The 144,179-nt window shown below is 41.0% G+C and overlaps 2 protein-coding genes across 4 annotated transcripts in view; both read right to left on the reverse strand.

Annotated features, from left to right (window-relative positions):
- Positions 1 to 11,057: 11,057 nt before the first annotated feature.
- Positions 11,058 to 86,176, reverse strand: UBE2U (ubiquitin conjugating enzyme E2 U). Of its 2 annotated transcripts, XM_074265745.1 has the most exons (10): positions 85,319 to 86,176; positions 77,409 to 77,490; positions 75,526 to 75,618; positions 74,765 to 74,862; positions 71,201 to 71,327; positions 61,292 to 61,361; positions 58,006 to 58,094; positions 40,807 to 40,876; positions 19,753 to 19,856; positions 11,058 to 11,409 (listed from the first exon to the last, which is right to left on the reverse strand). In XM_074265745.1, exons 1-10 carry the CDS (start codon positions 85,382 to 85,384, stop codon positions 11,219 to 11,221), a joined length of 990 nt encoding a protein of 329 aa, XP_074121846.1. In that variant the 5' UTR covers positions 85,385 to 86,176; the 3' UTR covers positions 11,058 to 11,218. The 2 variants fall into 2 exon arrangements, with proteins under 2 accessions (XP_074121846.1, XP_074121847.1); XM_074265746.1 differs by lacking the exons at positions 11,058 to 11,409; positions 19,753 to 19,856 and adding an exon at positions 30,931 to 34,474 and having other exon boundaries at positions 85,319 to 86,175.
- Positions 86,177 to 113,531: 27,355 nt separating this feature from the next.
- The window catches only part of ROR1 (receptor tyrosine kinase like orphan receptor 1), a 337,647-nt gene continuing 306,999 nt past the window's right edge, over positions 113,532 to 144,179 (reverse strand). For both annotated transcript variants that reach the window (XM_074265748.1, XM_074265747.1), the window contains exons 5-9: positions 140,445 to 140,572; positions 139,080 to 139,397; positions 138,064 to 138,309; positions 128,038 to 128,249; positions 113,532 to 117,422 (exon numbers count right to left, since the gene is read on the reverse strand). In XM_074265748.1, coding sequence (XP_074121849.1) covers positions 115,998 to 117,422; positions 128,038 to 128,249; positions 138,064 to 138,309; positions 139,080 to 139,397; positions 140,445 to 140,572 — 2,329 coding nt within the window. In that variant the 3' untranslated portion in view covers positions 113,532 to 115,997. The remainder of the gene's footprint in view (positions 117,423 to 128,037; positions 128,250 to 138,063; positions 138,310 to 139,079; positions 139,398 to 140,444; positions 140,573 to 144,179) is intronic.

Genomic DNA, 144,179 nt, shown 5'->3' on the forward strand with positions numbered 1-144,179 from the left:
CTATCTATCTGTCTTCTGTCTGTCTGCTTGTCTACTATCTGCCTAACTATCTATCATCTATCTGTCTGTCTATCTGTCTATCATGTCTGTCTGTCTACCTATCATCTGTTTGTCTATCTGTCTACCTATCTATTATCTATCTGTCTATCTGTATCATCTGTCTGTCTGTCTACCTATCATTTGTTTATCTATCTGTCTAACATCTCTCTATCTAGTATCTATCATCTATTTGTCTATCTGTCTATCATCTATCTACTATCTATCATCTATCTGTCTATCATCTATCTATCATCTGTCTGAATGTCTATGTACCATCTGTCTATCTATCATCTGTCTGTCTATCTGTCTATCATCTATCTGTCTATCATCTGTCTGAATATCTATCCATCATCTATCTGTCTATCTGTCTATCATCTGTCTGTCTGTCTACCTATCTATCATTTGTTTATCTATCTGTCTAATATCGCTCTATCTACTATCCATCGTCTATCTGTCTATCTGTATCATCTGTCTGTCTACCTATCATCTATCTATCTGTCTATCATCTATCTATCATCTGTCTGAATGTCTATGTACCATCTGTCTATCTATCATCTGTCTGTCTATCTGTCTATCATCTATCTGTCTATCATCTATCTGTCTATCATCTGTCTGAATATCTATCCATCATCTATCTGTCTATCTGTCTATCATCTGTCTGTCTGTCTACCTATCTATCATTTGTTTTTCTATCTGTCTAATATCGCTCTATCTACTATCCATCATCTATCTGTCTATCTGTATCATCTGTCTGTCTGTCTACCTATCATCTATCTATCTGTATCATCTGTCTGTCTGTCTACCTATCATTTGTTTAACTATCTGTCTAACATCTCTCTATCTAGTATCTATCATCTATCTGTCTATCTGTCTATCATCTATCTACTATCTATCATCTATCTGTCTATCATCTATCTATCATCTGTCTGAATGTCTATGTACCATCTGTCTGTCTGTCTACCTATCTATCATTTGTCTGTCTATCTGTCTATCATCTATCTACTATCTATCATCTATCTGTCTATCATCTATCTATCATCTGTCTGAATGTCTATGTACCATCTGTCTGTCTGTCTACCTATCTATCATCTGTCTGTCTATCTGTCTATCATCTATCTGTCTATCATCTGTCTGAATATCTATCCATCATCTATCTGTCTATCTGTCTATCATCTGTCTGTCTACCTATCTATCATTTGTTTATCTATCTGTCTAATATCGCTCTATCTACTATCCATCGTCTATCTGTCTATCTGTATCATCTGTCTGTCTGTCTACCTATCATTTGTTTAACTATCTGTCTAACATCTCTCTATCTAGTATCTATCATCTATCTGTCTATCTGTCTATCATCTGTCTGTCTACCTATCATTTGTCTATCTGTCTATCATCTATCTACTATCTATCATCTATCTGTCTATCATCTATCTATCTATCATCTGTCTGAATGTCTATGTACCATCTGTCTGTCTATCTATCATCTGTCTATCTATCATCTGTCTGAATATCTATCCATCATCTATCTGTCTGTCTGTCTATCATCTATCTGTCTGTCTATCATCTGTTTATCTATCATCTGTCTGTCTATCTATCTGTCTATATATACATACACATATGTGGGGGTGTTAATACTATAAAATAGAATATATCTTATATTATATGTAAAATAACATAAATATAATAAATAATACATAATAAATCACTGCTTAGTCATTTTTAGTTGTGCCCAATTTTTTGTGACTCCCCCTTGTGGTTTTCTTGGCAAAGATTTGGAAGTGTTTTGGTCATTTTGTTCTCTAACTCAGTTTACAGATGAGAAAACTAAGGCAATAGGGTTAAGTGCCTTTTTCAGAGTCACACAGCTAATAAATAACTGAGCCAAGACTTAAATTCAGGAAGATAAGTCTTCTTGACTCCAGTCATAACATTTTATCTACTTCACTTAATTGCCTATGTAATAAAATATTATAAATACATATATATACACACACACATGTACATACATCTACATCATATATAATCAGTTTTTAAGTCTTTTCACTCTCTCCCTTCAATCAACTAATCAAACAGTGTTTATTAAGTGTCTGCTATCTACCTAGACACTATCCCAGGAATACAAGGACATATAAGAGGAACTTCTGAGGAACTTGCATTTTTCAGGGGAGACATTACACACACACACACACACACACACACACACACACACACACATATATATATATATATACAACACAAATACATACAGGATAGTTCGTGGAAGGAGGGCATTAGCAGGTGGAGTGGGAAAGGAACTAGGAAAAGAATTCCTATGCAAGAAGGTACTTGGGATAAATCTTGAAGAGCACAAGAGATGCTAAGAATCCTTTTCTCCTCCACTTCCATGGCCCCCAGCCTGGTGAAGGCTCTTGACACCCACCTCTCCCCTGGACTAGAACTTTATGGGTATCCCTGGCTCTTGTCTGTCCCTTCTCTAATTCTTTCTCCACAGAACTACCAAAGATATTTGTCTAAAGCATATTTCTGATCATGTCACTGCCTTGCTCAATAACCTCCCAGGGCTCCCGCCTGCCTCTAGAAATGAATAGAAGTTCTCTGTGAAACATTTGAAGCTCTTCAGAATCTCACTCCATCCATCTTCCCAAACATTTCCCATATTTCACTCCTTCATGCAAAAACTGACTTCTTGCTGCTCCTCACATGTGGCTTTCTGAAGTCTGTCTCAGTTTCTTCCCCATGTCTACGATGTCCTTATCTCTATTTCTTCAAATCCCTAGCTTCCTTCAAACACCCTTCTCTACAAGAAGCCTCTCCTGATGCTCTTAGGTTTTAGTGCATCCCTCAATTAACTTGTATTTTTTGCACACACACACACACACACATATTGTATTATACGTACACATGCTCATATGTGCATACAATATATATATATATATATACAACCCATGTGTTTATATATATTGACATTATACATATTTTTATGTCTACATGCATTCTCTCCTTATAGAATATAACCTTACTGAGGGACAGCTCTATTTTATTTTTGTCTTTGTTTCTTCAGTGATTCTCCCAATCCCGGACACAGAGAAATCATTTAATAAATGTTGATTGGTTGTGTTTACGTCCTTTCCTTTCCTTTTACATCTTCCATTTTCAATAGTTGTCAATGAAACCTATTAGATGTTCGATGCTATGCTTGGTTTCAGTCACACAAAAAAAATATTCCCACATATACACACGGCACATGTTAAAACATGCATGTGAAGCAACATGTTTACCGAGAGGTAAATAGAAAAAATCCCACACCTTCGCTTTGGGTGTTTATGAAATTCTTCCAGCTATGAGCTACGCGATGTTGCTCCACTGGCATTATTTGGTACTGCTGCTATCATGAATAACAGTCATGGCTGCAAATATAAAGGGATTAAATTTTTATTTCAAAATATAAGGAGTTCTCCAAGGAGCGTCTAGATGGTTGTTTGCTGGCCGGCTTGCTGCCCTCCAGGTTTGCACTAGCTGGCCCGAGAGGCCTTTTCCCGCTTGGAGAATCGGCAAGAGGAAGAATATATTTTCAAAAACTGGGCACTTTCCCAGGAGTGTCACAATTCAGTAGTTAGTTACTTTATAAGTCAGTGTTGAACGGAAATGTTTATAAAGGTAGACTTTTATTTACATAATTGCTTAATCTCTTCACCTTGGAGAAAATAGGAGGCTGGAGACTTTACCTGCTGGGATTTTCCCTGGTAGAGTGAATAACTATTAAGCAGTTAGGAATGATTCCTAAAGCTGTCCTCTGTTTGGACTTCCTGTCCCCTGGTTCTCCTCCATGACATGACCAGCCCTTTTAGGCTTTCCCCTTGGGGAGTCAGGACCAGAAGAGACCCCCAGAAATGAGCCAGTCCAAGTTCCTCATTTTAAAGGAAGAACCTGAGTCCTCAGTGGAAATTAGGTGACTTGGTATAGGTCTACAGGTAGCCAGTATCAACAAAGTTATTCAAACCCAAGTCTGTGACTCCAGAATTAGCAGAATCCCATGGACTCCCTTCAGTTTGTCTCACTGTAAAGCCTAGAAGCCAATCCCTGAAACACTGAGGTGACCTAGAAGAAGGCATCTTCCAACAAAGAATAACTAGGGCTGGGTAGCTAGGACTTGGCTCAGATGTAGGGGGCATCAAGGACACCTGTACAACGTCAGCCTCTGGAGACATTTGAGCTTAGCAAATACTCAGCAAGATTAGTTAAGAAAGGAGGCAGCTAGTAAGTGTAGTGGATAGAACATCAGCCCTAAAGTCAGGAAGATCTGAGTTCAAACCTGGCCTAGATACTTAACATTTCCTGACTGTGTGACCTTGGGCAAGTCATTTAACCCCAATTGCCTCAGGGGGAAAAAAAAAGACTAGTTAAGAGAGGAGCTATCCCCCTGAGAGAGGGACCATTTGATTTTTCTCTCTGTCTCCCCAGCATCTGTTTCTAGCATAGTGTCTGAAGATGTGGTGATTGGTTAAGCAGAGGCACAGCTTACCCATTTTGTCCCCATCCCCAACAGCAGCACCTATTCCCTGGATAACCTTGCTCCTTCCCTTCCAAACATTGTCCTCTTTGTATCCTAGGACTCAGCTCATCCTGGAGTCGTGGAGACTCTGAGGGTCTTGTGCCCCAAGGTCAGAGGTCTTACCCCAATGTCTCACTGATACTGGCACCCTGTTCCCCACCACTCCTATTTTGAATTTACTTACTAAAAATTGAATTTGTCTCTTAAACTTGATTTGAGGCGTTTCTCAGGCTTCTTGTTTTGAGCATATTTATGACCTTGTCTCAGGTTTCCAAGGAGCAATTATATCTTTGACTTCCAATTTTGGGGGCGGGGTCAAGCTCATTTCTAGCAATGACCAAATAAACTGAGAGGCCCATTGGGTTGGAACTCCCGTGGATCCACACAGTAGAAGAGGCCAGAAATGAAAATTGCCGGTCAAACAGGCCGTCTAAACCTAATCCAAATGGAAATGCTTTCGATTTTGGCTCCTTTCCCTTGCAAAATAATTTATTTCCTTTGTTTATGTGGTTATGGTAGTGCCTCATTATCCAAGCAACTTTTTTCTGCCAAAATAGCCCCTATAGGTCATAAGGTCTTCTGATTATAGATTTAGAGGAGATTTTAGAGTTTACTGAATTCTCTTCTTTCATTTTACAGATGAGGAAACTGAGGCAGAGAGAGGCTATTAAGTGACTCACCCACACTGCCACAGCTATCAAGTATCTGATGTGGGATTCTGCCTTGGATTTTCCATAATCCAAGCCCGGTGCACTATCCTCTGCACCTCATCAAATGTCATTTTTTTAAAAACATGGCAAATGTCAAGAATGTGTCACATTATATAAGACTCCAAATCACAGATTTCACAGAAATGACAATATTTCCGTTAAGCAGATTTAGTGGGAGCTGGACAGCGACCCATATACATACAAGTTTTTTCTTTCATTGCACCTAATATTTCAGACCCTAAGATTTAGAGCCAGAAAGATTGGCAAGGGTTATTGGGTATATTTTTTATTTATTTTGAGCAACTTGTGGAGGAAGCGTCCAACACGCACCGTGTCAGCAGGGGCTATTTCCAGGTTCTTCCCCAAACTCACCATTCAGCTGGCCAGCATTCCCACATTTACAGTAATCCTCTGCTTTGAATCTTTTCCTGCTGGATCCCCATAAAAAGCATTCCCATTGCAAAGAGTGTGCTGAGAATGGAAACGGAGAAATCGCACGGGGGCACCTGCTCATTGACCTTGGTAGCCCTTAGCAAGGTGAACCCTCAAAGTACAGCAATGAGGAGTCCTGGACTCCTGCTTCTGAAGAGATCACTGAGTCCAGTAATGGCAATATTACACAATGGACTGAACTCTGAATTTTGAGTCAAGAAGATCAAACTTCGCCTCAGACACGTAGGAATTAGAAGAACCAGGACAACTAGCTCTCTGTCCATCTGTGGGATAGATGCGTTGATAACTGCACCAATGCTAATGAGTGGTTTTTTCTAAGGATCAAATGCAATAAAGTAAATAAAACTTAAACTCTCTTTAAATGTGTTATTTTGTTTTGTTTTGTTTTGTTTTGTTTTACAGATAAGGAAAGTAAGACCCAAAGAAGGGAAACTACTTGGTTAGGGTTACATTGGGTGGTAAATGGCAAGTAGATGTGCCCAGTCCTTTCAATCATGACCAATTAATTGTTCATGAAGTCATTGGGGGTTTTCTTGGCAAGGATACTTGACTGGTCGGCCATTTCCTTCTCGAACTTATTTTATAGATTTACAGACGAGAAAACTGAGGCAAGCAGGGTGAAGTGACTTGTCCAGGATCTCACAATTAGTCTGGCGATAGATTTGAACTCAAGAAACCATCCTGATTTCAGGCTCCATCCACTGGGCCATCTAGCCACCAGGTGAGTAAACAGTGGAGGTTGTTCTCCAGCCTAGAGCAACAAGGGACCTCAGAGATGACAAAGCACCAGTATTCTGAACGTGCAATTCCTGAAGCTCCAGAATGCCTCCATCTCTCCATCCATCAGCACCAACCATAGCACTTAGAGTCAGCACAAAAGTGCGTGACCTTGGAGATCCTGAACCTCCTGATTCTACTCTTCAAATACAGCCTGTTCCAAGCACTCCCAGGCTCTCTCTTTTCTAAAGGGAGCCCACAGGTTTAGAGCATTGGCATTTGGTTATAACATAATTGCTCAGCCTTTCCCATCATGGCTACTTTAATCCCCTCTGAATGCTGGGAATCAAAAAGATTTGAAAAGCAGCATAGTATGGTGGCTAAAATGAGTTGGAGCTGGAGTCATAAAGAGTAGGATTTGAACTATTGTCTCCACTGCTTAATGTTTGTGGGACTATAGCCAAGATACAAACCTAATGGTCCTCAGCCCCTTCATCCATAATACAAGCAGGTTGGACTCAATGACCTCCAGGGTCTCATACAGTTCTAAATTTATAAACTCATGACCAAAACACTTTATAAAAAGCCATGGACAAGAGTTGCCTGGTATGGACAAGCAGAGATGGTTGTTCTCTATCAATTGGCAAAAAATATACTTACTGGTCCAGAGACAGAGAAAGAAACAATCTATTAAGGGTTTTCTGTGCAGTAGGCAGAAGGAACAGAGTTACAAGCAAGGCAGTCCATACCTCTAAAGAGCAATAATCCTTTTTTTTTTCTTTTTCAAAATCCATGCAAACATAGTTTTCAACATCCACTCTTGCAAAACCTTGCATTGCAAACTGTTCTCCCTCCCTTCCATCCTTTCCCCTCTTCTAGATGTCAAGTAATCCAATATAGGTTACACATGTGCAATTCTTCTAAACATATTTCCACATTTAGCATGCTGCACAAGAAAAATCAGATCAAAAAGGAGAGAAAATGAGTAAGAAAGGCAGCAAAATGCAACTGAACAACAACAAAAAGAGTGAGAATGCTATGTTGTGATCCACACTCAGTTCCCATGGTCCTCTCTCTGGGCATAGGCGGTTCTCTTCATATAAGATCATTGGAACTGGCTTCAATCATCTCATTGTTGGAAAGAGTTGATCATCACATAATCTTCTTGTTGTCGTGTACAATGATCTCCTAGTTCTGCTCATTTCAATCAGCGTCAGTTCATGTCAGTCTCTCTAGGCCTCTCTGTCTTCATCCTGCTGGTCATTTCTTACAGGACAATACTATTCCATAACATTCATATGCCACAATTTATTCAGCCATTCCCCAACTGATGAGCATCCATTCAGTTTCCAGTTCCTTGCCACTACCAAAAGGGCTGCCACAAACATTTTTGCACACGTGGCTCCTTTTCCCTTTTTTGATCTCTTTGAGATACAAGCCCAGTAGAGAAGCTACTGGATCAAAGTTGTATAGACAGTTTGATGGCCCTTTGAACCTAGTTCCAAGTTGAAGAGCTCCAGTTCGAATGGGGGAAAAGACAGGAAGATAACCCTTTAAGAAGAGCTGGGAACTCGTATTTTAATGAGGGAAGCTGGGAAGCTGAAGTCTTAAAGAATAACTTTTCTATTTCTCCTCTACCTTTTTCTAAATTTGAAATAAACTGATCTACAATAGCAAGGGAAGGTCTGGGCCTGTTGCCTTTGTGTTTCTTTGAATACCAGCCTTATTTACAGAGGAGAGAAGCCTGGGAAACCTCTCTTTTCTACTATACCCCCAGGGGAAGAAAGGGAGGTGAAGTTAGCTTCTAAGATGTGTAAAGCAATCCCTGGTCTAAATTAGGGGCTGCTTTCTTGGTATTTACGCTCATGTCTGGAAGTCTTAAAAAAAAGAGGCTAGAGCCTCCCATCTCCCTGGCTATGCCTGTGTGGTCCTCCCCGGAGGCAGTGGTATGGACTAGTTGACCCTCCAGCTTTTCCCAAACCTTTGATTTTTATCAACAGCATAATTGGTAAACTATTGGCCCTGTCCTGGTGAGTGAACCTTCGCTAGTGCTGAATAAACATTTTTCTGGCAGAGGAAAAGTGCCCAGACTCCCATAAAAACTTACCGAGCCATTGTGGGCCAATAAAAAGAGGGGAACATGGCTTGGGCCTGGCCAGCCTTTGAGAAAAATACCTCTATGGGGTGAAAGGTGTCCATGCTTTTCACGTAACCACAGAGCTCCATCTAGAGGACAATGGTTTCTGAAGAGATTTTAATTTTAGTTTTATTTCATTTTATCTGTCTGTTTTCATTTGCCACTGGACCTGTGATTTCCTGGGTGTGGGAAATCTCTGGTGAGGAATTCTCTCTACCAGATCCGATCCACATCTGCTCAGCTTATGGTCTTACAGAAAGAGCTCTTAATCCCTTTTGTCCAAGACACTTTGGCCGTCCGGCAATGGGACCCATTCCCAGAAGGCATCGAAATGTTCCAAAGTACATAATATAGCAAAGCACGCAGAGGACTGAGACCCCGGAGAAGGAAAAATAGAAGTCAACGATATCGAACAGCTACTGAAATCTGGTGGGAATAGCTGCACAGACCTCAGGACGAGAACTTGCAGAACTTCAGAAATGATAGCATTTGCTAAGCAGCTAGCAGTCTCCAAGGCAGGGCGCACAGTGGCACTGAGCGACCAGAGGACAGGGCCCAGGAACAAAGACATCTTCCAGGAGGAGGAGGGTGGGGAGAAAGAAGTCTGGAGAGACCGAAACACAGTCCAAAGAGGAATGAAGAAACTAATGCAATTAAAGCCCAAAGTAAAGGGGGTTCTCCCAGCTTAGAACAGGGTTTTTATTGTTTTTAAGAGGCAACATATAAATGTGTCAAAGGGCAATGTCTGCAGTGAGAGCAGCCAGGAGCCAATTTGGCTGAAACCAGGAGGGGCTGTGGTGGGTGATCCTTTAGAAAGGGTAGACCAGACTAGGAAAGGTTTTAAATATCAGAGAGGGAGGATAGAGGGGTTATAGGGAGCCACTGAAGCTTCCTGAACAAGGGAATGGCATGGCTCCCGGGACAATCAATTTGTCAGTTGTGGATATCATTGAGAGGAGAAAGGAGGAGGAAGAGAGCAATCAGGGACCTACTACAATAATACAGAGGCAGCAAATCACTGGACTAACAGGGGTGGCTGTGTGAATAAAGAAAATGGGACAGAAAAAGAAATATTGTGGAGATTTATCAGTAGAATACCGTAGCTGATTAGACCTGGGTGAGGGAAGAGTCTGGGGTGAGTCCAAGTTTGCCCCCTGAGTGACTGGAGGGCGGGCAGCCAGACCCTCCATCTTTCACAGGCAGAAAGGGATGCCCCGAGAGCTGCGGTGATTTGCTGGAGAGGGCACTGGTCAGCCCGTGTCAGAGTGGGCAGGGAATTGGGGGCTGAGCATATAGGATTTCTATTTATTCCCTGAAGGAAAGCCAATTTTTGGTTTCCTTGTGTGAAAAATGAGGGGACTGAGTTAAACGGAATCCAAGACACTCCCAAGCTCTAAACCTCCTCCGAGGATGTTTGGTTCTGAGAAAATTTGATGGGAGTTTCCCCCCTTAGACAGCCCGGATGCCTAAGTGTAGAGAAATGGGAGAATTCAGTATTACATAGCTTGACCAGGTCTGTTTGGGTTGCCTGCTTTTTTCTTCCATCTCCCCCCCACCCACCCGTTTGCCCTCCTCTCCCCACTTTGGGATTAGGAAACCAGCCCACCTGCACTGAACATTTGAGCTGTCCTGGGTAGAGTAAGGACCTGCCTCACACCTTCCGCCCTACCCACATGTTCAGTTCCATTAACCATGATGCTCCTCCCGGTATGAGCTCATCCCTTTGGCTGTTAGCTCTGATTGGAGGGCTGAAGGGCGGGGTACCAAACTCCCCCCAAAACCTTCCTTTATGGAGGGCAGAAACTGACCTCTGGGCTCCCTCCGCCTGCATCTGCTGCTTTGCTGGGTTCAGCTCTGCAAGAAGCTCCACAAGATGCCCCTGTGGGCCCTCCCTCCCCTCTCACTACCTTCTCCCCTTAGATTGTAACCTCCTTGAAGGCAGGGACTATTGCTCCTTTTAAACTGCACCCCCAGGACTAATCACACTGCCTGGCCAGGTAGTAGGTGCTTAATGTGGATTGAATTGGTGGGAGACAATGTGGCACAGGAAAGGTCCTGACTTTGTAGTCCAGATCCTGAGTTTTAATCCCTTGGCAGAAGCTGTTAGACTCTGGGTAAAGTCACTTATCCTGGGCCTCAGTTTCGCCATCTGGGAAAGGGGAGAATGAGAGTAAAGGCCTCTCTGGTCCCTTCCAGCTTTGGATCTCCAATCCCCTCATGCTCAAGGACTGACTGCTCTGGCCTGGTGGTGTGACCATTGTGATAGTTGTAAATGTGGCTCATCTCAATTCCCCTCATCTCCCTCCACACAGAGTGGGGTCCCTAGCTCTCTTCAGCCCCCCAGTTAAATGAACCTGCGATTTCAACCATTTGCTATGGACGAAACCAGTAAAAGTTCTATTTCTCGACAATTCTTCAGAACACTGAAGCAATCACTATTCAACCAACTCTGTTTTATGTTTCCAAATGAGTTAGATCTATATTTTAACCCTGCTGTTCAGCAGGTTGAGAAGTGGATTTCAAAAGGACTGGAACCAGCAGGACCAGCTTCACAAAGACTCCTGATCCAAGGGAAGGTAGACAAGAGTTCCTTCTTAGCCTCGAATGGGAAGCTCAGTCTTCCAGTGTAGTTGCATTGAGTTTGTTAGTCCAAGCTACCAGATTCTCCACTTCATTTTCCCAGGCCTCATCCATATCATCACTTTCTTTGGAACTTGTATTTTTCTTCTTCTTCCCTTTGCTATTCCAGCTTTTGGAATCATCTTCATCTTTACTTTCCAAATCCATAAAATTCATATTTGTCTCTAGAAGGAAGATAAATTCAAATAGAATAGAAATGTTAAGGAAAGAAATACTTTGGGCTTTTGGTACGGTAACAATGCACATTTCCAAAGAGCGTTAGTTTACACCAATGGACACTTCATAACAGAACTTTGTGAGGTGGGCAGTGCAAGGATGGTTACCACCATGTTGCAGATAAGGGAGCTGAGATTCAGAGAGGTTATGGCATGTGCACAGAATTAAGAAAGCTAAGTACCAAGGTAAGGATTTGAACACAGATCCCTCAGGTCCAATTGGGCCCACTGATTGCATTCTGCTGTTTCTGAGAATTTTGTAAGAACACTTTTTAATAATCTGATCAAACTCTAGCAGTGTTTGGGAACAGAAGTTCATATTTCCTATACCTTTTATTTTTAAATAAATATTTTATTGATTTCTTGTTGCTTGCCTTCTCAATGTGGGGGGAGGATTTTGGAACTTGAAACTTTGAAAAATGAATGTTAAATTTTTTACATGCAATTGGAAAAAATATGTTTTAAAAAATAAATATGTATGTTATTGATTTCTTTCATTGCTTGATGACTCCAAGAGATAAGGGACCGATTGATGAGTTGTGATGTCTCGCACTATCGTTTTTCCTTTTTTAGACTGTAACCCTTTAAATTCTGACCTAAAATTTCAAAAATATTTATAGCATTCCCAGTGATATGTAATGGAATACAATTGTGCTATTCAAAAAAAATGATAAAGGAAGAGTTTCAGAGGAACCTAGGAAAACTTACATGAACTGAGGCAGAATAAAGCGAGCAGAATCAGTAGAACTATTTCTCCCATAAAAGCATAGTAAAGTCAAACAACTTTGAGAACTAAAACACTCCAATTAATAGAGTGAGCAGACCCAGTTCCAGGAGACTCTTAAGAAAACAAGCTACTCCCCTCCTCACCCAAGAGATAAGAGTCAAGGAGCAGAATGAGACAAAATTGTTGGACATAGTCAATGCAGGAATTAGTTTGTACTTGATTATGCATAGGGGTTACAAGGGTTAGTAAATGTTCCACTGAGCGCTTGACACACTCAACTCCCAATCTCATTATATAGCCTTTAAAATGTACAAATTACAAGTGTCTCAATGTAAACTCACAACAACAATGTAAACTCTGGAAAGAAGGTGTTATGATTCTATTTTATAGTTAAAGAAACTGAGGCAGACAGAGGTTAGGTAACTGTTCAGGGTTTGAACATGTCTTCCTGACTCCAGGCTTTATTTAGTGGCCAATCTAGCTACCTTTAGTATAATGTGATACACTTCTCTCTCTCTCTCTCTCTCTCTCTCTCTCTCTCTCTCTCTCTCTCTCTCTCTCTGTCTCTCTCTCTGTCTCTCTCTCTCTGTCTCTGTCTCTCTCTGTCTCTCTCTCTCTGTCTCTGTCTGTCTCTCTCTCTCTCTGTCTCTCTGTCTCTGTCTCTCTCTCTGTCTCTCTCTCTCTGTCTCTCTGTCTGTCTCTCTCTCTCTCTGTCTCTGTCTCTCTCTGTCTCTCTGTCTCTCTCTCTCTCTCTCTCTGTCTCTCTCTCCCCTCCTCTCTTCCTCTCTCTCTCCCTCCTTCTCTCTCTCCCTCCCTCCCTCCTTCCTATCTTTCCTTCCTCCCTCTCTCCTTCCTTGCCTCCCTCCCTCCCTCCCCCAAAAGACAACAATAAATAATGATTTCACAAGAAATCTGGTCATTTCAACCTCATAGTAAGAATGAACAGACCAATCGGTGCAATTATAGATTATACACCAACATAAGTTCAGAGAATGAAGAAGGGGGATTGGAGAGGTACTGAGATCCCAGATGTAGTCCTTTGATCTGAGCTTAGCATTGAAGAAGGCCTGGTAGAGAGTCCAGGATGAATGTATGGTAGACTTTTTATTAGTTGTTGATTATCTTTCAACCACTATTTTTTGGCATTAATAGTATCCAAAATAGTTTTCATGATTGCAGAATCCTGCTCTACTTTAAATACATCAAGGACATATCCGTTGATAGTGTCCTAATTGTGCCCCACACCTTTTCCATGTACTCCTCATCTAATCCAGTTGCTTTGCTCATCTTTGCTTTCTTAGGTGCTATTTCCACCATTTCTATGAGCACATCAAGGATCACAATGCTATTTGAATCCAGGAATTGTGACTCCATTGTCCTTGGTGGTAAAAATGATTGGTTTTTTATTTGAGAAATATACAATATCTGTTTCATCTTTTCTTAGGTTTTTTTATCCTTCCAATTTCATCCTCAGATGCCCTGCAATGTCTTTGGTCACTTATATCTCTCACTAAGCTTTCTTGACATTTGGAAAGCAATGACAAAATAAAATTGTCCTTTGCTGAAGGAGTGTGCATCCTTCAGATCAGGGCCAGATAATGACAGCCCTAGAGGGCTGCATCCAAGTGGACTGGAGTGAGTGTTGGGTTTAAAATAAAGCAGCTCCAGCTTCAGTTCTCACTGACTCTAGCTCTATGGGTCTCATGCAACTCCTGAGAACTTATCTATTGGAAAGATATAACGACAGAATCACAGACTTTTGTACTAAATCACCTACATTCTTTCTTTTACTCAGTTGCACATAAAATATTTTTGGATAGTAAATGAATGACAATATCATTAGTAAATTACCATCAGTGAAAATGAATACTTGTTTAATATTTTTCAAATACACATTTTTAAAAGGCAAACTTTTTTTAAAAGGCAGTATTCAGTTCATAGTACTTACCAAAAAAAGCCAAGAAGCTGTGCGAGTGTGGAGCTAGTGGGAGGTTCCAATGGAGAATAATTGTCATTTATGAAACTCATGAATCTTCATCATCTTCACCTGAATTGCTCTTTTATTTAGTTGTACATTGAATATTTTTGGAGAATGAATGAATGAGAACGCCCTTAGTAAACTGAGGATGGCTTAGATTCAAGCTTTGCGCTTTCACAATCATGTGACCTTGCTGCTCAATGTATTTTCAAGCTTTTTTTGCCCAAGCTTGCAAAGTTTGGATCATCCTCGCAAGTTTATGTGAAGTTGCTAAGATTCCCCTTAAGTTGTGGGTGTTGTATGATGTATGGTGGTATTTCTTTCACAATACATGTATTCCATGTCAAATTGAGCCAGCTCTTCATAAGGCACACTGCCAGTGAATGTTGGGATTTCAATTCAGTTCTTCCTAATTCTAGGTCCAGCAATCTCTCTTCTACTGAATGAGGTCTGCCACCATCATAAGCACATCTCCACTAGCAACATATCCATGACTGTGATGTTGGAATCCAGGCGGGAGCACTCCACATCCTCAATGAGGAAGAATTCATTTTTTTAAAAATCGGTGCATGTATCTGTTCCTTTTGTCTGTCTGTTGTCTTCTCTCCAATCCAATATGTAAATGGGGCTCTTATCAAACTCTCTGTAAGCTGGTTTTCCCCTCCCTGTTCTTTTCGGTTTTATGACACATTTTGGGTTTTCTATAATATTTATTCCTTAGATTTTTGCAAAAGAGTCAATGTTTTAAGTCATCATTGCCTTGGGGAAGTCATTTTTCTTCACTAGGCAAGTAAGCAAGTATATGCTGATTAAAGCAATTTTTAGGTTGCTTTGGTTTCCTGATATGATATTTCTATCAGGTAAACTTCTCTGTGGAATCACTGTAATCAACATTCATGTGTTTTGTTTTTGTTTTTGTTTTTGTTTTTGTTTTTGTTTTTGTTTTTGTTTTTGTTTTTTACTGGCAATTGGGGTTGACTGACTTGCCTAGGGCTGCACAGCTAGTGTCTGAGGCCAGAGATGTGCATCTCTTTTATCCATTCTTATTCTACCTTTCAGCAGGAAAAGTAGCCAAATTAGAAAACCAGAACATGAGTTTGAATACCAACTTTGTACAACCGCACTTTTTAGAACTGTGTCCTCATGTGCAAAATGAGGAGTTTGGAATAGCTGGCCTCCAAAGTCCCTTCCAGCCCTAGAACAACTGAGCCCTTTGGACTTTGAGAGCTTTAGTTGGTGTTGGAGAATCACAAAATCTCATGGATGAAAGAGATCTTGTATATCATCTATCTTATAGCCTTGATTCACCTACAGAGTGTCACCAGGCTCTGTCCATTATGCTCCCTCTATCTACCTCTTACACTGTTATCTTTACCAAATTTCTGCTTTTACCTCTATCACCTTATGTACATTTGGAAAAAAATTTCTTACTGGTCTTTCTGTTGTTACTCTGTTATTCTCCTTGATTATCACATTTATTCACTCCTCTTGTATTTCTGTTGTTTGGGGTGTTTGAAAAACAAATAATCTCCCAATTCATGTTAAAAACAATCCAAACCCTTCTTTATCATAGGATGTCCATCTTTTTCCTCACTGTTAAGCTCAGACTTATAGGATATTTCTTCCTAGCCTATGAGCATCCTCATTTCCATTGGTCTTCAGCACATGGTTTTTCATTACCTCTTCCTTTTGTCAATGGATACAAAATCGCGTTGGATTCCTTTCCTTTGTATTTGAAGTTCTTTCTAATGGCTTGCAGAACTTGTTTCTAAATAGAATTTTAAATTACTATGTGTTTTAGAATTTGCAGCCTTGGGATTTTTCTGGAGGAGAGATGTGAAGTTTTTCAATTAGAATTGTATTTTCTATGTTTAGAAATTCTGGGCAGTTCTTGTCTCTCTATATGGTGTGTGTGTGTGTGTGTGTGTGTGTGTGTGTGTTTGTCCTGTGATATCTTTATGAGAGATCTATGATCCTTAGGTTGCCTCTACACATCCTGGTTTTGAGTTCAGTTTGTATAATGAGCATATTATCTTTTAATATTTTGTTTTGTATTTTTTTCCCTCCTCTTCTAAACTGTCTTTCACTTCTGGGCATTTGCATGACCAACCAATTGTTCTCTCTTTTGTTTCTGTGGTGATTGCAGATTCATTTTTTTTCCCTATTCTGCTCTATTTTTTTTTTTCCTGAGCAGAACATGCTTTCTATTTTCACAATTCGCATTTATCTTTTAAACCACACAAAGACAGTGTGTTGTGATTTCATATCTTAAAATCCACAGAGTATAGAGTCCTCTGTGGTTCATTTTCCTCCATTTTGCTATATTCATTTGTAGATGCCTGAACTTATCTGTTAGATTTTCAGGCCATATTTCCTTATGTTATTACTTTTCTTGTTGCTTTATTTGTTTATGTTCAAGGTGTTTGGTTCTCTTTTTCCTGAAATATTTGAAATCAGTCCTTTTTCCTCCTTATTTTCTTTATCACTCACTTCTTGATTCCATCCTCCAAATACATAAAATCTAAAACTTTTATATGACTCCTATTCAAAATACATTAATATCTATTTAATTGCAACCTGTTAAATTGGCCCAATGTACTAACGAGGCAAGACTTTTTTTGGATTCTGACAGTGTCGTGCAATGTCTTAGCTACATCTTCTAGCATTGTGTCATCTTAAAATTGGATAAGCATGCTAAATGTGGCATTAGATTGTGAGTTCCTCAATGGCAATGTCTGCCTTTTGCCTTTTTTTATATCACAGAGTTTAACACACTGCTGAGCGCATAGTAAGTGCTTAATAAGCACTTCAGCACAATATTGACCTATTGATTGACTGATCTATGCCTTTATTCAAATCATTTCTTTTTCTTTCTTTCTTTTTCTTTTATTATTATAACTATTAATGCTTTGTATATTCAAAATATATGCATAGATACTTTTCAGCATTCACTCTTGTATTCCAATTTTTTTCCCTCCTTTCCTCCTACCCCTTCCCAAATGGCAAGTAATCCAATATATGTTAAACATGGGTAATTCTTCTATACTTATTTTCACAATTGATTGATAAAAACTTTAAAATATAAAGCTGAATAGCACAGGGACAAGTATAGATCTATAATGCGCTCCACTATAGTGCAAATCAACATCAACTCTTTAATATCTATTCTTTGGGTCTAAACTATCATAACCAAGCAACAAGCAGTTTTTGACTCCTTGTGGATGAATCCTGCATCTGCAATATACTGAGCATTTACTGCACACCCACACACACACACACACACACACACACAAAACAAATCCATGAAATACCTTGCCAAATGCTGAAATCCAGAAAATAATAGCTAACGAATACTCAATATTCTATTATATAATAATATGATAGATGATATATAGATAATATTATAGTCCATTATTATATGCATATCCAGCCCCAAATCAAGCCCTACTTTTTTCTATAGTTACATCTTCAGTTATTTGATTTCCAAAATTATTCAGCATAGGATTGCCTTAAAGTAGGCTGTCCTGGAGAATTAAAGTATCATTTGGATCTCTAAAAATGAATTGTTATTCAACTTCTCAAGAGTACTCTGAGGTAATAAATTATAATATATGGTATTATATATAAAATAGGTATTTTATTCATATTTATTTTATATATCAAATATATAATATTCATATTATACATCAATAAATATAATGTATATATTATATATGTCACATATATAATATATACATTATATGTATATGCATATATACATGTATATACATTTACATATAAAATGTATATACATTATATATATATGTATATGCATTTTATATATCTAAAATATAAAACATATATGTGTATATATGTATATGTATATATATTAAATAATAATTTCCTCACATATAAATTCCTCCCATATCTCATGAGAAACTGGGAGTGTCTGAGAGGGGGCTCTGAGTGGGGGCTACCGGAAGTAGAGACTGCATCTAATTCTGTTCTATCCTTTTCTCTGGATGATTAAAAGGTTATGCTTTGTTGCCACCAGCAGATGGCAGCAGTGGCTTTAGGAAATGGAGTCATGGAATATCTTTCTCTGCTCCTTGGTCCATGGGAGTTCTTATGAAACATTTCAGAGCATCTTGCGCAGCAAGCTCACCTAGGACTTACTGGTCTAAGGGCCTTTCTTTTCTCCCTAGTTCCTCTTGTAGTCAATGCTGGAGAAGCAAGAGAGATAGCTTCCGATAGGATGAAAGGGTTAAACTTAATCACCTTGGGTCTCAGGTTCCTCCTCTGTAAACTTGTATGGGAAAGTTAAACAAGATACCATTTGAGATTACTTTCTCTTAGATCTATGGAGTTGCTACAAAAAAGACAAATTTGAGTTTGCTCATAAGAAACTCTTCCTAACATGGTACAGAGGAAAGGACCCTGGATTTGGAGTCAAAAATAGAACACCCCAAGGGCTAGTGAAGGTCTTTGAAAGTCATTGAAGATCTTCAAGCATATGTTAGTTACTACTTGCCAAGAGATGATTCTTGGTGAGAAATGGACTACACTAGATGATCTCTGAAGTCCTTTCCAACTTGGACATTCTGTGTTTCAGTGATCTGGAAGGCATCCTTGAATTTCCCAAGAATTACAAGAAATCACCGGAAACAAAGAGTTATGTGATTGGCGCCTCCCCATCAAAGAGGAATTAGACAACTGTTTGCTGATTTTCTATGGTAATAGAAAAATCTTCTATCTTTTTACAGAACGAATCCAGGACTCCACAAAGCACCTCCTATCTTTGTTAATTCAAATGACTACAACCTACTTAGGGTCATTCTCGAAGGCACTAATGATACCAATACTCAGAATTGCCAAGCACAATAAAATCACAGGTGGTATTTTATGGCTATTCCAGTATTATGGCTATGTGAATTCATAACCATGTGAATGTTTAAACCCAAAGAGCTATTGTTAATAGGTTAATGCTAACTTGTAAATATAACTCTGCTAGAACAGCTCGAGGATTTGCCTTGGTCCTGGACTGTTTAATATTTCATCAATATCTTTAATGAAGATCATCTTGCAGATGATACACAATTAAGAAAGATTACTATTACATTGGAATAAAAAATCAAGGCCCCAAGAGTTAGTTTAATGATGTGCTGAATTTCGCAAGATATGATTTTAGAAGTAATTTTAAAGCTTCACATTTGAAGTTTCTAAAAAGAAATCAATTTCCTAATATAAGATAAGAACGGTGTGGCAACAGTGAGAGGAAGATGTAAGTAAGCTAAGGTTTTGGCAAACTCAATAAAAACACACAAGTATTATGTAGAAGCCAAAAAAAACTGATGCCATTTTAAATTTTGGCAAGAGAAACACAGTAGATAGATTGTCAAGCTCATAGTATCACTGTATTCTACCATGGTCAAACAACATCTATTATATTGTGTTCTTGGAACACTTTTGGGTATGGCTTTTGGGGAAGAACATTGACAAGCTGGTTAGGATCCAGAGGAGGACAAACAATATATTTTCTTTCAGTTTGTCTTTGGACATGCTAATTCCATAAACTCTCTATATAAAAGTTAGATTGAACTCAATTTACCTGATGCGTTGTACTGGGCATTTTTGATGGATTGTATGAAGCTTCTATCTAATCTTGAAGATAACCTATTTTCCCGAGCAATTCTATTCATGACAGAATGGAATCTAGAAAGAGAAAAACAAGTCATCCAACTTTTAAACTACATCAGTTTTTGTCCATTTGACAATTTTAAATTAAACTATATTTTTTCTTAATTGAAAAATCTTCCTTTTCCTCCTCCCCCTCATTGCCAGAATTTAAAAAAGAAACATACAATCAAATATACTATATATATATAACAAATATATAATCAAATAAAGCAAATTCCTGCATTGGTCATGTCTAAGAAAAAAATAACAAAAACATCTTTCATTACCCTAAGACATCACTTCTCAATCAAAAAATGGGTAGTAGGACATAGCTTATCATTGCTTCTTTGGTTATCATGGTGGTTATTGCATTGATCAGAGTTCTCAAGTATCTTAAAGTTTCATTTTTATAATATCATTATTAACAATTTATTTTCCTGGTTCTGCTCACTTACCTCTGCATCCATTCATAAAAACCTTTCCAGGTTTTTCTGACACCATCTCTTTCATCATTTCTGATGACACAATAACATTATTCCATAATATTCATAAAGCTTAACTTCTTTAGCCAATCATCAATTGATGTGAATTAGCTCTTACTTTCCAGTTTTTGTTATTATAAAAGAGCTACTATAAATATCTTTTTACATTTACAAATGTTTTTTGTTACTATAAAAAGAGCTACTATAACTATCTTTTTACATTTACAAATGTTTTATTATAGGTATAACAACATATTGGGTTAAAAGTTGTTGTTTGTCCTTTGTTCTTGAAGAGGACCCCAACATCAGGGAGGTGACCCCATGATATACAAGTGAATTGGGTTTAGGTGAGTAAGAACTGTGCAAGGTCACCTGCCTCACTTACTCATCCAAAGCCATCTAGATCCAGTGGCAAGCTATGCAAACATAGGCAAGATATGGAAAAACAGTTGAATAGCTTAATACTTTGGGGGTTTAGTTCCCATCTTTCCTAAAATAACTCATCTTCAGTTCTATCACCAGTGTGCATGTGCCTTTTTTCCTGTAGCCCTTCTGACATTCCATTTTCCCTTGTCTTTAATTGACATTGACAATGATATCAGGTAGGGGAGAATTGCTTTACTTTGCATTTCTCTAAGTATTAGTGATGTGGGACTTTTTTTTTTTTCATATGGTTATTGATAGTTAGGATTTCTTCCTTTAAAAACTGCTGGTTCATATCCTTTGACCAACTAGCTCATATATTTTTTTGAAAATGTACAGTATTTTTAAAAATACAAAGTGACCTGGAACATGAAGTTTTGAAGATTTTTATTGCTACTATGATTGAACTAACTTAAGTGGTAAGTCCAGTTATTTCCATTACTTATTTTCATGTGGTTTCCAAAAACATAATCATTGGGAAACAAAACAAGGGAATTATCCATAAAGTTATCAAGAAAAAGAGAGGTGAGGTCATACTAGAATTACAGAATCCATAGAGGTCAGCTAGTTCAACCAATGAGAAAAGGGACCAGTACAATGTTATTTTCCTTCCAGGTGTGAGAAAACTCCCTCAACCAATGAAGGCTGTCACCTTTCTGGAACTTATAGCCCCAAGAGTCGCCTAAAATACCAGAGCAAGTATATGTCAGTACATAATTTGAACTTGGACCTTAGCTCCAAGGCCAGTTCTCTACTACATCACTACATCATCAGTTCTCTACTAGATCTACTACTTCCTTCTCCATTCTGTCAGTACCTGAACATATCTCGTTCCCTTGCCAATTCCCATTCTGTCTTAACTGAAAACTAGTTTTTCATTCTTTGTATGAAGATCTCCACTGAATGGAAACCCAAGTCTACTTCTCCTTTCCAAGGCAGCGCATCTCACTATAGGGGCTTGCTTATTATTAGGAAATCTTTTCTTCTATTAAGTCTAAGTCTATCTCTCCAATATCAACCATCTGCTCTTGGTTCTGTGTCCTAGGGCTCAGTAGAACCAATCTATGCTCTTCTCCACATTTTCTTTTAGTACTAGAGGACAGTTTTCCCCTTTGAGTCCTCACTTCTATAGGCATATCAATAGGTAAAAACAGTTCATATGGGCTCACTAACAAACATGTGCAAACATAAAATTTAAAAAACCCATTGTATATGAGATAATCATTCTATTATTTTGTATTGTAAAGGGAATATTTATTTTGACAAACAAGTAATGAAAAACTCATGTGTGTCCATATCCTTTTCTGAAGCCCTTTTCTTCTTTCTATTTCCTGAGATGAGTTGCTGTCACTACCATCTCATTTAAATCATTACCTCCATTGGGTATCTCATGGTTATTTTATTTTCTTCTGTGTGTACCACTTCACAAACTTTCCATGTTCTTTGTATGTCTTAATTCTTACATTGAAACAATGATTTATTATGTTGCTCTGCATGGTTCATTTAGCCAGTCACCAATTATGGAACAATATATACCTAGTTCTATTGTGAATTTTTGACAGATTTTCTCAATGCTGACATTTTGAATGATCCTTATAGTCAAATAATGAGGTCATATAGAAATCAAGTTTTGTAGCTCTTATAATGCCATGTTTAGTTCAATCATGTTTCAGTTACATCGAGAGTGATTTGCCATTTTCTTTTCCAGTTCATTTCACATATTAAAAAACTGAGGCAATCAGGGTTAAGTGACTTGCCCAATAAGTGTTTGAGGACAAACTTGAATTCAAGACTTTCTGACTCTGGGCACCGTATCACCTGCCTGTCCTACTATGTATCTATAATCCTCATACTGGTTTTTTTTTTTTTTTTAATAGTTATTTTCAGCTTTACTAGCAATGTAATTACCTATTTCTTTACTGCCTTGTCAGCATTTAATTTTATATTCTTTTATTATTTTTGCCAGTTTAATGGGTGCAAGGTGATAGCTTTAAGTTTTCATTTGTATTTTTATTATTATATTATTTTTATTTATTTATTTATTTATTTATTTATCATTTATTCATTTCATTATTTATTTTTAAATTATTATATTAAATATATTATTTATATAATATTCATATACTATTTATTTGTATAGTATACTATATTAAATTCTTAATTTTTTTAAAAAAATGATATCTTGGGTTTCTTCTTTTGAGAAGTCTACTCTTGTCTTTTGACAATCCTTTTCTTTTTTTGAGAGGGGGGAGAGGACTGAATTACTATTTGATCCTTATAGGAAATTTCCATTGAGTATGTTCCTTTAACAATGCAAAACAGTCAATGCGGGGGCTAGAGCCAAGATGGAGGAAGAAGACACACATTTCTTTCTGACCTTCTCCCACAACCCTCACACTAATTACCAAATCCAGCCTCTGAATTAGCTCTGGACTGGCAGAATCCATGCATATTGGGAGTGTAACAAATAACTAGCAAAAGATAATTTTGAAGACTGCCAGAAAAAATCCATTTCATAATGGCATGGAGGGAGGTGGCCAAGCACAAGCAGGCCCAGCACAGGCCCGGAGCATAGGCAGTGCAGACCCAGGGTGATGGGGTTCCACAGATGGAGAATCTATGGGGAGGAATCTACAGCAGTGTTGGCTACTCTGCCCTGGCTGCAAACTAGTAGATCAGCAGAGAAGTTATAAAACATCCAACATAAATGCAAAAAGTAGAGTGAACCCTGAAACCCAGACTCTCATGGGGTGTAGCCATAGCCACTCAACACTTAAAGTCAGTAAACACTGACCCAGCACAGCTGCTGTCTCTTGTAGAGGAAGCTTGGACAACCACCCTTGTCCTAAAAACAGATTTCAATTTTTTAAAAAAATGAATAAAAAAGCAAAACTAACTCTGACCACAGATAGTTTTTATGATGAAAGAGAAGAACAGATTTTAAACCCTGAGGTCACCAAAAGCAGATCATCTCCAGATGGAGTTCCAAAAGGTGATATAAATTGGTCCCCATCACACAAGATTCTCCTAGAAGAAATTAAAAAGGATCTTAAAAGAGAGCTAGAAGAAAAATGGGGAAAGGAAATGAAAACATTGCAAGGGGGGTTGGAAAAGGCAACACAAATTATCTTTAGAAAATTCAATGGCAGAAACTAGGCATGGACCCACATTTAACACCACATAGTAAGATAAGATCAAAATAGGTCCAAGATTTAGGCATAAAGAATGAAATCATAAATAAATTGGAGGAACATGGGATGGTTTACCTCTCAGACTTATGGAGGAGGAAGGAGTTTGTGTCCAAGGGAGAACTAGGGACCATTATTGATCACAAAATAGAAAATTTTGATTACACCAAATTAAAAAGTTTCTGCACAAACAAAATTAATGCAAACAAGATTAGAAGGGAAGTAACAAATTGGGAAAACATTTTTACAGTTAAAGGTTCTGATAAAGACCTCATCTCCAAAATATACAGAGAATTGACTTTAATTTATAAGAAATCAAACCATTCTCCAATTGATAAATGGTCAAAGGATATGAACAGATAATTTTCAGATGATGAAATTAAAACTATTTCTACTCATATGAAAGATTGTTCCAAATCACTATTGATCAGATAAATGCAAATTAAAACAACTCTGAGATATCATTACACACCGTCAGATTGGCTAAGATGACAGGAACAAATAATGATGAATGTTGGAGGGGCTGTGGGAAAACTGGGACACTGATGCATTGTTGGTGGAGTTGTGAAAGAATCCAACCATTCTGGAAAGCAATCTGGAATTATGCCCAAAAAGTTATCAAAATGTGCATACCCTTTGACCCAGCAGTGCTACTACTGGCCTTATATCCCAAAGAAATACTAAAGAGGGGAAAGGGACCTGTATGTGCCAAAATGTTTGTGTTAGCCCTTTTTATAGTGGCTAGAAACTGGAAAATGAATGGATGTCCATCAATTGGAAAATGGTTGGGTAAATTATGGTATATGAATGTTATGGAATATTACTGTTCTGTAAGAAATGACCAACAGGAGGAATACAGAGAGGCTTGGAGAGACTTACATCAACTGATGCTGAGTGAAACGAGCAGAACTAGGGCATCATTATACACTTCAACAATGATACTGTATGAGGATGTATTCTGATGGAAGTGGATATCTTCAACATAGAGAAGAGCTAATCGAATTCCAATTGATCAATGATGGACAGAATCAGCTATATCCAGAAAAGGAACACTGGGAAATGAGTGTAAACTGTGAGCATTGTTTTATTTTTGTTTTGTTTTGTTTTGTTTTGTTTTTCTTTCCAGATTATTTTTACCTTCCGAATACAATCAGTCCTTTGCAACAACAACAATTCGGTTCTGCACATATATATCGAACCTAGGATATACTATAAGATATTTAATATGTATGGGAATGCCTGCCATCTAGGGGAGGGGGTAGAGGGAATGAAGGGAAAAATTTGGAACAGAAGGGAGTAAAAGGGATAATGTTGTTAAAAAAAATATTACCTATGCATATTTACTGTCAAAGAAAATGTTATAATTATAAAAATTAATAAAAAATAAAGAAAGAAAGAAAGAAAGAAAAGAAAATTCACTAGAAAATAGACTTAGTGAAATGGAAAAAGCATAAAACTCATTAAAAGATAGATTTGGCAAAATGGAAAAAGAAAACAACTCCCAGAAAAACAGAATCTGTGAAATGGAAAAAGAAAATAATTCCTTAAAAAAGCAGAATTTGTGAAATGGTAAAACAAATTCCATGGAACAAAACAACTCATTAAAATATTCAACTGGACAAATAAAGAAGTAAAAAAAGTAAATGAAGAAAATTATTCACTAAAAATCAGAACTGAACAAATGGAAATGAATGACTCAATGAGACATTAGACAAGCAAAACCAAAAAAATGGAAAAAAATAGAAAAAATGTAAAATATCTACTTGGGAAAACAACTGACCTGGAAAATAGATCTAGGAGAGACAATCTAAGGATTATTAGATTCCCTGAAAACCATAGTGAAAAAAGAGCCTAGACACTATTTTTCAGGAAATCATTAGAGAGAACTTCCCTGATGTCATAGAATCAGAAAGTAAAATAGCCATTGGAAGAATCCATCAAATACCTCCTGAAAGAGACCTCAAAATTAAAACTCCAAGGAATATCATGGCTAAATTTCAGAACTATTGGACCAAAGAAAAAATATTACAAGCAGCCAGGAAAAAAAAATTCAAATACTGAAGAGCCACAGTAAGGACCTAACAACTTCCACCTTAAAGGATAGAAAGGTCTAGATTCTGATATTCCAAAAGGCAAAGGAACTTGGAATACAGCCAAGAATAAACTACCCCCACTAAATTGAGCATTTTCTTTCAGGGAAGAAGATGGAGGTTCGATGAAACAGCTGAATTCCATTAATTTCTGATGAAAAGGCCAGAGCTAAAAAAAAAAATTTGATCTTCAAATATAGAAGCATAAAAAGAAAAGAACTCTTGAGAACTGTATCTGTTATGGGTATACATAGTACAGATATAATTTGATTTTAGTGTTATAATATATAAAAGAAAATACAGATGGAAAGGGGATTATACCAGAAAAAGGGGAAAGTGGAGATAAAATGAGGGAAATTACATTTCAGGAAGAGGCAAAGAAAACCTATTATAGAGGGATGAACATTGTGTGAATCTTACTCTCATCAGATTTGATTCAAAGAGAAAATATTAGACATATTTAGTATCACAGAGAAACTTCTCTCACTTTATAAAAAAGTGGGAGTGGAAAGGCAAAAAAGGAAGGGGTAGGCTAATAGAAAGGAAAACAGATATAGTAGGGGAAAGGTATAAGAAAGGGGGAGGACTCTAAAGGGGAAGAGCTGCTTGAGGCAAGTGGTGCTCATAAATAAAATACTTGGGAGAAGGGAAAGGGGAAAAGGAAAGAGAAAAGTATAATTTGGGGTTAATAAAATGGCAGGAAATGAAGAATTAATAGTTTTAACCATAAAACTGAATGGAGTGAACTCTCTCATAAAGTGGAAATGAATGGCAGACTGGATTAAAAGCCAGAATCCTATAATATATAGTTTACAAGAAATACATTTAAAGCAGAGTGATACATACAAAATAAAGGTAAAAGGCTGGAGGAGAATCTATTATGCTTCAGATTAAGTAAAAAACAAACAAACAAACAAACAAACAAGGGTAGCCATCCTGATCTCAGATCAAGCAAAAACAAAAATTGATCTAATTATAAGAGATAAGGAAAGAAACTGTATTTTGCTAAAGGGTACCATAGATAATGAAGCAATATCAATACTAAACATACATATACCAAGTGGCATAGTGTGGAAATTGCTAAAGGAGAAGAGAGTTGCAAGAAGAAATCGACAGCAAAACTTTAATAGTGGAAGATCTCAACCTTGCACACTCAGAACCAGATAAATCAAACCACAAAATAAATAAGAAAGAAATTAGAGAGGTAAATAGACTACTAAAAAAGTTAGATATGATAGATCTTTGGAGAAAATGAAGACAGAAAGGAGTAAACTTTCTTCTCAGCAGTTTATGGAACCTATACAAAAACTTACCATATATTAGGACATAAAGGTCTCAAAATTAAATGCAGAGAAGCAGAAATAATAAATGCATTTTTTCAGATCATGATACAATAAAAATTACATTCAGTAAAAAGCCAGGGGGAAATAGACCAAAAAGTAATTGGAAACTAAATAATATCATCCTAAAAAAATGGATGGTGCAGTGGATAGAGCACCAGCCCCTGAAGTAAGAAGGACCTGAGTTCAAATCTGGTCTCAGATTCTTAACACTTCCTAGCTATGTGACCTTTGGCAAGTCACATAACTCCAATTGCCTGGGAAAAAAAGAATGAATGGGTGAAACAGCAAATCACAATAACAATAATTTCACTCAAGTGAATGACAATAATAAGATAACATGCCAAAATTTGTGGAATGCACCCGAAGTGGTAATAAGGAGAAATTTTATATCTCTAAATGCTTACTTGCATAAAATAGAGAAAGAGATGATCAATGAATTGGGCTTGCAACTAAAAAGCTAGAAAAAGAACAAATTTGGAACTCAAAATAAAAACTCAAATGTCTTAAAAGATTTTTTTTCCATGTCCCCGGGAAAAAATTAAAATATTAATAAAAACCCAAGTTGTCCTCAAGGAACTTTCATTTCAATGGAGAGAGGACATGGAAACAATGACATCCAACCAATAGAGAGAGAAAGGAGAAGTTGAACATCATCTCCAAAGGAGGACCCTGGTTCCAATGTCGTAATGTGTGTGAAAATAATTCTTTGTTCTCCTTTGCTGGCTACAGAAATGTCAATCAATCAGGAAGCATTTACTAAGCTCTTACTCAGACACTGTACTAAATAAAAAGGAAACAGTCCTTATACTTGGGGAAAAAAGATTCAATAGGAGTCTTTGCCTTTTGGGGGAGTTGTTTTAATTTTCTTATTTTTTTGGTTATGTGTAAAACATTTTTGTACATTTGTGGGGGGGGGTTGTATTTTTGTGTGTGTGTACATTTGTTTTTAAAACTTTGAGTTCCAGATTCTCTCCCTTTCTCCCTACCTCCATCCTCCTTTAAGAAGACACATGTGATTTTTAATATATTGAATTACTTGCCATCTAGGGGAAGGGATGGGAGGAAATAGGGAAATTTGGAACACAAGATTTGGCAAGAGTCAATGTTGAAAAATTATCCATGCCTATGTTTTGAAAATAAAAACTTCAATACAAATAATAACAAATATAAATAAGAAGACATGTGAAATTATGCAACACATTTCTGTAAAAGTTATGCTGCAACAATAGATCCCATCCCTCAAAAAATATCCTCAAGAAAAAAAGAAGAAAGTTTTTAAAAAGTATTCTTAAGTCTGTGTTCAGACAGAATTGGTTTTTTCTCTACATATAGATAGCATAAAGAGATCATAAAGGAGGGAAAGGGACCCACATGTGCAAAAATGTCTGTGGCAGCCCTTTTTTCTTTTATTAACATTTTTAAAATTAATTTTATAATTTTTAACATTTTTTGACAGTACATATGCACAGATAATTTTTTTACAACATTATCCCTTGTACTCTCTTCTGTTCTGAATTTTTCCCCTCCTTCCCTCCACCCCCTCCCCTAGATGGCAGGCATTCCCATACATATTAAATATCTTATAGTATAGCCTAGGCACAATATATATGGGCAGAACCGAATTTTGTTGTTGTTGTTGCAAAGGAAGAATTGTATTTGGAAGGTAAAAATAATCTGGGAAGAAAAAAAATGCTCTCAGTTTACACTCATTTCCCAGTGTTCCTTTTCTGGATGTAGCTGATTCTGTCCATCATTGATCAGTTGGAAATGGATTAGCTCTTCTCTATGTTGAAGATATCCACTTCCATCAGAATGAATCCTCATACAGTATCATGGTTGAAGTGTATAATGTTCTCCTAGTTCTGTGGCAGCCCTTTTTGTAGTGGCAACAAACTGGAAACAGTGGATGCCCATCATCTGGGGAATGGCTGAATAAATTATGGTATGTGAATGTTATTGTTCCATTGTCAAACCAGTTCCAATTGTTCAGTGATGAAGAGAGCCATCTACACTTAAGAGAGAGGACTGTGGGAACTGAGTGTGGACACAACATAGCATTTTCACTTTTTCTTGATGTTTTCTTGCATTTTGTTTTCTTTCTTAGATTTTTTTTCCTTCCTAATCCGATTTTTCTTGTGCATCAAGATAACTGTATAAATATTTGCATATATATATATATATATATATATATATATGATTTAACATATATATTTAACATGTATTAGACTATCTGCCATCTAGGGGAGGAGGGAGGGGAAAGAGGGGAAATTTTGGAACAGAAAGCTTTGCAAGGGTCAATGTTGAAAAATTAGCCATGCATGTGTTTTGTAATAATAATAAAAAAAAAGCTTTAAATTTTTCCAATGTATTTTCCAATCTTTTTTCTTTCTTTTATTTTTTGATGCTTTGTTTTGTGTTGTATTTTTATATAATTAATAACATCTATTTTGTCCCCTATAATTTCCCATGGACCCAGTAAGAGATTACATTGGCTGTCCAAGGACAAGCTTAGGTAGTTATGGAAAACCTCCTCATCAGGAGATTAGTCAGTAGGCTAGGAATTTTTTGGCCAAAATGGCCTTTAGTATTCTACAGCTACTTTCTCATTGTGCAATGGTCATGGCAAAATGTCAGAAAAGAGGGAAGAAGGTTCCAAAGGTCATAGGATATCCCACCTTAAGAATAGCATTTTTTTTCAATAAGCAAGAGTCTAAAGTCTACCTTTTCTCCCTCCTGATTCTTTCCCCCACCCCAACCGAAAGAAGAAAAACAAAATCCATTACAAACATGCACAGGCAAGCAAAACAAATTCCTGCCTTGGCCATGTCTAAAAATAATTCTTCGGTCTGGGCAATGAGTCTCCCTCTCTGTCAGGAAGTGGGTGGGATGTTTCATCATGACACTTCTGGAATTGTAGCTGGTCACTGCAGCAATCAGAGTTTTTAAATCTTTCAAAGTTCACATAAGTCTTCCTGGGTTTCTCTGAAACTGCCACTTTCATTTTTCCCAGTCCTTCCCTAAACTCCATCATATTCAGCCATTCCCCACTGACCTTTTCTGTCAGAGGGAAGATGCAAAGGGTGGAAGTGTCCAAGTTGCTTTTTTTATTGAGGTTTAGAAAAACTACTGGTGAAGCACAGGTCAAGTCAGTGGAAGAGGGGAATTAGCTGAAGGGCTGGAAGCACAGCAAACTAGGGGCTTTCACTGACTAAAGGGATTAGTGATAAACCCAGGTAAACAGAGCAGTAAGTTCCTCAAGCCTCACAGTCAATGGAGAACTGTCAACAGAGGTACTAAGATCATGATACAGGAAATCCCAGACAGGAATGGGACATGGAGACAGTGCTTAGCTCACCGTCCTAGTCCTCCTCAGTCATAGCTCTATGACTGGAGGCAGGGCACTTATCAATCAACTAATATTTACTAAGCACCTTATATATGTTCCAGGCACGGTGCTAACCAAGAATACAAATACTCAGAATGATACAATCCTTACTCACAGAGAGCTTAAATTATAATGAGAGAAGGCAAATATAAACACATATTATATAATATACACATAATATGTATACATACATATATATGTTTACATACACACTAGTATATACATGTATATTATAATATACATATAAAAATTCAAAATACTTCTTTAAAACCACAAAGAATGCACACACAAAATAGTTCAAGGTGGTTATGAGAGGGATACTCAAGGTATATACAAAGTAGCACTTGGAAGGGAAATAAGATCACCTTATATAGCATTGAAGCATTTACATCAATCCTTATAGACACAGTGTAACATAGATGCTGCTATCTAGGAAGAGTAGAGTTGATTTGTTTCTTGGAGGAAAGCAGAGTCAGCAATAGGAGTTACAGGAAGGCCTGTTTCTGACTTGTACAATAGAGATGGCCAACCATGGCCGTGGCCCATTTTCGAGGTACTGAGCTTCCCGTCAGTGGAAATGTCCAAGCAGATGCTCCATAGCTGGGTGGTTTGGTGTTACAAAAGTGATTTTTAGGAGTAAGGGAGCTTGAAGACCTGTTTTCACAGTGTCACTGTCACTCCCTGGGTGACCCTGATCTGGTCACTTAACTCCTTCAGGCTGACATTCCCCCATCAGTAAAATGAGGCTATCAAACTTCTCCAAAATCTCTAATCCTCCGACCTCCAATGTCCCTTGTAATACTTTTAGTCTAAAAGTCTATATTGGTTCTTGTCACAAGGTGGCAGCCAAGGCTTAGACTTTGGGGACCAGACGCCACCATGTAATATGACCCGATCACAGACTCATGGCCCTGTAGGATCATAAATTTAGGGCCAAAACTACCTTTAAAGGTCGTGTAGTCCAACCCTTCCCTACTCAACTTTATAGATGAGAAAATGGAGCCCCCAATAAGTTAAATGACTAGTTTAAGGTCACATGGGCAGGAAGTAGCATAGCTGGGGTTTGGTTCAAGGAACTCTCCAGATCTACATACATTTCTACCTTGCCAGGATCAGCCAATCCAATGCCCATAGTTTATGGTTCAGTTCAGGAAATTAGTGGTCAAATGTGCAAATTATACCCAATAATCCTTCAGTTTCAATCTCATAATCCATCATCTGAGACCACAATATGCAAAGGTCAGACTCTATCAACTCAAATTTTGGTCAACTTGAATCACTAATGGAATACAACAGAAAAGAATCAAAAATCTCTTGGTTCCTGGGATAATGAATCGAGAGCTAGAAGGGACCCTTAGGATCCTACCTTGTCTTATCTCCTCATTTTACAGATGACAATACTGAGGCCTAGAGAGTTGTAGGGCTTGTGCATAGTCACAAAAGTCCTAAGTGAACGTGTCAACTCCTCTGTTACTGTCACCTTTTCTACTCATGGCTCAATGACTCATAGAGTCAAATACTTAAGTTCAAATCTGTCCTCAGACACTTATCAGCTGTGTGTCCCTGAGCAAATGACTTTATCAGTGTCTTCCTCAGTTTCCACCTGTGTCCCCCTGGATGAGTTATTTAACCTCTCTCTCTGTTTCAATTTCCACATTAAGGGCATAAATTAAAGTTCCTATTTTGCAGGATTGTGGTGAAAATAAGATGAAGTAATATTTATAAAGTATTTCACAAACCCTACATACTAGCTCTTCTTGTTATTATGATAGTAGCTTCCTTGCACTGTTTCATTTGAAATTTTCAGGATTAGAAAAGATTGATAAGCTTCCTCCAAGCTACCAATTTCTCTATTTCTATGGTATAAACTTCCCCACTAAAAAGAGAAAGAAGTCTCAAAGAATAAGTCAGTCCAGCTCCAATATGGACAAGGCTCAGTTCTCACCCAAAGCCTCTTCACTCTAGACTTCCTTATTACTGCCAAGGGACCCTGTCTTCCCTCCCAGTTTCCTGTCTCCTTATCAGCCTCAATTCCTCATGCTCATTCATCCCCCATATCTAATGAGGGGCCAGATCCTGCCATTTCTTTCTGTACAATATCTCTCAAATACTTGCCCTCTGTCCATTCCATTTCTCCTCCAGTACAAATCCTCATCACCTCTTGTCAGAGCAATCGTAACACTTGCCCAACTAGCTTTTCTCCCTCAAGTCCCTCCCAATCTATCCTCCACTCAGTAGATCTAAGCAAGTTACTCCACTACTCAGTAAGCTCTAGGTGCTTCCTATTATCTTCAGGATCAAGTATAAAGTCCTTTGGTTTTTTTACTGGCACCTTCCTATCTTTCTCGTTCTTCCATGGTCCAGTCAAATTGGCTGGTTTGTTATTTCTCCCGTGAGAAGCTCCATCTCCAGCTTCCATACCTTTGCATCAGCAGGTTTCCACTGGGGATGAAGCCTTCCACTTTTAGAATATTTTTCTTCCTTTGAGATTCAACTCAAGTACCACCTTCCTTATGAAATCTTTCCCAGACTCCCAAGTGCTAGTTGGCACTTCCACTCTGAGTTAACCTCCCATTTCTCCTGTGTGTATATTGAGTGTCTGTAGTCATTTGCAAGTTCCCTCCCCTTTTAGAGTGTGAGCTCCATGAGAGTAGGGGCATTTGTATTTTCACTTTGTATCTGCATGATTTGCATGATGCCCCGCTCATATTAAAGTCTGAAAAATGCTTCTTGATTACCTAGGTATTCCACAACATTTCTGCAAGGCTCTCTGGCGTGAATGACTGTTTATTTCAGAACTTCAGAACAATTTGTCCAAGTGGCCTGATCCTGTTGTGGTCTTCTTGCCAGGAGACAACATTGGAACATGATTTTAGCAGAATCACAACAACAATCATTAGTGTCTCTCAATAAGCATTTAAAGGTTTCATAGTACTTTATGTTCATTATTTCACTAGATATTTCCAAGTAAGGGAGGAAGGTGTTATGGGTATCATATCCTCATCCTAATGGTGGTGGAATTGAGTCTTAGAAAACTCAAGTGACTTGACTAAAGTCATATAAGTGTCAGAGACAGGATTTGAATCCAGCCTTATCCCACCTACAAGCTTGTAAGACCTGTAAGGTCCTTCCATTATGTTACATTGAAATAGATGCTTTAGTCACTCTAAGATCCAATATTCCATTGCTGGGATCTAGAATTCCATCACTGAGATCTAGAGTTCCATTATGTTAGTTCCATCACTGGAATACAGCATTCCATCCCTGGGATCCAGAATTCCATCATGGGGAGCTGTATTCCACCATTGAGATTCAGAGTTCCATCATCGGAATCTAGTGCTCCATCATTGAGATCTAGGTTCTACCAGTGAAATGTAACATTCCATCTCTGGGATCCATCATTGGGATCCAGAGTTCCATCATCAGGACTTAGTGTTCCATCATTGGTATCTGGGTTCCACCAGTGAAATCCAGCATTTCATCATAGGGAGCAGTGTTCCATCATTGGGATCCAGTGTTCCACCATTGGGGGGACTCCCTCTGGTATCATTGTCAAGGAGGTGGTCTCCATGAGCTGAGGTAGTTAAGAGATGCCCTTGTCAGGTGGTGGACACTCTAAGCCCGGACCAGTCAATCCCCTACAACTGACATCCATCCCTGAGGCAATGCTTAAAGCCGTTCTAGACTGGTAAGAACCACACTGACCAGAAGGACTGTGGTCACTTCTACACCATGATGAATTCCTGAAATAGGATATAAGTGGAGAAAACATGTAAAAGCATGTAAGCATATAAAACACACGGCCTCCTATCTTCAAAGCCCCAAATCCACTCTGTATCCTTGGAAAATAACTCCCTTGTATCTTTAAAGACCACTGAGGGTCACCAGGTTGTGCCATATTGCCAAGAGTTCTAGGCCTCAAGGCTCAGATAGTGGCTGTGTAACACTGGTCAAGTCACTTACCCCTTTTACCTCAGTTTCCTGTAAAAATGAACTGCAAGGAAATGACCAAGAAATCCCCACATGGAGTCCTAGCATGATTGAATCTACTCAACAACAACAAACCACACTGTACTTATTAGTGTCTGGCCCTTGTTATAGGGTATCTAATTTAAATGGGACCCTGTGAAACTTCCTCATAATTGACACCAGATTAGTTTTTAAAAGTCACTTACACAAGTACAGGATGGAGGAGATGTGGCTAAGTAATACCAGTTCATGAGAAAAAAGACCTTGGAACCATAGTAGACCACAAGCTCAAGGTGAATCAATAGCGAGGAATAATAAACAAAAAGGTAAATGTGGCCTGAAGCTATAGCATGTATTGTAAAATGCATAGAAGAACACTCAATATACAGAAGATGTGAATAATAAAACTGCTTTGCTAAAAATGTATGTTTATTAGGGATAGCTACATAGTACAGAAATAGAGCACCAGCCCTGGAGTCAGACACAGCCCACCTGTCCACCTGAGTAGCAAAACCAGAATCAGACTGCAGGGTGATTGGGAAATATTTAATACATAAATATGAAACAATAAAGACAGATCATGTTGCATTTTAAAACTAAGTCGATCTAGAGCTCACAAGGATGCTTCTGTATGAAATCAAGTGATCCCTCTTCCTTCCTATCTGGATTTGACCCAACTGGCTTAGAACACCAAAGGTCAATGGCTCATCTGAGCTCACAAGGTCAGGATGTTCCAAGGGCCAGGTTTGACCCCTGCTCCTCTGGGCTTCAAGGCCGGTTCTCCATCCACTTCATCATCAGGGCTCTCTGGGGATGCAGATACTTCTTAAGAAGCAAACTGTACATGTGAGGATTTTGCTGAGTTTGGATGGCAGATTTCAAGAGCCATCTGATAGCCTGGGTCATAGAAATAGGAAAGTGACCAAGATGCTGAAGGGGCCAGAAACAAGGTCATGAGAACATCAAGGTAGAGGAATGGACAAGAAAAAACAAGGGAGCACCAGAGACTGGACTGGTTGCCTCTAAAAGAAGGAATGAGGAGAAATGGGAAGAGGTGGAGACATGAAGCTCTGGGCGTGGGAGGAGAAAACCTTTCTCACAATTCGAGAGCCAGAGGTGGCGGAGAATGGCCATCATCCTACTCCTTTCCAAGCCACAGCCAGAGGAGAACTTAGCATGAGAGAAACAGATTAGACTGGACCGGTTCTGAGGTCCCGTCCATCTCAGATTTGGGAATCCTATCATAAACATCATATTTTGTATATATTTTGAGGGTATCTTTAAAAACAATAGTTGCATTTGTATGTTGCTTTAAACAATAGTTTATCGATTATGTTATATAGATTACATGCTATATAGAAAATATTATATAGATTACCTGGTTTGGATGAAGGAAAGGAGAGAGAGAAAAAAGAGAAGGAGAAAAAAGAAAGACTCACAGAAAGAGAGAGAGACAGAGAGAGAGAGAGAAAGAAAGAGGATTTGGGGATAAACAGACCAAACATCTTTATTGAGTTCTTACTAGGATCTAGACCCTGTGCTAAGAACTGTGGATTCAAATACAAACATTCCCTACTCTCAACGCACTGACTTGCCAATGGAGGATGATGATACGTGAAGGAGTGAGGAAAGAGTGGATGTGGTGAGGAGGAGCCTTCAGAATGGCAAGAAGGCCAAAGCTCACTTAGGAGATCTAGGATACCCAGGAAAGGAGTCCAAAATTCCAATGGGAGGAAGTTCAGGAGGGAGGAAAATCTAGACCATAGCAAGTGGTATGGGGAAGAGAAGGTGAAGAAAGCCCAAGAATAAGTATGGAGTCTTGGTCCCCACCAAAATCAACTGCCCTGTGAAGAAGGAATTATTAAGTATTCTTCTTCACAGTTTTGCAGTTGGGGGAAACTGAGGCTCAGAAAGGTGAGTAACTTTGTCCTCAGTCATACTGTCATTCTTTGACAGAGACAGCATTTGAACCCAGTACTTTCTCTTGACTCCAAAGCCCCCTCCCCACTCTTCCCACCACACTGTGTCTGGGTCTACTGATTGTTACATAAAGTACACCTAATTCAAGCCACAGACAGACCAAACACTTGTTTACATAGTCATCAGAAACCTCTCTTGGTTACAGCTACTTGAACACAGTAGCACGCTTGAGGCAATACCCGAGAAACATCTCAAGATTTTCAAAAACCGAACAATGATTGTTACTATTAAGTATTAAGAGTTCTTTGGAGCCTCAACCCTTAGTATAATAACTGACACATAGCCGAATTAATGTTTGAGGACGTTGGTTCTTGTCAATTGGGAAACAGAAGACCTGAACCCAATACCTGCTTGACATAGGAACAATTATTTACTTCTTTGGATCTCAGTTTCGTCAGCTGTGAAAAAAAAATGAGATTGGACGACTACTGGTACTCTTTCTAGCTCAAAGTCTGTGATGCTATGAATTATTCTTATTTAATGATCAGTCTTGAATATCACCATTCTTCCGACCTTTCCTAAATAATCAGACCTTTGTATTTCAAAATCCGACCACAAGAAAATATTCCTGTTAGCCAATGGAAAGTAGTAAGGAACTGGCGGCCTAACGTTTGAGTCTGTTTTTAACTAATGAAATCCACAGTTGAAATGCAGAAAATACAATGCTCCAAAGAGGTTCTCATCAGCCCCAGATGGCATTGAGTGTGAAGGGTTTTCCCTGACAGGGTCATCAGGCATACAGTAATTTGTCCTAAGCCTTCACAATAACACAAGGGGTGCCTGCAAGGGTTCCAGGAGCTCACAATTGCCTCCGCCACATGTCCAAATGGACAGAGAAGTTGAAAGTGACAAGATCTGACTTTTCCTGGCTTGGGGGGGCATGGGGAATGCTGGGGGATTGCATGATGAATCGATTAGCCAAGAAATAAAACAAAGCCATTCTGTTACAGGAAATCAGAAAGGAAGTCGGGTCGGAGGAGAATTAACCTCCTCTCCTCGAAGGTTTCTTCCACTCCAGAAGAAGCCTCGCATTGGCGGTTAGGAAAGAGCAGGCTTGAACCACCTTCCAATTCTGCCTAATAGAGGCTGCTCTCCTACTCCTAATTCATTCTGAAAGCAGAAAAATATCAAAGAGGAGAGAAAAAAAGCATTCCTTCAATTGGGGCTTCAAGAAAAGTTAGTGCTGAAGTCAAGCAAAGAAAAGAAAATCAGATGCAAAATGTAGTTGGAATTATACTGTTAAAGCTAGAAGAGGGAGGTTTTCGGGAGGATTCTGAGTCCTATAGAAATCCCAAGCGCAGAACCATGTTGCTGTTATTTAGGTGCCCAGATTCACCTTCCTACATCACAAGATTTGGGGCATTCTTCATCACCTAGGTGGTTTGGGGCAATATGGCTTCACTGGTTCCCTTAAGTATAAAATTAAAAGGTGGAATGAGGAAGGTTTTGAGACTCCCCCTTGAGCTTGAAAAGAGCCCAGTTCCTTACTATTTTTCATTAACATGAACCTATGGATTAGATGCCCCCAGGGTCAAAGAACCACAGATGAAGGAGGAGCTAGAAGGGCAGTTAGAATCATGGAGCTGAATCTCATTTTACAGATGAGGAAACTGAGGCTGAAGCAGGATAAGTAGCCTGTTCTGTGTCCTCTAATGGAGGTGGGATTTGAACTCAGGCCACTGGTGACAAATTCAGCACTCTTCTGTATATGGCAATGTATTGCCTCTGGTTTTAAATCTATAATATTATAGGTGATGCAGGGGACAGAGTGCCTGAAGTCAGGAAGATGTGATTCAAATCCAGCCTTAGATACTAGCTGTGTGACTCTGTGCAAGTCACTTCATCCTGTTTTCCTCAGTTTCCTCATTTGTAAAATCAGCTGGAGAAGGAAATAGCAAGCTAGTCCAGTATCTCTGCCAAGAAAACCCCAAATGGGGTCAGCAAGAATCAAAGATGAGTGAATAACAACAAGTCTATATTGAAGCATGATTGTTTAAACTTGAAAAGTTTACTCCCTCTAGGGGAATTCCATCTACTATCTACCAGGTAGGGCATCCACTCATTGGTAACTTATAGTTTTGCCTAAGACACTGAAACCTATAGGAACGGCGCAGGATCACCTAGCCAATGGGTGTTAAGTAAGGAAACTCCATCTACTTGGGTAGGGCATCTACTCATTGGTAACTTATAGTTTGATTTGAGTGCTGCCTGAGTCACTGGAACCCATAGGGATGGCACAGGATCACCTAGTCAGTGTGTGTTCAAAATGGGCCTGGAACATCCTTCTTCCTGACTCAAACAACCTTTTGCCCACTCTACTATGCCATCTCTCTAGTGCAATTACAAGATAGAAAAAGAGCCCACGGCGTTCACCCAGGAGATTGCTTCAGAAGGCCACATTGGAGTGTTCGAAAGAGAGAAGGCAAAGAATAAGATGTCTGGGGACTCCAGCTCTGAAGCAGCAGTCACAGAGAGAGGTCTGTCAAAATAATCAACAGGCAAACAAGATCAGGAATATTTAGCTGGAAGGAAAGATCCAGAGCTAAAGCTAGGCCCTTTTGTCCATCCTGGCTCTTGGCAACACTGGTGTGCTTTCAGTTTCGGGGATTTCATTTCAGAAACTTCTTTTCTTTTTTTAATTATGAACTTGACAAGCATAGGCAAATAAAAACATTTCCATAAACAAAGAACAGAAAAAGAGGATTATATATGAGACTTGGGATCTCGATCAGGGATGGTTTGATTTTTAAAGTATACGTTCAATTTAGCACAGTAGCTCTACAGTAGCAACTGCCCTGCTTCCCCTCTGCACACTCTTTTCTCTTTTGGGTGTTTTGAAGTGTTTTATTGAAGCCTTTTAAATAGTATTGACTCTAGAAACGGAGACTCCTCTGAACATGTCATTCCTCAGCTTCAAATTCTCTCCGTGTCTATCAAATACAGTCCAGCTCCCACAGGCTGACCATAATATGCCCCATCTTCTCTTTGGGGTTTTTGTTAAAACTAGTTTCTTTCACACAAATTACAATTCATTGAAAGGAGGCTTCTCACTCACAATAACTAGGACACATCCCATGCTCTCCCATTCCCATCTGTTTGCTTATGCTATAAAATTTCAGACAAGTAACAGCTTCTCTATACCTCAGTTTCCTCATTTGAAGAATAAGGGAACTGGGCTCAGTGACCTCTAAGGTCCTTATAATTCCCAATCTATTTTCCCACAAACTATAGGAGATGGTAAGGAGCTGTCCTTCTGAAGCCCGAGCAAGATGAATCCAAAGTCTAACATGGGGGCATAAGTGAGCCTGAAGAAAGCTTAATTTGCAGTCTGGGTCACCTCTAACTGACCCCCAGACTACATATTTTCCCTCCCTCTTCCAACTCTCCCAGAAGTCACCAAAGGCTCATATTCTGGATCTGACTTCCAGCTCTGGCCTCAGTTGCCCTGGGTAAGAATTCTTGAATCTTCGGTGACCAACAACCTGTCCAACAGGATCAAACCATTACCTTGGTCCCTCCCTGACTGGGGATCTCTCAGCAGTGACCTTTCTAGACTGCCCAAGACATGAAGCCACAGCCAGGAATATGGACGACCTTCTACCCAAGGTCACGAATGGTGAGAAGAACATCACAGATTTCACTGAGTCACTAAGGCCTCTCACCACCTCAGATCTCACACGGCATTTGGTTTTGCCCATCTCCCTTACATGTATCATCCTCCAGGGTGGGAAATGCCTTATTTCTGTCCTGGATGGTGCCCAATACATGGCAATTGCTTAAGAAAAATTTGTGTCTTTTCTGATGGTGCGTCAATTTGTATTATCCTCATTACATTCATGCGCATCATATCCATGTATTAAAATTATTTGACAGTGAACTCTGGGAGGGAAAGAATCCCACCTTCTTTAATCATTTGATCTCTCCAGGACCTAGTTCAGTGCTCTGCCTCCAGTAAAAACTTAATAAATGCCCAAGTAAAGTTGATGGAGACATATGACAAGTCTTTAAAGATGAGTAATCAATGCTCGATCTATTCAATCACCCAACAACCCTCAATTGGCCCCTTTTTGGCCCAGCCAAACTTCCAGTCTATAATATATTGACAGTCAGAATTTAAGGCACTTACTTTGCATCCCAATCTGGCTTTATGCTACTTTTCTTCCATTTTTGGTAACTTCCCGTGGTATCATGAATTACTGCAATGAAAGAGAAGCAGGAAAAAAAAAACAGTAACTAGAATGCACACTTGAACCTTTGCTGAGCATCTCCCTCCCAACCCTGAGAGCCAGGTAATACAGTATTATTGTTCCAGTTTTACAGATGGGACAAGTGAGACACTGAAGCGATAAGCCTTTCATCCAGGATCAGGGAGATAGTCTGCTGGGGTCAAAATCAGGTCCAATGCTCTTTTACATCATGACTTGCAGAAATCTTGACCCAACTTCAGAATGGATTTTTAGTGAGTTCAGAATTGCTAAGAGTTCATATCTCAGCTTGATTTAATGACTTCATTAAGTAGCATTTAATGCCTTTCACTAAATGTCATTTAATATCTTTCATTAAGCAGCTTACTTGGCAATAAGGATCTGTGAACACACAGCCCAGTGCCCTGCACATAACAGGCATTTAATAAGTGCTTGCTGATTGATGTCAGTGTCAATTTCCATTAAATTGTCTAGAGTGGAGGAGAGCGTTCAGTTCCAGGAACCACATTTTAGGAAGGGCATCGATAAACTGGACAGTGTCCAGGAAAGAGAGACCCGATCCACTCCGGAACTATCTGAGTAGAGGGAAGGGAGGATGTTCAGCCCAGAGAAAAGGAGGCTCGTGGATTACTCCATCACTGTCTCCAAATACTGAGAGGTTGTCAAGTGAGAGAGGGATTAGGCTTGTTTTCCTCAGCCCCACAGGGCAGAATCAGGAGGATTCAAAAGGGCAAATTGAGGCTTGACAAAGCTTCCCAAAGATTAGAGTCATCCAAAAGTGTAAAGAGTTTCCTAGAGAGGGGGTTGGGGAGGTATCAAAGCAAATTTTGGATGACTACTCAACCAAGTGTCCTAAGGAAGATTGTTTGTTGAGAATGGTTTGGATTAGATGAGCTGGATCCCTTACAACTCTGGAATTCTGATGATCCTAACACGTTTCCTATCCTGGAATTTTTTATGTGGCTTATTTATAGAATCCCAGAGTTAGGGATAAAAGAGGCCCTCATAAGCCAGCTAGTCCGACTCCCTCATTTTTATCTTTGAGAAATCTGAGACCCAACAAGATTAAATATCTTGCCCAAAGTTGCATGGGTAGGAAATATGGGAGGCAGGATTTGAACCAGTGACTCCAAAGCCAGTGTTCTTTCCATCCTGCTACATTGCCACGTGATGACAATTATCACAGAATTAGTTGAAATGGAATTTGGCTTGTGAGCAGTTTGAATAAGGTCCTAGGGAGAGCAAATCTGAAATGACTCACATAACATTAATAGAATTTTCATAACTTTTGAAATAATTGTGCTTCAAAAAGGGACATCACTTCTCTGAGGTAGGAAGGTCCTTGGGGACAGATTATCTCAATCTCCCTCCTAAAAGAGGCATCCCTCACAAACAGCAATTCATTTATTTTTTGAACGCTGCTTTGCAGAATGGGAAGCTCACTACCTTGGGAGGCAGTTTAGCATTGCTGGACAGCTCTGTGGATTAAACCCCAGTCAGCCTCCCTCCACTCTTACCTTCTGGTCTTAGTTCTACCCTCTACTCTCTCCCCTGGCAATCTTCCAGATATTAAAAGCAGATAGAACCCATTAGGGCTTTCTTCTCCATAAACATAGAGATACTCATATGGTTTCCAGATCACTTATCTTCCTGGTTGCCCCAGTCTGGATTATCTCCGCTTTGTCATTATCTTCCCTTGAAATATAGCACACAGATCTGGTTTGATGGCCTCCAACAAGGGCTGAAGATGATAGAACTCTTCAGAATCTCAGCATTAAAGGGACCTCAGAGGCTATCTCTTCCAACCTGTACCTAGTCTCAGCCAGAGGCTTAGAGCTAGCAGAAATCTTGGAAGTCAGCCATGTTCTATAGCTCTCTTCTTGCAGAGGACGACTTAGAATTTATTAAGGTTCAGTGACTTACCTAAGGTCACAGGTAGTAAGTGGCAGAGCTGGGATTAGAACCACAACCCTGATTCGAAATGAAGGCCTCTTTCCCTTGTACTACACAACTGAACTAGAATCTCTTCTTCTGATCAATGGTCAAGAGCTCCAACAAAAGAGAACCAGCCAGTCACCTCATGATTCTAATGAAGGATGGTTCTAATTGTTGGGAAGTCTAAATTGACTTCTCAGCAACTTTCCTACCCCTCTGGGGCCAAATAGAACAAATATTATCTGTTTTTATTTGACAGGTCTTCAGATACTTGAAGGCAGCTATTATATCATCTCCCATGAGCCTTCTCTTTTCCAGGTTAAACTTCCAAACCTCTTTTGTCATGATCTTGAAACCCTTTGCCACTGTGTTTGCCCAATTCTGGAAGTCTCCAAAGCTTAATGCTTTTGTGAATGTCCAGGCTCAGAACTTCAAATCCATACAATATACTTCTACTTTTTTTTGAGGGAAAGAGTATCCAGAACAGTGATTTCATTAATGTAGGAAATTCCCCTCCAGGAAACTCCTTCTACCATTACAGTAACCTTTCTGCACCTTAGAATCTTAGAGAATTATCTGGAGTACTGAAAAGCTAAGAGGATTTGACCAGAGTCATACATATAGTATATGTTAGAAATAAAATGAACTCAGATCTTCTGGACTCTAAAACTGTTTTCCGTTGTGACACATTATTCCAAATTTCCTCATTATTTAGATTTGGTTTTGGGGGGGCTTCAACCTAAATGAAAGCCTAATTCTTGAGCCACTTAAATTTACTCAATACATTGAATGTAAGCTCTTTGAGGGCAGAAGCTGTTTCATGTTGTGTTTCTTTTTGAACATCCAACAGAGTTTGAGACGCAGAAAGCACTTGATTAACTGTTGTAGACTGAGTAGAGTTTAAAGTGTTAATTTTTAAAGACTTGCCAGATAAAGTCTTCAATGTAATCTTCAAGGAAATTAAGATATGACCTATCCTGCCCCATAGAGAACTTTTAGCATTTCTGTTACCCACTGCTTTAGTCATTCTAGGTTTGCTTCATGTACAATCTTGATAAATACACCATCTATGTTGTTAACCAACTCATTGACTTGTTGAAGATGAGGAAGGCAAGCAAGAGTTTTGGGCTTGGAGTTAGCACAGAAAAGCTTAAATCTTGGCTCAAGGGGGAGCAGTTAGGTGGTGCAGTGGATAGAGTACTAGCCCTGAAGTCTGGAGGACCTGAATTCAAGTCTGATCTCTGACACTTAACACTTCCTAGCTGTGTGACCCTGGACAAGTCACTTAACTCCCATTGCCTTAGCAAAAAAAAAAAAATCTTGGCTCAAGTGACCTTGGGCAAACTCATTACCTTTTGGGGCTTTTTTTCCTAAAATGAGGCTGGAGTAGATGATCTCTAATCTAAGACTCTTTTTAATTCTAAAAGCCTGTGACCTAAGAGCTAAGAACGGTCATGTTGCAAATTAACAAAGAGCTTCCTCAAAGTTTTTCAAATATTATTGAGAATTTCATGAAATCGTATTCAAGTAGCAAACAACTGGTGTGTCCTGTTCTGCAGCTCAGAACTTTCTCACCATCCACTCATAAAAGTCCGGGAAGGAAAAAGAGAGCAAGAGTATCGTCTTTGGTGTGCAAATTCACTTCTGGCTCAGAATCTCCTGATTCGTTGGTTATTCAGCCAATTGGAAGGCTTTGTGTCCATCACCAAAGGCCAGTGCCTCAGAGGCACATGACCAGAAATAGCCAGACAAGGGATGTCCATCTGCACACACTCTAAGTCACCAGTAAAGGAAGATCTGAGCATATTCTAAAGACCAATTCCTCATTGATGAGTCTCCCCCTTATAAATTTATTGGGAATGACATCAAGTTTACATGTTTGTTCCTGTTTTTCTCCTTTTTGAAAATGGAGATATCTGCTCACCTCTCACTTTCAGTGACTTCTTGTCTTCTCAAATATTGTTCACGGGAGTTTCATGATCATGTCTTAAATTCCTTTCAAAGTCTTTCACAAAATGATACAATCTTTTAGGTCCTTGGATTCAAACCCAAATTCCCTTAATTATGGTATTTCTCTTATCTTCCACTTCAAATCTCTCCTAAAGCCTTTTGTTCTAACTTTTCTAGGTTGAAGCATTTTCTCTTTTATGGAGAATATAGAAGTAAATTAAAAGCTGAGACTTATGTGACTGGCTCCTCAAATGGACCTGTTGGGTCTCAAGTATGATCAATACTCATCCACTCATGATATCTAAAACTAATGGGAAACAGAGTGGGCCATGGTCTTAATTTAGAGCCAAAGGCTCTGGATCCTAATCCCCTTACAATTCTCCCTTTGAAAATGTCACTCCTCATCCTTGGGACTCAGTTTCCTACCTATACATTGAGGGAAGCTAGACTAGAAGATCTCCAAATTCTAATGATCTTATGACTCATTGGCCAGCAAAATATCTAGGAGAGAGAATAAAACCAAATAATAAGAGTTTAAAATCTACTGGAAAGAGAACTGGGTCTGCAGCAGAAATTGGAAAAGACATTCACTGAAGCTTGATTTGAGAGGGAAATTCTTAATAACTACAGTGACTCAAGGGTAGAGGGGACTATCTTGGGAAGTAGTGCTTTTTCCTTTCCTTGAACATCTTCCATCAAAGGGTGGATGCATAATTGTACAATATGTCATAGAGGGCATTCTTGTGCGGGTCTGGTCTATACCCAGTGGTCTATGAGGCCATTCTAAAACTAAGATTCTCAATCTTGATGTTTGTGATTGTTCTGACCCAGATGAGCAAATACAATGTTGCATGGCAAATCTCTGAAAACTACCCATTATGCTCCATTGTTGCCTACCCTCTGTTGGCTCAACTTTCCCTTCAAGATAGCAACAAAGTATTCCCTGTCAGAGAAGCACTGCTATCTGTAACATTAATTATTCTAGTAGTCTACTGGGATTATATCCCAAAGAAATACTGATGAGGGGAAAGGGACCTGTATGTGCCAAAATGTTTGTGGCAGCCCTTTCTGTAGTGGCTAGAAACTGGAAAATGAATGGATGCCCATCAATTGGAGAATGTTTGGGTAAATTATGGTTTATGAATGTTATAGAATATTATTATTCTGTAAGAAATGACCAACAGGAGGAATACAGAGATGCCTGGAGAGACTTATATGAACTGATGCTGAGTGAAGCAAGCAGAACTAGGAGATCATTATACACTTCAACAATGATACTGTATGAAGATGTATTCTGATGGAAGTGGAGATCTTCCACATAGAGAAGAGCTAATCCAATTTCAATTGATCAATGATGGACAGAGTCAGCTACATCCAGAGAAGGAACACTAGGAATTGGGTGTAAACTGTTTGGATTTTTTGTTTTTCTCCCCAGGTTATTTTTACCTTCCGAATCCAATTCTTCCTTTGCAACAACAACAACAAAATTCGGTTCTGCACATATATATTGTACCTAGGATATACTATAACATATTTAATATGTATGGGAATGCCTGCCATCTAGGGGAGGGGGTGGAGGGAAAGAGGGGGAAAATTTGGAACAGAAGGGAGTACAAGGGATAATGTAAAAAAAATTACCTATGCATATGTACTGTCAAAAAATGTTATAATTATAAAATTAATTTTAAAAATTATTCTAATAGTCATTTTGTTTTGTGGCTACCCCTTCTGGTGGATAGGAATATTTAGCTTAGTGAGAATAAATCTATGATCAGTCCAGCACGCTGTATCAGGAATTATCTGTCACTTATAATCACCTAATCTATTAAATGTCAATGTTTGCTATGATCATGCATCTAAAAAAATTAAAAAATAAAACTAAGATTCTGAGATTCTATGTATTAGAAGAGTAGACATCACCAGGGAAAGCTAGCTAATGATAGCTATCTTTCAAATATATGAAGGGCTGTCATATGAATGAGAGATCATATGTGTTTGCTTGGGTCCCAAGGGCAAAACTAAGAACAGTGGATGGATATCATAAATGGGGGGAATTAGCTTTAATTGTAAGGGAAACTTCACATAATAAGCATTGTTTTCCCAAAGTGGAAGGGGCAAAAGGGGATCTCCTCCTTACTGGAGGTCTTCTGACAAAGGCTGGATGGGTAAGAGGGGGATTCTAGTTGAGTATGGTTTGGACAGCATGGTAATTGAGGTCCCTCCCCCCTTGAAATTTTGTGATTCTGTAGGTATCAGAGGACTTGGGTTCCAATCACAACTCTATCACCATCAGTCTCTCTGAACTTCAAGTTTCTAATTGGCAAAATGAGAAGTTGAATTAGCTGATCTCTGAGATTTCTCCTGCTTCTCAATCTGTGATCCCTTATGTAACTGAATTTTTTAAACAAAAGCATATTTGTTTTCAATATTCTGCATTCAATGCTGAAAACACCGATGTTAATATATAATATATTATCATGTAATGTGTTAGATGTGACAATCTAACACATTACATGATAACATACTATATATAATATATTGTATTAATATAGTAATATTTAATGTGCTATACATATTAAAAATGTAAAAAAAAATGAGAAACACAAAATGTGAATGGACGGTATGAATTAAGGAGAACCAAGAAAATTATCTACATCGACTACGATAATGGCAATAAACAAAATCTTTTGAAAGTTACCAAGTTTGGTTCCCAGGAGTAGTTGAAAAAACAAAAACAAAAACAAAAACACAGATCTTTGTTATTATGATTTGGGGAGGAAGATGATGAATATTGCATATAGTTGCAGGTGCTATTGATGTGCAGATTGCTTTTGCTCATTTTTTTTTCTTCTCTTTTTAAAATCTTTATTATGAGGAAGTGTGTTCAAATGATATAGAGCACCAGACCTGGAGTCAGGAGGATCTGAATTCAAATCGAGCCTCAGGCCCTTGCTCGCTTACTAGCTGTGTGATCTTGAATAAGAAATTCAAGCCTGATTGTTTTGCCAAAAAAAAAAAAAAAGAATTTGAATAAAAGAAGAAAAAAGTATCAACTCTAAATTGGACACATTTATTTTCTTAATTTCTCTACTAAAGCCTCTGTATGGCAGTAGCAATAACACCACCACCACTAGCTAAGATTTCTAGAGTGCTTTACTATGTGCCAGACATTATACTAAGCACTTTTATAAATATTATCTCACAACAATTCTGGGAGGAAAGTGCTACTCTTATCCCCATTTTACAAGTGAGGAAACTGAGTCAAACCAAAGGTTTAGTGTCTGAGACTGGATTTCTCAGCCTTTCTTAATGTTAGACCCATCTCTCTATCCATTATACCACCTACTTGCCTCTAGATAATATTTTTGAAGTTCTTTACATGCTTTAAAGCACTATATACATGCTAGTTTTATATTGTAATTATCTATATTATTTCATGAATTGAAATAAAATAGTATTTTGCTCATGCTTTCCTTGTTAGACCCATCTCTCTATCCAGTGTACCATCTCCTTGCCTCTAGATAATATTTTTGAAGTTCTTTGCAAGCTTTAAAGCACTATATACATGCTAAGTTTTATATTATAATTATCTATATTATTATTACATGAGTTGAAATAAAATAGTATTTTACTTATTTCCTTTTTCAGCTCATTTTACAGATGAGGAAACTGAGGCAAAAAGGATTGTGACTTGCTCAGTCACACAGCTAATAAGTGCATCTCTCCATCCACTGTACCACCTACTTGCTTCTAGATAAAATTTTTGAAGTTCTTTACAAGCTTCAAAACACTATATACATGTTAAGTTTTATATTATAATTATCTATATTATTATTATTATTTCAGGAGTTGAAATAAAATAGCATTTTACTCAGGCTTTCCTAATGTTAGACCCATCTTTCTCTTCACTGACCACCTACGTGCCTCTAGATAATATTTTTGAAGTTCTTTACAAGCTTTAAAGCACTATGTACATGCTAAGTGTTATATTATAATTATCTATATTATTATTATTATTTCTTGAGTTGAAATAAAATAGTATTTTGCTCATGCTTTCCTTGTTAGACCCATCTCTCTATCCAGTGTACCATCTCCTTGCCTCTAGATAATATTTTTGAAGTTCTTTACAAGCTTTAAAGCACTATGTACATGCTAAGTGTTATATTATAATTATCTATATTATTATTATTTCTTGAGTTGAAATAAAATAGTATTTTGCTCATGCTTTCCTTGTTAGACCCATCTCTCTGTCCATTGTACCAACTACTTTCCTCTAGATAATATTTTTGAAGTTCTCTGCAAGCTTTAAAGCACTACATACATTCTAGTTTTTAGATTAGTTATAATTATCTAAAGTGTTATTATTATTATTTCATGAGTTGAAATAAACTAGTATAGTATATATTTTTGGTATTCAGTTGCTTTTGGTTGTACGTGGACACTGCCATTTTAAAAAAGTGAACATTTGCAGACCAACACACTGAGCAGCAGCATCAGGGGATCGAGGCCACGTCCACATGTGATAAGCATTGTCTCCACTGCACATTGCACCCCAGTCCCAAATGCATCCTCTCCCCCTGCCAGCTGCCGGGGATTTCTCTTGTTTACCCTGAAGTGGAAGGGGAAACATCTGGGAACAAAGAACATTGCAGTGTTCTCTGATATCCCTGGGAGCCTCTAAGAATGCCTCAGAACAAGAAACACAAAGGCCCTCTCAGTCTCTCCTTAGCACATTTGCCCATCTAGAACACTTTCCTGCTGAGTTATCACCTCTTAACCTTCAAGAGGCAAGGTAGCGTTGTGAACACAAGCCAACTTTGGAAGCAGGAAGGTCTGGGTTCAGGGTGGCCCTCAGACACCTACTCGCTGCGTGACAGTGGGCGGGCTACTTAACCTCGCAGCGGTTAGGGCAACCCACTAAAGATTTTCAGTTGTCAAGCTGAATTGGTGTGGGAGGTTCCCTCTAATTCCAGCTGGTATATAAGTCCAAAGGATGCCAAATTTAGAGCTTCACAAAACCCAACCATCTCTCTTTGCAGATGGGGAAACTGAGACCCAGAGGGACTTCAGAACTCACCTGATGTAACACGGGCAAATCCTGGCCCCAAAGCCAGCCGCCTTTCCACTATACTATGTCCCAACAAAAAAGGGGCATCAGCCTTTGACTGGTAAAGAAGTAAGATCCATTTTATCTCCCCCGATGAAAAGATGAATCTTAACCAATTTACTGCTGGTTCAGTTAGCTCTAAGCGACAAGATTAGAAGCAGGGCTTGGTCCTGCAGGCTTGCACCCTTTCACCTCCCCTTCCACTCCCTTGAGGGTCTGCTGCCATTTTGGTGACCCATGGCCCCTGATCTTGTGGTAGGCTGGGAAAGCCAGGCCCCCTCAAGTGAGAGCCAGCATCCCCAGGATGCCTGCAGGCTGTTTTGTCTGTCTTGATGACAGCAAAGGAACAGCAGGAAGCCTCCTCCCCATGTGACAGAGCCCACTGCTCTCAAAGAATCCCTTCCCCTAAACATTTCCTTATGGGGTTCCAAGCGCTCCATCGTCAACGCTCCGCTGCTCACAACCATATGCGTGACCGGACTCCCTGCCAAACCTCTTGTTTGCTGTTATACCGTGAGAGCCGGGGCAGAGCTGGAGATATCTCCTATTTGCCGATTTTTAAATCACTGATGTTAAGAGTAATAATAGCTGACTTTTCCATAATGCCTTATTGTTTTGAAAGTGTTTTTCCTATCTATCTTATTTGCTCCTAAGTGGTGCAGTGGATAGAGCTCTGAACCTAAAGTCAGGAGGACCTGAATTCAAATGTGACCTCAGAAAACTTGCTAGCCATGCGACTCCCGGCAAGTCATTTCATCACCATCTGCCTCAGTTTCCTCATTTGTTAAATGGAAAAAATAATATAAGAGTAGGACAATAGTTGTATAGTATTTTGTGGACTTCTATAAATGCTAGCTATCTGTTCATTATTATCCCCATTTTACAGATGAGAAAATTGAGACTCAGAGGTGAATTGATTCAAACAGGGTCACACAGCTAGTCAACATGAGGGGCACAAATGAAACCAGGGCATGGATAAGTACACGAAGCATTAAGCAAGTATTTGCCATATGACAGCCATTAAGTAAAGACATATAAACATATACATACAGATTATGTACACATGCATATGCATATATTTCATGTAGCAAATGATTTCAGATGCAAACCATTTTAGATTTGACACCGCCAGGTAAAATCCCATGCGAGTGAAATAAAAATCTGCTCCGAGTCAGTAACCGAGTCCAGATTTAAAAGCTTGGAAAAGTACATAGGGTGCGTTCACAATTAGCACAAACCACCCCAAACAACTCATTGTACTATTTGTCTGAGACAGCATCCTATGAAAACACTCTAGGACCTTCAGTTATCTTCCTGATGGTAACTATAGAACATGAGCTTATGTTGTAAATTCTCTTATTTCAGAGTAGCTCAAGGAACTCTCTCCAATCTAAATAGCCATCTCAATTATTTCCAGGAAATTGGGCAAATTAAGAGAGACAGAGACAGATAGAGACAGAAAGGGGGAGAGAGACAGAGAGAGGGAGAACGGGACCTGCTTTACTTTGCTTTGGGAAGCAGGATGAGCAGCAGCACACATAAGTTTTACATTTTAATTTTTCGCCCTTCCTGAGGACCTGGTATTATTTAAGCAATCGCCTGATAAAGTTGGGCCCAAGTGACAAAAATCAGGGGCTCAGAAACTCTTCTCTACTTTGGCGTCAGTAGGAATAATGAATGAGCCTTGTTTGGTGACAGTAGAGTGAGGGTGTGTATGGGAGCAGCCTCCTTGGGAGGGCTATGATGTTCAGAGTACTCTAATCTCCATCATTTTCAAAACATTTGTTGGGCAGCAAATCAAATCCCAAATTTCTCTAGATAAGTCAACTTCCATCTGCCTCAGTTTTCAATTGTAAAATGGGGATAATAATAGCACTTCCTCCTAGGGTTATGAGAATTTAATGGGATGGTTTTTGCAAAGTGATTGGCACATAGTAGGAACCTCATAATGCTTCTTCCCTTCCACCCCCTTCCCAGCATCCCTAGACTGGGGTACGCTTCTGTTCAAGGCTCCCATTTCCCCTCTAGGTGCTCAACATGGATGCTCCAAAGAGCCCTGGATATTTTCTTTGCCTCTCTTGTGCAGAAGGCCCCATGCTGTGTCCGTGTATTTGTTTGTCACTGGGGAGGATGTTTTGGTTTGAGCAGGTCTCCAGAGTCAGTCAGCAGTTGCAATGTCCAGAGTGCCAACTACCAGGCCTCTGATGAGATGATGCTCGCTGGCCTCCAGGATTTGCAGAACTCCCTCGTGGAGGAAAGATTAGCTTTGTTTTTGGTCCCAGGGGGTGAGCCAGAAGCAGTGGGGGCCATGGCCAAGAGGCCAATTAAGGCTTGATGTTGAGAAAAAAGCTCCCACCATCCTACAGATGCCCTCCCCCATGATCCTTTCATTCATCCTCTGTCACAGGCAGGAAATGGCTCTTCTCCTTGTCAGGGAAAATCTGACGATTCTCAAATGTCTTTGTCCAGCCCTGTGCTCTCAATCTTGGGTCTCCCACCTCCAACTGCCAATGAGACATCTCCAGCTGTATGTGTCACAGAAATCTTAATGGGTCCAAAATGGAATATATCCTCTTTCCCTCAAACCCTCTCCTCTCCCTAAGTGTCAAGGATATGACCATCCTCCCAGGCTCACCATGAAGGAGTCAACCTCTATTCTTCCCACAGAAGGTCGTATTTCAGCTAAATCTTGAAGGAAATCAGGGATTCCATTACTGTTCTATAAGAAACAATCAGCAGGATGATTTCAGAGAGGCCTGGAGAGACTTACATGAACTGATGCTGAGTGAAATGAGCAGAACCAGGAGATCATAGGACACAGCAACAGCAAGGTTATGCAATAATCAAATCGTGTGGATGTGGCTTTTTTCAACAATGAGATTATTCAGGGCAATTCCAATAAACTTGTGATGGAGAGAGCCATCTGCATCCAGACAGAGCACTGTGGGAAATGTATGTAGATCAATGCATGGTATTTTCACCTTTTTGTTGTTTTAGCTTTTTTCCTTTTTGATTTTATTTTTTTTTTGTGCAGCATGATATTTGTGGAAATATGTATAGAAGATTGCACATGTTTAACATTTATTTGCTATCTAGGGGAAGGGGTGGGAGAGAAGGAAAGGAGAAAAAAACTGGAACACAAAGTTTTGAAAATGTGAATGTTGAAAACTATCTTTGCATGTATTTTGAAAATAAAAAGCTATTATTAAAAATTAAAAAAGAAAGAAAATAGGGATTCCAAAGGAGAAGTAAGGCTATGAGAAATGACCAGTTCAAAAGCCTTGAAGAGAGAAGCATTATGTTTAAGAGACAGTAAGTAGGTTGGATTATAAAGTGTGGGAATGGGCTGGAAGAGAATGTATAAGGAAAGCAGGAAGGTCTTCAGGCACATTACTGGAAGTACCAAGACATAGGATTGCTTAGCCATCATCAATTATCTTTGGAATAGCATGGAAAATGGGAAAGATGTTGCTCTGAGACTGGAGACTGGCAGATGTCCTTATTTACAACAAAAGGGTATGTAGGAATAAATCCCTTTTGGAATTCTCTTATTACCTAAATGTTTGTGTTCTTATCCCTCCAAGAGGTCTGTGGGTAGATTTCAGGGTGCCTGTGAACTTCAATGGGGAAAATATCATCTTTATTTCAATATAATTGATTTACTTTGTATTATTATATATGTTGTTTATACATTTTAAAATACGATTCTGACTAAGGATCTAAAGGCTTTAATGGGCTTTTAAAGGGGTTCATGGCACCAAAAACATTAAGATCTCCTGATCTACTGTACTGCTTTTCCCTTCCAGATCTTTATCACCAACAAACTGTATACATAACTGGCCTCTGAGCACCCATGGAAGGGGTGGAAGGACTTGAAGAGACATAATATGACAGGTTAATGATCCATATCCCTAGTTGAAACCCTTTTCTTGAACTTGGGGTTATAGGGACTTTTAGGAAAAAGCATCTAGAAAGAAGGCAAGCTGGATAATGAAGGAAAGCAGTGCAAATGGGGAGAAGCTCTTAAAATAGAAAAAAAAAAACTGCAAAAAGTTAAGACATAATAACTTGTTAGAAGTTTGGGACTCCATGACTTTCACTTTAAAAAATGGCTTCTTCTTTCAGATTATTAGATAAAGTAGCCAGGTTAGTGAGCTTATTTGCTTTTTACCTGTAATTTTGATTATAGCTATCAATTTTTAAAAGTTCTACTGGCCATTAGAAAGTCTAAGTTGTGCAAAATATATTTATTTAATGTTTATGTATCTTGATAAAAAGAAAATACCCTATATACTTTCATTTAGAGAATCAAAATATTTGCTCCAGATGTTAGAATGACTGGATGAAGGAATGGAGTAGAGAAGGGAAATGTGGTAGTGTGCTATGATAACCATGCCCTAGAGTCTGAAACCCTAATTCTTTTAGCATACAAATTGGGATCTGATAATAATCCCGATTTTAGAGCAAGCAAAGAGAAGGCAATTTTTTTTTTTCTTTTTAGGGACAATGTCCCGAGTTGAAAAAGAAACTTTCCCCTCATAAATGGAGGGAGAAGGAATTGATTGGAAAAAGAAAGCTAAATTTTTGAATGACAATAGGACTGCTAATGAATCTCCCTCAAAGCAAAGGGGGTAGTAAAACAAGTTGCCCAAGTTTTCTGGCTCAGGACATGATTGAAACTAGCAATCTTTATTCAGCATTCCTATCTAGTGGTATTGATATATAGCTTGGACACTCTAGGGCCAAATTACCCCTTGGACACTCCATTGAGATTTCCCAACAAATCAACATCTATCCAGCAATGATTACTTTCTGCCCAGTCTTTTAACTTGTTCCAAAATCATCAGATCTCCAATTTTTTTTTCCCAGAAGACTGGTAGAAGAGATTATCAACTGCTTTGCTCAAGTCTAAGTACTCTGTTATTCCTCTAATACATTTGTCTATTAATTCTGGAAGTAAGAAATCAAGGTAGTCTGTCATGACCTGTCATATTTATGATGATTACGTCCCTTTCTAAATGATCAGAAAGCTTCCATTTAATACTAATTCATAAAAAATTTTCAAGGAATTATTATCTTACAGTTGGGAATTCGTTTTCAAGATTCTATTAAAATTGTTCTCCCTAAAGTCATCAATGACCTCATAACTACCAAATACAAAGACTTCCCCACCCAAGATCAGTCCTCATTTTTCTTGACTTGTCTGCTATTTGATATTTTCAACACTTCCCTTCTGTTGGAAGTGTTTTCTCTGTCACTCTGTTTCTCCTCCTTCCCTTCTCCCCCTTCTCTTTCTCTCCTCCTCTCCCCTTTCCCCCCACAAATATCTTAAAAAACTATCTTTCCAACCAAACCCTTCATTTCCTTGACAAGAAAAAGGACACCATACCCAAGCCAAGAGTACTAATAGCTTAGGGTTGATCTTATGAAGGATGAAATCTTACAAAGGACCCCATTGGGAGACAATGAGAAATAGAGCCTTATAAAATAGCAAAATAATGGATGATAAATCTTGAAATAAGTCCCATTTAAGGCAGATGAAAATAAGAATATTTAAAGATCAATTTTCAAAGATAACAAAAGAAAATACAGAAGAAATAGAATTGTTCTAACAACATTATTTTTAAAAAGATACACTCATCAATAAGATGAATCGCTCCATTGGAATCTAATAATCTTGCCCCTTGTGTGCTGCTGCATTAGTAGAAATAATAGAAACTAAAGTGAGGGGAATAGTAAGTGAGATCTATAACTATTTGAAAGGGTTTATATAGCTATTCCAAAGAGTTTCCCATATATATAGGGAAAACCAAGTGGATGAAAAATGACAGTTTCCCAGAATGTGATAGGTGGCTCAATCAGTAGTCTTCTGAGTGACTTCATTAATATTTACAGTTTGGGCCAGACATTGTCAAGAGTGAACTAAGCCTAGAAATTATTAAGAGGATAAGAATAGACTAGATTGTATTTAGGAAATGACATTGCATTTTCAAAGATCCCAAGCTTATCTCTGAAATAAAAGCTTTTTTAATATCAGTCTTCTTCAACTGATGTCATATGTCATGTCTCTGAATCATAATATATCACAATATTTGAAGAATTAAGTCATTAAGTCTTTATTAAACATCTACTATATTTCAGGTACTGTGGGAAGTATTATGAGTACAAAAGAGGGCAAAAGTCAGCCCCTGCCCTCACAGAGATCACAGTCTAATAGAGGAACTAGCATGTAAACAACTGTGTACAAGGGAGCAAAATAGAGGGTAGATTGCTGCTGTTCATCCTTCCTTCCTGAAGAGGACCAATGAGCACCCCCAAGGGGGATATTTTGACTTGTAAGTCAACTTGCATGTGAGGCAAAATTTGTAAAGTTATCGACTTTACTCTGTCTTCCTGTCATAGGAGTCCAGGGGTGAACCACAGTCACAATTCCCAGAGATGGCCCAGAGGGACAAGTTGGAGATGATTAATAGAGGAAAGGCACCAGAACAAAGTGGCATTAGAAAAGGCTTTTCCCAGATGATCGCAGGTGACCCCAAAGGGCAGAGTAGTATGGGGACTGTGAGCAAGCTGCAGCACATTTGTGGTGATAACACAAGAAGTAACATCCAAGTTCTCAACCAGGAGAAATGACTAAAAAATGACACGGACATCCCAACAAGAGTAAAACCAGTGGCTCCCATCACCCCTGAAGCTCAGGGATCGGGTAGAATTAGGGGTGTTAGCCAGATCAGGTCCCTCCATGTCTTTCTGTGTGGAATAACCTTAGCTAGGATTTGGAGAGCTGTGAAGGTTAACTGATTTGTGCAAGAGCCCTGGTCACAGAAAGAGAGAGAGATTTTTGTTTCTATATAAGAAGCTCCACGATCCTGGAGAAATAGGAATTTGACCCATTTTACAAACTGTGTGTATGAAAATCCTAATAGGTGAGCCATGCAAATATGATCACCACTGACAAATAAATCAAATCCCTGTCCGTTAGAGAGCAGGGCCTCCTCCAAGATGGAAATCTTAGGAAGGGAGTTATATTATGATAACACAGGGGAGAGTTGGGAGGGAAAAAAGATTAATGCTCGAGTCCAGAACGCAGTTTGGAGGGAACATTTGGATGTAGGTGTGTTGGCTATCCTGGAGCATTAGAGAGATTTTAAGCAAAAAATGCACTTTTTTTTGAATGAACATGTTTTCACCCCATGGGGGGGTGGGGAATGAAGACGTTGAGCTGGAACTCTGCCCAGGTTTCTCAGGTGTGGTGCCTCCTAGCACCCTGGCTTACACAGTGGTGTTCAACAAATGTTTGTTCACCTGCTCTCGCTTCCTAACATGCATGGAAGACAGAGAACAAGACTCTTCACACTGAAGCATCCATTTATCTCTTAGCGGATCTGGCCAGTCTCCATCTCTGCCCTTGACATCCACAGCTTCCTGCAAGATTCCCTAAGGGCAGAGCCTGTTTCATTTCTGCCTTCCTGTCCCAAGCACCTAGCACCTAGTACAATCTCTGGCAAGTAGCAGGTGATGGAGATATCAACCCTTGTTGAGTAATTATTTTATGCTCTAGCACACTCTTCCTTGTATCCATCTATACATGGCTCCTTCTTCCCCAACCCCACCAGTAGAATGGGAGCTCCATCATGGAGGAATGTTTCATTATGTTGCCATACCCTCAGCACCAAACACAATCATTGGTGTATAACAGGTGTCTTTTTCAATGTTTTACAAATTAAATTGACTATTCTTTTGTTTTCTATATTTTTGTCTTTCTTGCTCACACTTTCCATCCAATAAGGGTAGTACTTAAGTATATCTTAAAGACTTTTGTTCCCCTTTGTATAAGGGCATCTTGGGAGAGTTCTGAAAGTCAAAAAGTAAGTTTCCCACAATGTAAGTGTCTTCTGTCTTACAATTCTCCTTTCTTTCATACTCTCCTCTCAGGCCATAGAACAGTGACCCTCCCATAAGCAGCAGTTGGCAAACAGTCATGGAATTATAATGAGTTAATGAGCTCAACCAAGGGCCTTAATTATGACCTCGATAACTGGAAAAGCCAAAGAAAAAGGGAAAAGTGAATGTTTAGTCTGTGCTCCCTACCCCACAAAGGATCCAGGGTAAGACAATATCACCTTACCTGGAATTTTGAAACAGTTATCCGTTTGTGACGTCGCAATTCCAGACCATGTCCTGTAGTATTCATCAAAAGAAACTCCTTTAATATTTCTGAAAAGAAAAATAAAAGTTCAATCAGATAACAATCAACTTATAAATGTGAAGGTCTGACACACAGAGGCTCCAGAGCCAGAACTCATCAGAAAATCTTCCAAGGGAGTGCAGAAATGTCTTAAATGGGACCCTCACTTCATTATAATAATGCACCGAGGCAGTGTGAGCCAGAGAACACGCACTGGGCTTTGGGCCAGGAAGACCAGGGTACAGGAAAAAGTGAAACAGCCTCTACCCTTAGAGAGCTAATAGTCTATTGGGGGAGAAAACATATATGTACCGCTAAGTAAATAGGAAGTCACTCTAGAGTGAAGAGAAAGCTCCAGCATTGGAATTGAGAAGGAAGGGAGAGGGGAGATCAGATCCAGGGGTTAATTTTAGCCTTTGTTCTGAGCCTTGAACGATACAAGGCACAGATAAGAAAGGAGTATATTCCAATAGAAAGAAAAAGCTTGTGGAAAAGCACTAAGATGTCAGAGCAGCAGGGAGGCTGCTTTAGCTCCAGAGAAAAATGAAGGAAGAAAACACTGAAAAATACCCCCCTGCTTGGGAACCAGTGGAGACGGTACAGAGGCAACTGAGCTGAGCCTTGACCGACGAGGATGATTCTGGAAGTTTAAAGTGAGCTGCTCATCAAGGACGACACAATAGCACTGGAGAAGGGTTATGTGAAGGCAAGAAATGGCTTTTTGAATTCAGGGAACAGATAAGACATGGCAGTTAACCCAGAACACAGTACTCATGAAGGATCATGGCCAAAGAGCTGGAAAGGGCCTCCAATCCACCCCCCTCAATTTACAGAGAAGAAAACCAGGCCAAGAGGTGGAATTTGCCCAAGATACATGAAAGGGTTTTTGAACCCAGGTTTTGTGCCATGATTAATAGGAAATAAGGCTGAAAAAGGTTGAAGAAATATTGTGATAGGCCTTCAATGTCAAATGGAAGAGGCTATACTTTAAACTGAAGGCAATGGGAAGTATGAGAATTTCTTGAGCAGAAGATAGCAACTGGCAGCACGTTGGAGTGAGTTAGATTAAAACTAATTCAAGTCTTCTTTCTACCAAGGCATCAATGGCTATTTTTCAGGCACCTTCTCATAATAGCTCCTTGGACAGTGGGCTGTACTCAGCCATTGCTTCAGTGCCTTTGGACTACCAAATTCTGTGATTTTCTATTTGTGTTAAAATAATTTTTGTTAGTATCAAAGGTGAAATGTCTCTAATACTTCCTAAAAATATAAAGTGACTTCTTTAAAAATGGGATTCTATAAAGGCATCTCCCCTCGTACGATCACGCTTAAGTGGGGACTGAAAACTGGCCAAAGCTGGATTGTTTGAGTTGCCATAATGTGGGAGGACCTTTGCACAACCCATGTGTGATGACACACGGCCAACAAAACATTTCTGCAATCAGCGATGGGGGCGCTAAAAATGGAAGCCGAGTTCTGTCTCCTAGGTAAAAAGTCTGCTATCACAGATCAATGGTATAGCGGCCAACAACAACATGGAGAGGAAAGAAGCTGTCAACACACTGTCTCATGAAAATAACAACATATATACAGAAACACACACAGACACACAGAGACAGAGACAGACACAGACACAAAGAGACAGGCAGAGGCAAAGAGATGGAGAAATTGAGGCAGAGCACAAGCGCAAGAGTGAGAGCGAAAGAGAGAGAAAGAGGGAGAAAGAGACAAAGGAGGGAGAAAGACACACAAAGAGAAAGAGATAGAGATAGAGGCAGAGTCAGAGACAGAGAAAATGAGAGGTGTGTGTGTGTCTGTCTGTCTGTGTGTGTGTGTGTGTGCCATCTTCAAATACAACGAGTTCCATTGTCTTTTGTCTGTTTAAAAGCAACCTGTGACCTTCGACCTCCCCTGGGTCTGTCCTGTTCAATTTCAAACTATCTGGCTTCAAAGGTACTTTCTTTTTTCTGAACTATTAAAAGTTTCCTCTTGAAAGGCAGAACTTAAAGAATGCATAGTATGCACAAAGCAAAGCTTTTGAGAGTTTTTTTCCTCCAAAAACCAAAGACATTCATAACCCGAGTCCTGAAAGTGATCCATGAAAGGAATGAAAGCTGCAGAGTCTAATTCCTTTTCTCTAAATGGCCTCGTTACCCACCCCCAGGGAATACTTGGGATATACAGAAATACAAGTTGATTTGCCATTTCCACCAATCGCTGGGCTTTTATTCCTTGCTTATGATATTCCTCACCCTATGCCCTCTATGAGTTCCCACAGCTAACATTTTAGATCACTTTCAGGTTTGTAAAGTGCTTCATATTGTTCTCATTTGATCCTTGAGGCAGCTGGGGAGATGGGGATTGTGATTATTTCCACTTTGTCAATGAGGAAGAAGGCCCAGAGAGGGTAAGTGACATGGCCAGGATCACATGGAAAGTTTGTGGCTAAGGGAGGGCTTGGGCTGAGGATTTCCAGACTGTCCAACATGATGTCCTATGGTGTGGAAAAAAGGAGCAAGCATTAGCTAGTTTTTCCTGAACAGGATGAGGTGTGGGTGAACTGTAATATGGAGGAGTATCCACATCAACGCCCTGAAGTAGCACCTTTATCATCATTTTCATCATTGCCATCATTGTCATCATCCTCATTTTTATTTCATCACAGGTGCTTGGGACACAACAGGTGTTTAAAATGTTTGTGGACTGACTGGCAGACATTAGGTAATTTAAAAGGTTGGGGTCTCCTTTTTTAGACATGGGAGTAGGAATCACTATTTCTTTTTCTAGTCTTGGGAATGGGGGGAAAATCACTATGATTATTTTACAGGAGAAAAGAAGTCATTCCTAACAAATTAAATCATCTGGTTTGTCCCTAAAAGGAACTAGAAATCCATCAGTTCTTTCAGGAAATGACTATAAATACCACTATGGTTTTTTGATAGGACTTGAGATTTTATCAGGATCAGGAATACTTTAGAAGGAATTTCCCCACTAATGGATATCAATTCACAGCATCCACTGCGAATGTTGGCAGGACCAATGAGAAGTGAGATGTCCTACCCAGAGTCACAGAGCCAGCAAGAGTCAGGGACAGGACTTGAATCGGCTATTCCTGGCTTTGAGGTTAGATCTCTAGTCACTATATCACACTTTCCTTAGAAAAAGGAATACTTATAATACAATATATTGTTGATACTATTATATCAGCAGCAACAAAAATGCTTACTTTTCACGAAGGGGTGGGATTGCTTCTTCTACTGACTCGACACTGATTGAAGTTTCTTCTTCAGTTTCCTCTGAAAGGAAAATGTCAAAATTTGGGGTCAGAAACTAGTGAGCTAGGGACGATGCCATCAGGTCGCTCAGTGGATTACATTGTTAGGAATGGGGAAAGAATATTTCGGTGTAACCTATGTATCAGTGAACCCCCAACAAAAAGGCCTTTGGCTTATTGGATAAACTTTCTGTGGAGCTTCAATGGGAGGTTAGGAATGTTAAGAATAAAGGAACCAAGGTTCATATGTTAAATTTGTACATAGTTTGAGTCTCACCTCCGACACATACTGTATGAAGGCCTTTTACTTCTCACCCCTGCCCCCAACTCTCTAAACCTCTAAATTATAGAACATTTGTTGACATCCATTGATGAAGTTTCCCCAATGGAGAAATTCTTTCCCTCCCCAAAATAAATGAAACAAAAATCAAGCAGAATGAGAATGCGTTGGATAGTTTGTGATGGGTTTTGATGTAGATAGATTTGTGAGATCACAGATTCAATGAAGCACTGAAGCAAGGGGAGAAAAGTGTGAGATTTGAACACAGGTCTTCTTGAGTTCAGGACAGCTTTATGTTCATTATATGGGTGGTCTTCAAAGTGAGGATCTCTCAGGGAGTGCACGATCAGCCACTTGGATGGCAGGAGGGGGTTGGTGAGGGGGATGACCAGTATTTATTTGCTCCTCTAGGTCTGTAAAGTACTTTACCAACTTCATCTCCCACCAACTAGGCTCATACACTATCACAGTCCCATCCTGGAATGATCAATTTTTCTTCTCCCTCCCTCCCACCCCCTCTCCTAGACAGCGAACAACCCACATGTATATCTTCTTCACAAGACCATTGGAACTGGCCTGAATCAGCTCAATGTTGAAAAGAGCCAAGTCCCTCACGGTTGATTATCATACAATCTTCTTGTTGCCGTGTACAATTATCTCCTGGTCCTGCTCATTTCACTCAGCATCAGTTCATGTAAGTCTCTCCAGGCCTTTCTGAAATCATCCTGCTGCTCATTTCTTATAGAACAATAATATTCCATAACATTCCTATACCACAATTTATTCAGCCATTCTCCAATTGACAGGCATCCACTCAGTTTCCAGTTTCTGGCCACTACACAAAGAGCTTCCACAAACATTTTTTGTACATGTTTCCCCTTTCTCTCCTTTATGATCTTATAGAGTCATTATTTAAAGGAATTAGAGTTTGGGCAGTTCCTATCTTTATTCCGCCATCTTGATTCTGCCACAGTTTTCTTATTAGAAATAAAAGCATTAGGTCACCTGCACCTTTTCCATTTCCGAATCCATCTTCCTATGTACACAGTATTGGCTAGATGCTGGGACACTTTGGGAGACTTCACAGACCCTATTGCCTTCAAAGAGTTGGTTGTTAAGGTGAGACAAATGTACTTCAGGAGAGGTAAATATAAAATAAATGAGAGGTTTCAGGGGGGAATATAGCAAGTCACTACCAGCCATCAGTGGATGCCACAGGGGACAGAGTGCCAGGTTTAAAGTCATGAAGAGCAGAGTTTAACCCTAGGCTTAGGTGCCTACTAGATGTGTGACTCTGGGTAAGTCACTCAATACTGTGTGTCTCAGATTTTACACCTGTAAAATGATCTAGAAAGTGAAAGGATGGACCCTTCCAGTAGCCCTGCCAAGAAAACCCAAATAGGATCACAGAGAGTTGGACATTACTGAAATGGCTGAGCCAACAAGTCAGTCACTAGCAGTTGTAGGGCCCAAGAAAGATTGCCTATGGGTGTGATGCTGGCCATCAGGTTTCTCAGAGGCAGAAATAGCACTGGGCCTTGAAGAAATCAGAAGGTCTGAGTTCACAACTGTCACTTGGGCAAGTAGCTAGTTCTCTCTGAGCATCAAGTTTCTTATCTGAAAAATGAATTTCTATAAATCCTTCCTAGTCTGAAATCTTTTAAACTAGGATGTAAATGGCTACTTTGACCAGTTTAAAATTCACTTCCTGAGCTACTGAGGGAATATTTTACTTTTTGACTCCACCCAAGGTATATTACCAAAAGGGAGGAAAAATGCAGAGAATCCCTGGGGTCCTATGAGATCTCAGGAGCTGTGAGCTCAGGTGTTCTTGACCCCCCCCCTCTGGGTGTGTGATAGGCTAAGAACTGGGAGAAGAATGGCCTACTGTCCCAGGATTTTCCTGCTCCCAGAGAGAATGGTCTGTGTTCATACTGCTATCAGGCTTTCAACAGTATGCAATGCTATTAATTTTTATAATCTCCCTAAAGTATTCATAATACCCCTTCTATTCTTTTGTATGGAGACTTCTTTCAACACCGCAATTAATATCAGTCTGTCCAGGCAAGTCTTTGAAACTTATTGTCAAGATCCTCGTTATGTCCACAAAAGTTCCCAGAAGGTACCAGTTTGAGAGAAAAATGATGTCACCCAGTTTTGCACAACCTTGATTTCTCTCTGCTTCTCTCCCTATAAGCAAAGACCTTGGAAGTGATGACTGACACCTTAACTTTGAGATAATTGTGTAATGTTGGGAACATCAAATATTTTCCCACAAAGACTCCAAAACAGAAAATGGATTCTTCTTAACTGAAATCCCCCCACAACATCCTGCTGTCATGGAATCATTTTTAAAGGAAGATATCCCCCGATAGACGGCTGATGTGGATATTACAGAAATGTAGGAGGGTAGTGCCCAAAGGCATCAAACAGCAGTTACCAACTGAATGGAATTGCTTTGGTCCCAGTAGAGACTTTTCAAGATCATCTAGCTTAACACTGGTTTGTTGGTTTTTTTACAGTTGAGGAAACTGAGGCACCCAGAGAGTTTATGTGATTTGGCCCCATCAATTCCTAAAGATTCCAAACCAAAAACTCTCTAGGACATCAGATGGATGTTAAGCCTTTTCTATAAATAGTCACTTCTTCTTATAATATCATGCCATCCCAACACAATGTAAATTCCTTGAGGGTAGGGACTATTTAATGTTTATCTTTGCATCCCCAGTGTCTAGCACAGTGCATGGCACACAGTAAGTGCTTAATAAATACTTGTTAGGTTAAATTGAATTAAATAACCTTTCAGGTCTTTTGGGGGGTGGAAGTCAAGTTGGCAACTATTGATTAAATGCCAGACATTGTAGTAAGCACACACACACACACACACAAATCAGGACTTAAGAGTCAGAATGAACATTAGACAGCAGCTGGTCCAAGTTCTAACAAAGATATGGCATCTGACCCATAACAGTTCTGATAGATGGTCAGCTCATTGCTTCTAGGACATTCTTCCCAAGTCAAGGGATTTTATTATTGGGAGTGGCTGTTATTTAGCCCGCTGTTCAGCGGAACTCCTAGATAATATCTTATTTTTTAAATGTGTATTTATTTACTTAAAACTTAAATACAAAAAAGATATTGTCAGGTCCACAGCAGAATATGAGAGGATTCAAAATATGTAATAATTAATTACCATTTCAAGAAAGCAAATATGATAGAAGACATTATATTCAGAACTGTCTGTATGCCCTTTGCTTCCTTATAGGTTTTCTATTATTATCTGTTGTTCCCTTTTTACTTTATCCTTTATCCCCTTTCCTCCTCCACCATCTTCCCCAAGCAGGAAACAGCTAATAATGTTTATATATATACTCACAACATATATACATACATATATACTTACATATATAAATATATAACATGTATATATGTATACATACACATACATCTAAAAGCAATATTAATATCATTGACATATAAGGTAGATTTCTCTCTTTTGGAGTGAACTTGAGATCATCAATTACTAACCCCTCGTTTTTTTTTTTTCCCTAACAAATTCTACTCCTGTTCTTTGTTACTGTGATTGTGTATATCTCGTTTTCAATCCTCAACAACTCTTCTACTTTACTTCTACCCCCTTAGCTTGTCTTGCTATTACTTAATCTCCCCTCACTAGGGATTCCTCCTTTATCCTCTCCCTGAACCCTTCCTTTCCTTCTTTATCTCATTCCATTAAGCAACACATCTTAATTCACTCCTGTTAATCTAATTCCCCACCCTATTCTGTTCCCTCCCCCTCTTATTTCTTTATAAATTTTGGAGGTTTTTTCCCCCTTGTTTATTTATTTGTTTGTTTATTTTTTAATTTTATAATTATAAAATTTTTTGTTTTTTTAAAACATTATCCCTCGTATTCATTTTTCAAAAAGATAGACAGTAGTGCTAACAATTTACATTCACTTCCCAGTGTTCCTTCTCTGGGTGTAGTTGTTTCTGTCCATCATTGATCAACTGGAAGTGAGTTGGATCTTCTTTATGTTGAAGATATCCACTTAATTTTGGAGATTTTTACACCCTTCTGGATATATATGTATTTTCCCCCTCTTTTACCCATTCCCAAGGTGAGTAGGATTTCAGAAACTACCAGCTTCATCCGATTCCTCTGTATCAATGTTTGCTTTCGCAAACATTCTCATTCTCATTCTTACAACATAATTACTGTTTTTATCTTTTCCTAGTCAGTTTTACTTTTTAGAATCACGTCATACTCAACTCTACCCCAGTCTTTCTTTTGAATAACACAATTACTAATGGCAATCTTAAACATATGGTTTATATTTCCATATAAAAACATAAATACTTTGTCCTTATTAAGTCCCTTGAAATTAAGTCTTTGATGTTGACTCGTATATGTCACATTTTCTTTTAAGTTCAGATTTGTTTAAAGCAAAATCCTGAAATATCTGGCAATTCATTAAATGTCCTTTTTATTTTCATTCAGTAGTATACTTAATTTTGCCAGATACATTTTCAGCCACAGTTCTTTAATTCTTTAGATCTTTGTTATATAGTATTCAAAGACCTGTGGTCTTTCATCATAGCCATCGATAGGTCTTGTGTGATTTGGATTGTGTATTTGAATTGTTTTGTTATTGTTGATGTTGCTTGTAAAATATGTTTCTTGATTTGAGGGTTTTGAAATCAAGCAATAATGTTCCTATAGGTTTTCCTTGCAGAATCTCTTTCAGCTAATAATGGGTAGGCTTTTTTATATTTCTACTTTTCCCTCATTTTAACACTTCAGGACAATTTTCTCTCATTATTTCTTTTTTTATTGTATCAAGATTCTTCTTTTTTTTTTTTGGTTTATAGCTTTCAGGTAGTATAATTATTCTTAGGTTTTGTCCTCTAGATCTGCTCTCCAAATCTATTGTTTTTCTTGCGAGATGTCTTACATTCTCTTCTATTTTTATTCTTTCTATTTTGTTTTATTATTTCTTGATCTCTTAACTTCACTAGTTTCCCCTTGACCAATTCCAGTGCCCAAACACTTCCTTAAGATTGAATCCCCTTTCCTAGTTAACTTTCTTTTCATAATTGTCTTTTCTTAGATTTATTTGTTTTAGTTTTTCCTCAATCTCATTTCTTTTTAAAGTCTTTTTTGAGTTCTTCTATGAATTCTTTTTGAGCAGGTAATCATTTCATATTACTCTTTGAAGTACAGGAGGCTTTCTTTTTTTACTTCTATATGAAGATGAACTCCAGTTTTCCTGGGTTCTTTCTCCTTTGCCTGCTCATTTTTTTTAATTAAGAGCTTGTTAGTGTAATCATCTCTTGTCAGGGAGGGATAGGAGTGGAAGGAATGGTGCCTTTAGCCCCAGGATCTTTTTCAGTTCTCTTCTCTGGCCTGGAACAAAAAACCAAGAACCCTGCTTTCCTATAAGCTCCCACAGCCAGCAGTGTCCCAGCCCCACTGCTACTACACTTACCTGATGTTGCCATAAGGGGAGGCACCTGCCAGTGGCTGCTGGAGATCTAACTGGGACTTGTAGAATGGATCTCTTTATGTGATGATACAAGGAGACTATGAGGCAATTGCTGTTCTCTGACCTCTCCACTGAGAGGCTGTTGTTGTCTGACCTCCCTCCTCTTCCCTCTTGTCTCCAATTTATTTCATTCCCCATTCACAAGGAACATCTTTCGAAGGCTGCTTTGAAACTCCTTCAAGTCTATGATTCACAGCTGTGGAGGCTCTGGGAGAATTGACCGGCTCCTTCACCCAGGCATGGTCTTTGACAACCCAATGAGCTGGTTCTAGTCCCAGCCTCAGTTCCAACCATACTTCCATTTGGGGGTTTTTCTTTGGATCTTCTCTAATTGTCTCAAGAGGACTCCTGTTCTGCCCCAACTCCTATTTGTTTTAAGGGGCTCTATGTTCACCATGAGGTGCAATTTTATCTTCTTTGTGAAGGAAATCTGGAGAGCTGGAAGTTTCCAAGCTATTCCAAAATCTTTGATGACAGCTTTTAAATTCCTCGAGACGGCTGTCATGTCATCATTTCTCCAAGATTAGACAATATAGGCTTTTCCATCATTCCTTGTGGGACTGAATCAAATGAGATAATATCTGTAAAGTCCTCAGCATAATACCTGGCACACAGTAAATACTTGTTATCTCTTTTCCTCTCTCTGACAGGGTTCCCAGACAACTCTTTATTCCTTGTCATCTTTTTCATCCTCTGATGAGTGGGTCCCAGTGAGCCAGAGTGGGTTCTTTAAAATGCATAGGTGGAGACAAAATCCATCATCTAGATGGGTCTCATGGAATGATTCTTTACTGCGATCAGAGGATCAGACTTCCATTAATTTATCCCAAGATTCCATCGGCCCCTCTTTCTAACCACACACAATCCAGTTAAATCTTTACATCTTTCTTGTGTGAATGACTGCCAACATAATCTCTGCCATCTTGTAAACTTGTGCATTTGATTTCTTTGAGCTCAAAGGAATTTTTTAACACTGTATTTAATACTGTTTAGATTTCATCTTGTTGATTTGGGCCTTGAATTCAGGCCAGAAGAGGTCATTTTAACTCTTGCTTCTGTCATTTATGACATTAACAAACCCTTCCAGTTTTGTTGATCAAAAAAATTGATAAGCATTCCTTTTATCTTTATGCAAATCATGGATAAAAATCAAAATATGACTGGCATGGAACTAGGAAAGATCTTTGAAATGTTTAAATAGGAGTCATTATACTCCTTTTCAAAAGAATTCTGTTTCATCGATGAAATTCAACTAAAGGCTGGATGATCTTGGTAGGACAACATATAAATTCCTTTTTAGGCGCATTTAACCCCTTCATAACTGGACCCTACCATATCTTTTTATCTACCTCACACCTTCATGACTCCATTTCTACACTCTATTTTCTAGCTATACTAGCTTTTTAAATACTTCTTATCACACAACTTTGAAGTCTTTGTACTGGCAGCCTCCAATGCTTAAATTTCACTTCCTCCCTCATCAGAGAATCACCTCAAGATGCAGTCCTACTCTCACCTATATAAAACATCTCCTGATCCCCAACTTTTAGCATCTTCTTTCCCAAAATTATATTTACATTCTCTCTCTCTTTCTGTATATATATATATATATATATATACATATATATACATATATACATATGTATATATATATGCGTGTGTGTATGTATATATACAAACACACACATATAGACACATGTGTTTGTATCCCCCAGTGGAATATAAAAGTTACTTGAAGAAAAATATATTATTTTTATATGATTTTTGCATCCTGCATCCATAGAACAATGCATAGCACAAGGAAATGCTTGTTGATTCATTGGAAAGAGCAAACGAAATTAGCCCTTCACACTGTCTCTATGAAATTTCATCTTCAATTTGGCCCAACATGCTAGCCTACCAAGATGGGCCACCCAACGTGTTAGCAATCTCTCTGCCTCATCTACAAATTTTATAAACATGCTTTCATCTAAGTCATTCAAAACTGTTGAGTAACCCAGAGCCAAGGATGGATCCCAGGGACATTGCACCAGAAACCTTCCTCTAAGTTTATAATAATTATGAACTAATACTTGCTAGGTTCCAGGCACTGTGCTAAGCATTTTACAATTATTATCTTAGTTTATATTAACATAAATGATTACTTTTTGGGTCCAGTCATTTAACAAGTTTAAAATCTGTCAGACTCACTATCATGTACCCCATCTTTCCATCTTGTCTACAAAAAGAGTCAGAGAAACTCTTATGAAATATTTTGTTCAACTTCAAGAAGAGGCATCTATCATGATCCTTGGGTCAAAGTAGTTACCCAATCAAAAAATTGTTAAAAAGGGAAATGAAGTCATTTTGGCCTTACCTAAAATGATTTATAGTGACCACTGCTAACCTTTATAAGTTCTCACAACACTTGGTTCTGCAATTCACCAGCTCTAGACTAATGGTCCCCAGTGTATGGATTGATAAGAGCTGAAGGGTAAGATTAATGAGTTTCTATGAACAATCTCTATAAGATTCCATAAGACTAAGTAGAAAGTTACTGGAGAACCATTCTACTTTTCATGAAAAGGAAGTGAAATCTACAAGCTAGAATCCTGTGAGTGTGACTTCCATTTCTGGCAGGGTTCTAGAATACATGATTATGAGCACTTGGAAAGTGAACCCATGATTGTGAACATTTGGATAGAGGGAAGTCAGAAAGAGAAGTTGCAGCTCTTTCCCAGCTCCCCAAGACTTTCCATCCATTTCTTGTTGAAACTACTTCCAGGGAATGAAAATTCAGAGATTCTAGGGTTGTTGGGAAAAAAGTGTTGATACTGCAGTCTTGTTGTTGACTCCCCCAGACTCTGGAATACCATCTCTTAGAGAAGTATCTGTCCTGAATCAGCCTCCCTGGACATATTTTTCATGGATTCTGTCAGCAGCAGCTCAGAGGAATTTTATAATATTGGAAAGGTGCTTTCTAGCAGTAAAGGTAACATCTGAGGTGGCTTGGCTCTCCAGCCAAGTCACAGAAAAATAAAAAATCTCCCCAAGGATGTCAGAAAATAAAAATACCAGCCAGTAGGGTAGGACATTTTATTCCCCCCAACAAATTCATCTTTCCTATAGTTTGTGTTTCAAACTATTTCTAATCTAGAAAGGGAAGTCTTGTCACAGAAACCACGATATAATCCACAGATAAAAAGTCTCTGACTCATAGAGCACCTTCCTTAAACCTCTTGTTTCTTTATAGATAAGGAAACTGAGGTCCAGAAAAGTTAATGACTTGTATTCACAGTTAGAGGGGGTTGAATCCAGATCCACAGACTCCAAAGTCAAAACTCTTTTTACTATGCTACAAAGAGATGTTAGAATGGTTTTTTAAGAGGAAAGATTGTTTCTTTTTTTGTTTTTCTTTTCTCCATTTTTAATTCCATGCCTGGCACATGGCAGGCACTTAAGAAATAACCACTTAATTAAACTGAATTGTTGCCATCTTTGCCAGAATATGGATAGGATCATCACCAGTGTGACTGTCCAACCTTTCTGGACCCATTGAAGCATTCTGCCACAAGGCAACTCACTCCCCCTCTGTGGACTCTATTTCTCAAAATAAGATTTCACCCTCCAGTTTTTGCCCTTTATCATCAGTCAAGCATTGAGGAAGAGCCATGAAAAACTCCTGCCTTGTACTTCCTAGTCCCATCTCTCTGACAACCTTCCATTTATACCGAATACACATCGTCGATGGACATATTTGACCCGTACTGTCTCCCCCATTAAAATGTAAGTAGAAACCATAGTTTTTGCCTTTCTTGAACTTAGCTTAGTATTTGGACCCGAGTGTTCTAATAATGCTTGTCAACTGACTGATTTCTTGAGAGCAAGACTGAGTTCAAAAGTTGTCATCATTCACATAGACAAAGATTATCTTCCCAACTCAGAACTTAAAACCACAAAGTCACATGGCTTCTTACCTATCAATACATATTACTGAACTGCTTCCCTCTAATGATAATGAGAATCAATTTGTCCAAATAAGAACAGTATTTTTACCATCTAAATTGTAGCTTTCGTAGATGGATTTCAGGGCTACTTCTCTGAATAATTTGTTGCTTTCCATCATCATTCTTGCTGCTTCAGAGTTAACTGCATTGTTTACTGTTGGATTAGAAAGCATAACCTGGAGAAAGACATAAAAAATTCAAGTAAGTATTTTAAATAACCTTTTTCCCCTAGTACATAAATATACCATCTACCAGGGCTGAGGTAGGGGGAGAGAGGAGGACATGGAATGGAAAGGGAACAAACTTCATTTGATTCTGATAAATCCCTGAACCAAAAGTTAAAAATAAAGCAATTTATGAGATTCTCTCCTACCATATTCTGTAAAATGACTGTGGATGATTTGGGAACAAGATTGAATCGGGATGGGCCATAGCAATCCCAGAATAACTTGAGAGTTGGTATCTATCTGGTCTAAGCCACACTGGACCAAGAAGCCTTTCTCTAATCTACTGTTAAGTGGTTAATTTGTCTACAGTGTCTACAGGAGAACCCACTATTTCCCAAGGCAGCCCATTTTGCTTTGGGACAGCTTCATTTATTAGAAAATTGTTTTATTTTCTAAGATCAGTGAATCTCAAGTGATCTCTGATTCTGCCTCTGAGTCCAAGTAGAAAAAAAAAGTTAATCTTCTACAAGAGACTACTAACTTTCACGTTTTGGAACTTGCTGAACTTCCACTTGGCTGAAATATTTTGCCAAATTTTATATTTGATTTGTCTATACTGTATGTGAATATATATACTAAATCCTATACTATATATATAGCATAAATATGTTATATATATTTATGCTATATATATAGTATAGGATACTATATGAAAAATATATATATATACTATGCTAAAAAAATTGATATAACTTCATTATTCAATCAAAAGTTTTAAATTGGCAAGATAAAACATTACTGTAATCTAGTGTGTTTCTGTGCATCTTAACATACATAGCCTCCCTATCCTCAGTTTTCACATCTATAAAATGAGGGAGCTGAGTCTGATGATGTCTCCAGTTCAGCTGGATCCTCGATTGGACATTCTGTGACCCTGTGAACAATGATTCTAATTTCTCCCTCTTCCATTCCACAACTGGATTTCACCAAGACTTAGGAAATGCCAGCCACATGATGCTTTGAAAGACAAAACCATGTTCTGTCCCTCAAGGGGCTTATTTTTGGTGGCCTTTAAAATCCCCTCCCAGAGGCTGACTGATTCTGTGACAGAGCTTTTGGACAAATCACATAAATGCCTGGCAGCCTTAAACAGAACTCATCAGTTCAGCGAGGCCACGGGCTGTTTTTTCCATCATAAAGAAAATGGTCTTTGGCTGCCCCAAAGGCAAATATTTATTCTAAGAATCAGAATTGTATATGGCATGCATTTTGACATACAAAAGTGTACAGAGAAAATGTGGTCGTGGTAGAAGCTATTGAAAGAACCGTAGTGTAGACAGGGGCTCCATTAACCCCTGACAGGGGCTATATAAATAATGGCAATATTTCTCTGATTAAAATCAGCATCTGGTTTTCCAAAAGCAAGGGGAAAAATTATCTTCTAGGAGCTCTTCTGCTGTCATTAGTGTGTTCCTGTTTGGAAAATGGATTCAGATGGGTTTCCAATAGGCACATCATAATGGCGTAAATAAAACTTTCGAATAGATCGGAGTGTATCTTTCAAAGTGGGTGGGAAACAGATGAAACTTGTCTCCAAGAGGATGGTTTGAGGTATTTGTCTTTTTAAAAAGAAGCAGGGGAGAGAGGGAGACTAGCCACCATCTGACATGGAGAGGCACATCTGGTAAAGTTTATTTGGCTTCTTCTAGCCATCTCCTTTTCTGAAGAGCCCCGAACTGCCCCTTTCCAGTTATAACCTAGACATCAACCATTAAGTAATGATACTTAATGATGAAAAAATAGCAGCAAAGTCAATATTAGAAAAAAATACCACAGACACATCCTGCTATAATTCTCTATGTCCTCTTGAAAAGAAGGGAGTTCCATCTATAAGATGACCTTATATTGATTATCTAGAAACAAAGGGACAGAATTTTGAGGGAAGGGATATTTGATTTATGGATCTACAATTAAATCAATAGGCAAGATTTGCTCTAATAGAGTTAAATCTCATAAATTTATGTAAACTTGGAATCTGTGCTCCTGGGACATGGCTTAAACAGGCTCTTCCTCTGCTATTATATATGAGCAAAGGGAAGTTGGCTCAGGAAAGTGAGTAAACAAGGGGGAATGGTTATTCTATTTAGCCAACTAGCTGAAAGTACTTAAAAACATGTTTAATGATGCTTGTAGAAAACTCAAAAATAATAATGAAAATGCTATTAAAGGCTTGTCAGGAAAATGCTCAGTAGAAGTTTTCTTCTGAAAACTGTGATGGATTAGAGAGTAAAAGTTGGAGGAAAAAATCACTTAATTGCTCTGAAACTCAGTTTCTTCATCTCAGTTTCCCATGATCCTAGGATCTGGTCCAATTTCCTCACTTCACCGGTAAGAAATAATGACAAAAAATTATTCGCTTACACTTAGGTTAGAGCGGTTCAGTGGATAGAGTGCCAAACCTGGAGACAGAAATACCTGGACACAATCCAGCCTCAGAGTTTTCCTAATTGTTTGATCCTGGATAAGTCACTTATCTTTATTTCTTTAGTTTCCTCATCAGTAAAATAAGCTGGAAAAAGAAACTGCAAACCATTCCAGTATCTTTGCTAAGAAAACCCCAAATTAGATCATGAAAAGTTTGATATGATCACAATGACTGAACTACAATAACAAAAGCTAAGACACCTACCCTATGCTTCCTGTCACTCATTTTTAAAATAAGAAGGTTGGACTCGATTATAGGATCATAGTTTATTGAAAGGAGAGATTTCAAAGGCCATTCCATCTAATATCCCCATTTTGATAGAAACTGAGGCTCAGAGAAAGCAAGTGATTTTCCCATACAACTTGCTGATGTCCAAGGTGCCTTGCAACCTTTAATTTGTGATCTATGATCCGTGTTTTTCTTTTTCTCTTTGGGAAAAATTACTATTATTACTTTCCCCAAAATGTTTAAAAATTTTTTGTTATTTTCAAATTTAATTGATTGTTTTGTAGTTTAATTTAATAAACATTAAGAACTTATTTTCTGTGCTAAGCACCAGAAATAGCAAAAAAAAGATCCCTGCCCTCAAGGAACTTGTCTTCTATAGAATATAGCATGTACAGAGTGAAGTCAATATGTTTCAAGTCATTTTTATGGCAGGAACTAAAAACTAGAATCAACAGAATCTCCTTCCAATTCTAGCCCTCTATGAGTCTTTTCAGAGGTCCTTATAGCATGGATGATGATGGGAAGATGCTATCTATGCTTGTCCAGCAATATCCTCACAGTGGCAGATTGCTTCCTCTTCCCAATTTGTCCCATATGAACTCAAAGCCCAACTTTGTGGTTTCACCATAGGGTTTTTATAAATGACTTCAATATCATATTTTTGATACTTTAAGTAATAAGTGAGATGAAAATTTCAAATATTAAAGGAAAAATTATATTAGACTTTTCTTACCTGAATAGAAAGCAAGATGCTAGTTAGTGTATAGTTCTTATCCCAAAGATCAGGATTATCTAGAAAGTCTATACATGGTCGGCCAGATATGGGGTCAACTGTTTGGGGAAAAAAACAACATACCAACAATCACTAAAAATGCATTTCTTAAATATCTACTTTGTGCCAGATGCTACGTGCTACAGATGCAAAAATAATTGCTTCTCTCAAGCAGCTTCCAGGTTGTTTAAGGAGAAACATACACAGAGGATCATATATATGTTCCATATAAAAGTAGTGAGGGAACTGCTGGGGGATCAGGAAGGGCTCTTTGTGCCTGGAAAAAAAAGAGATATTCTGGGAGGCAGAGGGAAGCAGCACAATGACGAAGGGGTGGGAGATGGCCAAAGGCCATTCTGACTGGGCCATCCAATGTAGGGGAGTAAAGAACGCTGAAATTGAAGATGAAATTGGCAAAAACTTTAAAAATCAAAGAGTCTGAAGCCAGACATAAGAAAGAACTCTTTAAATTAGTTGGTGGAGTAAGAAAGTGCCCCAATGGGATTTTCACAGAGACAATCACTTTGTCTGGAAAGTTAACTGAAATTTTGCAATGAAGAAACCAGTAGGAGGCTGTGGCAACAATTTAGATGAGAGTTGCTAAGGACTTGACTTAGTGTAGTATATAAGGGAGGGACTTGTAAAGACAACCAGTAAATTGTTCCCTTGTCACAGTGTCAAGGGCAGAGGATTTGCTTGATACTCACTCATCTGCATCTTACCATTTGGGTGGAAGGGAATACAACTAAATGTCACAACTGGAGGGACACTGTTGTACTTCACTGAAAACTGCAGGATCAAAGGGAATGTAAATCCTGGGATAAAGAAACAAAAGTTACGCCATCCATAACTACTTAATTATAAAATGGAGTTTCTCCAATAAAGAGTATAATGACTCTGTCCTCCCACCATTCCCTTTGTGGATCTTTCATGAGAAAATAGTCCCCAAAATACCCAGAAGGAAAGGACAAAAGGCCCAGAAGGAGGGAAATAAGCGATATAATTTTGTTACAAATGGCTTCAGCTTAACATCTGCCTAGAAAAACAAGCACATAATAAAATGTTATCTCTTTTTGTATAATACTTTTTTTGTCCTCCATTGTATATTGAAACAATTGTTTGTTGATGATTAAATTCATAGTCCAAAAGAAAAAAGTTGACAATTTAAAAAAATAAAAATCTTTAACTATAAAAGAAAATCAACAATTTCATGGAATTTTGTTCACGAAGATGGCTAAAAAGTATGTTTTTTTCTTAGATGTGAGTTATAGTTATGTAATTTTTTTAAAAATGTAATGAGTAAAAACAAGACATCTCCAAGATCTAAATTGTGTTCAAATGACATGAGTGTTTTATTGGAAAACATCTAGATTTTCTTCGTGACATCTGAAAATTCTGGGGAAAAATCTTTGATAAATGTAATCAGAGAAATAATACTTGACAAGAAGGGGGGAAGCTAATTATATAGCAAGAGCAAAGGATGGCCATCCTTTGGACAGATCTTCTGCTCTGTCATTACTCATGCTCTATCAAGATGTAAAATGGAAATCACCCACCATGATGAGGAGGCACCCAAAAGGGAAGCAGGATAGTAAGGCATGGCTATACATTATCCTTTTCATTCTTAGGTGAGGATATAATAGATGCTTTGAAGTATTATGGTATTCTCTAATTTTACAGCATGCTTTTTATTATGCAATTTAATATTTCGATGATATTATTATATTATCAAACATCATTTATAATTTACTTGGGATTTGGGGTAATTTGTGTATATCCTGTTCTGCATACATAGAAGCATAGCTACATAGTCTGCTCCAAGAGGACCGAGACTTGGTCTTACCTAGACATTGTTCCTCCCTCAGGTGCCCATGGAGGGGTGCTGCTCACAATAAATGTTTAAGAAAACGTGTCCCATTAACATACTGTTGACAGAAGTATGGAGTGATCTAATTGTTCCAGCTATCAATTTGGAATTATATACAAAAACTGATGAAATTGTCCATATAAGTGGACCAAATGCTATCCCTAGATCTATCTCTGAAGGCGTCAAGGATAGAAACAAAGGACCAACCTATACCAAAATATCTGTAGTTAAGTTCTTTGTGTTAGGAAATGGGGTGGGGGAGGAGGAGAATAAGTGCCTCTCAAAGAATGACTAAAAAAAGAAATCTGTGGCATATGAATGAAATGGAACATTATCATGCAGAGAAATGCAGATATGAGAAATTCAGAGAAACTCAAAAAGATTTGTATGAAGTGATACAGACCTAATAGAACCAATATACACACTGATAACAGAAATAGACAACATCACTAAAAGGAAGTGAAATTCTGAGAAACTGCAAAGTCATTGAATGAACAGGTAAAGCCTATGGACCTCTCCCCATCCCCAACCCCTCATTGCAGAGACACATTGCAGAGACTCTTAGGACAGAATGCTGAGCACCACACCAATCAGATACCTCTGACTTTCTTGCTCAGTTTTCCAATGTGTGGGAAAGAGTTGAAATGTTTTTAACATAAAAACCAAAACAAGCAACAAAATGTGCTTTTAAAATAAAACTTAAAAGGCATGCTCGTTTCTTAATAGCAAATCACAAACCTTCCCAATCTGTATGCTTCAGACCTTCAATTTCAGCTATCCATTTGAGTAAATCATCAGTTAGTGGAGTCACAGTTATGCCCTTCAAAAAGAAAAAATAATAAGCAATCAGAAAAACCTACAAATGTTTAAATGTGAAAATGATGAATAATGATTTGCCCTGATTTATGTCTGATATATGTTTATGTTCAAGATTTTTGGTTTGTGGCAAAAATCAACTTGCTAGTAGTGTGATTCTAGAAAGGTCACTTCAGTACTGTTTCCCTCAGTTTCTTCATTTATAAAATACTGATAATAATAGCACTTACCTCAAAAAATTATGATAAAGCTCAAATGAGATAATATATGCCAAAAGCTTTGCAAAACTTAAGGCACTACAGAATACTATTATTTTTATTATTAATCCCAAAGTTTTGTGAATATCATCACCATTATAATCAACATAGTAGTAGTAATAGTAATAGCTAACATTTATATAGAGCTTATGTATGGGTCAGGTACTGTGCTAAGCACTTTTCAAATATCATCTCAAACGCTCGCTGTTTATATGTTATCATTGTTATTCTTACATCTAGAGCTGAAAAGGACCTTTGAGATCATCTAATTTATCCCCCTCATCTTATAGGTGAATAAGTTGAACCCCAGATAGGGTAGGTTATGTATCCAAAGATGCACAGATTATAACTGGTGGAGTTGGGATTCAAACACAGACTGGGATTCCAAAATCAGCATTTTCCTCCTGTACCATACTACATTTTTATTCATATATTTCCAGGTTAGATTTTAAGTTTCCAGGGGACAAGGTCAGTTTTGATTTTGTCTTTGTATTCCCAGTGCATGAGTCACTGGCAACAGCAAGGAATACCAAGTAGAAAGCCAACCTTCTCCACTGGTGCTCTTTTGATGAAGGAGAAGGTTGGTTGGACCACTTCTTCTGAGTTTGGAAGGACATAGATAGAAGTCACAAAGGATGAACAAACATGGATGGCTGCAATGTGCATCTTTGAACGGAAATCCATAACTCATGAGATCCAAGACCCATTGGAAAATTTGAGTATTCCCAGCATCTAGCCCATACTATGTACATAGGAAGATGGATTCAGAAAGGGAAAAGGCGCAGGTGGACTAAAGCCTTTATTTCTAATGAAATAACTATGGTGGAGTAAAGATAGGAACTCTTCCCCCAAACTGCTCCAAATTTCTTTAAATAATGACTCTCTAAGAGCAATAAGGAGGGAAAGGGATCCACATGCACAAAATGTTGTCCTTTTTGTGGTGGCAAGAAACTGGAAACTGGATGCCCATCAGTAGGGGAGTGGCTAAATAAGTTATGGTATATGAATGTTATGGAATATTATTGTTATTTAAGAAATGATCAGCAGGATAATTTCAAAGAGACTTGGGGATACTTACATGTTGAGCAGAACCAGGAGATCATTGGACATGGCAACAGCAAGATTATATGATGATCAATTCTGATGGATGTGACTCTTTTTAACAATGACTTGAGTCAGGTGAATTCCAATGATCTTGTGCTGAAGAGAGCCATCTATACCCAGAGAGAGGACTGTGGGAACTGAGCGTAGACCACAACAAAATATTTTCACTCTTTTTTGTTGTTGTTTGCTTGCTTTTGGTTTTTCTCATTTTTTTTTCCTTTTTGTTCTGATTTTTCTTGTGCAGTATGATATTTGTGGAAATATGTATAGAAGAATTGCACATGAATAATCTATATTGGATTAGTCATTATCTAAGGAAGGGGGTGGGGAAAAGGAGGGGAAAATTTGGAACAGAAGGTTTTGCAAGGATGAATGCTGAAAATTATCTATGCATGTGTTTTGAAAATAAAAACTTAATTAAAAAAGAATAATGATTCTATAAATAAATGTTAGAGCATCAGAACACTCCAAAAGACAAAATAGAACATTTTCCAGCTGAAGCCACCTTAGAAGCTCAGCAGAGGAGGTTTGTTGCACCATGGTGGAGTCCAGCATACTGTCCCAGTGCAGAATGTAGGGCAGTAGCAATACTGGAGGGTTCCATACTTCTTAGGCCAGAGACACCAAGGAAAGCCTAGACGGTCTGCAGAAAAAGTCTGAAGAACCAGAGTGGGACTACAGGGTAAAATCCCAGGGTAGGTCTGACCCCAGGTCTAGCCAGGACCTCAGCATCACTAAGGTGGGACCTCTGAATCAGCACCAGTGGTGGATGCTTCTGCATACCTCAACTCGGTAACACTAGGGAAGACTTGGAAGGTCAGTGGAAAGGGTCTGCGGCAATGGAGTGGTGAATCACACCAGATCTTATAGGTTGAATGAGGCAGGGACACATCTAACAACTCCAGAGCAGAAAGGACTGTGGTGAGCTTGTGGTCACCTTATAACCACATTTCTAGGAGGATTTCTGAAAATAGCTACACAGAAATCCCTAAATCTTTGGACAATGAATCCTCAACCCTGGAAATAGAGCTCTAATTTAACAAAGACTTAAAAGCAGAGTAATAGGCTAGGGAAATGAGTAAAAAATTTAAAAAAATGTTTCTGACCATTGAAAGTTATTATGGTGAGAGGGAGGATCAAAACACATTCAGAAGATAACAAAGTCATAACTTCTACATTCAAAGCCTCTGAGAAAAATAAGAATTGGGTTCAGGCCACAGATGAGCTCAAAAGGAATTTTGAAAACCAAGTAAGAGAGATAGAGGAAAAAGTAAGGAAAGAATTGAGGTGCAAAAAGGAAATACAAAAAAAGTAGTGAGAAGAATGTTTTAAAAAAGCAAAGTTGGCTATTTGGAAAGGAGGTACAAAAGCTCACTGAGGAAAATAATTCCTTAAAAATATAATTGCACAAATGGAAACTAATGACTATGAGAAATTAAGATACAATAAAGCAAAATAAAAAAATGGAAAATAGAAAAAAAATGTGAAATATCTCATTGGAAAAACAACTGTCCTAGAAAATAGACCCAGGAGAGATAATTTAAAAATTATTGGTTGTTTCTGGGGGTAGAGCCAAGATGGTAAGTGAAGCCAGGAAATTGCTTGAGCTCTTCCAATTTCTCTCAAAAATCACATTAAACCAAACCTCTGAACAGAGTCTGGCTGGATAAAACCACTCTCCAGCTCAAGCTAGACTGGAAAAACTTCAAGAAAGGTCCCTCAGTGGCCTGAAGAGACAAGAACTGATGCTAAGTGAGGTGAGCAGAACCGGGAGATCATTGTACATGGCAACAAGAAGTTTATATGATGATCAATTATGATGGACGTGGCTCTCTTCAACAATGAGATGATTCAGACCAGTTCCAATGGTCGTGTGATGAAGAAAGCCATCTACATCCCGAGAGAGAACTGTGGGAATTGAGACAAAAGCATTTTCACTCTTTTTTGTTGTTGTTTGCATTTTTATTTTTTCCACATTTTTTCCTTCTTGATCTGATTTTTCTTGTGCAACAAGATAACTGTATAAATATGTATGTGTATATTGGATTTAACATATATTGGACTACCTGCCATCTGGGGAGGGAGTGGGGAGGAAGGAAAGATTTGAAACAGAAAGTTTTGCAAGGGTCAATGTTGAAAAATTACCCATGCATATGTTTTGTAAATAAAAAGCTTTAATAAAAATTAAAATAATTAAAATAATTAAAAATAATTATGTGTGCATTTATGGGATTTAACATATATTTCTACCATGTTTAACATATATTGGACTATTTGCCATCTAGGGGAGGGGGTGGAGGAAAGGGGAAACTGGAACACAAGGTTTTGCAAGGGTTAATGTTGAAGAATTATCCATGCATGTATTTTGAAGAATAAAAAGCTTTAATAAAGAAAAAAAAAAAAGAAAAAAGAAAAACATTTTCAGAAAAAAAAAAAAAAAAAAAAGATCATTCACTGAGGGGAAAAGGATGTTCAGCCCAGCTCAGATAAGACTCTCAGAAAGCCAATGTGAAGGTTTTAATCACAGTAAATTAGCGACTAAGACCCTCAGTGCTGGCTCAACAGAAGAGCAAATCAGTGGGACAGTTTCCAATTCTAGCTCATAAGGCTGTTTCCTGAAAAGAGCAGGCAAAGCTATTCTCTGCAAATACAAGGGGCCATTGTGTTCGAAGCCAAGGCTCAGAGCTGCACAGGAGCCTTGGGTAACAACACCTTTACCTCAGGATCACAGTCCAACCATAAAAGTAAAAAAGGAAATGGCAAAAGAAAAGGAAAGAAATTTTGAAGAAACAGAAAAGAACTTTGACCATAGAAAGCTACTATGGTGACAAGGCAGACCAAAATACAAACTCAGATGAGGGCAAAATGTGCACAGAAGAAACCTCAAAGAGTGATATGAATTCTTCTCAAGCTCAAAGAGGCTTTCTGGAACTGCTCATAAAAGATTTTAAAAGGCAAATAAGAGAGGTAGAAGAAAAAATGAGAAAGGAAGTGAGAGGTGTGCATGAGGGAGTCAACAGCTTGGAAAAGGAAGGAAACAATTGTCTGAAGAAAACACTTTCAAAAGTAGAATTAACCAAACGGAAAAAGAAATATATAGGCTAACTGAAGAAAATCACACATTAAAAACTAGAATATAGTAAATGAAAGCTAATGATTCTTTGAGATAGCAAGAATCTGTCAAACTTTTTTAAAAAATAAAAAAATGGAAGAAAATGTGAAATACTTCATTGGAAAAACAGCCAACCTGAAAAATAGATCCAAAAGAGACAATTTAAAAATGATTGGCTTACCTGAAAGCCATGACCAGAAAAAAAGCCTGGATAACATTCCTCAAGAGTTCATTAAGCAAAATTGCCCCAATATTCTAGAAACAAAAAGGGAAATACTCATTGAAAAAATCCATCAATCGTTAAGAGAAGGAAAACCCCAAGAAACATTGTTGTGAAAAGCCAGAATTATAACCTCAAGGAAAAAATACTGCAAGCTTCCAGACAAAAATCATTCTAATATCATCTGACACAGAAAGACACATGCAGAATAAAGGTAAAAGACTGCAACAGAATTTATTATGCTTTAGCTAAAGCAAAATAAGCAGAAGTAGCAATTCTGAAATCAGATAAAGCAAAAATTAAAATAAAGCTTATTAAAAGAGGTAAGGGAAGAAAGTAGATCTGGAAAAGGAGCACTGTTAACAATGAAGTAATAACAATATAAATGTGTATGCACCAAATGTTAGAGCAGCCAAATTCCTAGAGAAGATTTTAAGCCACTTATAGGAAGAAATAGACAGCAAGACTATCTTAGTGGGGCACCTCAAGTTTTCCGTTTCAGAATCAGACAAATCTAAACACAAAAGAAACAAGAAACAAAGGAGATTAATAAAATCCTAGAAAATGTAGATATAATAGACCTCTGGAAAAAAAATTAAATAGGGCAGAAAGGAATACACCTATTTCCTCAGCAGTACATGGCACCTTCACAAAAAACTGACCATGTATTAGGATATAAAAACTTCACAATCAAATGCAGAAAGGCAGAAATAGTGTTTTCTTTTCAGACCACAATGAAATAAAATTATATTCAATAAAGAGTCAGAGGAAGAAAGACTAAAAACTTATTGGAAATTAAGTAATCTAATTATAAAAAAGAGTGGGTCAATTAACAAATCACAGAAACAATGCACAATTTCATTCAAGCAAATCCATTTGCTAAAATATTAGCAAAGTGATTATAGAAACTTATCATCAGGATTTGACCAAATGGGATTTATACCAGGAATACAGGGCTGGTTCAAATCAGGAAAGCTATTCTCATAATTGACCATATCAATAACAAAACCAGGAGAAATCATATGATAATCTTCATAGATGCAGAAAATGCTTTTGACAAAATACAGCATTCTGTCCTATTAAAAACACTAGAAAGCATAGGATAAAAGGAGCTTTCCTTAAAATAATAAGCAGTATCTATCTATCTAAAACCAACAGCAAGCATTATTTGTAATGGAGAGAAGCTGGATACATTCCCAGTAAGATCAGGGATGAAATAAGGATACCCATTATCACTATTATTCAACAGTGTTGGCTTTAACAATAAGTAAAGAAAATGAAATTAAAAGAATTAGAATAGGCAATGAGGAAATAAAACTATCAATCGTTGTAGATGATATAATGTTATACTTAAAGAATCCCAGAAAATCATCCAAAAACCTGATTGAAATAATTAACAACTTTAACAAAGTTGTAAGATATAAAATAAATCTATGCAAATCATCAGTATTTCTATATATTACTGACAAAGTCCATCAGCAAGAGATAGAGAAATTCCATTTAAAATTATTGTAGACAAAATAAAATACTTGGGAGTCTACCTGAAGAGACAAAACCAAAAACTATATGAACACAATTACAAAACACTTCTCACACAAATAAACTCAGATCTAAAAAATATCAATTGCTCATGGGTAGGCTGAACTAATATAATAAAAATGATAATTCTGCCTAACTCGATCTTCTTTTTCAGTGTCATAGCAATCAAATTGCCAAAAAAATTTCATGGAATTAGAAAGAAAAAACAAAAATTCATCTGGAAGAGCAAAAAGTAAAGAATATCAAAGGAACTCTTATTTGAGACCTGCAAGTGATCATTATTTACCTAGCTTAGCAATTGGTGACTTTTAGGTTCAATGGAGTCAAGGTCTATAAAACTATTAAGTGGCATTTAATCTAGGTGCTATTATTGAGACGAAGAATATAAGAATATAACAGAATGCATTCAGATAAGACTTTAACATCTGAAAAGTAGCAGATTCAGTGGAGAGAAGTCCAGTCTTGAATGAAGGAAGACCTGGATTCAATTCTCACCTCTGATTTATATTAGCTGTGTGACTCTGGGTCCTTTCTTCCCTGGACTACCCTCTAAAATTATAGATTACAAAACAGGTACTTTTTTGCTTTGGAAACAGAAATTTGTTTATTAGCAGTTCCAACACCAAAAAATCACAAATCTGGTCCAAAATAAATTAAGAACTTTTTAGAAAAGCATAAGAATGTTAGCATTAGAAAGGATATTAGAGGTCATACATTTGATTCATAATCATCATTGGTCTCTTCTAAAACAACAACCCCCTGTACCTCAGTTTCTTCGATTCTCAAATAAGGAAGTTGGGTTACAAGATAATAACACTAAGAATAGTTCCTGTTCATATAGTGAGTTCCAGTTTACAAAGTACCTTCTTTCATGTTTTTTTTTTTTTTAATCCAATGTAGATAGCCTATAAAGTCCCCTCCAAATCTCAAAATCAGGATCTGTAGAAGAGTTCTCTACCCTGCAGGGATGGGAAGCTCACTACCTCCTGTGGCAGTCCATTCCATGGCTGGACATTTCCAAGCCATCTTTGTCATTTGGGCTTTTAAGACCATACTCAGAGTCAATTTCAAGCTGGAAGGCACGTCCACTTCAATCAATCAATATCTCTCTCTCTCTCTCTCTCTCTCTCTCTCTCTCTCTCTCTCTCTCTCTCTCTCTCTCTCTCTCTCTCTCTCTCTCTCTCTTTTTTTTTTTTTTTTTTTTTTTTTGCTGAGGCTAGTGTTAAGTGACTTGCCCAGGGTCACACAGCTAGGACTTGTCTGAGTGTCTGAGACCAAATTTGAACTCAGGTCCTCCTGACTTCAAGGCTGGTGCTCTATCCACTGCGCCACCTAGCCGCCCCTCAATCTCATTTTAAAGATAAGGCAAGGGAAGCCCAGAAAGTTTAAGTGACTTGCCTCAGTTTACACAAGAAGCCAGTCGTGCTTCCAAAATTTGAACCCAGGACTTCTAGCTCTTAGTCCTGGGATCATTCCATTGTACTGCAAAGGCCAGAGAGAAAAGAGCAAGATTTACAAAACAAAACTGAGCAGCACAAACGGCCGGCCCCCAGCCCCACGGCCCCCCCTTTGCCCTCCCATCCCCATCCCTCCTACTCACGAATAGCTCTTGTTCTTGAAGCTCCATATATTCTTTCTCCAGCAAATAGTAAGACCTGCAATGCATGATGGGGCTGCAGGGGTGCGGGCGCCGAGCCCCCCACGAGCTTGCTCCCAAATTGGCTCAAGGGCGGATGTCCTGCCAGCGCTTCCCCGAGCCGTCCCCCGAGGGCCTCCCCACTCTTTCCAAGGGGAGGAAGGCCTCGGTCCCGGGCTGCTCCCGGGCTGAGGATGGGTGGCCCAAGGGTGCTTGGGAGAGCAAACACCTTGCTGGCGATGGGCTCTCGCGGCGGTTGGGCTGCGTCGCCTCTCAGGCCAGGGCAGAGGGGGGTGTCCAAGGAGCTGCAGAGCCTCATTCGGGGTGAGCCCGCCCACGGGACCGCGGGGAGGGAGCCCCAGGTGTATGCGCCTGCTGTGGACAGACTCAGGTCAGAGGAAGATGATGGAGAGCGGGGATGGATGGAGGGCTTGTGGGACCACCTTAGATTGGTGTTGTGGTCGTTGCTCTGGGGAAATGGTTACCCTGGCAACCACCGGGGGGAGGGACGAGAAACCTCCGCCTTCTCCAATCAGCCAAGGGAGAAGGCGGGCGGTTCCAGTTCCGAGCCAGTCATCCAACGGACCCGCTATGAAAAGGCGGGGATTATCCTACTCTGCAGAGAGGCCGGTGTCCCGACTACCGGAGGGCGCCGAGCATCATCCGGGAGCTCCCGGCAAGGGAGAGTCAGGGGCTGAGGACTCAGCGTGCTCGGACCGTGGATCTAGAGCTGGGGCCCTTGGGCATCCCTGGAGCCCCCCTTTTTCTATATGAGCCAGACCCCAACGGTCCGACTCAGTGGTTCGGAGCTCCAACCCATTGAGCCCAAGTCTCAGGACAAGAGAGCATTGGAAATGTTCTTAGAAATCCAAATATTTCAGTTAAGAAGGTAGAACGCAGGAGGAGGAAGGCAGCTGGGAACCCTTCAGTGCCAGTTAGGACAAGAGGGAGAGGCTGGCGAAACAGAGAACCCAAGCTCCCAGGCTTTAGAATAAGAGAATGTCCGAGCTGGCTCTAGAACAAGGAATATAGAACGTTAAGTTAAAGGTGAGAACCTAAGGAACACGGGATGATAGAATAAGGAACGGAGGATGCAAAATCTTGAAACAAGTTAGAGCTGGAAGGGAACGTAGAACAGTAACACAAGAAGGAGTGACGTCTAGCAGGGGATAGCAGAGATAAAGGGAAACAGAAACATAGAAGGGTGCAGAGGGAAGGCCTTTCACCACAAAGGACATGGATGAAGGCAGAGCAGAAAGGGTCCTTAGAGGGATAGAATAAGGGGCACAGAAGCAACAAAGGTGCAGGAAGGCTCCTTGGAGTGATAGAATAAGGAAAATGTAGGAATAAAGGTGTAAGAAGGATCCTTCGAGTGATTGAATAAGGAGCATAGAAGGAATTAAGGCACAGGAAGGATCCTTACAATGATGGAATAAGGAGCATAGAAGAATAAAGGTGCAGGAAGAGTCCTTAGAGAGCTAGAATAAGGAACCCAGAAGGAATAAAGACACAGGAAGGATCCTTGGAGTGATAGAATAAGGAACACAGAAGGAATTAAGGCACAGGAAAGATCCTTAGAGTGATAGAATAAGGAGCATAGAAGAATAAAGATGCAGGAAGGCTCCTTGTAGTGACAGAATAAAGAACACAAAAGAATAAAGATGCAGGAAGGCTCCTTGTAGTGACAGAATAAGGAACACAGAAGAAAAAAAAGGTGAATGCAGGAAATGTCCTTTGAGTGGTAGAATAAGGAACATAGACGAATAAAGGTGCAGGAAGGCACCCAACACCACAAGTTCTAAAAACAAGGGAGAAGATAAGAGCTGGAAGGGATTCTTGATGTATAGCATGCAGGAACAAGGAACATAGAACAGTAGTGCAAGAAGGGAGTGATGGAGAGGAATGTCTAGCACAGGATATCAGAAGTAAAAGGGAACTTAGAAACATAGAAGGATGGAGCAGGGAGTCCCTTCATCACATCAAATGTTAGCTAGCATAGGCCATAAATAATGGCAGAGAAAGAAGGGTCCTTATAGAGATAGAATAAAGAACATGGAAGGAATAAAAGCAAGGAAGGGTTCTTAGAATGCTAGAATAAAGAAGACACCCAACAGCACAGGCTATAAAGATTTAGGAGATCAGAGATCAGGAGGAGAGCTTAGAGACTATGGAGGTCCACTATTTAATAGAGGAGAAAAATGAAAATAGCCAAGCTATCTATCTATTTATCTATCCATCCATCTGCCCACCTGTCTTTCTATCTATCCATCCACCCATCCATCATCTATCTATCTATCTATCTATCTATCTATCTATCTATCTATCTATCTATCTATCTATCTATCTATCTGTCCTATCTAGATTGATAGGAAATAGCAAAAACAGAATTCAGATACAATTGTTATTATGGAAGTGAGTTGGGGTAAAGGGGAGGAAGACCATCTTTCATTCAATAAATGTTTGCTGATTGATTACATATGGAGTCAAGGGAATGGGAACCAAATCCCATGGCCACTTCTGACTAGCTCTGTGGCAAGTCATTCACACACTCTGGAGTTTTTTAACATGAGGGAATTGTATTTCCATAATCACTGAGGTTGCTTCATATTCTACATTTTTTCATTTAGTCCCTCCAGATCCAGTTCTCTTTCCCTAACCCTACATTCCTCCCATTCCTTCTCTTCTTTGTGTATAAATCAATTAGCTTTGTCACAGTGAAATGAAGGGACTGAACTGCCTTTCCCACTCTAGCAACCATGATTTTTACAAAATTCTGAGAATGATTCTTTTACTCAACAGTTCCAGGCACTTGGAAACATTCCATAAGTAGGTGGGTTCCAAAAGGGAAGTTAGTTTGACACTGTTGCTTTTAATCAATCCAGCTTTATATCCCAATGACAATGTAACTATTCAAACTAGCCCTGCCTCATTTTCTTTAATAGTGACTATCCCCTCACTATGATATCTGTGTGTATGTCTGTGTGCGGGTGTGTTTCTAGATATACCCCCCCTCCATAGCAATCATTTATGAAGCAAATAACATGTGCAAAATCTATATGGAAAAAAGGCAGAGTATAGCCTGGAATCCAACTGAACTGTCCTAATATCCACCTCAAAAAACAAAAACAAAACTTTAAAATAACTTAAAATCAAATTGTGGAGCCACAGTGCCAACAAAAGGTCAGGGTGAGACATTTTTCCCATCTAAGACAATTTAGGAGGTCTGTTTGTTTGTTTTGTTTTTGTGGTTTTTTGTTGTTGTTGTTTTTCCTGAGGCTGGGGTTAAGTGACTTGCCCAGGGTCACACAGCTAGGAAATGTTAAGTGTCTGAGTTCAGATTTGAACTCTGATCCTCCTGAATTCAAGGCCGGTGCTCTATCCACTGCGCCACCTAGCTGCCCCCTAATTTAGGAGGTCTGCAGGAGAGTTCTACAACATTGAGTGAGGAATTATCTGGAGGGCATGCAGAACCATTCCCCAATTTATAATGGTCAAAGGCTATGAATAGGCAATTTTCAACAGAAGAACTCAAAGATATCTATCATCATATGAAAAATGCTCTAAGATACTAATGATTAAAGAAATGAATATTAATATAGCTTTGAGATACCATCTCATATCGATCAGAAATGATGAATGCTGAAGAGGGTGAGGAAAAATATGTACACAGATAAACTGGTGTTGAGGTAGTGAATTGGTCCAATCACTCTGGAGAAAAATTTGGAACTATACCTTAAGAGTTGTGCATATTCTTTGATCCGACAATGCTACTAGGTTTATAATCCAAAGAGACCAAGAAAAGGGAAAAGAGCCTATATGTACAAAAAAAAAATTATGGCAGATCTCTTTGAGGTGGCAAAAAGTTGGAAATTGTGGAGATGCCCATTAATTGGGGAATGGCCGAACAACTTGTATAATTGTGATGGAATATTATTATGATAATAAGAAATGACAAGAGAAGTATTCTCAGAAGAAGAAAAAACATGGAAAAATCTATATAAAATGATGCAAATTGAAAGAGAAGAATCAAAAGATCGTTGTGCACAGTAACAGCAATAGTGTAATAATGATCACCTGGGAAAGATTTGGCTACTTTGATCAATGTAATGATTCAAGGCAATTCCAAAAGCCTCATGATGAAAAAATGCTACCCACCTCCAGTGAGAGAACCAATGAACTGTAAATTGAAGTATAATTTTCCTGATTTCTTGTTTTTTTTTCTTTTTTGGCAATATAGATAATGTGGAAATATGTTTTTCATGATTTCATATATATAATTGATATAATTTTTCTTCTCTTCTCAGTGGGTGGGAGTGGGCATACGAAGAGAATTTGGAACTCAATTTAAAAGAAAAGAGTATTAAAAATAATTTTTAAAGTAAAAATGCCTAAATGAATATTTTTTCTAAAATTTGAATATAACAAATCACATTGTGAAAAAAAGTTTTGTGAGACTAAAGCATGCTTGAGACTCAAAGAAAGGCCTACAAATGCAGTACTTTGTTGGTTGTATCACAGAAAATTCTTTGCAGAGAATAATCTTGGAACTAAATCACTTTCAAGGCAACAGTCGAATTCAGGGCTTTTATCATTGTAAGCAAGAAAGTAGTAGAGGAAGTAAGAGATGGCGTTATATTGCCAGACTACATATGAAACACTATTAGTATTTTTATTCCTTTTGAGTTCCTTTTAAATGTTTTGTTCCTCTTGCTTTTCTGTCATTTATGGCATTATCAATAAAAGATAATTGATCATGACATGTTAACACTGGAAAACAGAAACATACTATTTGCTATGCCTTTCAGTATATTGTTCCATCTTTTAACTGCATGTATTTGTATTAACCATCCCACATGCCTTGAATGTTGTATTCTCACTTCTGTCTTCAGGATTCTTTAACTTTTTTCGACACTTTACTCCAATTTCACTTTCTGCAGGAGGTCTTTCCCAATTCCCATTATGTGCCAGTGTCTTCCCTCTCCGACTTCCTTCTAGGAACTCTTCATTTGTATGAAATTAGTTATTTATATGTTGTCTCTCCCATAAAATTATGAAGGGCTGTGGTTTTTTGCCTTCTCTTATTATTAGCACAGTGTCTGGCATAGAGGAAGATCTTGATAAGTGCTTGTTGACTAACAATAAATCACCAGTTCAAAAAAATATATATAAATATGCATATATATGCATATATATTAGAAAAAATTATATTCATGAGTGTCATTCTTTTCTTTACTTCTTTTGTTCTTTACTGTGCACTTTTTTACTTTATTCTTTTTTCCCTTTTTAGTCTTCCCCCACTTCCTCTAAGCAGACTATTGCAAACATGGATATATGTTATATAAATATATAGATATATACATACACACATGTATACACACTTCTGTCCCTGACATATATACATATACACACATATATACCTACCCACAGACCACACACATATCCATATATCTACATACATACACAGAGCAACATGCATACATATCTACATATACTGAGACATGTATACACATATGCATTTACCTATATGTAAACATGCATCTAAAACAATATTAGTATGGCTGATATATAATGTAGATTTCTCTCTTCATTGAATCTTTAAAGATCAATTAATACTAGCCACACTTTTATTTTCTAATAAATTCTACTCCTGTGTATATCTCTTCTTTCCTAACCCTGCTAACTCTTCTGCTTTACCTCTGCTCCTTGACTTGCCTTGCTATTACTTAACCTTCCCCCACCCATAGATAACTCACTTGTCTTCTTCCCTTATCCCTTTTGCTTCCCCTCCCCCATTCCTTCCCCATTGTTTCTTTGTAGATTTTGGAGGGTGACATACCATTCTGGTATATGTAATGTTACCTATTTAACCCATTCCTCATATAAGTCGATTTTCAGAACTATGACCCTTCCTCCTCCCTCTAAGACTTCTGTATCTGTTCTTCCTCTGCACCATATTTGTATAAGACAATTACTATTTTACCTTTTCCTAAGTGGTTTTTCTTTTTAGAGTCAGGTCATATTCAACTCTGCTCCAGTCTTTCTTTTGAGCTACCCAATAGCTAGTGTTAATCTTAAATATATGGTAAAAATTTCCATGTAAAAAACATAAACAATTTATCCATGTTAAGTTCCTTGAAGTTGATTTTTGATATTGGATTTTATATGTCAAATTTTCTATTGATTTCCAGTTTGGTTGAAAGAAAGTCCTAGAAATCTGCAAGTTTGGTGAATGTTTTTTTTTCATTCAATATTAAAGAAAATTTTGCTGTATATGATATTTTTGGCCTCAGGCTCAGTTCTTTTGATTGCTGATATATATATATATATATATATATATATATATATATATATATATGTATATGTATGATTCTAGGACCAGTAGTCTTTTATTGTGGCTGCTGATAAGTCCTGTACAATTATAATTGTACCTCCAGCATATTGAAATTGGTTTTTTCTTGTTTCTGGAAACTTTTCTCTTTGATCTAGGGATTTCAAAATTTGGCAATAACATTCCTATGTTTCTTCCACAAAGGATCTCCTTAAGGTAGTGATAAGTGGATTTTTTTGTATTTCTATTTTCCCCTCATGTAGCCCTCTGGGACAATTTTTAGATTATTCCTTGTATTATTGACACAGTAGTTATAAATGGAGTAAAAAAATTAGTGATTCTTTCATTAACAATAAATATTTTTGATATTTCTAATTTTATATCACCTAAATTTGTCCCAAAGTTCTCCATTACCCTTATCAGAGAGCTATCTCATATGATCAATACATTTTTAAAAGAAAATGAGAAATTTAAGAAAAGAATCAGCATCTAACATTAGACATGGTACTCACTGTTCTAGGTGCTAAGATTGGAAGATAAGAAAATATCTTGTATACATATATTGTATTTAACTTATAGTGCAACATATTTAACATGATTGGTCAACCTGCCATCTGGGGGAAGGGGTGAGGGGAAGGAGGGGAAAAGTTGGAACAAAAGGTTTTGCAATTGTCAATGCTGAAAAATTACCCATGCATATATCTTGTAAATAAAAAGCTATAAAAAGAAAAGAAAAAAATCAGCAACATTGATGTTATTGCAAAAAAAATCTGAAAATACATATAATGCCCCATGCCTGTAGACCCCTATTCCTGTAAAGTAATTTGGATGAGGAGAAATATTTTTTCATCATCAGAGTTTCTTACCCTGTTTTATGTTGGGGATTCTTTCTCAGAATAATGTTTAAGTTAACAAAATATAATTCACAAGACTATAAAGAAAACCAATTATTTTGAGACACAGTTATCACAATATTAAAAGAAATACTTCATGCAACTAAGGTTAAATCCTCTAAGCAAAATTAAAAGGATGAATAAATAAACAAATGAATAAAACCATTTATCAAGCAATTATTACATTCTCGGTCCTGTGCTAAGCATTGGATGTACAAATATATAACTGGGAACTCACCAGATGGAATGCCAGAGTCAGGAAGACCTCAAATCAAACCCAGTCCCAGACACTTATTACTTGTGCCTTTTTTCACTTTCTGTCTCAGTTTCCCCAACTGTCAAATAGGAATCATAATAACAGGTTTGTTGTGAAGATCAAATGAGATCATATTTTTAAAGTGCAATGCAAATTTTAAAGAAGTATATACATTCCAGCTCTTCTTCTAAAACACAAATGTATTCCAACTAATTGGATTAGCTAAATGGTACAATGGATAGAGCATTGGATCTGAAATCAGAAAAAATTAGGTTCAAATTCAGCCTTAGATACTTACCTGATTGAGTCACGGCATCTCTGCCTCAGTTTCCCCATCTGTAAAGATAATAACTGCAGCAATTGGACAAGATGGTTATGAAAAAGAAATGAGATCATGTTTGTTCCTGCCTCCAAAGAATCCCCACTACTCCAAAACATAAAATAACTCTATAGGAGAGGAAGGGAATGGTCACAGGACAGATGAGCTAATCAATATAAGGCAACCAACTAACACAACTTTCTCAGACATAAGGATATCATTGATGTATTTTTTATGTCTAGAGCAGGGAATGCAAAGGGATGAGGGGATGGGTGCTACAAGGCATAAAGTCATTTGGTGAAAATCAGTAAGTTATTAAGCATTATTAAAGGCCATCTGTGGGCCTGGAACTGTGCTAAACAAAAGGCAATCCTGCTCTGGAAAAGCTCATTCTGTAATGAAGAAGACAGCGAGCAATATATAAATGTATTTAATTAATCAGTTAATTGATTGATTGAATAAAAGTTAAATAAATGAATAAAAATAAAAATATATTTATATATGTACATATATTTATATTTGCACACATATGTATATATGTGTATGTTTATGTACACACAGACACATACATACACACACACACACAAACAAACAAATAAACTACATACCAGGTAAATAAGAAAGAAAAAAATCTCCTAATTAACCAAGTGAAAATACTAAAATTAAGAGGGTTAGGAAAGGCTTCCTACAGAAGATGGGATTTTAGCTGAGACTTGAAGGAAGCCAGGAAGTGAAGATGAGGCAGGAAAGCATTCCCAGACCAGATATATTAGTTAGATGCAAAGAGAAGAGTCTGAGATTTATTCCATGAAGTGGATTGGGTGAGTTTGCATTCATTCATCAGTGAATGAATGGGGCAGCTCAGTCTCACAGCAGAAGCTCGAAAACTTCAATAGATTAACTGCTCCAGGGACTTGGAACAAGATGTTTGAAGGTCTGGGTGGGAAAGTGCGGCTCCAGATATCAAGAAATAGGAAAGATTCAAGGCTAATATGGTTTGGGAGGGCAAGTCTTTGGAAGGACAAATAAAAGAGTTGTGGAGGTTATCTATCCAAAAAAATAAGAAATCTAATTCCTCAAGACATTCATTGTAGAGCTCTTTTGCAAACATCATGAAAATAATTGTGAACCATGGAACAAAAGCCATGGTGGAGGATGGAGATGTAGAGAAATTCGACAGAGGATACTATAAGCCCCTCAAATGAAATCATCACAGACTTTAATACTCACCGACTTCAAAGCAAGGGTGAGAGCAAAAAGGAGAATGGGAAGTATATGGTGGAAAATGGGGATCAGGAATGAGAAACAGAGGTGCAAAAATGGAGGAAATATAAAAGCTTTGTGTAGAATTGAGGAGGGGGGTTAGACATGACATCACAAAAATAAAACTGTTCATATTTTATCCCAGGAAATGACTGATTACTACTGTATGTAAGTCATTCCTAAATCAGCTGTCTGTGAACAATCAGACCATCAACTAGTTAGTGAAAAGATTGAAATTAGTAGGGAGCTAGAAGAAAAAATACAAATAAAAAAGATATAGTATAAATTAAAACAATTCCAACTTGATCTGTTTAACTATGTTATTAGTCATGAAAACTGGAGAAGGACCAAAGAAAGGACAGACATCTATTACTAAACTTCATACACTTTTATCTTAGCAAGTCAATTTTCACATAAAGAGGATGAAAAAAACATCAAATGTTTCCATCTTCCAATTTTGATTCACTTGCCAAGCAGAGAGACACAGGTGTAGACCATAAACTTTGTAAAATCTTATAGGAACATGGAATATTTTTGTGGTTGAAAATTATGAGCACCATGGCTTCATAAACCAGGAAAATATAATGGAACATATATAAAGAAAACCCGGAGAGAGATATAACTAAGCAAAGTCATTCTGTGGGCATTTAAAGAACTGGAGGGATGACAAGAAGAATAAGAAAGAAAAGATCTGCCAAGATTTTTACTGTAAATTCCTCTCAGCATCCTGGATAGCAAACAGCCAGACCTGGCCTCTAAAATTCCAAATCTGAATGTCCTGACTGGAGTAATAAAAATGGCACTAAGTAGAATAAAGATGGAAAAGCAGCTGGATTAGACCCAGAGTACACATCTGTGCTGGAGGTAGCATAATTGTAAGGACACTGAACGTTCTATTCCCATGATATCTCAAGGAGAAAACATACGTAAGCTTTGAAGGAAAAAATCTCAAGCCTTATTTACGCCAAATATATGGAAACCAAGAGAACTTTAACAATTGCAAACTTATATGCTTATTTTCTCATTTGCACACATACACACACACACACACACACATACACACACACACAATTATGAAAGTAAATTTACACAAGCATTCAGGGTATCCTTGATGAGTGTATTGGTAAGGAAACAAGCCATATTAAAAGCCATTTAATACAAGCCATCTTAGCTATGTTACAATGGTCTAAAAGATGCAAAGAATACAACACGTTTATTGTTTTACTATGTAAAAAACCATTTGCTTAGTACAACAGAATTTTACTATAAGACTTTCTCTTCCAACAAAGTGTCTCCTATTCACGCATCCAAATTATGCAAGATTCCTTGAAAGACCTAGCAACTGAGCTGGCAGTGTTGGATGACCTTCCGGTCACTGTATCATGAAATCTTAAAATGGGGAAACATTTGTTTGTTGTGGATGTTCACTGATTTCATGGAGGAATTCCAGTGAAGAGTCGAGATTGGAAAGAACTGCTAATACATGGTGAAATCCAATATTTCTGTTTGTGGATGACACTGGGATGCATGCATTAATCCCTAAAGAGTCTTCTGAATGAGATGTACGACTCTTCAAAAGAGTTTAGCCATTATATTTAAACAGAATAAAAAATCAAATACATATGTATCTAGGTTATATTGTAACACATGTAAAATGTATGGGATTGCCTGTCATCGGGGGGGAGGGAATAGAGAGGGGGGGATAATTTGGAAAAATGAATACAAGGGATAATATTATAAAAAATATATAATAAAAAAATTATTAAAATAAAAAAAATGAAAAAAATCAAATACATAAAGAATATCTGTTGTTTAAAAATGGCATACAGGTAGATGGATAATCTATCTATATAAATATCTCTCTCACATATCTATGTATATATGTGGGTATGTGTATATAAATATAAGTATGTATGCATTACATATGTCTCTTTCAGATATCTGTCCTCTCTCTGCCTGTCTGTATCTGTGTATAGATATATATGTACACAGGGACACAAACAGAAGCAGACACACAGACACAGACATGTACACACACACACGCACGCACACACCTTTGATAAGCACTGCAAATGGAAAACGAATGGGAGAAGAAAGTAAATAGGAAGAGGAAAATGTGGTGATTTCCCTTTGGTCTATTTTAATGCTCTCCAACTTCTTCCTGAACCGTAAATTCATCTTTTTTAATCTGAATAATCTACTTGTTGTGTGGGATGGCTACAAGGCAAGAAAGAGAAGAATCTAATGAAAATTAAAAGGGGATGCTACTCAGATGGCAATGAAGAGATATAGCATAAGCTGCAATAGACAAGGAGTAAGGCACAAAGAAGAAAAACCATCAAAGAAATTTATAGTCAAAGGAAAATGAGTTGGTCATACATTTAAAGTGTGGGATGATCAAAGGACTGTCCGTATGCTCTACTGTTCCCTTGAGAGTGCAAGAAGAAACTAGAAAGGCCTCAGCATTTGTGTGGACCCTTCATGACAAACGGAGGAGAGGATGTGGAACAGAAGTTACACAGGATAAGAAAGCAAAGGTGGGCTGGGAGCTGCATCCACATTGATGTTACGATAAATCACCAGTCCATTTGAGGATATTCATATTTACCTCTAGTTATTTTTCCTCTAGTTGAATGTAAGTTCCTTGAGAGCAGGGGTTATTTTATTTTTTAGCTTTTATATTCATAGTATTTAACATATTACTGGGGTGATTGGCCATTTCCTTCTCTGGCTCATTTGGCAGATAAGGAAACTAAGGTAAAGTTAAATGACTTGTTCAGTGTCACTAAGCTAAGAAATCTTTTCCCTAGCTTTTCCAATGAATTATATAGAAATATAGAAACAATGCTTATCAAATTTGAATTTTAAAATGTTGGGAAAGATACCAATATAGGTTCTTAATCTGAATCCATAGGATTAATTTTTAAAAATAATTGTGTTTCAATATAATTGGTTTCCATTATAATCTTATGCATTTCCTTACAAACATTATCTTGAGAAGGGATCAATAGACTTCATTAAAATGCTCTGGGACACACACCAAAAGCTAAATATCAGGATCCATAAAGAGCCGAACAGATTAGAATAATGGGGCCAAGTCTTAAAGGATGAAATATGAGAGACAAAACATAAAGTCTATACTTATTCTGTAAAAATATCACTTTCACAAGCACAAGATGGGGGAATTGTAGCTAGATAGCAACTCACATGCCAGAAGAATTAAAGATTTTAATGGCTTGCAAGCTCCAACTAGTTAACATTACACACAACCTGGTAATGAAGAAAACTTCTGTAACCATAAATATCACCTTATTAAGAGGAACAGTGATTGATCATGGGAGGCAAATGTTCCACTGACCTGATGATTGGACTGTGGCCAGAGTTTGATATTATGTTCCAAGCACCAGATTTGGGGAGGATCAATGTTCTCTCTCCTTCCAAATGGGAGAGGAACCAGGAAAGAGTAATTAGACGGGTGTAAGGGTCTTAATATTGTGCCATATGAAGGTCAGATGAAAGCTATGGTTGTATTTCTTTGAGAAGAAGAGTTGAAAGGGATATAACAGCTGTCTTTAATATCTGAATAAGTAAAAAGAGGCATCCTAGGCAGAGAGAAGAGAGAGCTACACTTAAAGACAAGAAGACCTAGATTTAATTCTTACCTTTGATACAGGTGTGACAGTGGAGAAGTCACTTAGGTTCCCAAGTCCCCCAGCAAGTCTCCAGGATGCTACAGATGAATTGCAGATCAGCAACCATATACCTTTTCTCAAAGAATATTGTTATTAAACTATGAATTTTTGTTTCAGGGAGAAACATAGTTGCATTACACTTTCTCCAAACAATGGAATCCATTTTCCTTTTTTTTATTTTAGGATTTTATTTAAGTTTTTTAACTTTTAAGTATTAAGTATTTATTATTAAGTATTAAGTATTTAAGTATTTAAGTATTAAGTATTTATTATTAAGTATTAAGTATTTAAGTATTAAGTATTAAGTAGTTAAGTATTAAGTATTTATTATTTAATTCATTGTCCATTTGTGGAATTTGCCCAAGATATATGTACCAGTTAACTAATATTACAGGCTGTCCATCCAAATACATGATTCAGATAATGGATATTCTTCATCCACTTGGTTTTTATTGTGTGAATAGTCAGGTCAATTCTTTTTCCTTCTGAGTGACTATTAAGAGGTTTGACTCGGTGTGATCACCACAATGTCATCTGCAAACAGGAGCATCTGGAGGACCTAATCATCTATAGAGAATCCTCTTCAATTTGTACTCTGTGCTGGATCTCTTCCATGACAGTGGCAAACACATTTGGCAAACATATGTCTGCCTGTCTTATGTGTTGCCTGCTATTAATAATCAGTCATCAAACACTGTTATGCCTGTTGTTACATCTTTCAAAGAATCTTATGTGATTTGACATATGCTTGGGAGGAACCTTTTTGGAGGAGGAGTGCCTTTAAGGTGGAGTTTTTCCTTTACCAAATCAAATCCTTTCAAAAAAATTATAGTCATTAAAGATCAAGAAAAAATTCATGCAGAACCTTCCCCACTGTGTCCCCATTCAGGTCATACACTGTCCTAAGATCTTAGTTCTTCTCAGTTCTACTATTTTCTATCTTAGATCTCCTAAAATCTTCATTAAAAAGAACCATCACTGTACGCCCCTTTTAATTGGCTCAATCCAAAGATATGGCTTCAATTCATGAATGAACTTGTCAATATAATGAGCGAAAGTAAAGGGGGAGCCCCATTTCTCCTCGCATAAATAACAAGATAATCCCATGGGGCTCAGTGTCCCCTGTAAAATGAATTTACAGGCCTGAAAACCTAGATTGATAAATAAAAGGTTTATTGTAGAAATTTGGAAGTAAAGTTCAGTTAGAAAGACGCCAGGGCTAAAAGTGGCCGCTGGGTGGGCAGAAACTCTTACATGGCTGGAAGAATACCATGTGTTGGCTGGGAGGGCTCCTGCAATGAGGGCATTCCGGCTCACCTTTTTTAGATGGGCGGTACCCCTAAGTTCTCGGCGGGCTTTTCAGTTACTCAGATCAGGTGAGGGCTGTGGGTGGGGGCTGGGCCTGGATATTCAAAGGGTGCCTTTGACCAGGATTTGTGAATCAAATCAGCCTGGGTTGGGCAATTAGAAAGGAATCTTAAAGGGACTTCAACCCCTATCAAATATTCGTCAATAAATTCACCCCCAATTGATCCAAACCAGCTCAAGCCAATGAATCAGCTCATACCCAGTGAGATTTAAAATGTTCTCACCCTGATGTAGGGCTGGTGAATTGCTCCAGGGGATGTTTTTCAGTTCTATGAAGGTAATTATCCATAGCATGCCCATACTCTCCTTAGGAAGGTGCCATCTAAGCACCACGCTAATGTTCACCATTTTGAAAGCTTATAGGATGGAAGATTTAGAGCCAAAAGGATCTCAGGGCTCATCCCCTGATTTCACAGTTGAAGAAAATGAGACCCAGAGAAGGGAAGTATCTTACCCAGATCACTCTGACTATAAGGTGTAAAGCCAGGGTGACATTGATCAACCCTTATAAATGAGTAGATGGAATTCTTTTACTTTCCAATTTTCTATGGGCTGGGAATAAGAGAGGAGGAGTCGGTCACAGCTGAAGATCTGACCATTCTGTTGATCCAGTTCAATACATAAAATCTCCTTTTCCTTTAAGGATATTGGAAGTTCAAAAAATTCTAGGTTCAAATTCTGGCTCTGCAATTAACTATTTGTGTGATTTTGGACAAATCTATCAATTCTCTGCATTTTCCTCATCTGAATAATTAGGGGTTGGAGCAGAAGATCTCTAAGTCTTCCACTTCCACATCCTAAAATCATCTGTAAAATGGGTTCATTCAAATACTCATACGGGTCTGTGATATCACTGATTCAGGAATTCCTTCCTTCAATGCAGATTCAAACCCACACTTATACCTGACTATCTTCTGTGACTATTGTCCATATCTTCCCGTAAGTTTCCCAAATGGGCTCTACTCAAAGTTCTGTTGCCTTCCTCTCTTTCTCCTGCTTGATCTCAGAGGATACCACTGGAGAATTCAGGCTGCCCATTTGGGAGTTCCTAAAATCGCTTTTTCTGTCTTCTCTCTTAAGGACAGTGCTTTACAAACAATAAGAGGTGAATGACCGTTAAGATAAATGTTGTTTTCAACGTGGGTCTAGTGAATTGAGAAGAACATTTTTCTTGTCCTGGTCACTGACCTCTCTACCTCCTCTCCTTGCTCTTTGAAAATAAAGGCAGATATTCATTATGTCTCTAGATCTTCAGTGTCTGGAACGGTGATGCTTAATAAATGTTTATTGAATGAATATCATCTGTTTTTTTTTTTTCCTTTTTACTTTTTTTTACTTTTTCTTGAAAACAGGGTGGAAACTGCTAAGTCTAAATCATCATGAAGACCGAACAAAAAACCAATTGAGAATAAAATATTCAGAGCAGACTTTTTTTAGTAGAAAGAGCTGACAACAAAGTAGGTGTTTGCCGATTGGGCGATGGATAAATTGCATCAATGCAATGGAGAAATACTGAACTGTAAGTAAGTGTGATAAATATGTAGAGGACAGAGAGGAACTGATGAACAGAACCTGGAAGCCACAATATGAATGGAAAGAGTCCCAAGTACAACAAATCAAACATCTTCTAATTATCCTGGCCAAGCTTGGCCCTAGAGAAGAGGTGAGGGACAAATTGTCCCTCCCCCTTCAAAGCTGAGATATGGGACCATGTGGACAGAGCATCACGTCCGCCATCAGATTTGGTGGATGCACATTGATTTTTGCTGAAGTCCATTTTTTCTTTGTCTTTTAAAAATCCTTTATTACATGGAGTGGATTCCCCCCAAATGGGGGAGTAACAGGAGGGCCTTAGTGAAGGGATATAAAATGATCAAAGGAATGAAAAAGCTTTTAAGCATTTAATATATGCAAAGTTCTGTGCTAAATGTTAGAACTAAAAATAAAAACAATGAAACAATCCATACATCCAAGGACTTCATGTTCAAACAAGGAAAATGACACATTTAAAAGATTTCAGATGCACATCAAATGGAAAGGGGGGTGGCGCAGCAAAGCAGATGATAATATCTTTTTTAATATCATTTCCACTGATAAAATCATATCCGCTTCTGAGGCTGAACTCTTTGATGGTGCTAAGGAGAGCTTTTGTTTCTGGGTCTTCAGTAGCTGTGGCTGCGGAGGGCAACTTCCTGGGAAGATGGCTTTGGGGGCTGGCTTAGAAGCAGGAAGAAAGCTTCTTAAACTGTGAGGATCCCATGTGGCATCTCATAACTGAGTATGGGGGTTGGGAAATTATGATTTATTGGCAGTAAATGTTTGATTTGTGTTTCTCTATCATATATCTATCTTCTGGGACATGCAAAAATTTGTCAGGTGAAAAAGGGACTGCCAGTAGGAAAAGTTTAAGAAGCCCTGTTTCCTAGGCCTAGGCAACCTTCCTGAACTTACCTATTTGTCAGTAGTAGTTGAGAAATGGGCCAACTCTTCCACCCAAGATGACTATGGCCTGAGCCAGAAGGAAGACCAACAGCCTGGGGAGAAGAGCCATTGCTAGGGCTCTTGGGCTCTGGCTCTCGGGCTGTCTCCATCCAGGTCCGAGTGGAAGCAGTAGCCAAGGACGCTACCTTCCCCTTCCCCATTTCAGATGGCCTTACTTCTTCAGTTAACTTAAAAAACAGATACAGATACAAGTATTTACACACACACACACACACACACACGAATTTTTTTAAGGTAGATTGGAAAATAATTAGCCTCCTGTTGATAACTTTTACGCACATGTGGCTCCAGAAATCACCAGGGCAGAGGTGAGCATGGCCCCAGAATTCCTTGAAATGGAAGCCCAGACCAATGCCAGCAGAAGAATTTTCATCAGCCTAGGAGATCCCTGTGACAGACGGTGTAATTATCAGCCCCTTTAAAAGTTACCTAGGCCTTAGGCAGCTTTAACAGCCAGATTTTTTTTCTAATGTGATCCCCAGGGACTCACCCAGATGTTTTCATTTACTCAGAATGGGAGGGGGAAGAGAGCATCCCCTCACCGAGCAGGAAAATATGCAGCCATACAAAGTGTTAACCTCGTTTGGATTTGAACTCTCATCCTCCGGAGCAAAGGCAGGCCGGCTCTCGCCAAATGTCAGGCCGGCTGTGAGAAGTGTTTTAAATCTTATTTTGATGTAGGCTGCCCTGTTAACTAGCCAGCGAAGCCCAGCACACATGCTTTCAGTCGCTCGGGCTTCAAATCATATGATCCCCTCTTTGTCTGCGAGACCTTTTGATGTTCACTCCCAATATTAAGTTTCTCTGTTTTTAATAATCGCCGATTCCCTCCTCAATATAAATGTCAGGAGCAATCCTGAATGTTAATCTTTCGAGATCAAACGGGAAGAAAGTGCCTTGGGTACGAAGCTGGAGAGCCGAATTCCTGACATTTCTTACATGGAAAATTCAGAGAATCCCCTTCTTCCTTCAAGCAAGATTTCAAACATCACCTATTTTTATTCCTGTTTAATTCAATTAGAAAATAGTTCTTTTCTTTCCATTCCCTGTTCCTGCTGAAAACAAAAACAAAGGCCTTGTGAAAAAGAAAAAAAAATTACACATACGCAAGCAAAACAAATGGCCCCATTGGTCTTGTCCAGAAACTTCCCACAGCTGAACCCTGATTCCATCCCCCCTAGGTCCCAAGGGTGGCGGCCTCCCTCCCAAACAACCTTGCATTAAGTAGGCTGTATGTGTATGTATTTATTCTGTTTGTATTTATTCTATAGGTTACCTGCAGGTGTCACTGTATATATGCCCTTGCTCCCCAGAAAGACCTTGAACCATGTCTGAGAAGATTCTGGTATTTCCTCTTTTTCCCTCCGGTGCTTAGCACATGCATGGTACACAGTAGGTGCTTAATAAATGCTTGTTCCTTTTTTTTTTTTTTTTACATTAGGCCAGCCTCTGATAAAAGTAGACTTTGAGTGTCATTTATGTGGTACTTTTTGTAAACTTGAATTGTGTGTGATTCCATTTCCTTTTTTAAAAAATAATTTGGAGTTTCTTTATTCTCTCTTTTAAAGCCTTTTATTTTCAAAACATCTGCATGGATAATTTGTCAACATTGACCCTTGCAGAGCCTTGTGTTTCAGATTTTCTCCCCCTTCCCTTATCTCCTCCCCTGGATGGCGAGCAATCCAATATAAGTTAAACATGTTAAATATATATGTTACATCCAATATGTGTAAACATATTTATACAATTCTCTTGCCGCACGAGAAAAGCGATTCCATTTCCAATGTTATGATTATTAGCACCTGTGGCAGCAGCAATGATTGCCAGTGAGATCATGGAGGGGTGATATTGAAAGGAGTAATGGGTTTGGAGTCTGAGGACTTGAGTTCGAATTCCTTTTCTCAGCTTCACTGCTTGTGTAACCTCAGGCAAATCAGTTAATTTCCCACTAGCACCAGACGATCATAGAGTTCCCTTCTGAGATTTTATGACAAAAGATTTAGAACTGAAGGGACCTCAGAGATCATCTCATCTCATCCTTTTTCCACCCATTTTACAGATGAAGAAACTGAGACACAGAAAGATAATTCAAGTCAGAGGAAAGACTTGAAACCAGTCTCCTGGGCTCTTGAGCAACCTACTAGTGGCTAGATATAGATCAGGATGACTGGAGATGGCCCTGGAAGCACTGGGAGACTCTGTACCTGCTGCACATCTGGCATTGTGCTAAGATACAAAGACAAAAATGTCCTCGAGGAGCTTACACTGTACTGGGGAGTGCAGAGGCAGCCCAGAAAAGGTAGGATACAATACAGGCAAAATCAAAAATGGAGACTGGGGCCATGGTTTCATAGCTGTCCCACATTTTGGGGGAGCAAACTCCCTTTCCCCAATGCAGGTTCATAACTTGAAGAGCCTTAGGGGTTTATCTAAGGTGGTTAAGAGCTTCTCCCAGGATCACCTAGTTTTCAGAGGTGGTACTTGAACCCAGGACTTCCTGGCTAAGAGGTCAAACTTTCTAGCCACTGAGCCACACAGCCTTCCAAGTATTCTCAGGAAGGTGGCATGGTAGCCATTGGGGCAGCTAGCATTGGTCATTTGTGGGAGGTGAGACTTGACAGGAGCCTTAGAGGAACAAGATTCTAAGCAATCGGGTACTTTTAAGTACTGACGTTGTGCCAGGTGCTGGTACCAGGTCAGGAGAATCCCCGCCTCTGAAAAGCTGACATTATATTGGGCAGGAGCAACATGCTCACAAACAAGTGAGTGCAGAACATGGCAAAAGGCAGAAGGAAGGAGGAGTGGGTCCTAAGCTTTGTGGGCAGACCAAGCAAGGCTGCAGGGATAGGGACTGGATCACAGAACCATGTACCCACAATCAAGCCGAGCTCCTGAGCCAAATCAAAGGTTTGTCTGCCTGTAACAGACTCAGAAAAAGTGAGATTGGCAAAGCAAGTGGACTGGTCTTGGAGTGGGGGCTGGAGATAATAAAGGGGGAGGTGGAGAGCTCAATGGTACCCACAGATGCTCAAAAAGCCAAAGGGTAGATTCCCCGGGGTGGGTAGATTCTGTAGGGGGATATATGGGGGATGGGAGAGAAGAGCAACAGGGGACGAGAAGTAATCGATGGATTGCAATCTGGAAAGGAGAACTCGTTCATAGCCCTAGCGTGGGAAGGGACATCAAAGCTCTGGTCCAAATGGTTCATGTTCTGGCTGAGAAAAACTGAATCCCAGAGGTCAGTGGACCTGCTGTAAATCAGAAAGCTAGCAAATAGCAGAGTCAGGATTTGAACCCATCTCTTCCTTATTCCCAATCTATCCATCTCAAGGCTCAGTTTTAATGATGAGGTGGCAGTCTGAAAGGATAACTTAGAGATGACCGGACCTTTACAGTACCCCAATTTGGGTAATGGAAGTTTTGGTGGCAATAGAATAGAGGAAAGCAAGGCTGGATTTGACCTAGATACATTGGGCCTTGTGAGGGGAAAGGGAGTGAATAAGCATTTATTAAGTGCTTACTGAGTGGCAGGCACTGGGCTAAGTGGATTTTTTGTGTTTTGCAAGTTTTATATCATTGGCTCCTCACAATAACCCTGCAAAGTTATTAACAGTGTTAATAGTACTATTAACACTCAACCATCAGGAGATCATAGAACCCCGACTGGAAGCAGCCTTTAAAGAGCATTAAGTCCCATCTTTCATTTTACAAACAAGGAAATCGAGGCTCGAGAGATGACTTTACCCAACTATGTTTCAAAACTGGGATTTGGCTCACCGTCCACGGTTCTTTTGGCAGAAAATGGCAGAATCTGGGAGATCTTGGGTTCCTCTGGTGCAGGATTTGAAAGGTCAATGTCAATTCCTCATGAGGCAGCCTCCGTGCAGTATGTTTGTGGAAGTTACACACCCATGGGGTGCCATGAAAAGCAATAACGAGCCATAACAAATCCATACAAGAATCAGCCGTCACTATGCCCCTATTTCCCAAAGGTAGCTCCTAGGAAAGAATGCTGTGTGATCCTGGACAAAGTTCTTAACTACTGTTTCCTCAACTGTAAAACAATGGCATCCACCTCTTGGGGTGGTATCAGATGAGATAATATCTGTAAAAGTACTTAATGGAGTACCTGGTACATAGTAGGTGCCTAATTAATGCTTATTTCCTGCCTTCTTCCCTTCCTCAAATGACCTTTGAGGTCTCTTGCAGCTCCAAATCTATGGTCCTGTGATCCCCTTCCCTATCCAGGCCATGGCAATGGGCTCTATGCTTGTCGGGAGCATCTTCCTTCTGTCCAAACCAGATTCTCCTCTTCCCCACTCCCACTCGGTCAATGAGAAAATGAATGGATGGGTAATTCTCTGTGGGAGGACTTAAAATTTCCCGAACGCTCTGAGTGGGTCTCTTTACTCGGTGATAAGAGCTAAAATGTATATAGTGCTTATTTTGGCCCTTGCCCTGTGCTGATTTATAATTATTATTTGATTCTCATAACAATCCTGGAGGTGGGAGCTGTTGTTACATTTCTCCCAGAATCCCAGAGACGGATTAGACTCAGAAGTTTGGGTCGGAGGCTGAATTTGAATTCAGGCCTTCTTTTCATCAGACCCTGAGCTGTGTGCTTTCACTTCCCTGGCTTCTCTCATTGGTGGCTTTAGGTTGTGCCTTTTCCAGGATGTTCTAAAGAGCCCGAGGCCATGTCTCATTCTTTGGATCCCTCACAATAATGCTGCAAAAAGAAATTTGTGTGGAAGGCTGTCCTGTTTCAGAGGGATTTGTTTGGTGCAGGAGGAGCAATGAATGGGTCCCAGTCAAAGCTCAGTGGAAGAAATGACCTCCAGTAATGAAAAGGGTCCCAAAGGAGACTGTCTTGGGTGGGTAGTGAGTTCCCCATCTTTGTCGTTCTTCAAGTAAAAGCTAGATGATTATTTGGAGACGCGGAAGGGATTCCTGGCTAGATTATTGGTCCTCCTCTGTGCAAAATGACAAAACCCTCATGTTGACTATAGGTCTCCAGTAGGGATCGGGAAATCTGCCTTGTGGGGGCGAGGGGGAGTTCTAAAGAGCCTGCTTGGAGGAGTCAGCATCACCTTCCGGGGGAACACCCCCAGGAAAGTTTCTGCACCCTCAGTGTTTGGTTCTTGCCACGCTGCTAACCATGAGGACTGGCTCACAGCAAAGGCAGGAAATGGAGGCAGCAGGAGCACTCATCACTTTCAGGGGCTCTGAATATGGAAATGTGCCTCGGGGACTTACTCGCTGGTGATCTTGGGTGGCTCTCAGCCCTGGTTTCTCCTCTGTAAAATGGGAATCACAAAGCCTTCATCTTCTCTCCCAGAGGTCATGAGGGACATGATAGCCAACCTTAAAGCTCCAGGTTCTATGAGCCCTTGTTGGGAGGTTCACGGGCAAGGAATAGGGGGAGACAAAGACGTGTCCACCTGTAGCAGAGGACTCTGGGGAGGGGCTGGAGCAGAGACCTCGTTTATCTGTTTCTTCTCCCCAGATTGTCAACAGAGTGAGCATTCCCTCCTTGAATTATTGATGCCAACTTGCTCCTTACCTGGGAACCAAAGTATCATGTGCGAACATACCTGGACAGGTCCTTGGATGACGCACACAGACTCCACGGGGAGTGAGCGTTGATACGCCCACAGCTTTTGGAAATTTGGGATTATACATAAGGGATCATATGCATAACCTTAGGGGGTTGTATGTTAAGCCAGGAGCCTAATAAGCAAGAGTGAAAGGGCCATGTTTGCAATAACTCTGGAAATCCCTGTTGTCCCTGACATTCTGTGTTCTAAGCCTCCTCCCAGTCCTGACATCCCCAGTTCTAAGGCCCTTCCCAGCCGTGACACCCCCTGTTCTACCGACCTCTTCCAACTTTAACATGTGTCCAAACTTGGACTGTCTCTGTTCTGATTTTGACGCTGGGGGCTTTAGGATCCAGTGATCACAACTGCACCACCAGCTGCTCCCTTGCCTGCCTCCACGGTGCTAGACTTCTGCAGCTTGATTTCTTGGAGGATTACACTGACCTTTTGTGCTTTCATGTCTCCGCAGGGTTTCTGGCCCCCTGAGTTCCCACTGCCCTAATACTCTTGGTATTTATGGTAACACCCTTCAGGTGCTGGAAGCTTTTGGCAGGAAGACTCTCCTCCTCCGTGTCCTCCCCCTGCTGCCCACCCCCATGCCCTCCCCCCACTCGCTTCTTTGATGTACTGTTTTCCCTCCAGCATGTGAGGCTATTAGTTGGAGGAAAAATGTTCTATAAATGAAAAGTATTCAAAGCTTCACCTCCAAGTTGTCTCTCTGATTCCTCTGGGCTGAGAAGGCTCTGGCAGCCCCCACCTTCTTTCTCCCCCCAACAGCTCTTAACCATCTGCATGGAGTAAGGAGCTCACCCCCAGCAGAACGCAGCCAGCCAAGGGCTAATGGACTGCAGCTGCCGAAGGAAACATGGAAACAAACCACAGGTGACTCAATTCAGCCAACTGGGTCAGGGAGTCAGCCTCCTTCAACAGGAAACAGAGGGAAGGGAGGAGGAGGAGTGGGAGCGGGAGCCGAGCCGCCCGGCTCGACTTCTAAAAAACAGCCCATCCTTGACCTTCCCGCCATATTCCATCTCCCCGTGGAAGGGAGGATTTTTTCTTCCTTTGGCTAATCGTGAGCTCAAGGGCCCAGCAGCCTCACTGGAGGTCACCCAGTTTAAGTTGGTCCATATGAAAACGCTTGGTGTCTCTCCAGAAAACCGTGTTGTGGGCAAACTGGACTAGGACTTGTTCTGGATGGAGGCTGTTAGCCTTCAGCCTCCTGTCCTTTCCCATGATTATTAACAAATTACCTTGTCAAATGAGCCAAAGGATACATTGGTATATCAGTGGGATCCTCCTTTCTTCAAAGATGATGGAGGAAACCAAGAAGGCTTCAAAATGATTAGAAGAATGAGTTCCTGAGATCTTTCTAGAGGATCCTGTGGTAGGGTATCAAACCAACTTTGGCGGCCATAGTGAAAGGGACCTTAGAATGATGGCACCAGTAGAACTCTATGAGGTGCTACTCTATATTGACTCTACAGAGTGAATCCATCACCTTGGTTTCACTTTTGTTGGCTTTAATTTGTACTCTGTTTTCATTAGAAAATAAAAATGTCATTATTATAGATTTTTATTTAAAAAAGAACCTTAGGGTTTAACCAACCAACAAGCATTTATTTAATGCTGATTATCTAGCCACTGGAAATACAGGGAAAAGAAATGATTCCCTGCCCCCAAGAAATTTATATTCCATTGACAGACTCCTACTCCACCATTTTCTAGATGAAAAAGGCCATGGCCAGTAGCTCAGATGGGCTTTGAGTGCAAGTATTCTGACCCCAAAGCCCTGACTCCTCCCATCCTCCTGCAATATCTATATTTGAACAATTATCAAACACACGTAATAACCATGGCACTCCCCAGCTCAGGAAGCTTAGGATTTACCTGTGCTATAGTAATTTGTGAATTCTATCACAAATCATGAACTCACCGGGGACTTACTTTGGTATAAGGTGAGACTTGGTCTATCATGGATTCTGTAAGACTCCAGTTTTCTTGGGAAAACTTTGGTCAAAAAGGGAGTTATTGCCCTGATGACTAAGATTTGGGGGTTTGTCAAACACTGGGTTACTGTGCTCCTTTGTTTCTGTTTATTATGTACATAATCTGTTTCACCGACCAACGTCTCTGTTTGTTTCCTAATGCTAGTTATTTTTGACGATTATTCCTTTTTAGCATGGTTTGAGATCCTGCATTGCTTGATCACTTTTCTTCTTTTTTCACCACTGATTCACTTGATACTCGTGATGTTTTGTTTTCCTTCCCTCATATGAATTTTGTTATGATTTCATTCAGCTTTATGAAGTAATTATTTGATAATCTCATTGGCATGACGCTGAATAATTCTATTTGGGTAGCATTGTCATTTTTATTATAAAATATGATATCTTAACTGGCATTTGTAAACCTACATTTTGCCCTGATATTAATCTCTCTTTGTTTCTCTCTGTATCTCTATCTTTTTGTCTTTCTCTTATTTTTATGTTTCTTTATCTATAAGTCAACATATCTATCTATCCATGGTCAAATACATATCCATGGGAATACACACATACATATATTTCTCACTATTCCTACTTTCCATATTATATCGTTTTCTTTAAAGAAAACATTGCCCCTGAAGACTTGTGATCATAACTAATTAAACCTCCATCATGATTTAGCAAAGAAAGATTAAAATTTGACCAGAGTACTCTATTAAATAATCCTTAGTCCTACTCTGTATTGACTCTACAAAGTGAATTCATCACATTGGTTTCACTTTTGTTGGCTTTAATTTGTACTTTGTTTTCATTAGGAAAATAAAAATTTCATTATTATAGATTTTTATTTTAAAAAAGGAGCTTAGGGTTTAACCAACTAACAAGCATTTATTTAATGCTGATTATCTAGCCACTGGAAATACAGGGAAAAGAAATGATTCCTTGCCCCCCAAGAAGCTTATATTCCATTGGCTGTAAGGGATAATGTGAAGACATACAAATTTATGTCAAATAATTTCAGGTTAGGGAAAGAACTGGGAATTCTGGCAGTCAGGAAAGATCTAGTATAGAAGCCCTGGGATCTGAGCCTTGATGGAGAATATGGATTCTAATACGTCTCTAGGTCAAAACGTACACTGCTCTATTTGACATTAGCAAGCCTTCCCAGTCTGGCTCCCTCATTCTGCCCATCATACAAGATCTCATTTTCCTGGTATCTTGAGTGGCATCCCACATCCAGGAATGGCTGCCTGCCTCCCTGTCTCCAAGACTTAGCTCAAGGGCCACCCCCTCTAAGAGGTCCTTACTGATGCTCTCCTAGCTATTTCTCTCTGCTGCCCATGCTCAGAAGCCTTCCTTTGTATTTATTTTGCATGTTTTGTATTGACTGATAGATGTATTTGTGATTTCGGTACCCAATACTCTCATCCCCTAAATTAGTGCATGGCACACAGTAAGTACTTAAATAGGTCTTCACTGAAATGAGCTGCATCTTCCTTCTCATCAGTCAGAGTTGGTACAGCACACAAGATAGAAAATCCCTGCTCAGAGGACCTGGATTCAAATCTTGCTTCTGATGCTTACTGGATAATCTTGGGTAAATCACTTAATCTCTAGAATTAATTTTTTCTCCTTAAGATGGATGAGCTAACCTCTGATCTCCCTCAGTTCTAGATATCTGCATTATTTTTAAATGCTATTCTTCCAGTTACCAAGGGAGCTGATAGGGTGTGAGAGCAAGCTGTGGTGATCAGTCCCAGTGGCCAGAAGATGGTTCATAGGAGGCTGGGCTGGAGAATGGAGAGATTATGTGCCTGGAAGCAAGAGTGAGGAAGAATGAAGAGGAGAGGGTGGCTTAAGGTGGGAGGGAGAAACTCAAGTTGACACAGCTCGTATTGTCTCATGAAGCGATGGCTACGCTGAGCCTGTAGTCAACAGAGGTGATGACAAGATCTTGCTCCAGACTGACAGATGATTCCCTCAAGGCTTCGTTGCGTTTCCTCGTCCTGTAAGCAATGGCAGGAACAGACAAGTTTCTCAGCTCTTGCCATGATGAGCATTTTCCTTGACAGTTTGTATTCATCACCGGTCGGGGGATTTTCTCTTTTGATGAAGTGGGAACATGCGTTTGAACTGTGACAGTTACTAGACATCTTTTGGGTATCAACATATCGAGGGATGGGTCACGGCGATATGACGAGGGGCTACATGACAGGGTGCAGGGGGGTTTCCCTTTCCAGATCTATAGCGGGCTCTGATTTCTGAGACAAGACTTGGAGTCTGAACCGGGATGACATGAAAGAGACTCTTTCCCAAGGCATTGAAATGCAGAATCCGCAAAAATGTATTCCTCTAGCAGCACGTGTGCTGATTTAGCAGTATGGGATTACGAAGGGAAACGATCTGCTCTCCTTTTGTTTAACCAAATTTACCAATTACTTCTTGTGTTATTTTCCCATCATGGATTACAAAGTTGATTTCAGGGGTCCATTCTGCTTGTCCTCGGAGTTAGAATGACTAATTACTCCCCTGGGAGTTCCCTGGACCAAAGCTTCTTAAACTGTGGGTCGTGATCGCATATGGGATTGTGTAACTGAATGTGGAGGTCACAAAATTATGATTTATTATCAGTAAATGTTTGATCTGAGTATCTTGTTGAATTTGTGGTTCATGTTTATGTAAAGGTTTACTGTTCACAAGGTGCTTTACATATTTTAATCTTATTTATTCTTCACAACAAAACCCTGTGAGGTAGATAATATAATTATCCCCATTTTACAGATGGGGAAACTGAGATTGAGTTGTGACTTATCCAGTATCATTTGATAAGTAGGCAAATGATACTATCATTATATTTTGCCTACTTATCAAATTCTGAAATAACAGAACAAACTGTACACACATGTGTATGTATATACACATATGTAAAAAATTCTATACATATGCATACATATACGTATATACACATCTGCACATGTGTTTGAGCGTGTAGCCAAGTTTTGCTTTGAAGTTCTCAAGGTCAGTGGTGCCTGTAATTCTGTTTATTACATTTAGCCTCAAAGCAAATGATTTCTTATGTTAAGCTTGGTTTGGAAAGCTGAAATCTTCTATCAGTTTGACTGTAAATCATTTTGACCAGTGTAGGAGCCCATGAATGCCAGGAGAAAAGCCAGTGGTTGTATTCCTCTGGGAATTCCCTGGACCAAAGCTTCTTAAATTGTGAGTCGTGATCCCATATCAGTGGTGCTCAAACTTTTTAAAGAGGGGGCCCGTTCACTGTCCCTCAGACTGTGGGAGGGCCAGACTAGAGTAAAAACAAAAGCTCATCCTCTGTTCCACCCCTCAGCCCATTTGCCATAACCTGGGCGGCCCCATAAATGTCCTCAGCGGGCCGCATGTGGCCCACCAGCAGTAGTTTGAGAACCCCTACCATATGGGATTGTATAACTGAATGTAGAGGGGGGGGGAAACACTAAATTATGATTTGTTATCAGTAAATGTTTGATTTGTGTACATATTTATATACCTATATACCTGAGGTCACATAAAAGTGTCTTGGGCACAAAGGGTTTGCAAGCTCTGACATAGACTGGTGTAATTAAAGAGCCAATCCCTGTCCTTCCATTCCAGGAGATCACCAATGTGGACCTTCTCTCCAATGAGGAATATTTCCGCTTATCCATGCTTACGCCTTTTTGTGTGCCGCTTTTTCACTTGCCACTGGGGAGTAGGATTAGTTACCCAATGAGTTGGGGGATCTTTCTCAGGTTGTCTTGATGTTAATAGAAAACCAGTAGAAATTGTACGTCATTCATGAGTTGGGCCCACCCCCCCCATTCTTGCCGCAACCCATCTTCTTTATCAGTCATATACTGTTTTGGTGACATCAAAGAAAGTCAGCAAAAAATTATTCTCACTCTCATTATTTCAATCTCCCCCAAATCTGTTATAGCAAGATCCAGGAAATGATGATATTTTATATTAAAAATGTTTTAATAAACAGCAGCATAAAATAATCAGTGTGTAATATCATCTCTGTGTGTGGAATACAAAATGCATATATTTCAATATAAAATAGCTTTTCTTAGTACATTTCCATGCTCTTCTAATTGAAATGCCCATAATTAATAAATCAAACATCAAGGAATACAGTGATTAAAATGCATGCAGTGAAAATAAGAAAACACGGGCAAGGCAATTGATCCAAATCTTGCCGTGAGGGATTAGAAGAAAATCTACATCATTAAAAATAAGAGAAACAGATGAGATAGAAAAGGCAGAACTGTATTTTTCACTTCTGCAATACAAAACGTGGACATTGTTTTGTGCAAAAATAGATATGAACACAAAGGCATCTTACCAAAAAGCATTGTCAACGGAGCAAATGATATTTTTCAGTTTGTGAAAAAATATTCTTTTCATACAAAATAAAGATACCATGATGCCAAATCATGGAACTTTTAGATCTTAAAAGTGGTTTCAAAATCCAGAAGGCTTGTACCTGAATGTAGAACAGTAATTATACAAATGCTGAAAAACAATGCCATTCTTCTTTATAAAAAGTTAAATCAAACAGGTTTTGTTGCTATAAAAATGTTTGTTTCCCCCCCAAAAAAAATTGCTAAATGGCTCAAGGAATACTAATTTCCCTTTCAGGGACTGCTGGAAAAACTCAGATTCACTAAAATTCCATATTTACCTAAAATAATAAATATTCTTGGAAAAATGATTGTCATATGAATATATATAAAATTGTGGTTTGAAGCATCATCAATAAACAGTTGCATAGCAACAAAAGGAAGCAAATATCTTGCCCTAATTAACCTATCTAATATGAAGACACGTAACTTCTGAGTACGCTTATTTGTGCCATGAAATCAATGAATGTTACTTCTCATAGCCTTAAATTACTGCAAATAAACTGCATTTATCATTTTAGATAAGTTATTTTCTGGGTATTTAAGAGACGGCATTCGGGAAAACCCCAAGACATTTTTCTGAACACAGACTTGCTTTGTTCTTCATTCTAACACCATTTGTAAAAATAGAAACATCGCGATGTTTCTAATTCTCTCATGTTAAATATTGTTTGCAAGATTGACTTCCCATCTATGTCTCTTTGTTTCTTTTTTTAATATGAGGCACCATTCTAAGAAAAGGGAAATGTTTCCCCAAGAGAAACAAAAATCAAATATGAAAATCCCTTCTGTATAGAAACATGAAACTTATGCAAATCCCCTACTCAATAAAATGAGTCTGGCTGGTAAAGATCATTTACTCCACAACCCATACCTCCATCTGTGTACACTACACAATATCATGTTGTTTCTATTTAACATTAAATAGCCCAGTTATTTATAAAATGGGAATCCTGTCTCTCCATTATAATCCCATGGGAGGTGGGGTTGTGGACTATCATAGTGTAATTGTCATATAGGAATCATATTTTGGGGGATTCCAATCCACTTCCAACAACCACAGTCGTTTAAATGTTGGGATTTGAAGAAAGCCCATTGGACGTACTGGGCTCATTTGAAAGGCATCGCTTTAATTAACTTAAGCAAGGAATTTGGTTGTTGCCAAGGTCAGACTGGGACCAAAAAAAAAAAGAGTTAGGAATCCTGATTAATTGATAGCAAACCTTCAGAGTCAGTGTTATCTTTCTCTCAACTCTTGCTCATGTATGAATACAAAAGGGGGAAGGAGCACTGAGCGGGTACCATGCTACCATGCGGTACTCATTTGACCTTGTCGATCCAGAGGAACATTTCTAGAGAGCCAACTGGATGTGGGGAATTTCCACAATGGGAGTTCCCGAGATGCTGAAATGACAAGTCTGGACCGAAAAAAAAAAAAAAAAAAAAAAAAGTAAACACCAGTTTTCCAACCCAATGTGCACGATAATTCAATTGAACCAAAATCTTATCCCTTCTAAACATGAAAATAGACATGGCGGTCACACAAAAGCTACTGGACAGATTCGAGGAATATTAAAGCCACTAGACAGCCAATGGACTCTGACTTGGCTGAGATCCCATTCTGACATTTCTTTGACAAGGACACTTCATTGGATGATAGTTTTGAGGACCTAACGTAATGTGAACCGATCCTAAAGCCAGATTACACAACATGACATGACGTTCAAGGCACAATAGGAATAGAATATAAGTTCCTCGGGGGCAGGGAATGTATTCCCAGCATTTAGCACAAAATAGGCACTTAATAATTTTTGTCGCTTGAATAATGATTTTTTTTTTTTGCTGCCTGTATCTGCCCATCCTGCTAAGCACACAGTTACACTTCACAGAAGATACTTGTTGCAATGTCTGCTAAACAATCAAAACAAATCTTACTTTAATAAAATATTTGAATATAAATCTTTTCTACGGCTTCCTAGTTTGTACTGTATATCATATTTATATAAAACAACCCCTTGTGTTTTACAGTTCTGCAGAAATCATTGATTCAGTGTGTCCATGGATATTGGAGTCCCCTAGTAAAGACGGTTGCTTTGAGTCTATTTTATAGGGTTTCTGAGTTTTGTTTCCAAACACGGTTATGCCGATTCCACTTGGATGATTGGGAAGGGATACGTGGGATAGCAAGGGGATGTTCGCCTCCTGGTTGGATCCCGAAGAGGGCAAGCTAGTCACGTGCCCAGTGCTCGTGGAGCCACTGGCACTGCTGGGCGAGCGGCTCTTGGGAGGGGGACAGTGTTGAATGACTCGGGGGGGCCCCTGGGGCTGGTAGTGAGTTGCTGGGAAAGCAGCGTATCCAGGAGGTATTGGGTACCCATTGATGGGGATGAACCGCTGGTTTTGAGGTATGGGGGGCCCAATGAAGCCAGCGATCTGCCCCTGAGGTATCCCCTGAGCTGGAAACATGTAGTTGGGATATCTTGGGTTACTGAGATTGCTGATGGGGCTGGCGCTGAGGGAGGTCGTCTGGGTGGTAGCATTGCCGCCGGAGGGAGACGTGGAACTCGTGTGGCTAGAGATCCCTTCCCAGGAGCGGAGCCGGACGTGGATGTCCTTGAACCGCGGTCTCCTCGAAGGGATCTCATGCCAACATTCGGTCATCAAGCTGTACATCCTGGGAGGGCAGTCTTCTGAGCACGGCAGGAGCTGCCGCTTCCTGACCATCTCTACCACTTCCTGGTTACTGAAGCCGTAATAGGGCTGGAGCCCGAAGCTGAAAATCTCCCACAGGACAACGCCGAAGGACCAGATGTCAGAGTCCGAAGAGAACTTGCCATACATGATGGCTTCCGGGGGCATCCAGCGGATGGGCAGCAGAGACTTGTTTTGCACTCGGTAATAGTCGGCTGAATAGATCTCCCTGGAAAGCCCCAGGTCCGAGATCTTCACGTGGAGCTGCTCACCGATCAGGATGTTCCGAGCGGCCAGATCCTTGTGCACAAAGAAATGGCTCGATAAGTACTCCATGCCCGCGGCGATCTGGATGGCGATGTGCAGGAAGTCGCCATGATCCAGGCTGGACTTGACGGTCCCGTCTTCGTCGCTGCTGCACCCCACGTCGGAGTGCGGGGACCTCATGATGAGGAACTCGTGCAGGTCCCCCTGGTTCATGTACTCAAACAGCATGCACACCGGCTGTTCCTGGGTGACCACTCCAAGGAGGCAGACGATGTTGGGGTGATGGAGCTCTGCCATGAGGGAGGCTTCCTGCTGGAACTCTGCCCACTGCTGAGGGTTGTTGAAATCTTTCAGGGTCTTGATGGCCACCAGCTGAGCATGGTCCATTCCCGGGAGGTAGAGATGACCCTTGTAGATTTTCCCGAAGGCACATTCACCCAATTCTTCCATGAAACGGACAGCTGACAGAGGCAACTCTTTGGCTTTGCTCTGCGGGAAGAAGAAGAAGAAAGGTTTTAATATGAGTTTAAAAGTAACTTTTAATATAAACTTCCCTGGGTTCTGAAGTTCTCATCCTGCCATTCTGCAACCTAGTCAGCACACCTGGAGTTCTATCTTCAGTTCTGGGAGCCATGTTTTAGGAGGATCATGAATAAGCTGGAGAGCATCCTTCAGAAACTGGTCAGGATGGCAAAAGACTTCCAGACCATGCCATAGAAATGTCACTTAAAGGAAATGGGGATTTTGATAAAAAAGGACTTGAGGGCACAGTGGGAACTTTTCCAGTACTCGATGAAATGTCCCATGGATAAAGGATGAAGAACTAGGGGAATAAGGAATCAGAGAGGCGGCATGGCTCAGTGGAAAGGACATTGGACTCAAGCATCAAAAGAACATGGGTTAAAATTTGGCTTCAGACACTCACTACCTGTGGGATTCTCTGACTCAATGATTCCTTATCCCTTGTATTCAAGGGAGGAGACTAGACTCAGTTACCTCCAAGCCCCTTTTAGTTCCAAATCCATGATCCTAGGAGAAGACTTGGGGTGGGAGGGAGGGATTTGACACTTAATGACCTGCCAGGTAGGAAAGGAATCGGGATGGTTCTGCGTGGGCCCAGGGCAGCACTAGAAGCAATGAGGGTGACTCTAAAAGAGGGAATTTTAGACATAATGTCGGGAAATACTTCCAAATGACTGGAGAATCAAGTAAACCTGAGTTTGAATCTGTTCCCTGCTTGCTTTTACCATCCTAAGCTGTCCAGCTTGTATCTCTCTTCCTTTTCACAAACTCTTAGGAAAAAAAAACCATGAATATAGGGGATCACCATTCTCTGAAGCCAATGAGATGCCTCCCCTTCTGTATGGATCCCAGACCCTCATCAAGCTCTTTCTGTCTCTGGCTCCCTATGACCCTTACTATTATGCATGGGTGATCCTCAGAGTTCAGTCCTAGGCTAATTTCTCTTTTCTCTACAAATCCCCTCTTGGTAATATCATCAGGTCCCATGGGTTCGATCATCATCTCTACAAAGAGGAGGACATGCATGGAACAGTCTTCCTACTCTGCTCCAACGACTGACCTCCCTGCTTCCTTTAAGTCCCAGCTAGAACCCACCTTCCATAGGAAGCCTTCCCCATCCCCTTTTAGTGCAAGGGCCTTCCCTCTGTTAATCATTTCCTACTTATCCTATATTTTATATATACACCTATATACATATGTTTTTCTTTTTGGCTCCTCCATTAGATTATAAGCTCCTTGAGAACAATGACAAGGACTCTTTGTATTCCTAGCGCCCTGTAGAGTGCCTGGTACATAGAGGGTGCTTAAATTCGCATCCTCTATCTGCTGGATAGCTCCACCTGGATATCTCATCGATAATTCAAACTTAGCATGTTCGAAGTAGAAATCCTAGATCCATCTCCTCCATAAGTCCACCCCATCTCCAAAATTTTCTTTTTCTTTCAAGGTCACCCAAGTTCACAACCTTGAAGTTATCTCTCTCACTCTCCTCCCCACCCCCTTGCAAATCTGTTCTGGGTCTCACAAACTGCTTTCCACCTCAATTGGCTGAGTTGCTGTTTTCTAGATGCAAGATTCCATCACCTCTCTCCGTCCTCCCCTATCTTAGATGCCCACTTTCCTTTAACCCTCTGCTTCAGAGTTCCTGTTGATAGGAGTCTTTTTCAGATCCTCTACCTGGGCCCTGCCCTTGGCTATTTATTGTATATATTTAGTTATGTTCATTCTGTTTTTCGCCAATAGAATTTGTAAACTCTTTAAAGACAAGGACTATTTTTGCTTTTGTCATCATTTTCCCCTATCAGTTTAGGATGGCACAAAGCCTATAGTAAGCCACTGTTCATATGTGTATTATTATTATTAAACATATTAGACATATGAACAGTGGCTTACTATAGGCTTTATGCCTTAACATTTCTATATTTGTGAAGGCTCAGCACAATTCCTAATACGTAGTTTGAGCTAAATATTTTAAATATATTTTAAAATATTTAAATATTTTCCTCCCTCCCTTCCTTTCTTCCTTCCTTCTTCTCTTTTTTCCATCCTTCCTTCCCTCCTTCCTCTCTCCTTCTTCCCTTCCCTCCTTCCTCTCTCCTTCCTTCCTTCCTTCCTTCCTTCCTTCCTTCCTTCCTTCCTTCCTTCCTTCCTTCCTTCCTTCCTTCCTTCCTTCCTTCCTTCCGCTAAAGTAATCTTGAGGGCGTATATTTGGAAGCTGAAAATTAAGCATGGTTGAAAATAAAGGTAACAAGCATCTTTGACAACTTTTCTTTCAAGGTACTCTAAAAAGTATTTCACCAAATAGAAGTGAATTCTTTCTCACACTACGTTTTCTTGTGGTGAATGTTTTAATTTTGAAAAGAAACTCAGAAAAGTGTCTGTTTTCTTGAGTGGAAAGCATCTGCTTTGACAACGTAGGGCTCACTGCCTAGAGGAGAGCGACTCTGTCTGAAATCAAAGCGGGCTGTTGGCTGGCCAGCCCAGTTTGATCTAGAATGTCTCACGAGGCTGAGCCAGGGACCTGACAACTGGTGTGGCTGTGAGCTCTCAGCCGGCGCTGGAACAAAACTCTCCTCTCTCTTTTTTCTGGCACTTGAAGGGATTCCAAGTTCTCTCTGGTCCTCCCCGTTGCATCACCTCCTAGCAGGCGGTGGAGAACCCTCGAAGTCCAATCTGTGACTAGTCTCCCTGGGAAATTCCATCATCTCAGAGCCAGCACGGACCTTGGAGGCAATCGGGCCCAACCCAAACACCGGAAGTGGGACTCTGCCCCATCTCCGTGGCGTCAGCATGAGGACGGCTGTGGGATCCGCAAGGCAGAGGATCCGCTTCTCTTCTGGTGATCTCCTGAGCCGCTCAAGTCTGGACTTCAGGTTTCTCATTGAAAAATGAGCAAGTTGGTCTAGATGACCATCAAAGACCGCCGATCTTGGGATTCTAAAGACACCCGGAGTCAGCCCACCGCACTTTGGGCCACCATCCATATTTATAGTGGGTTCCCCTGCAGGTGAGAAAACTGAGGCTGGGAAGGTGGGACTAACAGGTAGGAAAGTGGGTCTTACAGATGGGAAGGTGGGTCTTACAGGTGGGAAGGTGGGTCTTACAGGTGGGAAGGCGGGTCTTACAGATGGGAAGGCGGGACTTACAGGTGGGAAGGCGGGACTTACAGGTGGGAAGGCGGGACTTACAGGTGGGAAGGGGGAACTTAAGATGGGAAGGCGGGACTTACAGGTGGGAAGGCGGGACTTACAGGTGGGAAGGGGGAACTTAAGATGGGAAGGGGGGACTTACAGGTGGGAAGGCGGGACTTACAGGTGGGAAGGGGGAATTTACAGATGGGAAGGCAGATCTTACAGGTGGGAAGGCGGGGCTTACAGGTGGGAAGGCGGGGCTTACAGGTGGGAAGGGGGAACTTAAGATGGGAAGGGGGGACTTACAGGTGGGAAGGCGGGACTTACAGGTGGGAAGGGGGAACTTACAGATGGGAAGGCGGGGCTTACAGGTAGGAAAGCGGAACTAACATGTAGGAAGATGAGACTAAGAGGTAGGAAGGCCAGTCTTACAGGTGGGAAGGCGGGTCCTACAGGTGGGAAGGTTTCCCTTTGCCTCCGGTCTAGGGCGGGCTGTTGTGGCGGTCGCGGCCCAGCTCACCCCATCCCACCGAAACCTCCGAGCGCCACTTGCACGTCTGGGATTCTCCGGGGATGTGAGTCTCCCATAAATCCCGCTCATGGAAGAAATCATAAAAGCGCTTCCCGGGCGGCGGCGGAGCGCGGGACGGCCGGAAATGAGCCGCATGGTCGGGAACAGCTGGTTCCCGTTAGCCAAATCCTCGGGCGAAGCTTGTTTAGGTCTGGCGTATTGTAAATTACATCCCAGTAATGAAAGTGATGTGACCCCGGGCCGACCCCGAGCGGGCCGTCTGTTCGAACCGGCGGCCGGGAAAAGTATGAAAGGAGATGAGGTCATGGGGCTCCGGCGGCCCGGCCGGGCCTGGGGGGAGGGGCCATCCATCTGCGCCCGTGTTTGACAAGGGCTTGTCACGCGGGGATGTCCGGGATGTAGAGAAGCGTCAGAGGCGCCGCGGCCCCGCCAAAGTAAACCCAGAACAAAGGCAGCGCCCGCGCATCTCTCCTCAGGCCTTCCGTTAGCCCGAGGGCCCGGCGGCCGGAGGGCCCCGCCCTGCCAGCCCAGGCTGCTGCGAACTCTGCCATCGCCCACCGGGACGGGGCCACCCGGGGCCCAAGTCCCTCCTCCCGTCTGTCTGTCTGTCTGTCTCCTTCTCCCTCCGTCCTTCCTTCCCTCCTTCTGCGCTCTCCCCCTGCTCTTCTCCCCCTCCCTCCCTCCTTCCTTTATCCTCTCCCTCCCCCTTTTCCTTTGTGCTTCCTTCATTCTTTCCTCCTTCTGCCCCTCCCTCCTTCCTTCCCTCTCTCATCTCCTTCCTCCTTCTCTACCTCCCTCCCTCCTTTCCGTCCTTCCTTCTTTCCCTCTCTTCCTTTCTCTTTCTGCCCCTAGCCCTCCCTCCCTCCCTCCTTCCTTCCTTCCTTCCCTCCTTTCCTTCCTTCCTTCCTTCCTTCTTTCCTTCCTTCCTTCCTTCCTTCCTTCCTTCCTTCCTTCCTTCCTTCCTTCCTTCCTTCCTTCCTTCCTTCCTTCCTTCCTTCCTTCCTTCCTTCCTTCCTCCCTCCCTTCCTTGTATATTTCTCCCTTTCCTTCTTTCTTTCTGCCTTTCTTTTCTTTTTCTCATGTCAACAGGCTCAGAATTGTGACACGCCCGCCCATGCTCATGATCAGAAATACCTGGATTTTCAAAGGCTTTGGAAGCCCCATCCGTGCTCTCTCTCTGGAGGCGATGCGGGCAGAGAAGTGGCCCGGGCTTGGGCAATGGCCGCCATGTTCCCTCCTTCTGGCCCAGGACGAGCTTCCACAAACGTCCTGCCACGTTTGGGCCCTTTTCCCGAATGGCGGGGATGGGCCGTCAGGAGTTGCATTTTTCAGCATGGCGGCTGGTTTCCAGGGAGATCATTTTTCTCAAACACATTCTCAAGAGCCAGTTCTGTTCAGGTGTGGTGGGAGCAGGGGACACTGACATCAGCAGGACCTCTAACACTCAGGATGGGAAGAGGATCTCTAGATCGAAAAGCCGCAACCTCCCTGAGACTCATTGTCCGCCTTTGTGAAGGACCTCTAGTGAGAGGGAACCTGACCCCCCAAGACCAAAGCCAGCTCCTCACAACTCCCTACCTAGCTCGCTTCCTTCAGCTGAACCAAACAGGGCGCCACCCTCGGAGGGCTAAAACAGTCATACCTGCAAGGGCTCAGAATTAGGGCCTGGCACAGTGGCTGGGAGCAGGCACTGGAAGCCCTGGATTTAGCCACCGGCTCCTCCATTTAGTAGAAGTAAGACCTTCTTAGGTCAGTGATTCCATAACTCAAGATGTGAGTTGGGGAGTAAACATTGATTAAGTGCCTACTGTATACCAGGCACTATATGAAGCACAGGGGATACACAGAGACTATCCTATGTCTGTTGGGTTTTGCTTAGAATAGAAAACACCCATACGGCACCCAAACACTCATAAATACTAAAATTACATATGGCACTGAAAATTCGGAAATCACCGATTATGGGACAACTTTTGTTTGAGTTTCAAGGCTTAGAAGTCATGATAAGAAGAATCATTAAGAATGATATACAGCCATTGTCTGGCTCTTTTTTTCCATCTGTGTCTGCCGCAGTAACTGGAAGCCCTCCTCCTCCAGCCGTGCTAATGGATCTTGTGGGGGTACGCGTCTTAGAAGGAGCACTCGTTTTCCCGTTTTGCACATCAGGACACCAAGGAATGCTTGCTCACTGACTGACTGTCAGAGTTCCCTTCCTCTTCAGATTGTGAGAATTATCATCTTGGAACCTCTCCATCCCTCCAGGCCTCACATCTCCATATGTCCCCTCATGTGGTCCCCCAGAACAGCTGGCCCGTGGGGCTCTTTGGGAGAAGGTCGGTGTGTCTGGCTGCGCAACATCCTCCCGGCATCTCAAAGAGAAGGTCGGATCCCTTTCCAGCTCCCTGTGTGACGGCCCAGCCCATTTCCTAGGAGGACAGCTACATCATCTTGGCTTTCAGGACACACAGGGGAGGCAAAGGCAGAGCAGGAGGGAGGTCCTGGTTTCCTTTGTCTCTCTGAGAAGAACAGATGTCCTTGTTTCAGAAAAACAAAACCCAGTGACTCAATAGAATCTCAATGGGATGTGAGAGCACAGAGGCCAGATTTCAGCATCTAGGTAAGCTCCTCGAGGACAGGAGCCGTCGCCCGTTTGGTCCTTGACCCTCTAGACTTTGACGCATAGTAGGCACTTAATAAATGGAATTAGCACCTAGAGCACTTGAGCTAGACAACCAGTGGACTCCTGTAGGGTGGCGAAGAAGGTGATATTTATTATTCCAGTTTCACAGATGAGAAGGCTGAGGTTCCAAGAAAGGAGAGGACCTGACCTGGATCATACTGGTCAGAGGTCCATACTGGTAAGAGATCATAGTGGACAAGAGGTCCAGCTCTTCCAGACCCCAGGTCCCATGAGCTATTTGGAAAGAATGAATGAACAAATCCTTGTGAGAAGTGACCAGGTGCTGAGTCCTGGGGGTCAAGAAGCTTAGCTTCCAGGGAAGAGCAACCTCAGAGGACATGGGCTTTCCCGCTGCCATTATAAAGTGTAAGCACTAGGAGGAAGGGACCTGAATTCTTTGACTCCAAAGGGCCCCTGGGGATCAATGAACCTGGTTCCCCCATTTGACAAGACTGGAAAACTGAGGCTCTAAGATCACCCAAGTAGGCAGTGGCTCCCTGGGAGAGAAAGCCTTATCTCCCAGGCTTCCCCTCTGGCTCGGTGTCCTGAACAAAAGCCAGTCGCCCAGCAGAATGGGGCCTGTCCCTTTGAAAGTTCCGCTCTTTTGTGGGAGCATCCCACCAAGTTTACCTTTCCGCCTGCAGTAACCCGAGAACGCTCCCATCAGATGCTGGCCCCCGGGGCTCCCGGCCCAACCCAGAGGCTTGCTTCCAGCTGCGCTATCCCACCCATGGAACCCAGCCAGCTCTGTCTGTGCAGCCTCTTCTCATTCCCTGGGGGCTTCGGGGGCGCTTTCCAACCTCCCCAAGGAGCCCTTTCCCTCCTCCTCAGCCTCCTCCCAATGCCCAGAGACCTCTTAGCAGCAAAGCAAGTGAAGAGAGATGGAAACAGATAGTGCACACAAGACTGGGTAACAAAGGGAGCACATTGGGGTTCCTGATTAGGGACCTGCTAATTTACAATGGCAGGGAAGCTCAGTGGGGAGAACATGCCCTGAGCTGGGGAATAAGCAAACAAGGTGGCCTCTTGGGCATGACACAGGGGAAGGGAAGGAAGGAAGGATGGATGGATGGACAACTGCCAGGAAATCTGGATTTTAAACCGCGATTCTAACACTCCCAAAAGTCTATTTCAGAGCTTCTCTTTGGATTTCTGGCTTTCTCTGAGCCCCAACTCCAAACCTTTCTTCTATGGGAAGCCCTCCCCAATCCCTTTTGATCCTAGTGCCTTCCCTTTGATTATTGTCTCTTGTTATCTATAGCTTGTTTATCTATCTATCTATCTATCTATCTATCTATCTATCTATCTATCTATCTATTTATCTATGTTGCTTTTTGATTGTGAATTCTGAAAACAAAGGCTAGTTCTTATTTTTATGGTAGCCTCAGATTTAGGCAGAGTACATAGTAGGTGCACGATAAATGCTTTTTGACATGACTAGGAAGATAAGATGAAGAACTGGGGATGTTTAGACAGTAGAAAGTTCATGCTATTTCTCTGATATTCTGGGTTATCGTGGGAAGAAGGGAACGGGGTTCTAATCTGACTCACTCGCATGTCATGATATCACCTTTTTGAGAATGAAGGACAAACAACAATAACCAAACTGGTAGAAGCCCCAGGGAAGCCTGTCGGCTCCTGGAAAGGGTCCACGGGGAGAGGGGCTGCCCTGGAAGGCAGTGAGCTTCCCCTCGTTGGAGGTCTTCATCCCTGCAGGGTCCAGGTTTGGGATGAAAATGGAGACTGAGTTTCCTTCAGGCTTGGAACTTCTGTGATATGATACAGAGCCCCCTGTTTGGCCCTGAGGATCCAGGGGTGCACAAAAAATAATCCCTGCCCTCGGGGAGCTTACAGTGCACTAAAAGAGACACACTAAGCACACTGAGTTCACAGAGGAACAGGGACAAAGTCAGCCAGACACCACACACACATGAAGTGATGAGCATGGGGCTACAGAGAAAGGCAAAAACACGGGGTTCCTGCAATCAAGGAACTCACGTTCCAGCCACAAATAGGTTAGGTCGATTTAGTATAGATAGTACAATTAAAAAGATACGTGCAGGGTAACTGGAAGATGAGAAAGGCTCGGTGAAGATCTAAAGGGAAATCTGAAGTAGAGGAAGTTTGAGCTGGGAGAAAAAGGGAAAGATCTGGGGAAACTGAGGCACTTTGCTTGAATCTTGGAGAAAGAGAAGGGCTTTTGCTGTCAGAGATGAGAAAGAAATGTGGCTCCAGGCAGAGGGATGCATTTGTTTTCTATGAGTTCAACTCATCAATTGAACAAGCTCGTATTGCCTCTGATAATATAATGTTATCTCATATTATACGATGAGGACACGTAAGTAACACTTAAATTTGCAGAGCAGATGGCTTCATTTGATTCTGACAATATCGGGAGAGAGGGATGATTAAAGGCATTATTATCCCCATCTGAGTTGGGGGAACTGAGGCACAGGAGCTTAAGGGACTTGCCCCTTGTTACTCAGGGAGCTGTGAGCGCTCCAGCGGGCCACAGAGAGCAGCACGGAGGGGAGCGGAGCGGCCCCCCGGAGGGAGCCCATTTCCCAGCTTCCACATCCGACTCCCCGGATGTGGGGAAACATCCTCCCTGAGCTCTTTCAGTCCCCGTGGAGAGCGTATGTTGGGCAGGCGTGCACGCTTATGTGTGGGTCCCTTCTTAGGCAGCGGATGGGTCCGTGGGGCCTGTGACCCCCCCGGGGGGCTCTGGAGGCGGCTGTTTACATTTCGGGGGCTCATTAAGCTTCTCCAGAATTCTTTGTGCCTCTTCCAGGAAAGGGACTCAGTAAGAACCAAAACAAACAAGAGAACAACTCCAAAGAGATCCGGGCCAAGGCTCTTAGGAGGGGAGAAAACAAAAGGAAATCAGAGAAGTTCATGCTCCGGTTTCCATCCCCTCCTCTTGCCAGCGAAACCCACCCCGGGGGAGCTTTTTCCCAGGCTGAGCCCAGGCTCCCCTTCCTCCCTAACCCAGCTGGGATGGGAGATTGTCAGGCTTTGAAGGGAGACCTGTGGAATACATTCATTCGTTCATTCATTCCACAAGCACTTATTAAGCGCTTACTATATACCAGGCATTCCGGGGGAACTGAATACTTGAATTCATTTTACAAGCACTCATTAAGCACCTACTTTGTACTAAACACTCCACTTTTAGTCATTCCACAAGCACTTATTCAGCACCTACTATGTATCAGGCACTCCACTTTCATTTATTCCACAAGCACTTATTAAACACCTATGATGTACCAGATAATCAACTAAGCACAGTGTTGGGGATACAGAGACAATAGAAAACATCCCTCACCTCCACAAACTTGAATTTCACAAGGGGAACAATCCATAGCCATATAAGCAAGTACAAAACAAGTACAAAATCCCAATTTTTAAACGGAAAGATCTAGGGGGAGAAATCAGGAAAGACTTCCAGCAGGAGGCAGAGCTCAACTCAGCCTCAAAGGCCTTCAAAGTGCAGTCAGGAAGACCTGGTTCATTTAGCCACTTATTAGTAGTGTGAAGTCACTAAACGTCTCCGCTCTCAGTTTCCCCATCTGTAAAATGGGGATGATGATAGCAATTACTTTATAGTTGTATAATAGCTGTGATAATAAAAATGAGATAATATTGTAAAGGGCTTTGCCATCCATAAAGTGTTAGCTATTACTGCCATCATCATCATCATCATCATCATCATCATCATCATCATCATCATCATCACTGAATGGTGACTAAGCTATAGGAGGAAGAGCCTTCCAGGTCTAGTAATGAGTGTGAGTAATTCTCCCCCTGTGGACCTGCCATCTTGACGGGTGAGGGGCTTCTGGGGCTCACTACTCCCAGGTGGGTTTCAGCCAAGCTTCCCTGTGTCCCCAAGCATCTTCCAAGCACACATTTGGCTGGTGGGACCAGAGACCAGCACCTGGAGCACGCAAGCCTTCCAACTCCAGAACTCTGGCCTCCGGTTCTATCGGTGAGCGCCTCCTCAGCCCCTACACCGAGATTTCATTGGCCAATTACCTCTCCAAAAAACAAGTGCCCCCTCCCTCCTTCCCTTCCTTCCTTTCTTTCTTTTTACCTCTTTCCCTTCCTTCTCTTCCCCTTCCTTTCTTCCTCATTCCCTCCTTCCCTTTCTCCTTCCCTCCAGTGCCCAAGGAGGAGATCTCAGGTGCATCCCAGGCCGGACACCGTCCAGGTGCATGTATCCCTCTCTCCCCACGTTACCTTAGGTTTGTAGGCAGACAGCATGGACATCTCCACGTTCTGCCCCCGGACGTGCTTCGGCTGCCTCTGGGCAGGGGGCGAGGAGGGCTTCTGGTTGTTGCGGCACACGCAGATGAAGAAAAACAGCAGGGCGATGGCCAGAGGGATGGCCACGCTGGGGACCAGGATGTACAGGATCTCCATCTTATTCTTCTCTTTGGAGTCCTTGGAATCTGAGGAGGACACAACAGAGAGTCCCCTGTGATGGGTCTGGCCAGTGCCGGGCAATGCTCAACATCAGGGCTGAAGGGCTTCCCCTTGGAACCCCCCTCATTCCTTTCAATATTCTTTTCCCCCAGGGTCCCCCATTTCTCCCCTCTCCAAAGGTTCCCCTCCCAGGTTCTCCCATTCCATTCTTCCCTCCTAATATTCTCCTCCTCAGGTTTCCCCTTCTGAAGTCCCCTATTCCTCTCTCCTAACATTCTTGTTTCCCAGAGTCCCCCACTTCTCCTCTCCCAGGTTCCCTCCATCCCTTCCCCTCCCAGATTCCCCTCTGAAGCCCCCCATTCCTCCCTAACATCCTCCTCCTCAGGGTCCCCCTGTATTTTCCCCCCTCTGAAGCCCCCCATTCCTCCCTAACATCCTCCTCCTCAGGGTCCCCCTGTATTTTCCCCCCTCTGAAGCCCCCCATTCCTCCCTAACATCCTCCTCCTCAGGGTCCCCCTGTATTTTCCCCCTTCTGAAGCCCCCCATTCCTCCCTAACATCCTCCTCCTCAGGGTCCCCCTGTATTTCCCCCCCTCTGAAGCCCCCCATTCCTCCCTAACATCCTCCTCCTCAGGGTCCCCCTGTATTTTCCCCCCTCTGAAGCCCCCCATTCCTCCCTAACATCCTCCTCCTCAGGGTCCCCCTGTATTTTCCCCCTTCTGAAGCCCCCCATTCCTCCCTAACATCCTCCTCCTCAGGGTCCCCCTGTATTTTCCCCCCTCTGAAGCCCCCCATTCCTCCCTCACATCCTCCTCCTCAGGGTCCCCCTGTATTTTCCCCCTTCTGAAGCCCCCCATTCCTCCCTAACATCCTCCTCCTCAGGGTCCCCCTGTATTTTCCCCCCTCTGAAGCCCCCCATTCCTCCCTAACATCCTCCTCCTCAGGGTCCCCCTGTATTTTCCCCCCTCTGAAGCCCCCCATTCCTCCCTAACATCCTCCTCCTCAGGGTCCCCCTGTATTTTCCCCCCTCTGAAGCCCCCCATTCCTCCCTAACATCCTCCTCCTCAGGGTCCCCCTGTATTTTCCCCCTTCTGAAGCCCCATAATGTTCTCCCCAGGATCCCCCTGCATTTTCCCCTAAGGTTCTCCTCCCCCAGGGTCCCCCCAGCCCTGCAGGGTCAGCAGGGCGGGGCAGACCAGAGAAGCGGGCTCTCATCACGGGCAGATCACAGATTGTTTCTATCAGCAGCAGCGCCTTCAGTCCCAAGAGTTGAAAAGGTAAAAGTTTAAAAGTTGAGAGATTCCACGGGGCTGAAAACGGTGTTTGTGTGTGTGAATGTGCCCCCCTCCTCCCCTTTCTCCCCAGCAATCGAGCCCCCCGGGGGGGGGGGGGAGGGGGCGCTTCCAGGGCCCTGATTGTTTTCATAATGACACTGTGTAAGACAATGAGGAGGAGAACAATCATAAGGGCTGTGAAAGCATTGGGAGGCTGTCTCGGTACTCGTAATGAGAACCCCTCCGAGGAAAGTGCTGAGGGTGGCCCCATTTCACAGACAAGAAAACCGAGGCTGGGAGTGATGACGTCACTTCCCCAGAGCTGGCACTGGCACGCCACCCACCGGGCTGCATCGTTTCCTATACGGGTAAACCTCTGAGTCTCTGGACTCCCGCATCAGTCCTCTCTTGGCAGCCAGTTTGGAATGGGGGGGGAGGCCGGGTCAGGGGCCTGGATTTGAAATCAGAGGATCTGGGTTTGAGCCTCAAATGACATCACTTTCTGGGGCTCAGTTTCCTTATCTGTAAAATGAGGGGGGTTGAATTGGAAGGTCATTAAAGGTCACCATCTTCCAATTCTAGATTTATGATCTGAGTTCAATTTGATTTAATGAGCATTTATTTAGTGCCTACTGTGTGCTGGAATCATGTCAGCTGCTAGAGACATTAAACTTAAAAGCAAAATAATCCCTGCTCTCCTTGAGCTTCTCTTGATGGTTAAATCACATGAACATAGAAAATGAAGAGGAAAAGAGAGAGTAATTTCCAGTCCATCCCTCAAGGGTTTCTGGAAATCATGGCCAGGTCAAAAAAAGATGCATATATTGAACACTTACTGTGTGCCAAGCTCATGTGTCCCATTCTCCACCTCCCCCGATCCACCCCTCCCCCCAAGAACCCTGTGTTCAGAGGTATTAGTAAGCAGAAGAAATACACTCCCCTTCCCTGGGAGCCAGAACATTCCAGCCCAAGCTGCACTCGCTGCTCGGTACTTTTGGACTGAGATCTGAACTCGGGCCCTTGGACGCCAACCGAAGCAGACCCGCTTTGCATTGTTCTGCTGTCCCTCTGGTTCTTCCATCCAAAGCAAAGGGGAAAAGAAATTCCCTCTCACCTTCAGGGGACCGTACATGTATACATTCACAAAGGAAAGCCCTGGCTCGCTACAGGTGGAGGGCTCTGGGTGTATTAACAACATTTTAACTTTTATTGATTACTCTCATTAAACATTGCTTATGCTCCCCCCCCCCCCCCCGAGATCCCTGCCTTCTGCAAAGCCAGCCCACAGAAGAAAGACTTTTTTTTTTAAGAGAGAAAAAAATATCATTATTGTTCATCAGCCTCTTGAAAAAAAATCTGCCATGATGGGCATGGACCCTGCCCTGTGCTGAGAGCAGGAGGAAGCTCAGGGCCGAGAGGGTCACTGGGACACTCCCAGGAGGACGGCCCGCCGTGGGGGACGTGACTCCCAGCCAAAGCCCGGGGCCCAGCCCTGGCGCTGAGCAGCGGCTCACTGGTGTCTCGGGGAACACTTTGGCTTCCCTTGATCTCGGGGTCTCCTACTCTGGCAAAAGGGATCGACGATCCAAACCCGGTGTCGGCAGTAACGGCTTGCGTCACATACTGCTCTGGGAAACTGAGGCGGGGTGGGGACTCACGCAGTTACGTAGCTTTGGAAGCCCGACCCGCTTTTCCATCCCCGGGACAGCAGTCGTCCTGAGCTCCGGGATCCGGCCGGCCGGGCCTCTCTGCACCCATGGGGCGCTCCACCTTACATCCTTCTCTCTGTGCAGGCGATGTCCGGGCCTGGCGCTCCCCACTCTCTTCCTCCACCTCAGAGTCCCTCCCTTCCCCTAAAGTGCAGACTAAGAAGCCTTTCCTGGCGCGGTCTGGGTCAAACAGAACCAGACGGAGCCAGATGAGGGGCAGAGAGCAAGCTCGGGCCTCCGGACCCGTCATCAGTCCCCAGCTGCCTGCGAAACTCCCGGAACCGGGCTTGGCTCAAGGCGTCCAGATGAAGTGACCGTCTTCCCTGCCCTCCCTTCCAAGCTTTTCTGTTACTGGCCAGAGTTCTGCGGTCATCCCAGTCTCCCAGGCTCGCGGCCCAAGGGTGTCCCCTGCACCTGCCTCCTCCCTTTCTCTCTGTGTCTGTCTCTCTATCTCTGTCCCTCTCTCCATCTCCCTCTCCTTCTCTCTGCTTCTGTCTGACTCTTTCTTCCTCTCTTTCTCCTTCCCTTTCTCTATCTCAGCCAGCCAATCATTTGTCAAGTTCTATGGCTTCTACTTTCCTCACATGTCCCACATTTGCCCCCTTCTCTCTGCCATCCCTGGCTCAGATCCTCATCTCCCCACACCCGGACTCCTAGTTCTGGTCTCCCCATCCCAGCCTCCATCCCTTGGCCTCCTGCTCCAGCCTCCATCCCTTGGCCTCCTGTTCCAGCCTCCATCCCTTGGCCTCCTGCTCCAGCCTCCATCCCTTGGCCTCCTGTTCCAGCCTCCATCCCTTGGCCTCCTGTTCCAGCCTCCATCCCTTGGCCTCCTGCTCCAGCCTCCATCCCTTGGCCTCCTGCTCCAGCCTCCATCCCTTGGCCTCCTGCTCCAGCCTCCTGGTCCCAGCCTCCTGGTTGGCCCCCCTGCCAGCTCTCTCCCTTCCAGCTCACCTTCGGTTCAAGCTGACAAGCGGACTTTCCTCAAGCCTGGCTCTGACTACATCACCCCACTAGTTCACAAACTTCCTGGGCTCGCTGTTACAAAGTCCTCACCATTCACAGCTCTCTAGCACCCAGCCCCTCCATAGTTCCCTGTCTCCTTACACATTGCCTCCCACCGTGCTTTTGCCCCTCCAGGGACGCCGACCGTGGCTGCTGCTGCAGCCCAACCTGTGCCCACGTCCAGTGGTCACTCTCTGGCTGCCTCCCTGCCTCTTGTCTCCACCTCCTGCATTCCTCCAAGCCCAGCTGAGTCCCATTTTCTGAAGGAAGCTATTCTTGGTCCTCCTCCATCTTAGCTCCTCCCCTCTGAGAAACCCCCAATTTATCCCATAAGGACCTTGTGCATTTATGGTTTATATGTTATCTCTCCTCTTAGACCTTTCTTTGGTTGTCTGGCGCACAGTAGGTGCCTAATGAATGCTCCTGACTTCTCACCATGCTTTGCAGTCTTCCTGTACCTTGCACTTTTTTGGCCATTTAGTCTGTTAGTCGTGTCTGATTCTCCCATTTGAGGTATTCTTGACAGAGATACTAGAGCAGGTGGCAGTTTCTTTGTCCAGCTCATTTTACAGATGAGGAAACTGAGGCAGACAGGGCGAGGGGACTTGCCCAGGGCCACACCTAGGAAGGGTCTGGACCCACATCTGAACTCAGGGCGATGAATCTTCCCAACTCCAGGTCCAGCTCTCTATGCACCACGGCCCCGTCTAACAGCCCCCTGCACACACTAGGTGCTTACAAATTGTCCAATTAGACTGGGCTGTGAAGGCAGAGCTAGTGAGTGGCAGTCCCAGTGACTTTGTGAGGATAGCAGTCGTCCCGAAGGGGAGTGGGCAGCTTGCAAGGTCATGAGCTCCCTCTCTCTTGAACCTCTAAAGAATACACAAGGTGGGCGAGTTCTGGACATCACAGTTGGGGGAGCTGATCCGGAAGGCGTTATTTTAATAAGATTCTAGGATTTTAGGGGCCCAGAACTTTCCTGGACCACAGACGTCTTGTCCGTGCTGTCCTGGCACACAGTAGGCATTTCATAGATGAGATTTAGCTCTCAGGGACATCCCGTCCCACTTCCTCTTGGACTGAGGCTCTGGGGAGAGCTATGACCTTCCCAAGGAGCTAAGATTTGAACCCTGCCCCAGCCCTGTGCTGTGCCTCACCACAGGGATGTCCCATGCTGAAGCCACGGCCATAGCTGCGCCCTCATTACTAAGTGGTTGGGGGAAGACTTTCCCAACCCTCCCCCCATAGAGAACATGACTTCCCGGGTGGCACCGCCTGGCGGGCACCGGGGGCAATAAGAAACGTTTTAGGGACAACCGCCTCATCCGTAAGAAGTGTCCCCCCCTTCCCTGCAGGTTGGGGGCTGGCTGAAAGCTCGGGCAGGCTGGCAGCTGAAGCCCGGCTTAGAAATCTCAGGAATAAAAATAACTCTCGGGGAAAGCTTCAAACATTACAAAGCAGCCCGTGTCCCCCCTCTCCCCCCAGTGCTTTCCCTTTTTAAAATTCTCTGTAACGTCCAATTTGGGTCTGAAGAAAAGAAAGACAAATTAGCTTGTCCCAGGTCTTCTCTGAAACACGGGGAGAAATTGCTGACAAAGGCAGTTACCGACTGCACCGCTCGCAATCTGGAAAACATCTGCCCTGGCCGGCCCGGCGGGGAAACCCCGGGGACACACGGAGCTGGGCCCGGGCCGGGAACAGCCTCCGGGAACACGCCACGCACACTGGCCGGGGGCTGATTATTAGCTCAAGGAAGGACCAAGAAGTATACGTGCAAACACACAGACATGCATATGCACACATGTATTTGTGGGTGCACAGCATGCTCCTGGAGGAGGGGACAGCCCAAAGGGAAAACAGATTGAAACAGAAAAGGAAAGGACAGCGAGAAGGGCGCATGACAGCAGGAAATCAAGCCTACTGTGCGCCCTGCGCGGTCGCCGGGTCGGTCTGCTCCGAGGAGGCTTTTTGACATGAGTGATTTGGGTCATGGAACGAGGCTGGAGACAATCTCATTTTACTGATGAGGAAACCGAGTCTCAGGGAGGAGACTCAATTTGTCCAAAGTCCTGTTCTAGTCAACAAAGCCAACAAATCTTGATTAAGTGGCAAGTACTACCCTAAGCCCCAAAACATGATGATCTAGTGCCTGCTGAGTGTCAGTACTATGCTGAGTCCCAAGGACATCAGCACAAAAGGAAGGCAGCTCCTGCCCTCAAGGAGCTTACAATCTAACTGGGCAAGACAACACCCACACACAGGCTGGAAAGGGGGAGGAAAGAGGGAGGAAAGAGGGTCCCTCCAGCTCCGGGCTGCACTCAGCCTACTCCCTTCAGGTGCTCTGCCTCTGAACTGGAGCTATTCTCAGCTAGATAAGGTCTATTTTTCATTTCTATTTTTTTAATCAAATGGGCATTTATTAAGTACCTACTGTGTGTCAGGAAATGAGTTGGGGGCTGGGGTTCCAAAGAATTTACAGTATAGAGGCGGGGAGAGATCTGCCTTCAATTTATGAGAAGACGGTGCTGGTCCTTGGCCTGTGAGTCCAGGAAGCCGTTTCTGGCCTTCTGTCTGTCCCCAGTGCCTGGTACAAGGTGGCGTCCAATAAATGCTTGTTCACTAACTGATGGTGGTCAGTCAGGAGACCTGGATTCTAGTTCTGCCTCAGCCATGAATTTTCAGTAATCCTAGGGAGGTTTTCCTTCTCTTTAAGCGAGGGGGTGAACTGGATGATCTGAGGGTCCCTCTGATGCTAGGGCTCTCTGTGAAGAAGTCTGTAGAATAATCTTTCCTTCCTCCCTCCTTCCCTTCTTCCCTCTCTCCTTCTTCCTTCTTTCCTTCTTTTCCCTCCTTTGTTCCTTCCTCTCTTTTTCTTTCCTCTTTTCTTTCCTTTTTTTCTCTCTTAATTTCTTTCCTTTCTTCTTTCTTTTATCCTTTTCTTCTTTCTCTTCCTTTCCTTTCTCATTTCTTTCTTTTGTTTCCATTTTATTTCATTTTCTGTTCCAAATTCTTTCTCTTCCCTCACATTGAGAAAACAAGAAATATATACGTATACCCGTATAATCTTGCCAAACCAATTTCTGCGTTAGCCATGTTTAAAAAAGAAAAAGGCAAGAAATAAGAGAAAAATAAGCTTCCGGCCTGTTGTGAGTCCCTCTACTCTCTGGGTGGAGCCTGCTTTTGGTGGGCGCACATTTCATCACAGAATGGCGGGGGGCCCTCCAGCGGGTCAGAACTCCGGGGCGCTCATCCCACCCTTGCTCTCACCCTATTGTCCAGCTCTGCCTTCTTCCTGGTACGTCAGCTCATCTGTGACAAGTTCCTTTCCAGGAACAAGCAGGATCCCGGGGCTCGCTTGCATTTGCACGGCACTAATCCACGGAGCACCCTTGATGGAATTCTCAGCCCCACGAGCCTGAAATCTCTCGTGAAGGCAGAGAGCTGGACACAATGACCTCTTGGGGTCCCCTCTCAGCCCTCCGACTCCAGGGATCGGTGCAAAGGCTTTACAAGGCCATTTAAGTGAAAGTCAATACTCTTTAAGTTTAATTTATAGGCCCCACTAAAAAGCAATTGCCATTGAAAGCCTGAGAGCCCAGCAGCAGCAGCGGGGCAGCCCCCCAGGCACAGGGAGCCTGCTACTCCTCAGTGGCACTAAAAAGGAATTAAGACCCAACCTGTCCCCTCATCACTTTGTTAGAGCACGCTGGGGACGGGCAGAGGAGGCTTTTGGTTCCTTAGAGTATTTCCTTTTATCTTGACTTTGGGATTGTCGGCTGACTGCTTCCTCTGTCTCTGATCTTGTCTTGCATTCACACTCTCCATCTGGGTGAGCCTAATTAAAACAATTTATCTCTAAGTTTCAATTTCCTCATCTGCAAAATGGGGATATTCTACCCCAAAGGGTTCTTATGAGAAAGGGAGTCTATCAAGAGAGTCAGAGAGGGAATAAATGCTACATTTGACACCAGAGGGCCCGAGCTCAGATCCTCAACCTTGCCACTAGTCAGTGTGGGTCCTTGAGGGAGCCACAGAAGCTGAAATTTCCAGTTTTCCATCTGTAAAGTGAAGACGCTGGACCGGCTGAGCTCTAAGGCGTTGTGGAATGAGACTCGAGTCGGGAGTCCCAGGATTGGGAATTTTCTTCTCGGCTATGACTGGCCAGCTTGACGCCGGACCTGTGCGGGGCTCCCCTTGCTCCTGTCTTCAAAGAAGACCAGAGACCAGAAAATCCCCAAAGTGAGGTGGCTTTCAGCTCGATCTCGGGCTCCCCTACGGCGCTGAACGTGCCGTTCCACAGCTAAGCACATTTTCCCATCGTCTTCCCCAAGCCGCGTCACACATGAATTAGTTGGTATTTACTAAAAGCGCCAATTTATGCACATCCATCTTTGGATGTTTCCATTTGGGGAGCAGGCCGCAGGGGACACGAGTGCCCGATGGCACATCTGTATTTTATTCTTCCCCCAGCCCAGCATTAAGTGTGAATGCATGTTAAGTAATATGTAAATCTTTGAGTTGGGGAGAGGGGAGAACCTGTATCTGCACATGTTCACTTTCCAGCACGGCAGAGGAGGGGGAGAGCTGGGCCTTTGGAGGAACAGAGACCAACACGTTCAGGAAAAGAACCTGTATTCCGGCCTCCCCGGAGGGTGGGCATCCGTCCCCAGCCAGAGGAACAGCCTGTTCTGAGCTGGCCAGCTCCCACCGTTAGGGAAGATGTCCTGACCTTGAGCTTCTCGCAGCTTTGGTTCTGTCCCTGGGGCCCAACAGAATCAGAAGATCCATCTTCCCCTTGACAGTCGTTCAGTACTTGAAGCCAGATGTCACATCGCTCCCGGATCTGCTCTTCGGCAGTCGTCACTCGGAATTCCTTCCATGGATTCTCTGGGGACCCTTCCCTGCTCTGATTGTGCTGTTCTGTCCCGAGTAAGCTGCGGCCCCCAGAATGGACACCCCACCTCGGTGGCCTGAGCAGGAGGGACAGCAGCCAGACTGGGGAGGAGGCGAATCTCAGGGAAGTCCCTGTGCTTCCATGGCTGGAGGGCTCCATCATTTCTTTTCAAACTGGCATTTTCATAGCTGGTTCCAAGCTGGCCAGTGTGACATCCCTGTGCCTCAGCTGGACAACCCTCAGCATCCGGCACCCTCTCCCCCTCCCTTGTCTCTCAGAACCCCTAAACCTATCACCTCCTACAGGAAGCCTCTCCTGATCCCTGAGGTCGTGAGCGCCCCTAAGCCATTTTCTACCGAGTTTTCCATTTCTTCCTCACCCACCCCCTCTGCCTGCTGGAGAACGGAACCTCCTCAAGAACAGGGTTGAGTTTTGGTTGGAGTTTTACCTTTGGAGGGCAGGGACTGATTCACTTTTGTCTTTGAAACCCCAGGCACTTGGTGTGTGCCAGTCACTCACTAGATGGCCGCCGGGGCCCTTTCCAATTCCAGACCTAGCATCCTCTGGTTTTAGAAGTGAAGGTGTATTATGCCCCCTGTTCCTGGCAGGGCTTTCCTATGTCTGTCCCAGACCCCCTTGGGCAGCAGTTTGGTCAAGGTGATGGACACACCCCCTTCTCAGAATCCTATTTTCAAATGCATCAAAGGAAAATACTTTAGATCGCAACAGACACCAACTGTGGAGAAAGTCATCAAAATGTGGCAAACAAGAGTGCACAGTCAGAGCCAGGCTTCGAAGGCCCTGGGGTCCCTGCCAGGTTCACAGCTAGGATCTTTGGGGCCATCAGGTCCCTGTTGCTCCGGCCTCTGGAGAACACAAAGCCTTTGGGAGAAGTTTCTGGTTTGAAAACACACTTTTCCCAAGGGGTGAGAGAGCAGAGGGAGGTGACGCTGTCTACTCACCACAGGCTGGGATGTCACACAGGTCCGCCTTGAAGTTTTCGTCCAAGGTGAAGCACCACGGGGCCTCCTTCTGGTTCCCGGGATTGCGGCAGTACGAGTGTCCCCCGTTCAGCTCGGGGTATCTGACCGCCGTGAACGTGTGCGTGTGGGGATACTGGGAGTTCCACGGCTGACACTGTCGGCCGGATTTCGTCACGCTGACCGTGCCTCGGTAATCTGCTCCCGTGCTGTTGTAACACTTGTGATCTAGAAGGGAGAAAGGAGCAAAAAACAATAAACAAAAGAACTTGGGACAGCAGGGTGGTGCAGTGGATAGAGCATTAGACTCAAGAGAACCTGAGTTCAAATCCAGCCCCCCAAATTACTAGCTATGTGTCATTGGGCAAGTCACTTAAATCCAATCGCCTCACCAGAAACAAAACAAAACAAAAAAGAGCCTGTCCTTAATATATAAAAAGGCAAAGAGTTCATATGGGGGGGTGTGTGAAAAAAACAGCTGAGAGACCCAACTGAAAGAGAAACCAGCGGAAAGACCCAGAGATTTCGGGCTGGGAGGGACTGTGAGCCATTTAAGTCAATCCTCTGACTTTTCATATGGGGAAACTGAGGCACAGACTTGCCCTGGTCATGGCTGGTGGCTGACTAATCTCCTGACTCCATAGCACTTGGACTCCACTTCCCTTATTTGTCTTAGATAGCAATATTTATTAGACATGCCCTTTCTTTTTTCTTTTTTATTCCTTTTTTGGTGGAGTGGGTCTCCTCTAGGCTGGAAGTGTAGTGACCCTTCACAGGCCTGACTTTGCTGCTGATTGACCCACTTTATCTCAATCTGGGTCTAAAGCTTTGGCAGTTGGGGGCCCTAAGGCTTGCCATAAGGGTGCCAGGCTTAGAATGGACTCCCCATGGACTGTAGGCTCACCGTGGCTCAGAACTCCTGAACTCAAGCGCTCCACCAAGCCTCGGCTTTCCCTAGTAGCAGGGAGGTACAGGGGTGTATCACCACGTTCACTTACTTTTATTGATGGGGTCAGCCATGGGGATCCCAATCCGGATACAGTTGGCAGCTTCCGGGCTCTCCGGCTGGGGAAGGTCTTCGCAGTTGGGCAACTTGAGCCGCATGAGGATCATGGGATTCGATCTGGCGAAAATGTACTCGGTCTGACAGAGGACGTTCTCCAAGATTTCACATTCGTCCCGACACAGATCCCGCGGCTTGGGGACCGAGGAGGTCTCATCACAGTAGGGGAAAGCGTAGTGACAAAGGGAAGGGATGGCGAACTGGGAGCACTTGTCAGATAGGTGACTCGACGTGCCAATCATAGTGAAGGCGGCTGAAAAGCAAGCAAGGAAGCCGTCAGCAAACACGAAGGAAGTCCCTACCGTGCTGCGGGCACTGTGTGCGCTGAGAGACACTACAAAGAACTCCCTGCCTACAAGGGATGGGTAAGATTGTACAGCTTTTATTGGGCCTGCAAATAATAATAATGAGCATTTATATGGTACCTCCCATGTGCCGGGTACTGTGCTAAGCACTTTAAAATAGTATCTCATTGGATCCTTGCAGCAAGGCAGCCATATAGTTACCAAAGGCTTAACTTGAACCTGGACCTTCTGACTCCAATCCAGTGGGGAGTTTCCCCCCATTGTTCCATGTTGCCTCTTTAACGAAGTTGTGTCTAAACATTAATCAGGAGGGACCACACGCATTAGGGGAAAAAAATAGACAATGCAAAGAACAAAAGATGTCTAAGCACTTGGGGGCTGTGAGCTCCAGTGAAAATTGAGCTGAATTTGCAGTGGGAGGATCTGAGTTTGAATTCCAGCTTTACTTCTGTCACCGCAGGTACTTCCCTTCCTTGGCCTCAGTTTCCCCATTTGTAAAATGGAAAGTGAGGACTAGATGAAGTCTAAAGTCCCTTTTGGTCCTAAGTCTGTGATCCAAGATCTCACACATCTTTATGTCGAGTCTTAAAAACATGACTTGGGGCAGATTGAGGAAAAAACAGCATGAGATCTATAGATTCCATTTCAGAATCAACAAATGTGATGAAGATCATATCCTGAGGACAGGAAGAGAGGCCAGAGGTCACCTAGCCCAAAGCTTATAACTTTACTAAGGGGAAATGGGAGTCCTCCAGAGGGCCCAAGGTCATCCCAACAGGAGTTAAGTGTTCGAGACTTCAGTCCAGCCCGGGGCTCTCTGCCTTGCTGCTCAAGGAGGCTCACTTCAGAGCATTCTCCCGCTTCCTTTCCCCTCCAAACGAGCTGCTGCAATCTCCCCTCAGGACACCCACCATGCGATGGTCTTTGTCCTCCCCTCAGAGCCCACCATTGCACTTTGTCCACAGCAAATGTCTGGTGGCTGAGGAAGGACCTACCTGTAATCTGATTTTCTATTTCCCCTTGCATGTGCAAAGACTCCATGTAGACGGTGCGGTTGCCGATGAATCTGGCGCAGGCGATCCCTCGGTACGGCTGGCAGAACCCATCTTCTTCATATTCATCCCTGAAACCAAATCATAGTCATCAGAGGGACCCTCCGCAGGGAGAGATTTCCATCCCCACTGTGTCCTGAGCAGTCACCAGGGGGCACCATAATGTATTTTTTGTCTCACAATCTGAACAACCCCAAGGTCCCCCAAAGCACTTATTAGTTGCAGAATTGCAGAATCTCAGTGTCTAGAAGAAATGCAGAAGTCTCAGGCAACCTGGACTGAGCAACAATACACAGGATAATAGGGTCCGTGGGGGCCGACCATCAATTGGGACGAGCCCACCATTTCTCTCCTTTGGACTGTACTAATTATTATTAGTTATAGCTAATCTAACCATTAGAACTCTGCAACTAATACAGTCCTATGGCTTAGTCCTCATGTCCAGACTAAATGTGCCCTTTGACCTCTGGGTTCAAACAGATTAAGTCTAATACTTGTTCTGAGTGAAGGCTTTTCCAACACTGGAAGACAATTATGGCACAGTCCCTAACGCTAGACTTGGAGTCGAGAAGAAATTTGGCCTCCAACACTTACTAGATACATGACTCTGGCCAAGTCACTCAACTTCTGTCTGTCTTAGTTTCCCCAACTGTTAAATGTTAATAAAAGCTCCTACTTCTCAGGATGTTTGTAAAGATCAGGTGAGATATAGTGGTGAAGGACTTAGTTCAGTGTTTTGCACATTGCCCCCCTCCTTCCAGTTTTCTCCAAATTAAGCATTAGCAGTTCATTCTACCAATCCTTACATGACATAGATTCCAGATCCTAAACCATGCTGGGTTGCCCTCCTCTGAACACTTTCTAGCTCATCGCTATCTTTCTGCAGGTCTGGCATTCAATTCTGAACACCATCCTTCTGACAAGATCTGACAATAGTAGAAATAATGCATCCTCTCTCTGTTCCTGTAATAGAACCCTGCCTCTGTAGCCCAAGATGCCACTAGCATCTTGGCTCCATTTTACTATTGACTCATATTGAGCTTGCATCCACAAAAGCCCCCTTTTCAGAAGAGCTGTTGACTATCCATACCTCCTCCAATTTTCTTTGCGGAGTTGACTATTTGGACCCAAGTATAAGCCTTTACATTTATCTCTACAGAATTTCATCTTATTAGATAGAGACCAATTTCATCTCTACCTTCCTGAGTCCTGATTCAGCCATTCAGTGCAGTGTCTATCATTTCATCATCTGCACAGTTGATCAGCATCCCATCTATACCTTTACCCAAACTAATGATGCAAATGTGAAACAGAACTGAGCCAAGTACCCATAAGTCCCTGAAGTGCTCTACTGAAGATCTCCTGACCTGTGTATGTTGAACCAATAACAACTATTCTTGCGATCTGGCTATCTAACCAATACTGAATCAATCTCATTGTTTTATCTACTGCTCTTAACTCCATCTTCTCCACAAGAATAGTATGAATTTTTCACTGCAAACGTTGGTAAAAACCAAAGTACACTCTGTCCCCAGCACCTCCTCCCTACTACTCAGTTCTGTCCTATGATGCTCAATTCAAACACCATTTTCCTTTGCAGCAATATGGTAAGGATCTGTCTTCTTTCCATTGTCAGTTATCATCATGCCATCCACCCAAGCAGATCCCTGTTTCTCCTTTGATCCTGTATTTCTCTCCCTGGCACTCGTAGAAATCCTTTTTTATAGGGAAACATGCTTTCCTGTTTTTTATGTGATGGGTCAACAGCCTGCACCCCCTAAAAGACCTCCCAGAGAACAAAGCTGAGCAGATCGTAGGAGAAAACTGTCAGTTCTACAGCTGCTGGGGGCAGGCAGATAATGTGAGGGGGGAGAGAAAATGAGCTGAGTTCAGAATCATGTTATCCATTACAGTTTTTTTTTAATTTGGCAAAGACTGTTTTATTAATAGCAAATATATTGAAATCAGGATACACAAATGTGCACCACCAGCAGCACCCCTTAACATGGCCCCATGGGTATCGAAAGTGGCTCGGGTTAGGAGGCACACACAGACCAGGTGGTCTGGCCTTCAGTGCTTTGGACCATGATCACTAAACTGCTGGTAATATTTTTTTCAAGTCCTGAAGATTGAAATGTGCAACTAAAGCCAAGCATGTGATACGGGAACAGAAATGTAATCCAAAAATAAAGTGTATCATTCATCCACCCATCCATCCATCCATCCATCCATCCATCCATCCATTCATTCATCCCATCGAGGACTGTGGCTTCTGCAGCACTTCTGCCCTGTACCACCATCCTCAATCTCTCATTAAGGGAACAATAATCAAACCAATATTGCCGTCATCGATGAAAAATGCAGGACAACCTGCAGCTCCATAGCTTCACTGAGAGCTTCCTTCCTTCTCCCCCAAATGAGATGCCCGTTTTGTGTGGGGAGGAGCCTTCTAACTTTGAGGTCGTCTGAACGACTTTCAATATTCAATCAACAAATATTTACGTAGCAGCCACCAGTGGGCAATAGATATTTCTGGATAGACTTACAAAGATTTTTCCCAATAGAATATAAACCCTTTGAGGACAGGGACTCTAATTTCTGTCCTTGTATGTCCAGAGACACAGCAGCTAAAAGATGAATGAAGTGTTGTTAAATTGGATTGAGAGAAAAATAAATCCCAGGCCCTGACCTCAAGGAATTATGATTTAGTAATACCATTCATCACACTCACATATTTCTATAATGTTTTCAGAGCATTTTTCATGATCTCACTGGAGCTTCAAAGCAACCCTGCGACATGGGAAACCCAGACTTTATTATCTCCATTTTCAAATATGGAAACAGATTTCAAGAAAATCAGTGACTTCCCAAGATGGTCAATCACTCTTCTAGTAAGAGGAGAGGATGGATTTGAACTCAGGTCTTTGTGATTCCACATCTAGTCCTCTATCTAGTAGGGGACATAATTCAATTCCACAAACATTTGTTCACTGTCTACTATACACAAGGCACTATGGTCATAAGAGTAAAGACAGGGAACAGTCTTTATCCCAAAGAACTAAGTATAGATTGATGGGTGGGGAGGAACCAGGGGAGGAGACTTGTTCAGAGATAATTGTCAAATGAAGGAAAGTAAAGTCAATGAAAAGGGAAGAATAAGTCACAGGGCTAAACTGGAACAGGATCACTTTTATCTGGGTGGGAGGAAGAGAGGGCATTCAGGTAATTAACATTAGATATTAGATAAATCTAATTGCCATCACTTTATTCTCCTTGATGAAAATGAAAATTTAGTGGCCCCCTATTTCTTATTTATATGAGTCACGTGGTACCAGGAGAAACTTGGGAAGAGAGTTTGAGCCCTTGAAAGAAATGGGAGACAGCCATGTTTCAGGAAGAGGGCAGGTGTGGACGATGGTGCCAGAAGAAGGACACATGGGACTTTCATCTCCCTGAAGCAAGTTCTCTTAACTTCTCTTTTGTGTTGTAGACCCCAGCAGCTGTCTGGGTGAGCTTCTTGACAGGGGACTGTGATAAAATGCCCCACACTCAGAATTACAAAGGAAACCCATTGTACAGAAGTATAATGACCAAGATTCATGGCCCCAATGTTCCCGATCCCAAGCCAAGGAACCCTGAGCTAAAATGGCACTTGTTCGGAAGGCATTGGCTCTCCTC

Source organism: Sminthopsis crassicaudata, chromosome 4, assembly GCF_048593235.1.
Source record: "Sminthopsis crassicaudata isolate SCR6 chromosome 4, ASM4859323v1, whole genome shotgun sequence".
Lineage (NCBI taxonomy): Eukaryota > Metazoa > Chordata > Mammalia > Dasyuromorphia > Dasyuridae > Sminthopsis > Sminthopsis crassicaudata.

Bases quoted from the DNA above. Each gene is read 5' to 3' on its own strand.
- UBE2U (XM_074265745.1), bottom strand. From the start codon at position 85,384: ATGCATTGCAGGTCTTACTATTTGCTGGAGAAAGAATATATGGAGCTT. The intron at 75,619-77,408 runs GTTTGTGATTTG...TCTTTATCCCAG, and splicing joins GAAGCATACAGATTGGGAAG to GATTTACATTCCCTTTGATC. The intron at 19,857-40,806 runs GTAAGTGCCTTA...TTCTCTTTCTAG, and splicing joins AAGCCAGATTGGGATGCAAA to ATTCCATTCTGTCATGAATA.